The 144179-nt window shown below is 36.9% G+C and overlaps 2 protein-coding genes and 1 pseudogene across 3 annotated transcripts in view; all 3 read right to left on the reverse strand.

The window, feature by feature from the left end:
* The window catches only part of ADAMDEC1 (ADAM like decysin 1), a 16819-nt gene extending 16254 nt beyond the window's left edge, over window positions 1–565 (reverse strand). The window contains exon 1 of the mRNA XM_045774098.2: window positions 442–565. Coding sequence (XP_045630054.2) covers window positions 442–529 — 88 coding nt within the window. The 5' untranslated portion in view covers window positions 530–565. The remainder of the gene's footprint in view (window positions 1–441) is intronic.
* A 31179-nt stretch (window positions 566–31744) lies between these two features.
* ADAM28 (ADAM metallopeptidase domain 28) lies at window positions 31745–103407 on the reverse strand. Of its 2 annotated transcripts, XM_087866366.1 has the most exons (24): window positions 103338–103401; window positions 94694–94797; window positions 88691–88767; window positions 87143–87221; window positions 85959–86035; window positions 83992–84178; window positions 81304–81375; window positions 80143–80214; window positions 75413–75582; window positions 72805–72889; window positions 60897–61027; window positions 59754–59931; window positions 58321–58410; window positions 56786–56981; window positions 50680–50782; window positions 48484–48643; window positions 47702–47782; window positions 47316–47394; window positions 35759–35867; window positions 34745–34823; window positions 33894–33959; window positions 33352–33414; window positions 32453–32515; window positions 31745–31908 (listed from the first exon to the last, which is right to left on the reverse strand). In XM_087866366.1, exons 1-24 carry the CDS (start codon window positions 103390–103392, stop codon window positions 31888–31890), a joined length of 2397 nt encoding a protein of 798 aa, XP_087722492.1. In that variant the 5' UTR covers window positions 103393–103401; the 3' UTR covers window positions 31745–31887. The 2 variants fall into 2 exon arrangements, with proteins under 2 accessions (XP_087722492.1, XP_087722491.1); XM_087866365.1 differs by lacking the exon at window positions 32453–32515 and having other exon boundaries at window positions 31888–31908; window positions 83989–84178; window positions 103338–103407.
* A 25461-nt stretch (window positions 103408–128868) lies between these two features.
* Window positions 128869–133061, reverse strand: LOC123777411 (large ribosomal subunit protein eL20 pseudogene; annotated as a pseudogene).
* Window positions 133062–144179: the final 11118 nt, after the last annotated feature.

A 144179-nucleotide genomic window follows, 5' to 3' on the forward strand; every position in this document is an offset into this window, starting at 1 on the left:
TTTACTTAAATGTCTTCCTTGTCATCCATTCTAGCACAGTTTTTGGTCGGATTGTGTCTTGATAGGTGATTGTCTCCTTATGGAGTAGAAAATACCAATGTTATTCAAGATAACATTGGAGATGGTGAGAAAATTCTTGATTTCTGGTCTGGAAGCTAATCCTCTGGTGTTATTTGGACTGTGTGTTTTAGAAAATACAATTATAGATCTAGTAGCATTATTGAATGAAAAGTAAAATTTCAGGTACATCCTAACTAAATTATTACACCAATTCCAACACCTTGACTATGATCATGGAGTTTATGTAAATTGAGTAAATATACCAAAATGCAAACAGTAGTGATCTTTGGGTCACATAAGAATGTTACTTTCTCAAGGATACTTTAAAAATGCATTAAATAATTTGATTTTTGTATAAAATGTCAGTATTTTAGTGCTTACCTTGAGTTTGAATGAAGAGCCAGAGGACAGAAAGCAGTGCCAAAGACATGTTGCCTACTGCAGATAGCTGAGAAGTCCCACACAGCATGAAACTGGTCTCCCCAGTGGTCCAGTTTTATCTTCCCTCCTTCTCTTTACAAATTGGAAAAAAAAAAAACTCCCCAAAACAGAAAACCTCAAGCATTCTTTGTGAAATTAGGGAATGTTTCTTAATAGTGTTGGGAAATTGCCAAGAAATTGCAGTGTCAATATCATGAGAATGTTCCTCATTTAAGAGACGTGTTTATGTCTGTGGTTACAGCTTGTTAAGGAATTTATATCTGGACAGCTGCTTGGCCCTGGTGTTCCTGTAGTGGTGGGAAAGAATCAACTGAGACTGAGATGCCTATGTGCGTATTTGCATACTCACCAAACTGAACCAGCACAATTGCCATTCAGTTACCTTATAGAAATTGATCTACAAATTTAAAAAATATATTAGTAGTCCATGCATATTTTGAGAAATTGGCACAGAGAACACAGAATCTATAAAGGAGGTACTAGGTAAAGTCTTACAAACTGGCATATTGTAATCTGTCTGACCTTTAGTCTCCTTATCTGTAAAAATAGATAATAACAATTTCTACCTCAAGCTTCTTACGAAATTTGTATAAGGTAATACACACACATGCATGACACGTACATATGTAAGACTATAAAGAAATGTGCAGTGTAAATTCTATCTGCAGTATGAGCCTCAATCAAATTATCCTGCATATGAAGCACATTTGAAGCACACTACTGCTGAAAAATTACAGTATTTTTTGGATTACAAAAATAATGCATTTTCACAGTCATAAATATCAAGAGAATATTGAAGAAAAAAAAGTTGATTACCCAACAACCCAACATCAGGAAAGGACTTCCATTAACACTGTGGCATTTTATATCTTTTCTATTTACTAATGAAAAAAAGAAAAGAAATAAAAGAAAATTAAAATTTATAAATTTAAGTTCTTATTGTATAGAGGGTTTTGGGAACCTGTTATTTTTTTGCACAGCATGAAGCATTTTTGTGTTTATGTGTATCTCAGTGTGTGTCTTATTTCTTCAATTGCCACTTCTAGTTACTTCTTGTGGATAAATTACTAGTTACTAGAAATGCTATTAGTTAAAAAATTGATGTGAGATTCTTCATATACATTGACACGATACTTCTCAGAGAATTATCACCAAATTACGTTTCCATTTATAGTTTCCCAATCTAGAAATCTGTGCTCTTTAACTGCTGAGGCTGCTTTTCCCAATACATTTGGGGACTTACTAGGATGTGATTGTAAGTTTTATAGTTACTTGTCTATGTCTAGCTTGCTTTCTGTCCTCTTATATTCTTTTGAGTCATTTAAGTTTTCTTTGTAATTTTATTCTTATTTTGCTGATCCAGAAGATCAACATTCTACATAAATCCTATAGTGGTTGCCATTAAAATTTAACAGAATATAATCTTAATTATCATCTCTACTATCAAATAATACAGGACCTCGGCACAGTTTAACTCTTATCCATAACCCACTGCTTGCCACCTTACATGTTGTCAAGTATTTTAGTTATATCATGACTCTTGTGCTCAAGATAGTCATTATAATTACTTGTGTGTTGTATACAGATGATGCTAATTGAAATCACTCACCTATATACCACCTTCTTTGCTCACAGATTCTTTTAACATCAGTCCTTTTTAAAAAACAGAAATTTCCTAGTGAAACATATAGTTGACCCTTGAACAAACGTGGTGATTAGGGGTGCTGACCCCCTGCACAGTTGAAAATCTGCATATAACTTTCGACCACCAAAAACATAACTAATAGTCAATTGTTGACCAGAAGCCGACCGATAACATACATTGTCTACCTACAATAAAGTAAGATAAAGAAAAGAAAATGTTGTTAAGAAAGTCATAAGGAAGAGAAAATAGATTTACAGTATTGTACTATATTTTTCTCAAAAAAAAAAATCCAGGTATAAGTGGACCTGTGAAGTTTAAACCTCTGTTGTTCTAGGTTAACTGTATTCTTTGATAAACACTTCATTAAAATATTCTTAGGGAAGCACTTTCTTTTTTTTTTTAATTTTTGCTGAGAGTACATTTATTTACCTTATTCTTTAATGGTAATTTAGCTGGAAATACACTTTTAGAATGATAATTGATGTCTTTCAGTATTTGGGAGCTGTTTTTTTGTTTTGTTTTGTTTTGTTTTTTTACCTTTTGGCAACTATTGTTGCATTGAAAATTCTACTTTCACTCTATTAAGAGGAATTTCATTTTGTTTATTAGTTATCCAACAGTATTGCAAGATAAGTTAAATATTTATGGAGGCCATGTTAAGTTTGAGTTTATACTAAGTTAATACTGCATTTCTGGGCATTCCAAGATGACCCTGATATAATCCTTACTATTGAGATATTCCTGCAACAAAGTCTAATTAAGATAAATCTACAAACAGATACAATTTATATAAATGGTAAACATGAAGATTGAAGTTTGTGCATTGGTTGGGGTAGATTTTAGAAGCCCATCATTTGGTGGGTAGAGAGAACTAGATAATAGCTGAAAAACAAATAGGGAGGAGGAGTTAAGATGGTGGAGGAGAAAGGGGGCCCAAAGCTTCCCTCATCTCTTGAACACAGCTAGATAAATATTGAATCATTTTGAACACCCAAAAAAAGATGTGAGGATGGAAAGAGCAAAACTGCACAACTAGAGGTAGAAAAAACTGCCACATCCTGGAAGATGGGATCAGTGGAGAGTTAATTTGGGGGAGAGAAAAGTTGCAGGTGCTATGAAGGGGAGGGAGACTTGATCACGGAAAGAAGAGTGAGAGAGAAAGAGAGAGAGAGAGAGAGTGAAAGCACGTGGAGAGAATGACACAAGAGAAACCTTTCCAAAACCATTGACTGGGAAAGGGAGAGGGGCTGAATACTGCGAGCTCGTTGTTGTTGTTGTTGTTTCTTTAAGATCTATTTGTTTATTTTAGAGTGAGGGAGAGCATGAGTAGGAGTAGGGACAAAGGGAGAAGGAGAGAGTTCCAAACAGGCTCCCTACTGAATGTGGAGCCCAAGGCAGGGCTTGATTCCATGACCCTGAGATCGTGACCTGAACCAAAATCAAGAGTGACATGCCTAACTGACTGAAACAACCAAGCACCCCTGAATGGTGTAAGTTTTATAAACAGAGCCCAGAGTCTGAAGTTTTGGATGTCTGCACCATCGCCAGGGTTGTGCCTGGCAGGATCGGTGGTACACCAGCGGAGACCCAGGAGTGGTCATCATGGTCTAAGGATCCCCTGGGTCACAGGGAAACTGATTAGAGTACATTTGGGAGTAGTGCCAGCCTCTCCGGGGGCAAAAGAACCAGCACCAGCATGTTGCCCTGTGCCCTAGCATAGGAACAAAGACACCAGCTGAGGGCAGCAGACCTTCATGCCAGCTTTTAGCTACACTTTACCATAAACTCTGAATTGCTGCATGGTTGCACAACTGATTTCTGGGACAAGTGGTCACTGGCAATAGCGCAGCAAGACCCTCCCCCAGAGGATCAGCATGGGTCCAGACTGGGTCTCTAAAATTTGAAGTTTTAAAACCCAGACACTTTGCCTGAGATAAAACACAGGAGTGCTATGCTGCCTGGCAGGCGGACAGGTCGGACACAGACAGGGTGAAGGCAGGGATCTGGCAGAAGCCTGGGATACAAGAGAGGTAATTGTTTGCTCTTCTGAGAGGGATTCCTGAAGAGTGGTGAGAGTGAGCTCCCTGCCCTAGGGATGAGAGAGTGGAGCAATGTCATTCTCCACTCCCATCAGCACTGATTGACTTCAGGGAGCAAAACATCACTACCTAGTGGAGGCCAGAACTGAGAATCAGAGCAGCAGGTCCCTCTCCTAGAAGGCCAACACAAATTCCTCACATACACCAAGTCTACTGATCACAGAGTGCCGCAAAGCTTCAACTCTAGGGGAAAGTGGATCTAGTTTCCCCCTCCTTTTTTTTTTTTTTTGAATCTAACTTCCTTTAATGAACAGACCAACATACACCTAAGATCTAGCTTCCTTTTTAAAGGAATTTTTTTTTTAATTTAAATTTATAATTTTTTTTTCTGGATTTACCTTCTTTTAACAAGCAGACCAAAACACACCTAAGATTTAGCTTCTTTTTTTGTTTGTTTTTGTTTTGTTTTATTTTGTTTTGGACCCCTTCTTAACATAGTCATTACTCTCAGGAGCAGGAATACAACAGGATTTTCTAACAGTCCCACACACCAAAAAACAGTGACCCAGACAAAACAATAAGATAGGGGAATTCATCCCAAAAGAAGGATGGGAAGAAGTCATGGCCAGGAATTTAATCAATACAAATACGAGTAAGATGTTTGAGCCAGAATTTAAAACAATAATCATAAGGGTACTAGTTTGACTTGAGAAAAGCGTAGAAGACACTAGAGAATCCCTTACTGCAGAGATAAAAGAACCAAAAACTAGTCAAGCTGAAATTAAAAATGCTTTAACCAAGATGCAAAACCAAATGGATGCAATGACAATGAGGATAGATGAAGCAAAGGAACAAATCAGTGGTATAGGAGATAAAATTATGGAAAATAATGAAGCTGAAGAAAAAGAGGTTAAGAAAGTTATTGGATCATGAATGTAGACTTGGGGAACTCAGCAACTCAAAAAAGCATAATAACATTTGTATGAAAGGAGTCCCAGAAGAAGAGAAAGAAAGAGGAGCAGAAGGTTTATAGGAGCAAATTATACAGAAAACTTCTCTAACCTGGGGTAGGACAGAGATATTGAAAAGAATGTGTATTCCTCTGCTATAGGATGACATGTTCTGAATATATCTGTTAATTCCATCCAGTCTAGTGTGTCATTTGGAGCCATTTTTTCCTTATCGATTTTCTGCTTAGATGATCTATCCATTGCTATAAGTGGAGTGTTAAAGTCCCTTAACATTATTGTATTATTATCAATGTGTTTTTTTATGCTTGTTATTAACTGGTTTATATATTGGGATGCTCCCAAGTTGGGGACATATATATTTACATGGAAGCAAATGAAAATGAAAACAAGACAGTCCAAAATCTTTGAGATACAGCAAAAGTGGTCCTAAAAGGAAAGTATATTGCAATACAGGCCTACCTCAAGAACAAAGAAAAGTCTCAAATATACAACCTAACCTTACACCATAAGGAGCTAAAAAAGTAACACATAATAAAGCCTAAAGCCTGCACAAGAAGGGAAATGATAAAGTTTAGAGCAGAAATAAATGACACAGAAACAAGAAAGAACCAGTAGAACAGATCAATGAAACAAAGAGCTGGTTTATGAAAGGATTACTAAAATTGATAAACCCCTAGCCAGACTTATCAAAAAGAAAAGAGAAAGGAACCAAATAAGTAAAATCACAAATGAAAGAGGAGAGATCACAACCAACATCACAGAAATACAAATAATTATAAGAGAATATTATGAAAAATTATGTCAACAAACTAGGCAATCTGGAAGAAATGGATAAATTCCTAAAACATGCAAACTACCAAAAATGAAACAGGAAGAAATAGAAAATTTGAACAGACCCATAATCAGCAAAGAAATTGAATTGGTAATCAAAAATCTTCCAACAAATAGAAGTCCAGGGCCAGATGGCTTCCCAGGGGAATTCTACCAGACATTAAAAGAGCTAATACCTATTCTTTTCAAACTGTTACAAAAATTAGAAATGGAAGGAAAACTACCAAACTCATTCTGTGAGGCCAGCATTACCATATCACAAAACCAGACAAAAACCCCACTAAAAAGGAGAATTAGAAGCCATTATCCCTGATGAACATGGATGCAAAAATTCTCAAGAAGATAATAGCAAATCAAATACAACAGTACATTAAAGGAATTATTCACCATGATCAAATGGGATTCATTCCTGGGCTGCAGGGGTGGTTCAACATTCACAAATTAATCAACATGATACACCACATTAATAAAAGAAAGGATAAGAACCATATAGTCCTCTCAATAGACGCAGAAAAAAACATTTGACAAAATACAGCATCCATTCTTGTTAAAAACCCTCAACAAAGTAGGAATAGATGGAACCTACTTCAACATCATAAATGCCATGTATGAAAGACCCACAACTAATATCATCCTCAATGGGAAAAAAAAAACTGCCTTTCCCTTATGGTGAGGTATAAAATAGGGATGTCCACTATCACCATTGTTATTTAAAATAGTACTGGAAGTCCTAGCCTCAGCAATCAGACAACAAAAAGAAAGAAAAGGCATTCAAATTGACAAGGAAAAAGTCAAACTTTCTCTATTTGCAGATGACATGATACTCTATGTAGAAATTCCAAAAGACTCCACCAAAAAATTACTAAGGACTCATACATGAATTTAGCAAAGCTTCATGATATAAAATCAGTGTACAGAAATCTGTTACATTTCTATTCACCAATAATGAACCAGCAGAAAGAGAAATCAAGGAATCAATCCCATTTACAATTGCACCAAAGCCATAAGATACCTAGGAGTAAACTTAACCAAGAGGTAAAAGATCCGTACTCTGAAAACTGTAGAAAACTTATGAAAGAAACTGAAGAGGATACAAAGAAATGCGAAAAAATTCTATGCTCATGGATTGGAAGAACAAATATTTTTAAAATGTCTATAATACCCAAAGCAATCTACATACTTAATGCAATCATTATCAAAATACCAACAGCATTTTTCACAGAGCTAGAACAAACAATCCTAAAATTTTTATGGAACCACAGAAGACTGCGACTAGCCAAAGCAATCTTGAAAAAGAAAAACAAAGTGGGAGACATCACAATTCCGGACTTCAAGATATATTACAAAGCTGTAGTAATCAAGACAATATGGTAATGCCACAAAAACAGACACATAGATCAATGGAACAGAATAGAAAACCCAGAAATGGACCCACAACTATATGGTCAACTAATCTTCAACAAAGCAGGAAAGAATATCCAATGGAAAAAAGAGAGTCTCTTCAACAAATGTTCTTGGGAAAACTGGACAACAACATGCAGAAAAATGAAACTGGATCACCTTCTTACACTGTACGCACAAATAAACTCAAAATGGATGAAAGACCTATATGTGAGACAGGAAACCATCAAAATCCTAGAGGAGAACACAGGCTCTTTGACCTTGGCCATAGCAACTTCTTACTAGACACATCACATAAGCAAAAATGAATCATTAGGGCTTCATTAAGATAAAAACATTCTGCACAGAAAAGGAAACAATCAACAAAACTAAAAGGCAGCCTACAGAATGGGAGAAGATATTTGCAAATGACATATCTGATGAAGGGTTAGTATTCACAATCTATAAAGAACTTATCAAACTCAACACTCAAAAAACAATTAATCTAGTTAAGAAATGGGCAGAAGACATGAAAAGACATTTTTCCAAAGAAGAGATCCAGATGGCTAACACACATATGAAAAGATGCTCAACATCACTCATCATCAGAGAAATACAAATCAAAACCATGATGGGATACCAAGACACACCTGTCAGAAAGGCTAAAATTAACAACACAGGAAACAACTAATTTTGGCAAGGATGAGAGAAAGAGGAACCCTCTTGCACTGTTGATCGAATGCAAACTGGTACAGCCACCATGGAAAACAGTACAAAGTTTCCTCAAAAAGTTAAAAATAGAACTACCCTATGACCAGCAATTGCACTACTAGGTATTTACCCAAATAATACAAAAATATGGATTAGAAGGGGTATATGCACCCAGATGTTTATAGCAGCATTATAAACAATAGTCAAACTATGGAAAGAACCCAGGTGTCCATCAACTGATGAATGGATAAAGAAGTGGTATAGATATACCTTGGAATATTACTGAGCCATCCAAAACAATGAAATCTTACAATTTGCAATGATGTAGATGGAGCTAGAATGTATTATGCTAAGAGAAATTAGTCAGTCAGAGAAAGACAGATACCAAATGATTTCACTCATATGTGGAATTTAGGAAACAAAACAGATGAATGTGTGGGAACAGGACAAAAAAGAGAAGGAGAAAGAGAGAAGCCAAGAAACACTTAACAATAGAGAACAAACTGAGGGTTGATGGAGGGAAGTGGGTGGGGGGCGGGGGATGGGTGATGGATATTAAGGAGGGCAGTTGTTATCATGAGCACTGGGTGTTATATGTAAGTAATGAATCACTAAATTCTACTCCTGAAACCAATATTACATTATATGTTAACTAACTAGAATTTAAATAAAAATTTGGAAGGAAAAGAAAAAGAAAAACAAGAGAATGGACATTCTGGTGAGAGAAAACTACATAAGCACAGCCATGGGTATGTAGAAAATCATAATATGTTTGTAGAACTGTAATATGTTCTCCCTGACTTCAATATAACATTAAAGGTCATTGGTATATTACACAAAACTTGTGATATCTGCAGGGTCAAGTTACGGAGAGACAAATGCTAAAGACCTTAAAGAAGAAGGCACACATTTGAGAAATATTTAGCTCATAAAATGTCAGACTTGCTAATTGGATTGGATGTAGCAACTGAGGGCGTTAGAGGAATCTGGAATGAGTTCTAAGGTGCAGCTGGAGCAACTGTATGAATCTTATAGATGGCATCTTCCAATACGGTCAGTTGATGGGTTGCATTTTAGTTATACCTCCTAAAATCAGGAGATTTGTCTCCTGATATATCCTTCACAAGCACAGCTCCTTGAAGATAATGGATGTTCAAACATGTTTGTCAAACAGACACACCATGAAAGAAGTTTTAAACTGAACTATCTGGTTGGGCTATGAATGATATTTATTAGGTAGTTGAATATCAGCCTGTAAATTAAAGCTGTGGAAATAACAGTGAAGAGATTGTTTATTTGCTGCATCTGGAGGCAATGAAGAATGACATATATGTGTACCCTTATGAATGCAATATTCAAGGAATGACTAAACATAGGATTTAATTTATGATCCGAAAACTAAGAAATCATAACCAACATCCTGACCACAGAGAATTTTGTTCCCATAAAACTTACAACTTAACATTCTGGAATTTTTCATAATAAAACATATTTGATGATTGGGGATGCATGTTTAAACACTGTCTAACTAGAAATGAAAACAGTACAGCACCATGGATAAAAATTGCAATAATCCCTTAAGAAGTAAAGATTGTCATATATATATATATATATAACCTTATTTGGTCATCATAATAGATCTAAGTTTCAGTTCAAAGATTTCAATTCTTTGCAGATGACTCAAAGAGATTAAATGACTTATTTCAAATGATCTGCGGGGTCTGCATTATATTCCCTAAGTCACAAGGTAGAAGAGGGTTGGCATGAGAACTAAAGTAATTCATTTATTTTATTGTGGGAGAAATCTATGATGGCTTCAATTGCCTCAAAGAAGAAGCCTATTCTAAGAATATGAGAGGATAAGAATTAGGTACCAACAAAGGGATGCTTCCAGCTTTGGTGGATAAGCATGTTTCAGACCAGTCCTCCACTAGTGATATCTTAGTGAGCTAGAGAGACAGAGGGAAAAAAAAGCCTATTCTAAGAATACGAGAGGAAAGTTTTGAGATGAGAAGGGAGGACTCAGAATAATTACTGAGAACAATGAAAGGAGAGCTAAGGACAGGTTAAGAGATTGGTTAGTATTGATAAAATAACTAAGATTACAAATCACAGAAATAATTAGATGTACAAGAGCTTCATATTAGAGAATGTGTTAGGTTTTCTACTTTTCTGAAATGGAAGTAAAGTTTGTTACCATTACCATGCTGTCTCATGGTAAAGTCCAAGAACTATGATGCTAGTATATTTTTTGGCATTAAATCCAAAAAGTTCTAGAATTATAGCAGAATTTATCAATATGGAGAAGTAGCATGGTGAATTACCAAAGGTAATTCTAAGGGTAGTAACATGTCAATTTCAAATCTCAGTGGTTATACACATAACATAGTTTATTTGAAATCCAATCAGCTGCAAGGGGCTGTCCTCCACACAGCCATTCAAAGACACAAGATGAAGGGGGCCTGCCATTCTCCACATGTAAGTTTCAGTGTTACTAGGGAAACATCCAGCTGAAAGAGGGAGAAAGAGAAAGAGTAGAGCATTTATGAAGCCAAACTGGAAATGAGAACATCACATCCTTGGAACTCCATTGGTCAAATTCAGTCACATGGTCACATGTAGCAGTAAGGGAGGCTGGGAAAACAGTCTAGCTATATGCCCCAGAGAAAAGGAAAATGGGTGTGATGAAGAACTATGCCTCACAGTTTTGATGTGTGTTTGTTAGATTAAAAGTCATTAGATATCAAAGATGAGTAAGACTAAAAGGTGGTAGCTGAGCTACAAGGAACTCAAAAGAAATAGAAATGAAAAAAGCAATAGTTTTAAAACCACCTTTGGTGAACTAGTAGTTTTCCTGCTTATGTGTGAAATATGTGGAGTATATGAAACATATCTCTGAAATAGGTGGAAGGTAACAAGGTCATTGCATGGAGAGTGAGATTTCAGATACTACGGATGGTTAAGGGATTGAAGATGCAGGGTAAGTTTGTAGTGAACAAAGGTCTCTAGATATTTCAGTAAAGGGAGTGAGAGAGAGTTCAGTAGATTTTGCCATTTATTCAACAAATATTTAGAATTGTTTATGCTCCAGGCTTTGTACAAGTTTTCTGGGGATGTGAGAATGAATAGTAGAATTATGGAGAAAATTGCTCTGAACATTAAGTGGATCAATGCAAAAGGGGAGAATATAGAGTTGGGTATATATAATACATGCTGTTCTATTTTCATCATATCAATCTATATCTACCTATCTATCATCTATTATCTATATCTATCTATCACCTATCATCTATCTATCATCTATCATCTATCTATTTATTTATCATCTATCATCTATCTATATCTATCTATCTATCTATCTATCTATCTATCTATCTATCTATCTATCTAAATATATGTGATCTGTTAAAGGGATTTGAGAAAAGCTGAGGCAACAAGAGCTAAAGTAGAGGTCCAACATCCCAGAGAGAAAGGAAGTACACAGAGGTGAGCTTGACATTCCCCTTAACATTCTCCTCCAGGCACTTGTCAATTCTTAGGTTTCAACTAAGACATTAGGAAGCTGAGCAGAGTTCTCAGTAGTTTCACAAGTACTATAAAGGCAAAAATTGGAATTAAGTGTCCCCCAAGAAGGAGAGGAGTCTAATAAACTCCCCAGGATTAGTCGGGATCTGTGAAAAAATGCACTGTGTTAGTAGAGGCAAACAAAAAATACTTCAGCCTTAACAGAGATTGAAAACTACCTTCTGATCAAATTAGTCCCAGATTGTACTTAGGTGACCTACCTTGATGCTAACTGACTGCCAGAAGGAAAGTACAGTTTGATATATCCACTCAGTGAAATACTAGATGGCAATGAAAGTGTGCCATCTGCCACATGCAGAATCATGGACAAATATCTCCCACATATTTTGAAAAAAGTCAGGCTCTATGATTCTACTGAAACGCATTCCCAAACAGTCAAAACTCAGCTATGCTTTTAGATATTATATAATGGTTTCCTTTGGGAAGGAGGAAATTTGATGACTGCAAAGATGTATGACTGAGTCTTCCAGGATAATGTTAGTGTTACATTTTTAATGGAGATGATATTATATGGGATATATGCCTTGTGAAAATTCATTGAGCTGCACCATTATAAATTTTGTGTACTTTTCTGAATATGCGTAAACATATTATACCCCTATAAAACTTTTAAAGTTCGTATTTTAAAAATACATAAAAATATCAACAATTTAAAACAGTTGGTTTGTTGGGAGCTTTCTTAAAATTTTTTTAAACTGTTACTGCTACAGTCTTATTTATGCAATAAAAGCTGCATTTTTAAAATTAGCTGTTATGAAATCTGCATTCTTTAAAAAAAAGCATTTCTAGGAGCCACTACACAGTTTAGACTGTTATTATAAAGGCTTTTGCTACAGCAAATTATTATAAGTATATGCCATTGCAAATTTGTATACTTTGTCTAGATTTATTCCTGAAAGGAACATAATCATTTAACCTGTCCTTAAGATTAGCATCTCTATAAAACAAATAATAATTACAAGAAAGAGTTATATTAAATTCTGCCAACATTTTCCATCTCTTGAAATTCCTATAAATCATTCTGCAATTGCAATATAAGGAAGTTAAATGTGTATTTTTTTTTCTTGGAAAAGCACTTTTAACCTTGAAGCAAGGCAATAAAGACAAAGAGTAGGAAAAAAAAAAGACTAGAAATTCTAGTTGCTCCCAATAATATTTGAGACTTGAAATTTTGTAGAATCTACTATACTATTTCCATAGATAGTGATTTTTTTATTGGATATCATGGAATGAAAATTAGATTAATTACAATAATTAGTTTATAACACACTTATCAGTCTACACATAACACAATTAAAATAAATGAAGATTAAGATTTAGTTAATTATTCATTTTTAATAATTTGTCAGTATCCAAAAAACCACCACCCAAAACAAAATCTACAACCTTTGACAATAACGTACATCTCACTAGTAACCATCTAATTGACACATCTGCCTTGCTGCCCTGTCTGAATTGAGCACTGTCTTGAATTCTGCATTCATCATTACTTATCTTTTCTTTTTGTAATAATCTTACTGTATCTTCATATGGTTCTACGTACCTGTTGCTATATAGCAAACTACCCCAAAACCTTAGTGGTTTAAAACAGCAATTATTATTATTATTGTTATTGTTATTATTTCTCACTACTCTGGAAGTCAGAAATTTAGACAGGGTACATTTTGCCTCTATGCCAATGTCTGTGGGGTTTCTGCTGAGCTAATTCAAGTGGTTAGGGGCTGACCAGAAGTAATCGAGTAACATCTGTCTGTCTCTCTAGTTAGTTTTGCCTTCTTCACAGCATGGGAGACTTAGAGTACACAGACTTCTATCATGGTGGCTCAGAACTCCAGGGACAACCCAAAAGCTGTGAGTTCTTAAAGGCTAGGCCTACAAATGGCTTAACAACAAAGTCCTTTGGCCAGGTCACCAACATACAAGAGAAAGGGAAACAGGCCTACCTCTTGATCAGAAGAGTGTACAAATTTTTGTATCACTTTTCTTTGCTGTACATTTCCACACACATTTTAGAATTATTTTGAAATTAAAAAAAAATTCTGGGGATTTTATTGCAATTTATAGATCAATTTTTGGATAACTGATATAGTTAAAATATTGTTTTCCTACCTAACGTTTGATCTATCTCTTAATTTGTTTAGTAATTATTTTATTATATCTAAAAATTATACTTTTTTTCTGTAGATAGTTACTTCTCTCAATATTTCTTGCTTTGTTTTTGTATATGTTTATGCAGTTGTTTCAGCAACATTAAACATATTTTTAATATCTGGCTTTTGGATGGTATTGTAATGAATTTTTTTTCATTTTCTCTTTATTTGTTACTTTTTCATCTCTGTCCTCTCCTCACTTTCTGGAACTCCATTGAAATGGATGTTGTTATTATTATTATTATTATTATTATTTATTATTATTATTATTATTTTGTTACATCCCTACAAGGGCTGAGGTTCTGTGTGTTAGTCTATTTTCTCAGGATTATTTTGCCTGAATAATTCCAATGGTTTATATTCAAATGTATGGGCTCTTGCCTCTGTTTTCTTCATTCTGCTCTTCCATTCATCTTTTGAGGGTTTTTTTTTTTTCAGTTACTATATTTTTCAGTTCTAAAATTGCCATTTGATTCTTTCTGTCTTCTATTTCTTTACTGGGACTTGTTTTTATTGCTGGGAATCTCTATTTTTTTTCGTTTGTTTCAAGCTTGTTAGTATTGCTTGTTTATGCATCTTTATAATGACTGTTTTAAGACTTTTATCAGACATATCTGATATATATCTGATTTATCAGATATAATCTCTGTTATCTCAATGCTGTCATCAATATTGTGGTTTGTTTTTTGTTTTTTGTTTTTTTTGGTTTTTTGTTTTTTGGGGGTTTTTTGTTCATTTATTCAGCCCCAGATATCCCTCATTCTTGGTATGATAGGTGATTTCTTATTAGAACATGGGCTTTAGGATATCATGTTTTGAAACTAGGTATTACTTAAGCTTTCTGTATTAGCTGGCTGCTTCTGACACCACCCTCACAGGAGAAAGGGGGCATTGCCTCATTACCTCTCAGGGCAGGTAGAAATCCACATTCTCTACTTGGTCTTCATTGACACCTAAAGGTGGGCATGTTTCTCATTACTGTTGGGTGGTAAGTGGGGTTCTAGCTTTCCACTAGCTCTCACTGACACTTCCTTCTTTGGAGGGGTAGGAGCACCTTGTTAGTGCATGGCCTCAATTGACATGTTGGTTGGGGAAGGTGGCCTTGTTGTACCTGAGAGGCAGTAAAAGACTTGCCTCACCACTAAGTGTCCTCTGTCAACCCCCCTACAGTGAGTAGGGAGGGAGTGCCTCATTACTGGCAGGTAGGAGTAGAATCTAGGCTCTCTACCTCATCCCCACTGACACCAAGGAGAGGGGGCTGTCATGCTCGTTGCTGTCCAGTGAGAATGAAAAGCCCAGGCTTCCACTAAGCCCTGTCTGACATCACCCTGGTATTGGGTTCAGGGGGTCGGGGGCAGCCTAGCAAGTACGTGTAGACTCACCAGTCAGCCTGTGCTGGTACAATAGGAGTGCAGCCACAAATATTTCTCTGGTGTGTGAATGGAGCAGAGTATTTATTGTTTAGAATTTTATGTGTTGCTAGCTTGTCTTGTTCCTGGTCCTCTGGCTAAAATAAAGAGATTGGGGTGGGGGTGGGGTGTTCTTCTAATCTGTATCCACTGACATTTCCAGGTTAATGGCTTCTATAGATCCCATCTGGGCAAAATAGAAAACCTAGGGAACTCACCACTATATCTTTTCTTGCATCCTGAGGTCCTAGAAGTTCTGTTTTCTTTCCACCTTTCAGACTTTTATTATATTTATTATATATATTCCATATGGAGTTTTTAGTTGTATTTCATGAGGGAAATTGGGAAAAGTACATCTATTCTATCTTCCTGATTAAATGTTTTTAAAAGATTTTTTCTTTTATCTAAGCTGTTGATATATATTTTTTTAAGATTTTATTTATTTATTTGACACAGAGAGAGAGCACAGCAGGGGGAGCAGCAAGCAGAAGGAGAGGGAGAAGCAGGCTCCCCCATGAGCAGGGAGACCCATGCAGGGCTCCATCCCAGGACCTGGGAAAGCTGCTGAATTTTTTGAAATAATGTTTTGATACTACTTCTCTGTTATCCTTTTAATAGCTAAAGAATCTTTTGTGATGTCATTTCTCTCATTCCTAATATTGTCAGTTTCTACTTTCTTTTTTTACTTGATGTGTTTTGGTGAACTTTTGTCAATTTACTTTTTCCTTTCAAATAATCAAATTATGGATTTGTTAATTATGTTATTGGTTTTCTGTGTGTCACTTCATTTTTCCTTATTTTTACAAATTTAAATTTAATTTTCTTTAATTTTTTATTTAAATCATTAATTTTTTATTACTCAAATAAGTCATTGATTCTAAACTTCTTACTATACATTTCCTAGCCCTGTCCAACAAATTTTTATCTCATATTTATTTACCCTTCAGCTAAAGATATCTCCAAAATTTCAGGGTTTTTCTTCATTAATTCATGAGATTTTGAATTTTGCTACTTAATTTCCAAATATTTGTAGCTTTCCAAGATGTCACATTTTTTAAAAAGATTTCATTTATTTATTTGAGAGAGAGAGAGGAGCAGAAACAGGGGAAGACAGAAAGGGAAAAGCAGACTCCCCGCTGAGCATGGAGCTGCATGCGGGATTCCATTCCAGGATCCTGAGATCATGACCTGGGCTGAAGGCAGACGCTTAACTGTCTGAGTCACCCAGGTGCCCCAACATATCACATTTCAATGCAATTTTAACATATTTCTGTTGTGTAAATACTTTGTAATATTTCAACCTTTTGCAATATATGAAATACATTGATCAGCATATTATCTACCTTAGTGAAAGATCTAAGTACTCTTAAAAATTATATCTCTTCTGTGGTTATGAACATAGTATTCTTTATTAATTAGACCATACTAGCTGCCTTGTTGATAGTGTTAAATCTTCTGTAACTGCACTGTTAACATTTTTCTTGGTTATTCTATCAATGATTGTGGATTTACCTATGTCTCCCTTAATGTTTATCAGTTTCTGTTTCAAGTTTTATTATTAGGTGCATAACACCTGAGATGATTATGTCTTCACTAGGAATATCCTTCTTTATTTCCAGCTGAATTTCCAGCTGTAAAAAACTACTTTTCTCTGATATTTATAAAGCCATACTAACTTTTTAAATAAAAAGTATTTGTGTGGTATGTCTTTTTACATTCAATTTTGTCTCTATAGTAACATTTAACATATGTTTCTAAAGATATAAACTGGACTTTTCAGAATCTTTCTGGAGTTTTCCCTATATGATCTTAGCAAATTATGAATTTGTTTTTCAGTTCATTCTTCATGGGGCACGTAGGTGGCTCAGTCAATTAAGCGTCTGGTTAGGTCATGATCCCAGGGTCCTGGGATCGAGCCCCACATTGGGCTCCCTGTTCAGCGGGGAGTCTGCTTCTCCCTCTCCTGCCTGCTGCTCCTCATGCTTGTGCTCACTCTCTTTCTCTGTCAAGTAAATAAATAAAATCTTTAAAAAAAATTTGTTCCTCAATACTATTCATTGTATTTTATTCTGTATTTCAACTATCACATTTTTTACACTTAATATATTTTCTTGGTTCCTATTTTTAAACGTTTTCTTGTTCTGGTTTCATATTTGGAATATCTTCCCTTATACCTATTAGTTTATTTATACCTATTAATATTATTGTGTTTAGCTCCTCTTTTCTAATATTTCTGCTTAGGTTGGAATCTGTAATCCAACATATTGGTTTTGTTTGGAAATGTTTGTGTTCCCTAGTGTGTTGTTTTTGGTCTCATTTTTACATGACAAAATTTCTTATTCTATTAAACAATGCATATGGAGAAAGACAGTGCTATGTTGTCAGCTGGAAAAAGTTAGGGGGTGGGGAGTTGACGAATCTCTTCCACCAGGTGGGAAATGGAAGATACCAGAAAACCAGTCAATTACTTCTCACCCACAGACAGCTCTCGGGTCAGACCTTCACCTTTTGTCCCCAGAGAAGTTGTATTAGAAAGATAAACTCCTTAGATGCTACTTCCCTTCTGGGTTTCAAGGGGATAGCATGAGACAACCACAGCCAGAGATTAGTCTCATTTCCCTTGGCTTTACACTGTCCAGGAGTTCTCTCCTGTCCTGATTTTATTGCCGAGTCCACCAGGACTGTCCCCCCTTCCTGCAGGTACACCGACAGCACTGTGTGTTCGAGAGATGAGCAGCCAGAGAAGCAAAATAACACATTCCACATTTCTTTCACCCTCTCACAGACTAACCAAACTGCCTACTCTCTGTTCCAAACAAGAGCCCTACACAGAAGTGTGGAAGTGAACCCACCCCCACTTGTACATTCTTCAGGGGATCCTGCCAGTTCTCTGAAGTTCTTCTGGGACTAAGGAAAAACACAGCTGTGCCGCATCAGCAATTTGCTTGAAATCACCGGATTTTGTTTTAATGTAATTAAGATACATATATGTATTCTTTTCTCATTAAATTTACTTGGAATTAGATCATTTAGTTGAGTGGGTCCTTTAAAACCTCTTTTTAGTGTAAAAACTATTTGTATCATCCTAGCTTCATTTCTTCCTCTTTGCTTTTCCATTTCGTGTTTTAAGAAGAAAGCAGAGGTGTAAACCAAGTGCTTTTATTTGTGAGACACTGTTGCACGAAGTTGCTGATGGAGGGGTTATCTGAAGTCAGCTGAGACAAAGGGTGGGAAATTTGCCATATGAACTTAGGGGACTCAAATGTAAGTTCTACTGTGGTATTACCTCCAGTAGTAACAAAAGAAAAGGGTGCCTGGATCAGTTCAAAAGCTATGTCTGCCAAATAACCATATAAAAATGTTTATCATATATCATTAGGAACTGCAAATTAAAACAGTGAGAATAGCCAGAATGCTGACAACACCAAAATATTGGCAAGGATGTGGAACAACAGAAATTGTCATTCATTGCTGGTGGGAAAGCAAAATGGTATAGCCACTTTGAAAGAAAGTTTGACATAACATACTGCTAACATATGATCCAGCAATTGTATTACTTGATATTTACCCAAAGGAGTGAAAACTTATGTTCACACAAAAACCTGAATATGGGTGTTTATGGCAATTTTATTCATAATTGCCAAAACTTCAACTCAACCAAGAAATACTTTAGTGAGTGGATGGATAAATAAACTGTGGTACATTCAGAAAATGGAATTTTATTTAGTGCTAAAAAGAAATACACTATCAAGCATGAAAAGACATGGAAGACCCTTAAATGCATATTGTCAAGTGAAAAAAGCCTATATGAGAAATGTTATATACTATAAGATTCTAACTAAATGACATTCTGGGAAGGGGAAAACTTTGGAGACAGTAAAAGGATCACTGATTGCCAGGGACTGAATCCATGGTGCAAAGAGGATTCTTAGGGCAATGAAATACACTGTACAGTACTATAATGGTGGGTACATGCCATGATACATTTGTCCAACCTAGAGAACGGGTAACACTAAGCATGAACCCTAAGATGAACTATGGACTTTGAGTGATAATGATGCAAAAATGTAGGTTCACGGAGTATACAAATGCACCACTCTGGTGGAGGATGTTGAGAGTGGGGAGACTGTGCATGTGAGGGGTAGGGCATATATGGGAAATCTCTGTACCTTCTGAACTCAAATTCTCTGTGAACCTAAAACTGCTATAGGTAATACAAACTATAAAAAAAAAGTTATGTTTTTTCTGTTTGACCATGGGAGTGGGCCACAAAGGACCAAGTGAATGACGGGTGTTCATTGAAGCTGATCAGATTATCCCAAAATCCTTTGGCTACCCCTCTAATTTCATGTATTTTCTTGTGTCTGCTTGATATCTTTATACAATGTTTTTTGGTTTTTTTATCAACGACTGAGAAAAAGATAGTCTCAAGTCTAAATATTGCTTGTTCTTTATTTTTTACAAGCTGATTTTTCAATATTGTCTATAAGTTTAGTTTCTAATACTTTGTTTTCCTTCTAGTCCAGTTAAAGCCCTGAAGTTTTAGCACCGATGAAATATCCTATGTTTAGAATTTAATTATAATACTTTGGATAAGAAGTTGAGATTACTGAAAAACATATTTATAAAGGTTTTTAATCCAATTACTTTTACTATTCTTGACACTAATTTGCATGAGTAATCAAGATCAATAATAGTAATAAGATACAGGTAGCAAAGAGTGGCTAAAATATTCCCATTAAACCTCTGCTTTTTAACCAGGAGCACACAGGAGTATTTTTCAAAGCAATATAGATGATTTCATAGCTCACTTTTGGTCAAGAATCATTATTACATGGTGTTGGGAAAACTGGACAGATATATGCAAAAAAAATGAAACTGGACTTCTTTGTTACACCATACACATGTGCACCTGTGCATGCACACACACACACACACACACACACACACACACACACACTCTAAATGTATTAAAGACTTAAAGGTAAGACCTGAAACCATAAAATTGCTAGGAAAAAAACATAGGCAGTAAGCTCTTTGACATCAGTCTTAGCAACATTTTTTTTGGATATGTCTCCTCCTGCAATGGTAACAAAAATAAACAAATGAGACAATATTAAGCTAAAAAGATTTTGCACAGTGAAGGAAACCATCAACAAAATGGAAAGGCAATCTACTGAATAGAAGATATTTGCCAATGATGTAATGATAAGGAATTAATATCCAAAATTAAAGAATTCATACAACTCAAGAAAAAACAAACCGCTCCATTAAAAAATGGGCAGAGGATCTGAATAGACATTTATTCAAAGAAAACATACAGATGACCAACAGACATCTAAAAAGATGCTAAACATCACTGATCTTCAGGGAAATGCAAATCAAAATAACAATGAGACAAAACCTCACAGCTGTCAGAATGCCTATTATCAAAAAGAAAAGAAATAACAAGTGTCTGCAAGGATGTGGAGAATAGTGCACTGTTTCTGGGAATGCAACCTGGTGCAGCTGCTATGGAAACAGTATGGAGCATCCTCAAAAAATTAAAAATAGAACTACCCAATGACTCAGCAATTCCACTTTGGGATATTTCTCTGATGAAATGAAAACACAAATTTGAAAATAAATGTGCATCCTTATGTTCATTACAGGATTCTTTACCACTGCCAAGATATGGAAGAAACCTAAATGTTCACCCATAAATGGGTAAATAAAGAAGATGTGGTATATATAAATGTTACTTAGCCATTAGAAAAAAAAGAAGAATGCAATCTAACCATTTGTGTCAACACGGATGACCTGAAGGGTAAGTCAGACAGACAAATACTGGTTTCACTTATACGTGGAATCTAAAAAACACAACAAATGAACAAACAGAACAAAAAAAAAAACACAAACAGACTCATAGATAACAGAGGATGAACTGGCAGTTGCCGTAGGAGAGACGAGGTTGGGGGATGGGGGAAATAGGTAAAGGAGATTAAGAGGTACAAGCTCCTACTTATAAAATAAAAAGTCATGGGAATTGATGGACAGCATAGGGAGTATAGTCAATAATAATCACTTTGTATTGTGACAAGTGGTAACTAGACCTTATCAAGGTGATCATATCATAATGTATAAAAATTTTGTATCACTATGTTGTATCCCTGAAACTAATATTACATGTCAATTATAATTCATTTGAGAACATTATACGTGAAAAACACTCTCATTATTGATATTTAGGAAATGAAAAAATGTTATATATAACTTTGTTGTTATTTATTTTACTCCAAGCAGACTTGATTACAAATAAAATCATTATAGGGGTAAGAGAGCAAACATTGTGATACTCTCTATATACCATAGTGAACATAAAAGATCAATTCAATGAGCCTAGGAATGATTCTATAGGGGAAAAAATAGATTCAGATTCTCAAATAATCAATTGAGATAGAAACATTTATAAATAATGGATCTGCCGTGATATAAAATGTAAGCAATATCACTTAGTGTAAAAGCATCGTTGTTTTCAGATTTAAGTTCCCTTGGTAGAAAATTTAAATATGCTATGATGTACATTTTTTTAAAAAAAATCCTTTAAGTACTCTTAAAACAGGTGAAAATACCTATTTTGTTTGTTCAGTGTTGATATGAGATCATAGCTTGAGAAGGAGCTATTACTTGGTTTCTCAAATCGTGATGGGCAGCTAACTTAAAAATAACTGCTCCATTACCGTGACACGTGATAAAAGTTACTAACAAAAAGGTTGGATAGATGCCCTGATTTGAACCTATGCATTGTTCTCTGCTGGGGTTCATTTCTTACTGGGTGTGACCAAAGTGTGGATTAGGCCAAGGAGCCAAGAGTCTGTATATGTGAAATACCTAGGGCCTAGCAGCATGAGAGCCCAGGAAAAAGGCAGAGACACATTCCCAGATTTAATCTGAGAGCAATACCATCATGAAAACTTCTTTCAAGACCTCAGAGGCAGAAGAGCTGTACTCCTTCTGAGCCACTGACTTTTATTTATTTGGTTGGTTGGTTGGTTTTGCTCTGTTTATGTGGTTTTATTATCGTTCTTGATGGTATGTGTGTTCTTATTTTATGGACACTACAAATCTAGGATCAATCCTGTTTACTTCTCATTTGTTTACTTTTTTGGTTGTTTGTAGTTTGGAATGAAACTTGGAGTTCATACTTATCATACGTTTATAACTCACTGGTCTCATCTGACCCATGGCTTTACAACTTTAGAACTTGCTTGCTTTTGTGTTTTTTGTTCTTAACCGTTTCTTTTTCTTTTGTCATACGTTTCTTTTTTTTTTTTTTAAAGATTTTATTTATTTATTTGACAGAGATAGAGACAGCCAGAGAGAGAGAGAACACAAGCAGGGGGAGTGGGAGAGGAAGAAACAGGCTCATAGCAGAGGAGCCCGATGTGGGGCTCAATCCCATAACGCCGGGATCACGCCCTGAGCCGAAGGCAGACGCTTTAACCGCTGCGCCACCCAGGTGCCCCTGTCATACGTTTCTAAATCTCCTTAATTTGTGTATGCACACATGTGTGTGCATGTTTAATGAAGGGTGCTACATATAAACATATAAATGGGCTCATTATCAGTCTAGCCTTGATAAACCTGATGAATCATGACTTCATAAATGCTGTTGTTGAACTTCATTCTCTCCCTACAATGCTCTTGTCCCCTTTTTCTTTTATAGTCTTGATAAACCACCTATAATTTAAGATTTAAATGGCACATTCTTGAGAAACTTCTCATGCCCTCCCTTGATAAACATTTCCTCTTCTCCCTTGTGCTGGCATTTTAGCAATGTACCTCTATTTTAGCAATTATTTTATTTCTGTATTTATTGATGTCAGTCTTTAAGAGGAGGCTGTGAGGCCTTGGACAGCAGGAAAAGAGTTTGATCTTTCCATTCCCAGTGGCGACATAGTAAATGAGGGTTTCGTAAATGTTTGAATTAAAGAACAGAAGAAAATAGCCAGGTAAGTGTAGACTGTACAATGCATAAATCCAGAATTTTGATGGAAGGCCTTAGTTAAACAAAGACTTTTTGAGGACTTCCACTTTCTAGGCTTTATGGCGATCACTAGTCACAAGAATGGGGACAAAAATCCAAACTGATTTTCAGAAGGAGTGGGCAGTCAGGGGGCCTAGTTCTGTGACTACAACATCAGATAAATTTTCACTAGAAACTGTATAAAAGAAATTGTCGGCCAGTGATGGGTATTAAGGAGGACACATATTGCATGGTGCACTGGGTGTTATATGCAAGTAATGAATCATGGAACATTGCATCAAGAACTGGGGATGTACTATATGGTGACTAATATAACAAAATAAATACTATTAAAAAATTAAAAAAATAAAAGAAATTGTCAATTATACTCAAACAAATTATTATAAAAATAAACAGTAAACTAAAAACAAACAAAAAATTAATTGTAGCTGGAAATAAAATGGAATTTCTATACTTGTACTATAATCTTAAATATACCTTTTTGTGCAAAATAGTTTTGCTGCAAGCAGTGTGGTTGTGTAGAAAGAATTAAAAATTGGATTCAGAATAGTTGAGTGAGTATTCCAACACTTACTAGCTGTATGAAGTAGAGAAAAATCACCTATTTTCATTTTTATCTTGGTTTTTCATCTGTTAAATGAGGAAAATGATTTTTCACATGGATTTGTTATAAGGATTAAGTGAAAGTGAAGTCATGTATACACACATACACACATACCTGTATAAATCATACTGAGCGCTATAGATGTAAACTTCTATTCTTATCCTATGATATTCTCATTTTAAAAATCACCAAATGGACAGTCAGCTGTAATTTCATAGTTTCTTTTTTTTTCTGGCATGTTTCTTTTTTTATCGTTTTGTTTTGTTTTTGTAATTTCATATTTTCTAAGAGTTTTGTGGATTCAGTACCTATTGATTTCCCTAAATCATTAATTCAGGCTCATTGCACAGGGCAGCCTCAGATCGAAGACAGTGTGTGATCCAACCCAGAAGTTCTGCTTGAGATTTAGACTTAATGTAACAGGAGAAATCTGAATGGAAATATGGAGACACATTCTGAAAACATTTGCAGGGACTGAGGGAAGGCCACCCCAAGATGGGCCACTTCAGCATGAAGTTTATTCTGTGCTGAAGGCAATTGACAGCCCCATGAAGCTTGAGAGAAACTTTAGTTTCTCCCTTAACTACACAGAAAAATTTAAATTGGGGGACTTTCCCAGAATAAGGGTTATTAGCAGAGGTAAATTTTATCTGAGTCACCCATCTGTATGGCAGGGCAAACATCTAGTTAGCAAACATCTGCTCTTTTTCTTAATGCCCTGTGAAGTGCATTCCTTTTCTCTGAAGTTCCAGATACCTTCTCCTTGTTTCAGACTGACATTTGTACCTCATTTTGCCTGTCTTTGCAGTTTCCCTGTGTGTTGGATTCCCCGTGCACACGTTATTAAATTTGATTATTTCTCATGTTAATCTGTCTCATATCAATTTGATTCTTAGTCCAGCTTGAAGAACCCTTGAATGGGACAGGAGTTCTTGCTCCCTGACACATTTCAGAGGAAGAATAAAACACCAAGAAAAATGCAGTCTCATCAATGAAATATGTACAAATAATTAGTAAGTTTGCTCAGATTCCTTCTCAAAGCTGTGTGAAACTGTAGCCCACACAAAGAGGGCCTCACCTCTGACAAATCCAAGGACAGAGTCATCCTTTTAGACAATGGACATCTCTTTTCTTTTTTATTTTATATTTTCATACTGCCTTTACATATTTCTTAGAAAACTCTCTTTGGAAATTGGTAAGTCATGAATTGTTAATTCCATTTCATGGATGAGGAAATTTGAAGATGCCCAAATAGTTGAAATTATTTGCTAAGTCTAAAAAGCCAGCTATTGGTAGAGTTAGGGGTCTGTCTCTGCTTTTATTCCTGTATGTTTTCTACTTCCCTCATATAACATTATTTTAGAAAAAAAAATCTTATTCTTTCCTATACATTTCTACTGAGTTTTCTCTTGACTTTCCCCGTTTTCCCATCTCATACTTCAGTTCTCCGCTGGATCTGCTCAGCTCCCCCCTGGATCTGCTGGGCTCCCTCATTGGCAAGTAGAGCTAAAGGAGTCTCTGCCTAGAAATGACTTCTGTAGACTGCATTCCAATTATAGTTACGACATGTCCCAAAAGACACACAAATCTCTGTGAGCTATTTCACAAAGTTTAGAAAGCCAAATTGGTGATACCCATTGACTTACAAGGGAAAAGGCTATGTGCTGAGTCACAACAGTTGGCCTGTGATTCAGGGGTCTTTGCTGTGAGAAATATAGTAATTTTTGCAGTTTAGAGGCTGAGACTCTTTTTCCTCAGAAGTTCCTAGGACATCAAGAGGAGACCATTATCTACAGTCATAGTGTCATTACCACGTTTTTCACTTAGATATATTCCTGAACTTGCTTGTTACTTCCCCTGCCAGGGTTTTACACCATGGACTTCAACAGTGAACTGATGCAGAGGGTTGATAAGGCTAAGATATGGTTCTTTGCTAAGACAAGGATAAAAATAACCCTGATTTAAAACAAGGTTCTAAAATGCTGGGAATAAAGTAGATAAAATTATCAACTTAAAAATATGTTCACCATCAAAGAAGTACAGTAAAACAAAATGTCAAAAGCATTATTTGTCTGGAAAATGAGCAAGGATAAAAGTAATCAATGTGAATGAATGTGTGGAGTGCCAGAAATTATCCCCACCTGCTTCAAACAGAAAATAAATATAGTAAAATGATAATAGGCTATTCAACCCTAAAAAGAGTGAAATTCTGATCCATTCTACAACATGAATGAAGCTTGACACAGTATTTCATATATGAAATAAACCAATTACCCAAAAGAAAAAAATATTGCATGATCTCACATCAAGTACCAAGAATAGGCAAATTTGTATGGACGGAATATTAAATAGATGTTTTCAGGGGCTGGGGCAAGGAGTAATGAGAAGATATTTAATGGGGACAAAGTTTCTGGTTAGGGTGATAAACAAGTTCTGAAAATGAATAGTAATGATGGTTGTACAGCATTATGAATGTACTTAATGCCACTGAACTTTAAACTTGAAAATGGTTAAGATGGTGGTTTTTTTGTTATGTTTATTTAAAAACACATGCACACACACACACACACACACACACAAATAAACAGATTTTTTTTAAAAGATTTATTTATTTGTCAGAGAGAGAGAGCACAAGCAGAGGGAATGGCAGGCAGAGGGAGAAGCAGCGACTTTGCTGAGCAGGGACCCTGATGTGGGACGTGGTCCCAGGACCCTGGGATCATGACCTGAGTCGAAGGCAGATGCCTGAACCACTCAGACATCCCAACCAGATTTTAAAAATAGGCAAAGGGCCTGAATAGACATATTTTCCAAAGAAGATATATAAATGCCTATACCTGTTGGTATATGAAAAAGCACTCAACTTCACCAATCATCAGGGAAACACAAATCAAAACCACAATGAAATATCACTTCACACTTGTTAAGATGGTTATTATCAAAAAGACAAGAGATAACAAGAGTTTAGGGAGGTTGTTGAGAAAGGGAACAGTTGTGCGCTGTTGGTAACAATTTTAAATGATTCTATGGAAAACAGCATGGACATTCTTCAAAAAATTAAATATTGAATTACCATCTGACCCAGCAATTCCACTTCTGGATATTTACCCAAAATAATTGAAATCAGAATCTGGAAGAACTACCTGTAATCCCACGTACGTTGCAGCACTATTCACAATACCAAAAATGTAGAAACAATATAAATGTCTATTAGTGGATGACAGATTTTTTTAAGATTTACTTATTTATTTTAGAGAAAGATTGTGAGAGAGAGTGTGTGTGTGTGTGTGCGTGTGCGCGCAACTGTGGGGGGTGGGCAGAAGGAGAGAATCTTCAAGCAGGCTCTCTACTGAGCACAGAGCACTACATGGGGCTGATCTCAAGACCTTGGGATGGTGACCTGAACCAAAATCAAGGATCAGACACTTAACTGACTGAGCCATCCAGGCACCCCTGGATGACGGATTTTTAAAAATGTGATATATACATATAATGAAGTACTATTCAATCTTAAAGAAGGAAGAATATCCTGTCATATGTAGCAACATAGGTGAACTTGGAGGACATTATGCTAAATGAAATAAGCCAGTCACAGCAGGACAAATATTGCATGAATCCATTTATATGAAGCATTTAAAGTAGTCAAATCATAGAAGCAAAGCATAGAATTGTGGTTTCCAGGGGCTAGGAGGAAGAAGTGGGGAGTTGCTAATCAATGGACATAAAATTTCAATCATGCAAGATAAACAAACTCTAGAGATCTGCTGTATAATGTTGTGCTTATAGATAACAATGTTGCATTGCATACTTAAAAATCTGTTAGGAGGGTTCATTTCATATCAAGTGTTCTCATCACAATATTTTTTAACATTTATTTTAAAAAAGAGTTTGGATTTCAACACTAGGTGTGAGAGAGAAAAGAGTTAAATTTTACCAAGAAGATGCTTTCAGAATAAATTACATACCATAATTTTCTTCTGCTTAGGGATTAGCTTCTATAACGATCTTACTTACTTAGCGTGATAATAATAGTAATATTATACTACTCATGAGCAGCAGAGCAGACAGCCCGGGGCTAGTTGCTAAGCAATGTCTAAAGTTGTCATTGGCAAGGGAAGGTCTTTTTCTGGTAGCAGCAGAAAAGATGAGGCAAATTCAAGAGCAGATATGCCAAGATGGTTGCAGATTTTGTTGGTGGAGGCCTTTTCATAATGAGTCAGGAAGGCCTGATGAGGTAGATCTCAGTATCACCAACAAGATGTGCCACTCCTGCTGTGGCCCTGGTAGATAGCTTTAGCTAAAAAGAAGAGAATCTTGGGCAAAGGAGAACATGCAAGATTTACTCATAGCCCCAGATACTTTCAAATTACACTCAGAATGTTAGCTGTACTGAAGTTCTTTAGCTGAAGAGATAGATTCTATCATCAAAGATGTAAAATGTAAGAATACTACAGTTCAGGATAGAACTTTTAAAACAGGAGTGTGAGCCAACTGGAAAATAGCAATGCATCACGTATGAAAATAATTGTGTCTGTGAAAGATGAGGAGCGTAGTACTCAAGTGACTGAGGAAGGATACATTTTTGAAAAATAGTTACTTTGAAAGCACTAATAAAGTTTAGACAGAAGTTGCTTTGCTAACTGAATTTTAAAAGTAAAATTCTGGAAACAAAAGGCAAAAATAGTGCATTAGCAGGAACTTTATAAAATTGAAGGGAGATAAGAAAGAAGAGATAGTTATTAAGCAAATATGAGAAATAATTATAAAATGCCTTAAAATTAGCAAAAAGCATTTACAGTATAAAAGATAAAATAAGAAGTTTAAAAGATAAACTTCAGGAATTCTTCAAAAAGACCAAGGAACCAGGCAAACGGATGTGAGAGAAAATATGATATATGAGAAGACTGGATATCAGAAATCTCAAATGGATAACTGATACTTTTTAAAAAGAGAGTATAAATGATAGATAATATAAAGAGAGAAAGAAAGGAAAAAAGTTTTAAGATGATGGAATTCCTGTTAAAGATAGTGGTTAATTCTACCTAAACCTGTCTGGAATATTCAAAACATTTGATATCTACTCCTTTGTAGTAATCAATTGCTGCATAAAAAATTTCCCCAAACCATAGCAACTTAAAACAACACATATTTATTTTCTCATACTTTCTGTTTTTGTAGAATCTGGGCAAATCTTAGCTGAAACTTCTGCTTCAGTGTCTCTCATGAGGTAGCAGTTGAGGCCCAACTGGGTTGGAAGCTGCTCTCATGCTCGTTCAGTGGTTTTTGGCAGAATTCGTCCCTTGACTGTTGTTGGACTGACAGGCTCAGTTCCCTGCTGGCTGTCACTCAGAGACCACCCTGGATTCCTTAGGTGTCATTATTACTCGCCTAAATAATATAGCTCCACTCTTTGCATAATTTCTCATGACAGCTAAAACTTGCTTTCTTTTTCACTCATACTTCACACAACTTTGTCATTTCATGCAAAGTTAAAAGCATTTTCAGATATTATAAAAAGCAATAACTTGGTGAGGTGCTAGGGAATGTTTAGAGAAACCATATGGTATACCAGCCATAGAGTACCTGAAAAAAGGCCACAATTTAATCTATTATTTTAAAGCAGAGAAATTAAAATTAACTAATTATAAAAGCAAGCTTGGTGGCATACCTGAAGTGGTTAAATTGTCATATTGTGGAATTCCTTCAAAGCTGGTAAGTGGCAGATCTAATTTGGAAACAGGACTGGGAAATCAAAGTGTTTGCTTTAAATTGTCTAAATTGTTCTACAGTTCAGCTCAGTAGGAAACTCTGTAGGGTTTGGGTTCAAAGTCTTAGGATAATAGAATCATTTTCCTATCATTGTCCTTCAGTTATCTGTCTTCATAAGGAGCTGTGGGGCTTCCACATCAGAGACCTAGTGCCATCATTTCAGAATTTACAGGAAGGTTCTTCTTGATATATGTTTTATTTCTAGTTCTGGTCATGTGGTGGTTAGGTGAAGATTCATAGGTTAAAAGATTTCCATTTTATCAATATTAAGAATGAGACAGGGACAGGAATTAAAAGCCAAAAAACAAAGAAAGAAAACAAACAATATGGCAAAGATCTATAGGTTTGTCATAAGTGAGATAGTGGCCTCATGGGAAATAGGGATTTATTTCTGGGTTACAGCAAGGTCCTCTGAAACCTAACTCCACAGATAAAGCTATAGTTTTAAATGTGTTCTTGAGTAAATTCCCACATGGAAAGTAAGGCTGCTATAATAGGAGAGATTTGACAGATGGACTCTGGGTGTGCTGGGGATTGAGTTTATATAGAAACTCACACTGCAAGGGGAAATGAACTTCTTGAGGATAAAGTTCCCCATGGAAAAGGAGTATGGGACCAGGTCCATGGTGGAAATGGGTTAAGCAGGCCAAGTATAAAAAACAAAAATCATGGTGATGATGAAGGAGCCCTAACTGTGCACATGGAAAGCATGTGCCCTAATAATGGAAGCAGCAACTTTATTAGTTAGGATGATTTCTGTAGCAAATAAGAAAATGCAACTTGAAATGGCTTAAACAATAAGGAAATTTTATTGATAGCATAATAGGAAATCCCAGAAAACTTTAGGGTAACTCCAGCAGTTATTACTCTACCAATTCAGTGACATCATTAAAAGACCAGGATTTATTCTTTTTGTCTTTCTGCTCTATTTTATTCAGTATATCAGCCTTGACCTCATAATCACAACATGGTTGCAACACTACCAGATAGGCTATTCAGATCCCAACATCCAGAAGAAGGGAAAGGATATCTTTTGTGAAAATTTCCCAACATAGCTCTTCTCTTGTCTATTGGCAAAAAAGTTGGGGGGAGTCATACGCTTACTAAATCAAGCACCAGTAAGGGAAATAAGATTATTATGACTGATTTAGAATGATAGAGATTTATCCTGGAGATGGAATTAGGATTGCCTTTTCTAAAATATGGACAACTGAATAAAACTGGTGTTCTGAAAACAAGGAGAAAGAAGATTATTTGGAAGGCAACCAACAATGTTTATTCCAACATCAGTCAACTAAGCTACTGGTTGCTATGGGCAATGTGATTTCAGTGCTGCCAAATCATTTGATTACTTTTACAAAACTGGAAATCTGGATGTTTATGCAAGATCTCCCAATTTTTAAATATTGACAAGAAATTCAAAACATTTTAAAATACTTTATGACCAAAATCATCCTGGCCAAATAAAATAAATCTGTAGTCCAGATATGTCCTGCAAGCTACCAGTTGACAATGTCTGGTTTATGCTATTAATTTTTGTAATTAAAATTTTCTCTGCTTAGAAAGTGAAGTTCACTTTAAGCTTGCTAGTAACTGAACTATACAAATTTCTGTGAAAAAAATTAATTAATAAAGTTTTACTCACTTGTAGCAAACTTCAAATGACATAGCTAATAAGGATTGCAAAAGATAATGTAGGAAAAAGTTGTTATATAAATCGGAAATTGTTTATATAATTTTGTACGGTTCTAATTTGACAGGTTTAAACAGTCAAGATGCTGCTAAGTCATCTGATGATGAATATACAATTTTCTTCTATCCCTCCTAGTTTCCTGTGGTTTCCTGGGGGGGGGTTGTTTGTTTGTTTTAATTAAACGGTAAATATTTCTTACTAAATGAGAAAATCAAGATGTTCGAAATATTTGAGGAAATATTAGTCAACATCACAATAAGAAAAGGGGGGGAAGTGTCTAAGAAAGTCACCTAATTAGAGATTTCAGACTCATAGCTATTTGTTTAGAGTCCTCTTCCTTTCCCTGAATATGGAGGATAGAAATTGTAAATTCATACAAAAACTCTCAAGAGTATGTCTCTCTTGAAAATTCTTGTTTAATCTCCTCAAAGTACAATATAAATCAAGAAATGTTAACATCCTTGAGTATCAAGAGCAAATAAGAAGAAGAAAGTAAGTATATTTCTCTTCCATCCGGATTATCCAATCTTCCAAGTTGGTCATTACCCCACCCTTCCTTGCTTAGCTGCTGCTTCAGACTTTTGGATTGGAACCCTGAAAAAGACAAAGTTCTTAAACGATCAACTTAATTCTAAAAACTTATATATTTTATAACTTTGAACTATTAAGAAGTTAAAATAAATTATGTGTAGTCACCTTCCTATTTTATAGAGCATTTGATATACCACAGTGAAGGAGTGCAAAAATGGGAAGGCAGGGAAAGAATGTGAGAAAAACACCACACTGGGATCCAAATATCCATCTGACTAATTGGTGTAATATGGAGAAGGTGAGGGATTAAGAGAAGAGTTATGAGACCCTGGGTGATTATCCTATGGGAGATGTCCTCTATCTCACTTCCCTGGGGAATATTTCTGAGAAAATAAAGAATATTGGAATCATCACTTTCTAGCTAAAACCCATCCATCTTCTTCCTCTTGGTTTTGACCACTCTGGGAAGGAAGACATACTTTAGCTCCCATCCTATAATACAGATACTGTTCTTAATGAACATCTTCTAGGAAGACACAATTAGAACTTCTCTCCTTGACAGTAGGCGTGTGACAAAATTACGGTCGTTTGCCTATGGATCTCTTACCTTTGGTGTTGACATTATTTTATCCTTAAAAACAGTAGAGGGAAGTACTTTTGTGGCATTATGCTATATTAGAGACAAAAATACAGTGGGTCATTAGAAACGCTATTCTTTCCCAATCCTAAGCATATTTATTTCCTTATTTAAATCATCCTTTACTTCCCCATCACTCTAGTTCAAATTTCAACCACTTAGTCAATGGATATTTCTCCTATTTTAACTACTCTTAGTCCATTCATTTTCCCCTTTACCACTTACTTTTCATTAGTATTACATGCTTTGGCACAAAAAAATATGTAAGGGATTAAGAGCTCTATACACATATGACTTGTTTTCACACTAAAAATGTAAACATTCTTGAAAAAAATGACTTTAATTTTAGTTCTTTCTCATTTACCTACAACAGACTACCAGGTATGAAGAAACATGTTCTGTAATTACTTGAGTGAATGAATTCTACCTTTTACTTCTCAAATGTCTAATTTTTATTCCAGGTTTGCCTACATACGGTCTATTTTTCATACCCTACCTTCTATAGAAAACTGTAGCTAATATAGGCCTTATTCTATCTATATTAAATTAAAAAGTAAAATATATAATAAAAATTTATATTCTCCAAAATAAGTATCTAGAAATGAGACTGTTTACTTCCTAGAGCAAAACTATTTATCATTTCTTGGCGACTATGTAACAGTAGACCTATTTTTAATAATAAAAATTTAATACCCATACTAATTTATAGATAGTAGGTAGGCCTTCTTTCTCAGGTATACCTATGTGCTACAATATCTGTTTGGCCTAGGGAGCGTGTATCCTGAGACAGAATCTATAGATTCAGAAACACTATCCACATGGGGCACAAAAGACATTTAAAAAATCATTAGTGACTACCTGATACTTACAAGGAAAGAAGATGACACAGATGTAGGAATCGGTGGTGGTGGAAAATCTGGCTTTGTAATTAGCTAATGAAAAGGTAAAAAAAAAAATTCATTCAAAGTGGAGTCTTGAAAACAGATGTGCTTAATGGAAATTGTTAAATCATTTTCAGAAATCGAGAACTCATGATCCTACCCATGAAAATAGTTTAAATCTGTAAGTTCAAGTGTTTTCCATTAGGTATATATATATACAATTCAGAAATACGACCAGTACCAATAGACAGATGATGAAGATACACTCTATGAAGCAGATTGGTACTCTTCTTGTAATAAGTTACCACCTTTTCAGACCCAGTAATTCAGATTAAGGGGTTAAATATAGGAATATAACCTTCTCACATTTCGCATTTTCAAAAAATTTTGCAGGAAAATCTATATATTAATATTCATAATGATTTTAACATTCTTCTGAGGAAATAATTGGGTATTGTGGGTTATGTCTCTTACTAGTATTTCCTTGAGATTAGATTGGAAGTGATATTTAAGAGAAGTTTCTAACTCACAAAAGAAGCCGGGGGCTCATTGCCCTCTACTGGCAGATCAGGTGCATGGAGCTTCATCTGACTCATCTATAAATAAATACATACATACATACATACATACATAAAATAATATTTTTAAGTGAAATGTTCAGCTTCCTAAGTTCAACTTCCAAATAAGCAGTCCTTTCAAGACATGGGAGATCAGAACTGAGATGACACCAAGGGACAGAATGGGACGTCATAATGGTCCAGTTGCTGTATTCTGCTCTATCTGGACCTGTCAGAGAAAGGTACATTTCCACCAAAAACATTATTGCCAATGATATTACCATTAACCAACCTCTGCTAAAATTTCTAAATTTGCAGGACACAGCCAGGGTTTTAAGGGTTATACCTATTACATGTATTGTCATACAAATATACATATTATTGTCTTTATTGGGACATTTGCAAAAGGAAAAAGGAATAAACTTAAACTCAGAGAGAAAGAAAGTGAGAGAAAGAGGAAGAGAGAGAGAAGGTGGGGACAGAGGGGGAAGGGAGGAAGGGCAGGGGAGAGAGAGAGAGAGAAAGAAAGAGAGAGAGAGACATCTGGAGTCTGTTCTCCTTGTTCTTTATTTTCTTTGCATTTGTGAACCTCAACAAAGCAGCCTCTGCATTTTAGGAAGACTCTATTGCACTAAAAAAAGGCAAAGGAGAATTTTCCAAATGTGTAGTTACAGAGCCCCAAATTCTTACCACATACTAACTAGTCGACTGGATTTGTAAAACACTGCTGAGTAAGAATGACAGATAGGTAGGTGATCAGGACAAGACAATGAAAGAATCACAAACTGGCGCCCAAGGCAAGCACACTATAAACTATGGTTCACCTCTTGGGGCTGAACAGCCTTCGCTGTCTGTGGGTTCCTCTTCTTTCTGCGAGGCCTGCTGCCAGTAGTAGACAGTGACCTGTATATGAAAGCATATCACATAAATGGACTTAACAGTTCCTTCACCACGATGAGGACACTCAAAAAAGTTTGCCAATTTTCTTTGCCCATTGTGTCATCTTTGGTCATTGACTGGGATTTCTTCTGCTCTCTAGGACATTCTTAAAGCCTCCTTGTCTTGGAATTCATAATCTCCACCACTAATTTTCTTCTAGATTCTCTACAGAGCCTTGAATCCTAATAATGATGGTCTTGAATCAGTGTTTCTCTAAACTATTAATGTCATTTGATTAATTATTTATTTTATTCATTCAATTTTTAGGAAACCCATTAGATGAGGATAAGTCAGTCGTTTAAAAAGGCTAGAAAGATACTGTAGTGTCAAGACCATGTTTGAAAGACTAACCAATGTAGGTGCAAATCAAGATTCCATCAATTTAGGCTGTGAGACTTTGAACATATTTGCTAACCTCTCTGAGCCTTTGTTTCCACTTAAGAAAAAGTGTGAAGTACCTGATTTTGCAAGACTGTTGTAAGGATTAATATACAGTACCTTTTCATGTATAAAATGGAAATAATAGTTACTACCTCACAACATTCTTGTGAAGATTAGGGATAATGAATGTAAAAAGACTCAGCATAGCAATTCTCATAAAGATAGTGGCCAATAAATGTTACATAGTGTATTCTTAAAATGATGTAAAATCTTTACTAATGAGAGTTATTATAACTTTTTATTAATTATAAATACAGTGATTAACATAAAAAATATGCATATTGCTGTGAAGGTTTTCCCAGTAAAATTGATACCCAGCCTCTGGTCCAAGAAAAATGTATCTGTACTTATTTCTGAGTATTTGAAGTAAACCACTTAAATTTGAGAATTTGGGTCATATCCTTGAATTTAAAATAAATTAGAGGTCAAAAAGTCCCCAAAACAACATAGAAAGCTACCTCTGGACTTCCTTCTGCTTTCCTCTGGTACTTTGGTGCCAGATTACTACAGCAACCACCACAGATATGACAGCCACAGGGAACAGCACCCCAACCACAATGGAGAAGTCTGCAAAAAAGAGAACCCAGACCTGATGAGGGTATGAGAAATTCACAAATATGCATCACTCTGGTCCTTATTTCTTCATTTATCACAAACCCTTTCCTTCGAAGAACACATATTCTCTGGAAAATCTCTTATAGTCAGTAAAATGAAAATGCATTTTGATCGTGAGTGTGGTAGTATTATGTAAATAGAGGAAGTAAAGGGGAAATCCATATAAAACATTACATATGAAGTAGGTAAAGCATCATGTTACTGTGAATCCTTAGAAGGGATGATGTTTGTAACAACTGGAAGTGTTGGGCTCGGAGATTAGAGAGAATAGGAAGTGAGGAGGATGGAAGAAAAGGAGTGAAACATTTTTAAAATTCGACCTTGGCATCAAACAAAGAAAAAGAAACTGAAGTCTTTCTAAAATTTTTTTTTATTATATTATGTTGGTCACCATACAGTACATCCCTGGTTTTTGATGTAAAGTTCGATGTTTCATTAGTTGCATATAACACCCACTGCACCGTGCAATACATGCCCTCCTTACTACCCATCACCAGCCTATCCCATTCCCTCTGAAGCCCTCAGTTTGTTTCTCAGAGTCCATAGTCTCTCATGCTTCATTCCCCCTTTTGATTACCCCCCCCTTTCTTTATCCCTTTCTTCCCCTACCAATCTGCCTAGTTCTTATGTTCCATAGATGAGAAAAATCATATGATAATTGTCTTTCTCTGCTTGACTTATTTCACTTAGCATTATCTCCTCCAGTGCCGTCCATGTTGCAGCAAATGTTGAGAACTCGTTCTTTCTGATAGCTGAGTAATATTCCATTGTATATATGGACCACATCTTCTTAATCCAGTCATCTGTTGAAAGGCATCTCGGCTCCTTCCACAATTTAGCTATTGTGGACAATGTTGCTATGGACACTGGGATGTGATGACCCTTCTCTTCACTACGTCTGTATCTTTGGGGTAAACACCCAGTAGTGCAACGGCTGGGTCATAGGGTAGCTCAATTTTTAACTTTTTAAGGGACCTCCACACTGTTTTCCAGAGTGGCTATACAAACTTGCATTCCCACCAACAATGTAGGAGGGATCCCCTTTCTCCACATCCTCTCCAACAATTGTTGTTTCTTGCCTTGTCTATTTTTGCCATTCTAACTGGAGTAAGGTGGTATCTCAATGTGGTTTTGATTTGAATTTCCCTGATGGCTAATGATTTTGAACATTTTTTCATGTGTCTGTTAGCCATTTGTATGTCTTCATTGGAAAAGTGTCTGTTCATATCTTCTGCCCATTTTCTGATTTGTTTATTTGTTTCTTGTGTATTCAGTTTGAGAAGTTCTTTGTAGATCTTGAATACCAGTGTTTTATCTGTGGTATCATTTGCAAATATATTCTACCATTCCATTGGTTGCCTCTTAGTTTTTTTGACTGTTTCCTTGGCTGTGCAGAAGCTTTTTATCTTGATGAAGTCCCACAAGTTCATTTTTTCTTTTGTTTCTCTTGCCTTTGGAGATGTGTCATGAAAAAAAGTTGCTTTGGCCAATGTCATTGAGGCTGCTGCCTATGTTCTCCTCTAGGATTTTGATGGATTCCTGTCTCACATCGAGGTCTTTCATCCATTTGGAGTTTATCTTTGTGTTTGGTGTGAGATAGTGGTCAAGTTTCATTCTTTTGCATGTAGCAGTCCAATTTTCCCAGCACCATTTATTGAAGAGACTGTCTTTTTTCCACCGGATGTTTTTTCCTGCTTTATCAAAGATTAGTTGCCCAAAGAGCCGACGGTCCATTTCTGGGTTCTCTATTCTGTTCCATTGGTCTATGTGTCTGTTTTTGTGCCAGTACCATGCTGTCTTTGTGATCACAGCTTTGTAGTACAGCTCAAAATCCGGCATTGTGATGCCCTCGGCTTTCTTTTTCCTTTTCAGCAGTTCCTTGGTGATTCAGGGCCTTTTCTGGTTCCATACAAATTTAAGGACTATTTGTTCCAGTTCTTTGAAAAATGTCATTGGTATTTTGATCGGGATAGCATTGAAAGTGTAGATTGCTCTGGGTAGCATGGACATTTTAACTATGTTAATTCTTCCGATCCATGAGCATGGAATATTTTTCCGTCTTTTTGTGTCTTTTTCAATGTCCCTCAAGAAATTAAGAGGACAGGCCTAATCCACACACGAGGAAGCAGTTGACCAAGATTAGAGCAGAAATCAATGAATTAGAAACCAGGAGTACAGTAGAGGAGATCAACAGAACTAGAAGCTGGTTCTTTGAGAGAATTAATAAAATTGACAGACCACTGGCAAGACTTATCCAAAAGAATAGAGAAAGGACCCAAATTAATAAAATTATGAATGAAAAAGGAGAGGTCACAACCAACACCAATGAAATTGGAAAAATTATTAGAAACTTTTATCAACAGGTATATGCCAATAAATTAAGCAATCTGGAAGAGATGGAGGCCTTCCTGGAAACCTATAAACTACCAAGACTGAAACAGGAAGAAATTGATTTTTTAAACAGGCCAATTAATTATGAAGAGATTGAAACAGCGATAAACAACCTTCCAAATAACAAAACTCCAGGCCCGGATGGTTTTCCTGGGGAATTCTACCAAACATTCAAAGAAGAAATAATACCTATTCTCCTAAAGCTATTTCAAAAAAGAAACAGAAGGAAAGCTACCAAACTCATTCTATGAGGCCGATATTACCTTGATCCCCAAAGCAGGCAAAGACCCCATCAAAAAGGAGATTTACAGACCGATTTCCCTAATGAATATGGACGCCAAAATCCTCAACAACGTCCTGGCTAATAGAATCCAACAGTACATCAAAAGGATTATCAATCATGACCAAGTGGGATTCATCCCTGGGATGCAAGGGTGGTTCAACATTTGCAAATCAATCAGTGTCATAGATTTTATCCAGAAAGAAAAATTCAAAAATCACATGATTCTCTCAATAGATGCAGAAAAAGCATTTGACAAAATACAGCATCCTTTCCTGATTAAAACCCTTCAGAGTGTAGGGATAGAGGCTACATTCCTCAATCTCATAAAAATCATCTATGACAAGCCTACAGCAAATATCATTCTCAATGGGGAAAAGCTGGAACTTTCCCTTAAGATCAGGAACACAACAAGGATGCCCACTCTCGCCACTATTATTCAACATAGTACTAGAAGTCCTTGCAACAGCAATCAGACAACAAAAAGAGATAAAATGTATCCAAATTGGCAAAGAAGTCAGAATGTCTCCCTTTGCAGATGACATGATACTCTATATGGAAAACCCAGAAGAATCCACACCCAAACTATTAGAAGTTATAGAGCAATTCAGTAATGTGGCGGGATACAAAATCAATGCTCAGAGATCAGTTGCATTTCTATACACGAACAATGAAACTAAAGAAAGAGAAATTAGGGAATCCATCCCATTTACAATAGCACCAATAACCATACATTACCTTGGAATTAACTTAACCAGAGACGTAAAGGATCTATATTCTAGAAACTATAAATCACTCTTGAAGAAACTGAAGTCTTAAGATAATATCAGCAGCAAATGAGGAGTGGAGATGTGAAGAATAAAATTGATAGAGGCACAGGTGAGCATCTTACTGATGCTTGCTCCATCTTGGAATTATTATGGACAGAAAAGAAATTATGTGACCCTGGAAATTGCAGACCTGTTTGAACAAATTTCCTGGGTCTATATGGTGTTTTCTCTTTTAACTGCTAATTACAGTAATGAGTGGAACTTCAATCTTTTGCTATCTCAAATATTAATTTCTTTTATAATAATCTGAAACTTTCTCATTAGAGATCAACCAGGCAATAATAAGATTAATTTTGGTATAAATGCAAGAAAAGTTCCCAACCATGAAAATGCATACATGCAGATAGAGGCAGATATGTCAGAAGTAGAATTCCACGATAATAACAAATATATAAACTTTCCACCACTCCATAACAATTCCTATCCAAAAGCCAAAGGAAATAAAATTCTGCGGCATTTCGGTTGCATATAGCATAGATAGATTCAGAATGAAAAAAAAAAAAAAGTCCTGACACTAACCTCAGAATTGTAACTATTTTCAGAAGAGTGATATGGTATCAGAAGAAATAAAGAGGAAATTGACGGGACTTAACAAACACCCCTACTTTGAAAGGACAAGGTCTGCAGAGAAGTTGGGGTATAAGACAGATGGAGAACATTATAATAGAAAGGAGGTATGCAATTGAACATGGAAATAATTGAAAAGAAAGTATGCTTTTCTGTTTCTGGTAATGGTGGTCTGGGAAATTCAGATCAACTCTCCCACTAAAAACAAATAAGTCATTTTTGAAAAAAAAAAAAAAAGATAAGGGAAAACTAATTTGGAAAGATTAGTGAGAGGACAGGAACCCAGAAACACAGAAAGGAAAATGATCCTGGATGGAAGTTCAGAAATGCAAGAAGGAATGAAAAATAAATAAACCAAGTAAGAACCCTAATGTAAACTATGGCCTTTTGGTGATAATCATGTGTCAATGTAGGTTCATCATTGGTGACAATGTACCACTCTTTTCCCTCTCACTCTGCTGCTCCCCCTGCTCAGGCTCTCTCATTCTCTCTCTGTCAAATAAATAAAATTAAAAAAAAAAAAGAATAGGCAGAACAAATAAAACCATATAATAGGATTGTAGATTACAGCCAAGTATACCTGTAATTACCTTTAATTTAAATAGACTAAATACCCTGATTTAAAAAAAAGACTAAAATTTTAAGAATATATACATTTCAAAAAAAGAATATGTATGTTTCCATGCTTTTTAAAAATAAGAAACATATATAAAACATGAGGCTTCATGAAAGTAAAAGTATGGGAAAATGTTATACTGATGCAAAGGAGACCAACAGAAATTTGGCACAGCTATATTCATCTCCAGGAACTATAGAAAGAAAAAATGAACTTATGCAATTTCATCAAGATAAAAAGCTTCTGCACAGCCAAGGAAACAGTCAAAAAAACTAAGAGGCAGCCAATGGAATGGGAGAAGATATTTGCAAATGACACTACAGATAAAAGACTGGTATCCAAGATCTACAAAGAACTTCTCAAACTCAATACGCGAGAAAAAAATAAACAAATCATAAAATGGGCAGAAGATATGAACAGACACTTTTCCAATGAAGACATACAAATGGCTAACAGACACATGAAAAAATGTTCAAAATCATTAGCCATCAGGGAAATTCAAATCAAAACCACGTTAAGATACCACCTTATGCCAGTTAGAATAGCAAAAATTGACAAGGCAGGAAACAACAAATGTTGGAGAGGATGTGGAGAAAAGGGATCCCTCCTACATTGTTGGTGGGAATGCAGGTTTGTACAGCCACTTTGGAAAACAGCGTGGAGGTCCCTTAAAAAGTTAATAATTGAGCTACCCTATGACCCAGCCATTGCACTACTGGGTATTTACCCCAAAGATACAGACATAGTGAAGAAAAGGGCCATATGCACCCCAGTGTTCATAGCAGCATTGTCCACAACAGCTAAATTGTGGAAGGAGCTGAGATGCCCTTCAACAGATGACTGGATTAAGGAGATGTGGTCCATATATACAATGGAATATTACTCAGCCATCAAAAAGAATGATTTCTCAACATTTGCTGCAACATGGACAGGACTGGAGGAGATAATGCTAAGTGAAATAAGTCAAGCAGAGAAAGACAATTATCATAAGGCTTCACTCATTTGTGGAACATAAGTAGTAGGAAGATCAGTAGGAGAAGAAAGGGAAAAAGAAAGGGGGGGTAAACAGAAGGGGGAATGAACCATGAGAGACTATGGACTCTGGGAAACAAACTGAGGGCTTCAGAGGGGAGAGGGGTGGGGGAATGGGATAGGCTGGTGATGGATATTAAGGAGGGCACATATTGCATGGTGCACTGGGTGTTGTACACAAGTAATGAATCATGGAACTTTACATCAAAAACTAGGGATGTACTGTATGGTGACTAACAAAATATAATTATAAAATTGAAAAAAAAAAGCAAGAAGACTGGAGCTACATACAACTGCATAATGATTAAAGTGTTAAGTCACTGCAAAGACAAAACAATTCTAAACTTTTATGTAGTAATAGCACAGCCATAAAATATATAAGCACCAGTAGAACCAGAAGGAATTGCCAAATTCACAGTTACAGTGAGGGATTTTAATTTACTGAATTAATTTACTGACCCCAGCTCAGTAATTGATAGCACAAACAAACAAGATATCAGTAGGGATTAATAGATGTACACACAACAAACAAACATGGCATAAAAAAACGTAGAAAACATGCACATAACAACTGTAGAATACATATTTTTGTGTGCACAGACCGAATATTTACAAATATTTACAAATACGAGCAATTCAATATTTTTTATATATGCTCATTCTTCCAAGTAAATCATAGATGTGGTTTATGTTAAATGTAAATCCCAATAGGAATTGTGTGTATAAATTGCGAATCTGATTATAAAATATATGTGAAAGTACAAAAAGCTAATAACCAAGTCGTTCTTAAAGAAGAACAAAGTTAAAGGACAGCCTATATCAAAATTACTTTAAAGACATAGTTATAAAAGAGTGTCATACTGGCACAAAGGACAGTCAAATAGGACCACCAGAAAAGAATAGATATCCCAGAAAGACACATGGGTGAACACTTGCTTTATTAGATAAGTGTCCCTGTAGAGCATTTGGGAAGGATCATCTATCATATGAATGATAATGTGACAACTGGGCATCTATCTGGGATGAAAATGAAATTAAACATTTCCATCATACACAAAAGACTTTCAGATAGATTACAGACTTAAATTTGAAAAGATAATACAATAGTGCTTTTTAGAAGACAATATACGGATATATATTCATAACTTCAGGGTAGAGAATATTTCCTTAGAAAAGGACACACAAAGAAAAAAAAAACTAACCACCAAGAAAATGATTAAGAGAATTGACTACATTGAAATTAAAATCTTCCATTAATCACAGGACACCACAAAAAGAGTGACAAAACACAGGAGGGAAATTCTTTCAACATTGTAACTGAAAATAGCTTATATCAAAAATCTATTAAAACATATATAAGTTAATAAAGGGGTGAGGGGAGACAACTCAATAGAAATTCATACAAAAAGGCTTGAACAAATACTTCTCAGAAAAGAAAATCCAAGTGGCTCCCAAATAAGGAAAGATTCTTGCTATTATTATTATTATTATTATTATTAGTAGTAGTAGTAGTAGTAGTAGTAGTAAGAAAATTAAAACCCCAATGTGCTATCACTACTAAACCACCAGAGGAATAAAATTTGCTATCTGCTAGTGTCAAATGGCTTAAAGGTTGTATAACAATAGGAACTTGTATTCACTGCTACTAGGAGTGTGAATTTGTACAGCCACTCTAGAAACAGTTGAGTATGATCTAGTGAAGTTAGACTTGAATGACAATATTTATAGAAACGTTTTCTCAACATAGTCCTGAAATATCCAAACAAGCAGTAAAAAAGGAAACTGTCATATATATATACAATATCACACCAATAAATGGCAAAATTGTGATATTATGCACAATAGCAAAAATAAACTAATTCCAGCTACATATAAGAACATGGATGATCTTGAAAACATAATATAGAGGAAAGAAAACTATGAGTACCAATAGTTTATATATATATATATATAAAACTAAACAGAACATAGTCCTTAGGAATGTGTATTTGGAAAGGAAGACCATGAAGAAAAGTAACAAACTGTTTATAATATAAGACACATTAATGATTAACCCTTAGAGAGAGAGGACATTAGGACAGGGATGGAGCCAAGGGATAAGATGCCTGGGCTGATAGCAATGCTCTGTTTCTTGGCCCAGACTGTAGCATATGAATGCTCATTTTATAATTCATATTATATATATATATATATATATATATATATATATATATATATATATATATATATATATATGGATATGTATATGGGTATATATGTTATATTATAAATGTATACAAATAATACATGTAATATATTTATATGTTTTTCTGTATAAATTTTACCAAAAATGGTTTTAATTAAGGAAGCTTGAAAGCCCAGGGTGATGTATGCAGTACTAGAGAGCAGCGATCTTAACCTTTTATGTGCCACAGATCATTCTAGAAATCTGATAGAGCCTATAAACTTTTCTGAAGGCTTTTAAATTCATTAATAAAATGCACAGGACTAAAAAGGAAGCTAATTATGTTGGAATACAGTTGTCAAAATATTATAAAGGAATTTGTGATATAGTTACATATATGTTTCTTTTTTAATCCCTAAATTATAAGACCTAACAGTGGATTAATAGCCATCAGAATTTCAAACTGGAAACACATATATAGGATAAACACACATACAGGATATTTAAGGATTTATGTAGCAACTGCAATGTGATGTAAAAGTGTGTAATTTCCATTGGTGACACAGGAGAATTAATACCACTGTGGTTTGTTTCCTTACATCCCTGTAATTGTATTAGTTAGAGTTTAATGAAAATAGAAATATAATTTTTCTTTCAAATTTTGATGAGAAGCCTGATTTCATGAAAAATATCCATTGCAATCTGTCCTTTTGGTGATGGGACACTTTCCTGCGTTAGAGGACCTTCCCCAGTCTGATGGAGGCTTTACTTGATGTTTTGGTAGAAGTAGTGCCAGAATGGAATCAAACTCACCAACAGTGTCCCAAAACAAAAAGAAAGCCTGATGGATGCAGTTGAATCCTGACACTGGTTTTTAACAAGTAGAATAAGTGATTCAGATAAAAACATCCCTTATCTGTATCCTGAACCACTCCAATTGCCTTCTTGATCCCCTTAAAACATAAATCTGTTGTCACATAATGCATATTTCCATCACCAGTCCTTCTATTTAAAGAAATACTTTAACAATGTGTTTTGGAATTGATAAGTAATTAAGGGGGAAAAAGCATAAAAATATAAAAAGGTTAGGCTTAAAATAAAATGTGGAAATAGAATAGATATAGAATATATACTTTCAGAAAAAAATTTATAAAGAATCAAAGTAAATTTAGGGTGGAATCTTCTTGGTACTCTCAATAAAATGAAAATAGATTGTTAAAGAAGATACAAAATAACAGAAGACAATAGAGTGGTATGAAACAGGTTTAAAGAAACACAAAAATGTTACTGACCATTTTAGAATGTCATTATAACTAATAAATAGGACTGGTAACATTGTCAAAAATTCATTCTATGATACAGAAAATAATTTTGAAAAACTTTCCCCAAAATAACAGGAGATAGTGACAAAAAAAAAAATAACAAGAAGGCCACACAGTCAAGATACTTGATACAGATGATTTATATTTCTGAATTAGAAACCAGAGAAGTGGAACAGAATCAATTTTAAAATCTGTAATAATAGGAACATTCCTTGTACTGAAGAATCAAACCCTCAGTTTGAAAGACCTCACTGGCTAACAATCAAAATAATTTAAAGAAAACAACACCCAGGCATGATATGATGATTAGTTTCATTTAGTAGCAACTCTAAAAACACGTAAGGGAAAATAAACCAATGATTTTTAAATGGTTATTTTACAACAACAACAAGCAAAATCAGGGTAGCCTCAGTTTTGAACGCTAAATATCAGTATCTACTTCTTGAGAAAATCATGAAATTAAAACTGTGAGTCAAGAAATCTAATCCAATTCAACCTATTCATGTTTTCTATTTAGCAATGGAAATAAATTCTTATAAATGCAACATAGAAAGTTTCATCCAAGAAGAAAGAAGAAATGACTCATGGAAGTGACTTAGCAAATCAAGAGATTAAACAAAATAGAGTTGAAAAAGAGGGAAGTCATAGTTTTAAAGGAATTTTAGTGAGTGTGGAAACCCTTAAAGAATTTTCTAATTAAAGTATTTGATTGATGTTTATGCGTCTATTCCCCTACCATACCCAAATACCAGATGACACATTCTAAGTAGCATATGTGCATGTGTTTGCATGTCTATATACATGTAATAATACATTTAATATTTAAGAATATATGTAATAAAATCATAGAGCACTAGAAAAATAGTAAAGAACTTTTAGAAATTTCCGAAAGAAAGTAGAGGGATTTAGGTAGACAGAAACAGAGTAAATTATAGTCCAAGCATCAGAAGTAAATGCTGTTCTTTCTTGGGAAGTCTAGAAAAGAACCAAAAAAAATTTTTTTAAATAGCCCAGGGGTATCTGAGTGGCTCAGTCAGTTAGGCGTCAGACTCTTGATTTCGGCTCAGGTCATGATCTCAGGGTTGTAAAATCGAGCCCTGCCTCAGGCTCTGTACTCAACAAGGAGTCTGCTTGAGATTCTCTCTCTCCCTCTCCACCTGCCCCCCCCACACTAAAAAATAATAAATAAAAATAAATCTTAAAAAAAATAGTCCAAACATCAGAAGTAGATGCTATTCTTTCTTGGGAAGCCAACAGAGAATCTGAACTTGAGACAGATGGTTTGTTCAGGTCCATCCCCATCTGCATCCCCTATCTCCATCTCCATCCCCATCCCCATCCCTTGTGTATACAGAACAATAGTGAGGACAAAGACCCAAGAACTGCTCTCTAGAAGCAATGGAGGATGAAGGGCCTGAGAAGCAGAACGGAGGCTAACTGCCGATACCCACAGTAGATGAGACAGAGAAGGGAGGATCAAGGAAAGAGTGCTGAGGGAAAGCAGTTCTCTCAGGAAGTAAATGCAATGAGGAGCTCTTTCCTGGGCAAACTGGAGGCGAGGATCCCCACTCTGGCTGCTTCCCACCTTGATGGCCTGAAAGGAAGTCTCTCTATCTACCGATAGAGCTCACAGCCAGATCTCCCATCTGGAGAAGTATTGGTAGGTACAACAAGCACACAACATGCAAAGAAAACCCATGAAAGCTAATTCAAGTCAACCTATCTCACCTTCAACTAAGGGTCCCACATCCTGAAGAAAAACAGCACAATAAGAGACAGGGTGAAAAACAAATCAAACTCAAAAGAAATAGAGATGATTCAAAGAAGAGAACTGAACCTACAAAAATAATCTAAGCCATATTCTTAGAGAGTTTTATGAGGATATTATATCTATACATTAAGTCAAAGCTGCTACAAAAATAGAACAATCATAAAGCAAGAAAATTTGGGAAATTAAAATTAAGATTACAAATATAAAATTTGAGGAAAGTTTTTTGTATGTAGAATAAAAGCATAAGGATGTAGAAAGTATGATTAAAAAGCTGTTAGAGACCTTGAAGATTAATATTGTAGATTCAATATTTATGGAATGAATAAGAATTTCAAGAGGAAAGAAAAATGGCAATGAAGTCTTATGTAATATGAAATAAAAGCTTAGAAGAGCAAGTTTTTCAAGTTAGATGTATAATGTTACCTACGGAAGACCACTGAGGAGTCATCACAATCAGGAGGGGCCCATCCTTCTTTACACTGACACTGGAGCTCATGGTCACACACCTAGAAAAGAGTGATCCTGTTAGTTTCCACACTAGGCTGACCATCAACCCAAGGGCCCTATTCATCCATTCAGAAAAAGAACTAACCCCTGCTCTGCAGCCTTTCAGCTATCTACATAATGTATGAATCCACTGTAGGAATTTTAATACCAGGAAGAAATTTTTTTCATTGAACCAAACAACTGAGCTGTTAAGGCAAACTTAATCATTGTAATCACTTAATGCTGAAACATTACTTTAGCATCATCAAGATTGACCTAAAATTACAAAAGATTCAGCAAGCTTGGGGAAACATCTTCAAAACTTACAGCATGACCTTTGCACTTGGAGGAGCAATTGGTTGATTTGTAGGCTCTTTCGATATCCACACATTCTGCGTTAATGCAAACCTGAAAGTGATGTGAAAAAGTATCAAGTTGACATCGATATCCAATGGTTTCAGCTCTGCAAATTGCTGACTCTTTGGAATTTAGTCTTCTATTATTAGCCAAGATTATTGTTACTAAACTTACCTTTTTATTAGGGAAGTCGCAGCATTCTTTTGAAAATAAGAAGATGAAGCTAGATAATTTTTATAAAAAATTTTTTTGGAAAATACTCTAAAGGATATTTCCTTACTTCACTTTATTCCTCATGGGTCATTCCCTTAATCCACCTCTTCAGTCCACTCCTGAGAGTAATACTTAGCACTGAGTTAAGCATTTCACATGACACAAGGCATCCATTCCAAACAAAAATACTATGGAAAACATGTTAATATCACATCATCTGCAATATTACAATACCTGTCATTTATGTAAAAATAAATAGTAATGTTGTTATTCTCTTTAGTATTATCGGGGTGGCTGTTATTTATTGAGAACCTACTGATTTGGGGACAATAAAATTTACCAGGATTTAATAACCTAGTACTAAGTACATTATAGTTACTTATTAAATAGTATTCAAGGGATGAGTGCATGCATGCATAAATGAATGGTGTAAGTATTGCTTTGAAAATATAAGGAGTCCTTGAGAAACAAACAAACAAAACAAACAAAGAAAACAAGGCAAAAGAACATTTTGATTAAAAGCTACGTTTTCAACTTACCTTCTTGTTGCCACACTTAGTTCCATTGGTTACCATGCCTATTTCGTCACTGCTGTCTTCAGGATCAAATGTTTTACATGTCAGGAAAGTTACTATATGTCCTCTCCAGGGCAAATTATCTGACCCACCTTGACAGAACAACTTCCCACATAAGGCATCACTGAGGAAAAGCCAAATTTTGCAGTTGAAATACCAGGATCCAAACTGAAGTTTTATGCAGTTCTAAATCAGTTCCCTATCAATATTTAACTAATCGTATTTCTCCCTATAGCAGAGACTCCTAGTTCTCCCTTTATGTCAAATTCCCCCTTATTCTTCAGTAATGGAACCACCGAATGTGCAAGGCACATTGTTGCTCAAAAACAAAGCCCACATTTCCCAGATTCCTAGGCGGCTAATTTTGGCCAATTGCCTAAGATCTGGCCAATGAAAAGGATGCAGAATCTTATATGTAAACTCTTGAAGGGGACATTACATGAAGGAGTATGTCTTACTCCTCATTTTTTCTCTTTCTGGCTTATTGAAATGCAATGGCTGTAGCTGCAGAAGCCATGATAGACCAAGAGAAATACCTGGGGATGAAGGTCATGCTCAAGATATAAGGAAGATGGACTTCTAATATCATGGAGGGCACATAGACAGTCAGTTTCTATTTTGTTTCAGCTAAAGTTACTTTTTTATTTTCATGAATTGCAGCAGAATAATTCTCCCAACTATAGCTGTGTCTACGTAAGGCTGAAACTTTGGTGACAGTCCAAGACATTGTGTGGGCTTACTGAAAGAACTGTCTCCCTGCAAATAAAGATGAAACAGGTCAGCACTCTGTAAAGCCATTCACTCACTGCCAAGGTGAATAAAGTCAGGGCCAGTAAAATGGGAGTCAATTGCTATATGCAGAATGCAGAGGAGGGCTGTGAAAAACTACTCTGAGAGGAACAGAATTAGATTCTCCTGATGTTTCTGGTGGCTGTTAGCAAATACTAATGAGGAGTGAAGAAAGGCACACATTCTCTCCAAACTTGAAGAGGCGTTTTTCTTGATTCACTTAGGTAGAGTTTTATAATTCTCTCTAGAGCACAGAGAATTCCAGGCCTACTCTCCACTACAGCCAATGACTATTCAGAAGTGTCTAGGAGGTCACCCTGTGGAAAAAATGACATGTTTGTGCCTCTAGTTGCGGAAATGATACAGTGATCATACAAACAATCATTCAGGATGATGCGTGTGCATGCTACAGAGGGAAGTGGAACCACCTTACTCTCTTCCCCTCTTGCTACCTCTCAAACTACATATTGGCTCCCAGAAACACATGCATTGCTTTTTACATAATTGTTTTCCCTTTCAAATCTGCCCTGATTCTTATGAAGAGGAGACCATGGAATATTATTATCCTTTAGGCTCAGACTCTCCAAGGGATGGCACTATGTCCAAAATGTAGTTTGGTAATATTTATCATCTGGAAAAATCACTGCTTAATAGAAAAATTTTGAGAAATGTTAACCTTGTTCAGTCTCTTGTTATATATGACTTAGTATGTGTGAAATCTGGAGAAGATACTAAGTTTAATCTATTATAATTTGAATTTTAAAAGTCACTGTAAATTTGTAGAATCAAAAAAATCTTATACAAAAATCTCAAGTCCATTCCTCATGATATTTTGGAATAAAAATTTCTGGACTCTTAATACAAAAAGTAAAGCAAATTATCCAGGTGAATTGCCAATCTTTTCTCTTACTGTATTTTTTCTTTCTGTAATGCCATGGCAAGCTTAAACAAAACTATATAAGCATTGCATTAGTTATTCCTCCATTTCTACTCCTAGAATCATAAAGAAACACCTAGATGGAAAAGCACCTAAGTTATATTGAAAAATCCATGGAGAGACTTTGAGCCAGGCCCATTCACTCCTGCATGTTCCAGCCACACATTCACTCTATTTTACAATGACTGTACTTGATGTCATTCAAAGTACCCACCACAAGGGATGGGAAAAAAGAATTTATTTCTTATTTGTCTTTTCACTTAGTGCCTAGCCTAAAACACAGCACATAAGACTCATTCATTGAGAATGCTTATCAAATGAATGATGTCCAAATTAACTTTTGCTTTAATTGGAATAAATCAGAACATGTTTCTGGAAGCAAATGATTTCTCTAGTCTGTGGAGCAGGAAGGTTCAAACAACAAGGCCACTTACGTTGCTTTGCAGGGAATCCGCGTGTCGTCCACTTTGCGACAGTACCCATACTTTGACCCACCTTCATTCCTGCTGTAACATGATTTGTCTGCAACCTTGGTCCCTGGAATCAGGCATGGTCAGTAGGGGCAAATTAGAAAAGAAAAGAGATAAGATATTCAATGCTACAAAGGATTAATGAAATATAAAATTAATGAAATATATAGCATGAGAAGTACTATTCTGGCATAATCCCATTGATCATTGTTAGAAATATAGGCTGCACACAGAATGGGAGAAGATATTTGCAAACGACACTACAGATAAAAGACTGGTATCCAAGATCTACAAAGAACTTCTCAAACTCAATACACAAGAAACAAATAAACAAATCAAAAAATGGGCAGAAGATATGAACAGACACTTTTCCAATGAAGATATACAAATGGCTAACAGACACATGATAAAATGTTCAAAATCATTAGCCATCAGGGAAATTCAAATCAAAACCAAACTGAGATTCCACCTTTCACCAGTTAGAATAGCAAAAATAGACAAGGCAGGAAACAACAATTGTTAGAGAGGATGTGGAGAAAAGGGATCCCTCCTACATGGTTGGTGGGAATGCAAGTTGGTACAGCCACTCTGGAAAACAGTGTGGAGGTCCCTTAAAAAGTAAAAATTGAGCTAACCTATGATCCAGCTATTGCACTACTGGGTATTTACCCCAAAGATACAGATGTAGTGACGAAAAGGGCCATATGCACCCCAATGTTCATAGCGGCATTGTCCACTAATAGCTAAGTCATGGAAGGAGCCGAGATACCCTTCAACAGATGACTAGATTAAGAAGATGTGGTCCATATATACAATGGAATATTACTCAGCTATCAGAAAGAACGATTTCTCAACATTTGCTGCAACATGGATGGGACTGGAGGAGATAATGCTAAGCGAAATAAGTCAAGCAGAGAAAGACAATTACCATATGGTTTCACTCATTTATGGAACATAAGAAGTAGAGAGATCGGTAGGAGAAAAAAGGGAAGAAGAAAGGGAGGGTAAACGGAAGGGGGAATGAACCATGAGAGACTATGGACTCTGGGAAACAAACTGAGGGCTTCAGAGGGGAGGCGGGTGGGGGAATGGGATAGGCTGGTGATGGGTATTAAGGAGGGCATGTATTGCATGGTGCACTGGGTGTTATACGCAAGTAATGAATCATGGAACTTTATATAAAAAACTGGGGATGTACAATATGGTGGCTAACATAATATAATAAAAATATTATTATTAAAAAAAGAAATATAGGCTGCAATAGTTTGTTAATTAGAAAGCTGGCTAGAACTTAGAATAATCCTTTAGGGGCGCCTGGGTGGCTCAGTCAGTTAAGCATGGGATTTTGATTTCTGTTCAGGTCATGATTTCAGGGTAGTGAGATCAAGCCCTCCAACAGGCTCCCCACTCACCTTGGAGTCTGCGTAAGATTCTTTCCCTCTCTCTCTGCCCCTCTCCTCCTCACACACTTTCTCTCTAAATAAATAAAATCTTTTAAAAAATGAATAAAATAAAATAATCCTTTAAATATTTAACTTTTGAATAATGGCTATCTAAATATTTGGAAATGTGGTTGATTGGCTGAAGATTAAAAACAAATCCATCTAAATATGAAGACTTAACTAGGAGAGCCACAATCATTATATAAATAGCCCATAGGCAGACATTGGGAAGCTCTTCTGCTAATACTTGCTACTGTCAAAATTACTTGCTATGCTTAGTAAAACTTTGCTTTGTTCAGGCACACCAATAAGCATCACATATTTAATTTCTCATGCAATCTTCCTTAGATCCCCAACAGATGAGCAAAGGAACACAGTGGTTAAGAGCTCAGGAGCTAAGACATGCCTTCACCTCTTGGTTTATCTGTAAAGTTGAATCATTTTAAATGAATTTCACGTTCTGATGGCCAAGATGATAAAATAAGTTTTATTATCATATTTTCTTAATTATTTGACCTTAGTAACTTTTATAGTCCCCTTACTATTATAATAAAAGATCTACACTGAAAAAATTAAATAGTTAGTCATGAATAATAAGGAAAAAGCATATTCCTAATCCCAAACTTCAGTTATTGCTGTTAGTATTGTGGAAAGTATCATTCATACACCCAGTACCATGTTATTTCCCAAATAACAAGTATACTTGTCCTTTCGCTAGGCCCTAAATATTCAGCAGTATCATAGTTGTAAAAATTGCATTGGATAAATACTCTATCATTTATTTGACTAATGCTTATTCTTTGACTTTGAGATGTTTCCCAATTATCCATTATTAATTTTAAAAGTGTTGGTTGAAAAGACTTTGTGAAAAAGTATTCCGGAATACACTTGCTGGGGAAAGCAGTACATTTTCTTTTTAGGTTGTACATACGTTTTCCCAGTTCGTCCTGGAAAGACTGTGCTAATTCATGCTTTTACCAGAACGTGTAAAAATAGGTGTTTTGGGGGCACCTGGGTGGCTCAGTCGTTAAGCGTCTGCCTTTGGCTCAGGGCGTGATCCCGGCGTTCTGGGATCAAGCCCCGCATCAGGCTTCTCCGCTGGGAGCCTGCTTCTTCCTCTCCCACTCCCCCTGCTTGTGTTCCCTCTCTCGCTGGCTGTCTCTCTCTGTTAAATAAATGGATAAAATCTTTAAAAAAAATAGGTGTTTTGCTACATCTTCACCAACAGTGAGCATTAATTTTAATAAAGTGTTGCCAATTTGACAAATGCTGAAGGAATCAACTTTTCATTTGTATTTCTTACTATATTTGCATTTCCTGACACATCAGTGTCAGTACTTCATACTTCTTGCTAGTGAGTTAAAATGATTTTAATGTCTTTTAGACATTTGTACTTCTTTATGACAAATTGTCTGTTAATGCCTTTGTCACATTTTCAATATTTGGAACTGCAAGTGATTCACAGAAATGATTTGATATCGGAGAGGGTGATCTTCCTCCTTATATAAGTTATTAGACTTTTCAAACTTTGAAAATTAATTTGAAATAAATTTGTGATCCCTTAGGAATTACAAAATTTAGACTTTTATTTAGACCAATCTGCTTCTCTGATCTTTTATATGCACTACCTTTAAATGTGTGTTTTAAAAGATCTTCCCTATTCCAGTATCAGATAAATATGTTCAACATTAATTCAATAATTTTGAACATGTACGAAAGTCAGGCAATGTGCTGGGACACACAGGGAATGCATTAGTGAACAAAATACAGTGTCTAGGTACTGGGAAATTTACAGATTTGCAGGGGAGGCAGATAGTGAAGGGTCAGGCAAAAGGAGAAGGTAATAGTATTAACTGCAGTGATTTATTACTAGATAATAAAGGGGATGCTCAGAGCTTCAACTCTGTGCAGAAGATTTTCTTTCCCTAGATTTCTGCTATATACCGAAGTTAGTCAAGGAAGCACAGAGTCTTTCTTTAACCCACAAAACCATCTTTGTTTCCACCTGTAACTTACATGTGAGTCTGCATGACCTTTAGAGGGAGGGTTGCTGAGGCCAGATTCCAGCACACCAGTGCACCTTCCCAAGCACCAATGGTATCAAGCTTTACTCCTCAACTTGTGTCTCAGCCCACCATTGCCTGATATGAAAGATTTTTTTTTATTTTAGAAATTTTTCTAAGTTCTAATCCATGTATTTCTCAGGTTTCCTTTTTACTGGGTATCTTGTGAAACTGATTTTTGTTCTTTCCTTTATCTTGTTGTATGTATATTTTCAGGAATTATGAAAACTTGCTGGCATGTGATAACCCTCTTCAAGTATTTTTAGGAATATGTATTTTCCCTATTAAAACATTCCTTCAGTCATTTAAGGAAGAATCTGGAAGTGTAGCGGAGGAGGGTGTGAAAATTAAAGATATGTGCACAATGGAAATCATATCCAGAAAGTTCAGAGAACTGGTATTTTTTAAATATGCAACTAATGAATCATCGAACTTTACATCAAAAACCAGGGATGTACTGTATGGTGACTAACATAATATAATAAAAAAAAACATTAAAAATAAATAAATAAGTTGCCTTTCCAATCAAGGTTTTTCAGTACAATTTAAGTTTTAGTTTACAGTTTTGGAGGTTGTTAAGTTTTGTTTTTAATTTCTTTTTTATGGTGTAATCAGAGAATATGACTTCTAAAATTCTAGTATTAGGAGCAAAATGAGCATTTAAGAGATTTCACTTTTCCAAATTACTCGTCTGCATTCCTACAGTCCTTTTCTTCCTCCCCCTTCCTTTATGCTCTGCCCATCTCCCACCACTCCTGCCACCCCTACACACCCACACATGGACATACACACACACACACACACACACACACACACACACACACACACAGACTTCTAAAGGTGTAGTTATATGGGGACACCCAGTTAAATTTGTTCTTTTGTAAGTTTTTATTTAAATTTCAGTAGTTAACATACAGTGTAATATTAGTTTCAGGTGTTCAATATAGTGATTCAACACCTCCATACAACACCCGGTGCTCATCACAACAAGTGTACTCATTAACCCCCATCCCCTACTTCACCCATGCCCCTACCCACCTTCCCTGGTAACCATCAGTTTGTTCTCGATAGTTAAGAGTCTGTTTTTTGGCTTGCCTCTCTCTTTTCTTCCCCTTTTGTTTGTTTGTTTTGTTTCTTAAATTCCATATATAAGTGAAATCATGTGATATGTCTTTCTCTGACTGACTTATTTCGCTTAGCGTAATACACTCTAGCATCATCCATGTCATTGTAAATAACAAGATTCATTCTTTTTATGGCTGAGTAATATTTCATTTTATATATATATATATATTTATATTTATATCATATCTTCTTCACCCGTTCATCAGTCGATGGACAGACAGCTGGGCTACTTTCAAAACTTGGCTATTGTAAATAATAGCACTATAAACATTAGAGTGCATGTATCCCTTTTTGAATTAGTATTTTTGTATTCTATGGGTAAATACCTAGTAGTGCAACTGTTGGATCACAGGGTAGTTCTATTTGTTACTTTTTGAGGAACCTCCATACTGTTTTCCACAGTGGCTGCACCAGTTTGCGTTCCCACCAATAGTGCAAGAGGCTTCCCCTTTCTCTATATCTTCGCCAGCACTTGTCCTTTCTTATGTTGCTAAGTTTAGCCATTCTGACAGGTGTGACGTAATATCTAATTGTAGTTTTGATTTGTACTTCCCTGATGATGACTGATGTTGAGCATCTTTTCATGTGTCTGTTGGCCACATGGATGTTTTCTTTGAAAAAATGTCTGTTCATGTCTTCTGCTTATTTTACAACTGGATGATTTGTTTTTGAGATGTTAAGTTTTATAAATTCTTTATATATTTTGGATATTAACCCTTTATCAGATATATCATTTGCAAATATCTTCTCCCATTCCATAGGTTGCCTTTTAGTTTTGTTGATTGTTTCCCTCACTGTGTGGAATGAAATTCCAATAGTTTATCTTTGCTTTTGTTTCCCTTGTCTCCGGAGGTATGTTTAGAAAGAAGTTTCTCTGGCTGATGTCAAAGAGGTTACTGCCCTCATTCTTCTCTGGGATTTTTATGGTTTCAAGTCTCACATTTAGGTCTTTAATCCATACTGAATTTATTTTTGCATATGGTGTAAGAAAGTGGTCCAGTTTCATTCTTCTGCATGTTGCTGTCCAGTTTTCCCAACATTATTTGTTGAAGAGAATTTTTCCTATTGGATATTCTTCCCTGATTTACCCAGTTAAATTTGAATTTCAAGTAAACAAAGTTTTCTTAGTATAAGCTTACCTCAAATATTTCATGAGACATACTGATATTTTTAAAAAATTGCTAATCTGGAATTCAAATTCAAATTAACTGGGCCATCCTTATTTTTATTTGTTGAATCTAGCAATCCCTAAATTGACCTATGTCATAAAATGCACTTATCCAGGATTTTGAGCTGTAGCACAGTTTCCAAGAAAGAAGACTGGAACAGATTATTACTTTGGCTATGATTAAACACTGTCACCTGTTATAACATGGTTTTTCCTTGCATGTTCATAGAGAGAGGCAGAAATGCCCACAACATTGGGGCTTGTCCTCCTACCTGGTCCCCACAGCTCGGTGCACTGCTGCTGCAGCGTGGGGCACATCCCCATCAAGCAGTAGCCCTTCCCGTTTTGGCAGGGAAAGCCATTGACTCGGAATCTATCATCAGGGCAAATACCAGATTTACCATCACACATTTCTGGCAGGTCACACTCATCTTTTGCTCGTCTGCACACTGCACCAGCCTTTTTAAACTGCAGAGAAATAAAAGTGAAGAGAAAGCTTTTTCCCACCTGACTTACTCTAATATCTCAAATTAATGCAAATAATATTTTCCCCTTGGTCTTTTTTTGGAAAGGTAGTTAGAGACATCATTCTATTCCAACTTACAACTGCATTGCATAAACTAAAGACATCTACTATTACATCACTTCTATTGACTTATGCCAATGGCCTGAGTCTTTAAGTATCAATATTTCTGAATTTATAGTGCAAGCACTATAGAAATATCAATGAGAAAAGTACAGAAGAAAACCAAGCCTCATCTTAGATGCAAAGAAGGGATTTATTTTTTCCTTTGTTGAATGCATCTTTGTCAAGATTTTCAAGGAGATTTACATCTGCAACTTTAGAGATTTATTGGCGAAGTGAATCTTCCATATTAAGGAAGGTAAGTTTACAAGCACCAGATCAGCATGCTCTGAAACTTTCCCAGGCATTGTGTTTCCTAATCCTTAATTCCTTTTATTGTATGCTCAAATATTTCTTTTTAACTCACTTAAGTTCTCAAATTTTCTTCCTTTTGGCCTCTTTTATTTCTTTCTTCTCCCTCTGACATTAAAAAAAAAAATTCCCAAATACTACCTATAACCTGGTATGCCGTATATCTACACATTCCTTCTGCAAACAGTTCTTGAACATTTAAAATGTATGAAACTTTGTGCTAGGTGCCCTCAGAAGTTAGTCTAACTAAGGAAACAGACATATAAACAAATAATCATAATAGAGAATTCTATGCAACGATAGAATGTAAAATCCTAAACTTGAACCTGAAAGGAAAGTCAACAAGCCCCACAAAGAAAATGACAGAGAATCCTCACTTTACATCTGTTTTCTAAGAATTTCACCCTGAAGTGACTTCAAAGTTTGAAGACAAGGGAGAGTCCACATTATTTAAAACAAAAGCTTTTCCACCGAACCCATTATTGAAGGAATATGCAACAATTATGAGGTTTGGTGCAAGAAGGCTCTGTGGCATCTGAAGCAGCAGCAGGTAGGAGTCCCCAGCATTGGCTTTGGAACAGGTCATATGTGGAGTTTGCCATTCAGTGGCTCTATTATTTTGCACATTTTCTATTCTGAGCTTCTGTTCCTTCAAGAGCAAAATGAGATCATAATATCTAAGTCAAAGATTTGTTGGGGGATCAAATAGCCCATGTTTGTAAACACTCATATATAAATGGTAGGCAACATTATTTTATAGACAGAAATCTAGTGTTTTGCTATTTCATTTAACATAATCGCTGAGATTTTTAATATAGAATAATAAACAGTAATCATAATTATTAAAATAGAACAAAATAATAATCTTACCTGGCATTTTTCACAGCATTCTCCTAATGCACATTGAAAACTTGCTTTGATTTTACAAGTTTTAGCGTCACAGCAAATGTTGGTACATTCCTAAGAAATACCAGAAACAAATGCAAATGCCAGATTGGGTCTCAATTTTTTGCTCCTGTTTCACCGCAATTCATAATATAATTTTTTCATCACACAGACCCTACTGTGATATAGTTTGAAAATAATTTTCAGGAAAATAAAAGACAGAACAAAGTTCAACATTAGAAAAACAGATTTTGGAGCCACTGCTGATTTGTCACATATCTGAATTCTACAGACATCTTTTAAAATTTGAGTGTCTCCTCTAGTTCACTCAGTCTCTCATGGCAGTACTGAAAATGATCTATTTTTGGTAAAACATAAAAGAAAACAAAAGGAAAAAGGATAGTTTTTTAAAAATAAAATTTATCTAAATAGTTAAATACATGATTAGTTGAGCTCATCAGTTTTGTACCTATCCATCAGTAAATTTAATCTCTAGGACATGTACTAAAAATCTAAAAGTATAGTTCTTTATGCAATTTTCACATTTAATTCAACTCTGCATAAATCAACAAATAGACTTTGTCTTGCTCTCCCACCTTGTTTCTGAGAAAGGCATCTGCATGAAGCTTTGGAGAAGCTCCTACCTCAGAAACTTCCTCTTATAGCTGTTCAGGTTCCCTAAGAGAGTTACAACTTTTTAGGGTTAAAACTCTTGCCCTTATTTCAAATATAAACATCATCCTGGAAAGATTCCTCTTTCTCATAGAATGAATACATTTGTGGTAATATTTTGAAATTCCTGAAGAGCTGACCCCTTGAGGCCTTGACATGTCACTCATGTAAGTGTTGATAAAATGGGGACAAAGGTCCCATTCAGAACCCTTGCATCCCTGTCAGTAGGGTGGGATCGGGCTAGGACTCCTGATGGTAAAAACTCTTAAAGTCACAAAGAGAAGAACTAAATCTCAGTGCAAGGTGGTTCTGGGACTGCCAAAACAAACACCTGAGTCTACATCTTGGCCTCTCCCTCTACCAGCTCTGTGACCTTGGGCAAGCTATTTAAACTCTCTGAGCGCTATTGAGGTGCTGTGCCTAAAGTAACTACTCAGTAGGTCGTAGGCACATAAGAAAACTGAAGCTATAGCTCCCTGAAAGAGAGGGACAAGAATACAAAGCCCATTGTTGAGTGGTTCTTAAAAATCAGGAAATGGGGAAAGAACCCCAAGAAGGAAGTGAAGAAGGTCTGTTAAGCAATGCAGTAGTCATTGTTAGAAAGGCTGGCCTGACAAATGTCTACACATGAACATATGCAAAATTACAAGAAATGCACAATTTCAGAGTAATAATGTAGTTTTATAGTTTATCTTCTTAGCAATTGAAAAACAAATTAGACCATTTTAGAAAGTATTTGGTGGTACCTCGGGAGTCCCACAATCACAGTCCTCTCCCATTTCTACCAACTGGTTCCCACAGATTGGGATGGATATGATATCTGTAGGCAATGGAACATTGAAAAGGCAATTTGATAATTTATCTTCAAAGAACTTGTCATAGCTGATGCGGCTGCAGGAACTGAAGTCTGTAGGTATATAGAAGCTATGAAGATAAGGAAAGAGAAAATGGAACACAGTCATGCTGAGTATGAAGGGAGCAATATCACACATTGGGGATGATACACCCAAAACCTGCCCTAAAAGATTAAACCCAATCCACTACCCAACTGCTAAATCATGAACTCATTTGTGTGCCTGAATTAGCCCTCCTGGGTGGACACGTCGGAGCTTAAAGTGTAGCATCTGGGCTGCTGTTTAAAAAAAAGCAAAGACTCATCTGACTTATCCAGGTAATCTTCTTCAGCCTTAGGTCATTTTGGTTGTGAAGTCCTAAAGGTAGTAAAGTCATATTTATTTATGTGTCTAAGAACTCACTCTCCTTCAGAGAATTACTTTTGACAGAATTTCTTCACTTCACAAATAAAGATGAGGTTTAAAAATGCAGTAGTGTCTGGGAGAGATAACAAAGGTATGTGACTGGCATGCCACCATAACAGTATTTTGGGAAAGGGCCTGGGAGACTTACCTTAGATTGAGTGAGCTGGGACACGGAAATAGAAGAGAGGAAATACATATATAAAAAAGGATTGTGGGATTTTTAAAGAAAATTCCCTGGCACTTTGCTTAGGCAAGGCCAGAATGTATAGTCTCGTTATCCTCCTGTGAGGACATTCTTCTTTAATTAGATTTTTCTCCTAGAACTACCCAATCTGAATTCATTGATAAATACTAATGATTTTCTGAAACCAGGTCTTGTATAGATAAGATGAAGTTAAAAAAGTCAATCATGCCAACAGCAAAGACACAATATGTTTAAATGTGTCTTAGTTAATGAAAACTACTGCATATAGATGAGGGATAAAGTGATTTGGTATATATATGCATTCATAATTATAGTATTTAATATTTAAAAGCTTGCATGTGTTACCAAAGATGACATGAAAGATATAGCACAGCCCAGAGTGAACCAAAAACAGGGACAGAGAGCATCTTCCCAGAGAGCCTCACCTTAGTGCTCTGTCCATCACACATATTGTAGAAGGGCACTTGCAAACATAGGAGTCATGAAACATTCCAAAGTTATGACCCATTTCATGGGCCATGGTCCCTGCTACTCTAAGCATGTTGTCACTGTGGTCCTAAGGGCGAGAATAAGGAAACAGAGCCTCTGGTTTTCAAACTAAATTATCACTCAGGGTATAATTTACTAACCAGGGCAGAAAGAGTGATTTTACCTTCAGCTTTCTTACTACTCACCATCTGTCTTTGTCTCCCTCCCCTTCTCCCTCTCTCCTTTCCTCTCTTCCTGTCTCTATCTGTCTCTCTCTCTCTCTCTCTCTCTCTCTCTCTCTCACACACACACACACACACACACACACACACACACACACACACAACTTTTGTACTGAATGCACATCACAGGGCACAGTGCTTGTTCTTTACTCCTGTAAATGGGGAATATTTATACTGAGAAATGTTTCTGTGGTTTCCTGTCATGAGACACAGTGGCAAAATATCTTCAACAGTGATACGGAATCAGAATTTTTCAAAACTAATCTACCTCCCACCTTCCCTGGCTTGCTTTTAATACCTTCTAATTTGACTGAAGCCCTTTGATATGTTTAGCTAGTGGGGATCTGAAAGTGTTTGTTAACCCAGGACCTTAGTACCATTAGTATCTTTTTCAATTCTGTTACCACCAAGACTAGACATCAGTCACTTCCAGACTTGCCCCATTGCATGACGTCCAGCTAATAGCCAACTTCATTACCAGATTATTTCTGCTTAGAAGTGTTGAAGTGGGGGATCCAGGTTTTTCAGGAGCAATAAAACATCCCTAGAGAAACACTTCAGGCTATAATTTCCCAGTGGGGAGACAGGAATCTGCCAATTACACACACCCACAGAAACATGATTTCCTTATCTACTTCATTCCAAAGAATTAAATAAAGAGATCCACACAACATGGTACAAGAATGGTAAATAAAGAACACCTGTGTAAGATAGGAAGTTAATATTTACAATTCATGGTATTTTATCATTGTGTCAAGATGAACCTGGTAAACCTTGCTATTTAGTAAGATGGAGTTACTCAAATGGGGACAAAAGCAAACAAAAAAAAAAATAAGAAAAATGGAAATATGTTTAGACTTTCCACATTGCCTTATTTGAGGTTCCTTAAATTTACAGTATCTTCCTTTAAATAATTATTTTCATAACTTAAGTGTTTCTTTCCTTTGGAATGAACTCCATTCTGTCTTTCCCCTCTCTAAACCATACCTACCCTTTGAAGTTTATTTTAAAGCAACTTTCCTGACCACATTAATCTTCATCAATAATCCTCTTCTCTGGATTCCTACTGCAGTTTTCAATTCTATTATCATATATTATTAAGTATTGCTTTAAGTAGTCTAATTTCTCTTCCAATTTTATGGTAAGCTCTTTCAATTTAGAAAATATATGTTTTACTTCATCTGTTCACCTTATGAAGCTTATCACAAACCCAGACTCATAGGAAATATTGGAGATACATATCTATCTATCTATCTATCTATCTATCTATCTATCTATCTATCATCTATCTATCTATCATCTATCTATCTATATCTATCTATCTATCTATCTATCTATCTATCTATCTATCTATCTATCTATAGAGAGAGATCATACTTTCGCCTAGGATGCAGAAAGTTGTAAAGAACATTATTCTTGCACTAACAACAAGGACTAGGCAGATAAATTTAATTATAATTTTCCTTGAATCTATCAGTCAATTGTGGTTGCATAACATCCACAGATCCTAGAAACTAAGAAGAGACAGGCCCTCCCAAGTAAAGATTGGACATAAGAGCTGGTTTGTCTTCAGCAAGGCTTGGGAGAGGAGATGCCAGGTACTGGCAAGTGGGGAAGTAATTCATTTGAGTTCTTAAATGAATTGCTAAAGGCCTAGCATGGGCCGATGCAAGAGTATAGAATCTGCAGGACCTCAGAAACAAGGGTGCTTTGCACACACTTACAGATATTTCTCCAGAAACCTCCTCTAGGGGCTCATGGTAAACATTGGGGGCCAGGTAATACAAGAGAAAGAACTTCTCTTGGTGGTGTGGGCCAGAAGGAATGAAGTAGAAGTTGCTGCAGAAAAAGAGCATAAGCCATATCCAGATCCGTATCCTTTAAGGAACAGAAGCCTGAAGCCACTGGAGAGAGAAATGGCAATCTCTGACAACCTAAGGCAGAACTGAAGACCCAATATAGCTAGGGTATGGGTTTAATCACACACACACACACACACACACACACACACACACACACCCTCTACTCCTGAAACAGGAAGACAAAAATCTTGAGCCCAGGATCCTATATTGGTATTAATTGAGGTTTTCTCCCACTAAAGGAGAATCAGGAGACTTTTCCTCAAAAGACCTGCAAAAGATAGAAAGGAGAGCTTTGCTACCATGGGAAGGATGAGCAGGATCCCTAAGAAAACTTTACCTCTAATACCCAGAGCCTACCTAAGACTAAAACCAGAATAAATCAAAAGACAAACCCCTACCCCTGCTCCTTGCCACCAGATTATAGAAGGCTGGAAAGAGTGTCACTCCCAAACTTACAATAAATAAAGCACTGGACATAGTAAGATTCATAATTTATAGAACTCAACCAGAGCTGAGGTCACAAACAACAAACAAACCTGAAATCTAAGGAAAGGTAGGCTTACATCTACAGGGAAAGTCGGGGCATGAATATTTGTTTACATTACCGGATGCCAGACACCACCAGATGCCAGCAATAACTCATGTAAAAAAAAAAAACTTAAAATTGATAAAAGCAGAGTGTGTGTGGTACAGCAAGATAATATACAAAACGTGGGAGCTTCAAACATAGGGGAATTCCCACCTACTCATGGGTTTTTCTCTGCATGGACCTCACCAAGTGAAAGCTCTGAGAAAGTTTCCCCCATAGTGTGGGCCTGGAGGAGGGTAACAGCAGCAGAAAAGGCATGAAACCCCTCCAGGATCATTCTCCTCTATCTCTGCTATAGGACAAACATAACCAGGTTCAGGGTGAAATGATTGTCTCCCTTGCCTTACTCTAGTCTTAGCACTAAACCTAGCTAAAGGGCTTAAGCTTCTGAGAGAAAGGACAACAAATGAAGCACTGATGAAGTCTCAAAGCAACTCTAAAAGAGGAACATGAAGGAAACACACACACACACACACACACACACACACAACCTCTACCCCTGGAAGGAAGGGGAAAGAAGGGCAAGGATACATGCTGGGCTATGTCATTATCTCCATCACCTTGCAGTTGAGAAGGAGCACTATAAGGACCTACCCCAGACACTAAGGGACACCAAACTGAGGCTTAATAAGAACAAAAAAGAATGCTCTCCTCCCACCAAAAGTCTAATGATCATCTAGTAACAAGTAACAACTACCTATTGAGGGGGGGAGCCAACAGCATGAAGAAACTCTGGAGAATCCAGTAAAGACCTAAAGATGAGTGTGCAGCATGCACTAAGAAAAAACCTCTGGAAAACCAGCCTTCATCCTAAACACAAAATAATGTGAGAGGAATTTAAAACCTGTGATGTACTGAGGGCAGTCATAGCAACACCAACAAAATCCCAAACCCAACTCAATTCCTGCTATATTGATTCAAATCCTCACACAAGATGCCTAGCAGAAGGAAATAACTGATCATTTCCAGGCCAAAATATACACACACACATACACACACACACACACCTCAGACTAATGTGTTTCACAGAATGTCTGACTTTCAACAAAAAATAATAAGGCATCCAAGAAAATGAAAAAGAAAAAAAGAAAGAAAAGCAATACCTTGCCAATCAACAGATCCACAGTCATATCTGACACAGATGTTAGAACTATCAGATGACACTTTAAAATAACTATGATTAATATGTTAAAAGTTTCAGTGGAAAAGATGAATAGCATACAAATTTGGATGAGAAATTTCAGCAGAGCTGGACACCATAAGAAAGACTCCAGTGGAAATGCTAGAAATGAAAAAGGCAATAACAGAGATGAATGATGTCTTCAACAGGCTTAACAGATTTGGAATAGCTGAGGAAATAATCACTGGTCATAATAGTTCAACAAAAATTACTCAAATGGAAACCAAAGAGCAAAAAGAATAAAAAAGAGAAAAAAAACAGCAGAACAGAGCATACAAGTTTTGAGGGGCAAAAGAATGGTCACAGATATATGTAATTGGTATCACTGGAAGAAAAAAAAGAATGAAAAAAGAATGAAATAGAAGAAATATTTGAAGAAATATTTGAAGAAATAATAGCCCAGAATTTTCCAAATTCATCACAGACACAAGCCTCAGGCCCAAGAAGTTCAGAGAACACTTAGTGGGATAAATTACCCATTTCTCCCCCCCCAAAACCCCACTTAGTTATACCATAATTATAATCAAACAGAAGAAAATTAAAAAGAAAAGGGAAATCTTGAAATAGAAAAAAAGACACATTTCAGAGCAACAACGATAAAGTTTACAGCAGACTTCTCATCAGGAATTCTGCAATCAAGTAGACAGTGAAGCAAAATCATTAGAAGTGCTGAAAGTAAAATATTATTAACTTAGAATTACAAGCCCAGTGAAAATACATGCAAAAAAGAAAGAGAGATAAAGTTTCTGAAGCAACTAAAAGAATTCATTGATGGCAAATATTTCTGTATTATAGAAAATATATTTTTTAAATCTTCTGGAAGAAATATATATACCAGATAGAAACTTGTAGCTATACAAAGAAATGGAGAGTGTTGGGAATGTGATAAAGGTGAGTGTAGGTAATGAGAAGATAAGCATAATACTATTTTTTTCTTATCTTAAATTGCACTGAGAGATGACAAAGAAAAATTAGTAACAATATATTGTGTATTTTTAATCAAGTTAAGCATATGATAACAATAGCACAAAAAAATGGAAGGGAGTAATTAGAGGTATACTCGTATAACATCCTTATACTACATGTGAAGCAGCTCAAGAATATTTCTTTTTTTTTAAGAATTTATTTAATTTTTTAGAGAGAGAGAGTACAGGGAGGAGGGGCAGAGGGAGAGAGAATCTTAAGTAGACTCCATGCTGAGCATGGAGCCCAACGCAGAGCTCAATCTCACAACCCTTAGATCACGACCTGTGCTGAAATCAAGTGTCCAATGCTTAATTGACTACTGCACCACTCGGGCACCCTGAGGATAAGAGTATTTCAAGGTAAAAACAGACAAAGGGAGGTGTATAATAAACCAGGGAATCCATTAAAAATAAACAGAGAAAACAATGAAAAGCTAATAATTTAAATAAATGAAATTATTTTCAAAAATCCTCAATCCTAAAGAGGGCAGAAAAAAATAGAATAGATGGAATAGCAAACATCTAGCAAGATGGAAGCTTTTAGTTTGACAATATAAATAATTACATTACATATAAGTGATTTAAATATGCCAAATAAAAGAGAGAGATTGTCAGATTAGATAAAAAGTAAAACCAGAGTATATACTGTCTACCAGAAACCTTTAAATGTAGAGAAATATATATGCTAAAAATAAAGGTAAGGAAAAGTTTGTATCAAGCAAACTTTAGCCACAAAATGTCAGACTAACTATAATGATATCAGACAAGGTAGGCTTCAGAATAGGAATATTTAAGGAAAAAAGAGGAACATAAAATAATATATGGATTAATTCTCCAAAAAGACATGACAACTCTATTTGTGTATTTGCTTAATAACAGAGCTTCAAAATATATGAAGTGAAAACTTACAGGATTGAAAAAATAGGTAAATTTAATATTATACTTGGATACTTAAGCACTCTATATAAATGATTCAAAAGAACGGAACAGCACTATAAATTAACTTGACATAATTGACAATTACGGCAATAACAGCAGAAGACATTCTTTTTCAAGTTCATATGTGGTATGGACCCAGAACAAACCTAAAAAAGTTTAAAAATCAAAATTCTACTATGCTCCTAGACTATTATGGATGGAATTGCTCCCCCATCCCCCACATACACACACACACTCCAATGCATATGTTGAAACCTTAACCACCAATGTGACTGTATTTGGAGATAGGGCTTCTAAGGAGGTAATTAAGGTTAAATGAGACTATACTCCTGGGTCCCTAATCCAACAGGACTAAAGAGGAAGGGTTGTGTTCACAGAGGAAAAGCCATGTGAGAACACAGCAAGAAGGTGGCCATCTGCAAGCCAACAGGAGAGACCTCAGGAGAAACCAAACCTACCAACATCTGGATCTTGGATTTTTAACCTCCAGAACTCTCTGAAAATACATTTCTGTTGTTTAAGCCATATACTCTGGAGTATTTTGTTATGGAAGCCCTAGCAAATGAATACACAGATCATAACAAAATGAAACTAAAAAAATCCACAACAGAAATTATTACAATATATGTCTAAATAATACATGAATCAAAAAGGAGATCAAAAAAGAAATTAGAAAATAATTTAACTGAATGAAAATGAAAACACACATATCAAAATATGATGGGTTCAGCTAAAGCAGTGCATGCATGGCAGGAAATTTATGCATTAAATGTTTACATTTGAAAAGAAGAAGTCTCAAATGATCTAAATTCTTCTTAAGTAATAGGAAAAAAAGAATAAATTAAATGCAGAGAAAGCAAAAGAAATTGAATAATTAAGACAAGAGGAGGGGGACAAGATGGCAGAAGAGTAGAGGACTCTGTTTCAACCAGTCCAATTAGCTGGATATCTACCAAACCATTCTGAACACCCAAAGACTGTATTAAGAGATTCAGAGGGACACTATATCATTCTTAAAGGGTCTATCCAACAAGAAAATCTAACAATTGTAAATATCAATGCCTCCAACATGGGAGCAGCCAACTACACAAGCCAGCTGTTAACCAAAATAAAGAATTAGATCGACAATAATACATTAATAGTAGGAGATTTTAACACTCCACTCTCAGCATTGGACGGATCATCTAAGCAGAAGATCAACAAAGAAATAAGAACTTTGAATGACACATTGGGCCAGATGGACTTCGTAGATATATACAGAACATTCCAAACTAAAACAACAGAATACTCATTCTTCTTGAATGCACATGGAACTTTCTCCAAAACAGACCACATACTGGGTCACAAATCAGGTCTCAGCTAATACCAAAAGACTGAAATTATTCCCTGCATATTATCAGACCACAACACCTTGAAACTGGAACTCAATCGCAAGAAAAAAATTGGAAGTAATTCAAACACTTGGAAGTTAAAGAGCATCCTGCTAAAGAATGATTGGGTCAACCAGGAAATCAAAGAAGAACTTGAACATTCATGGAAACCAATGAGAAGGAAAACACATCAGTCCAAAACCTATGGGATACTGCAAAGGCGGTCCTAAAAGGGAAATACATAGCCATCCAAGCCTCTCTCAGAAAATTAGAAAAATCCGAAATGCACAAGCTAACCTTACTCCTAAAGGAGCTGGAGAAAAAACAGCAAATAAAACCAGTTTAAACCAAGCAGGAGAAGAGAAATATTATAGATTAGGGCAGTGATCGATGAAATAGAAACCAGAAAAACAGTAGAACAGTTGAAGAAAACTAGAAGCTGGCTCCTTGAAAGAATGAATAAGAAGAGAAAGGACCCAAATTAATAAAATCATGAATGAAAGGGGAGAGATCGTGACTAACAACAAGGAAACAGAAACAATTATTAGAAATTATTACCAGCAACCATATGCCAAGAAATTAAGCAACCTGGAAGAAATGGATGCCTTCTTGGAAACTTATAAGCTATCAAGACTGAAACAGGAAGAAATAGACAATCTGAATAGACCAATAGCCAGTAACAAAATTTAAGCAGTAATCAAAAACCTCCCAAAAACCAAAAGTCCAGGGCCAGATGGCTTCCCACGGGAATTCTACCAAACATTTAAAGAAGAAATAATACCTATTCTACTGAAGCTGTTTCAAAAAATAGAAACAGAAGGAAAACTTCCAAACACTTTCTATGAGGCCAGCATTACCCTGATCCCCAAAACAGGCAAAGACCCCATCAAAAAGAATTACGGACCAATATCCCTGATGAATATGTATGCAAAAATTCTCAACAAGATCCTAGCCAATAGGATCCAATAGTACATTAAAAGGATTATTCACCACGACCAAATAGGATTTACTCCTGGGATGCAAGTGTGGTTCAACATTTGCAAATCAATCAGTGTGATAGAGCACATTAATAAAAGAAAAGACAAGAGCCATATGATCCTCTAAATTGATGCAGAAAAAGATTTGACAAAATACAACATCCATTCCTGATTAAAATTCTTCAGAGTATAGGGATAGAGGGAACATTCCTCAATATCATAAAAACCATCTATGAAAAGCCCACAGTGAATATCATTATCAATGGAGAAAAGCTGAGAGCTTTTCCCTGAAGGTCAGGTGCATGACAGGGATGCCCACTCTCACCACTATTGTTCAACATAGTGCTTGAAGTCCTAGCCTCAGCAATCAGACAACAAAAAGAAATAAAAAGCATCCAAATTGGCAAAGAAGTCAAGCTCTCTCTCTTCGCGGACGACAGGATACTTTATGTGGAAAACCCAAAAGACCACTCCCAAATTACTAGAACTCATAGAGCAATTCAGCAATGGGTAGAATACAAAATCAATGCACAGAAATCAGTTGCTTTCCTATACACTAACAGTGTAACTGTAGAAAGAGAAATTAAGGAATTGATTCCATTCACAATAGCAACAAAACCCATAAGATACCTAGGAATAAACCTAACCAAAGAGGTAAAGGATCTATACTTTAGAACACTTATGAAAGAAATTGAAGACACAAAAAGATGTAAAAACATTCCATGCTCATGGATTAGAAGAATAAACATTGTTCAAATGTCTATCTTGCACAGAGCAATTTACACTTTCAATGCCATCCCTATTAAAATACTATTGACGTTTTTCAAGGAGCTAGAACAAACAATCCTAAAATTTGTATGGAACCAGAAACAACCCTGAATCACCAAGGGAATGATGAAAAAGAGAAACAAAGCTGGAGACATCATGTTGCCTCACTTCAAGCTATATTACAAAACTGTGATCACCAAGACAGCATGGTACTGGCGCAAAAACAGACACATAGACCAATAGAACAGAATAGAGACTCCAGAAATGGACCCTCAACTCTATGGACACCTAATCTTTGACAAATCAGGAAAAAATATCCAATGGAGAAAAAACAGTCTCTTCAATAAGTGGTGCCAAGAAAATTGGACAGCTTACATATAAAGAACGAAAATGGACCATTCCCTTACACCATACACAAAGATAAACTCAAAATGGATGAAAAACCTCAATGTGAGATAGGAATCCATCAAAATCCAGAGGAGAACATAGGCAATAACCTCTTTGACATCGGCCACAGCAACCTCTTTCAAGACATGTCTTCAAAGGCAAGGGAAACAAAAGCGAAAATGAACTTTTGGGACTTCATCAAGATAAAAAGCTTCTGCACAACAAAGGAAACAGTCAACAAAGCTAAGAGACAACCCAGGGAATGGGAGAAGATATTTGCAAATGACATTACAGATAAAGGGCTGATATCCAAGATCTATAAAGAACTTCTCAAACTCAACACTCAAAAAACAAATTACCCAGTCAAAAAATGGGCAGAAGACATGAATAGACACTTCTCCAAAGAAGACATACAAATGGCTAACAGACACATGAAAAAATGCAACATCACTAGCCATCAGGGAAATACAAATCAAAACCAAAATGAGATACCACCTTACACCAGTTAGAATGGCAAAAATTAACAAAACAGGAAATAACAAATGTTGGAGAGGATGTGGAGAAAGGGGAACCCTCTTACACTGTTTGTGGGGATGCAAGCTGGTATAGACACTCTGGAAAACAATATGGAGGTTCCTCAAGATTTAAAAATAGAGCTACCCTACAACCCAGCAATCACACTACTAGGTATTTATCCCAAAGATATAGATGTAGTGAAAAGAAGGGGCACATGAACCCCAATGTTCATAGCAACAATGTCCACAATAGCCAAACTGTGGAAGGAGGCGAGAGGCCCTTCAACAGATGAATAGATAAAGAAGATGTGGTCTATATATACAATGGAATATTATTCAGCCATCAGAAGGGATGAAAAGACCCCAAATCACCAAGGAAATGATGAAAAAGAGAAACAAAGCTGGAGGCATCATGTTGCCTGACTTCAAGCTATATTACAAAACTGTGATCACCAAGACAGCATGGTACTGGCACAAAAACAGACACATAGACCAATGGAACAGAATAGAGACTCCAGAAATGGACCCTCAACTCTATGGGCAACTAATCTTTGACAAATCAGGAAATCACCATTTGCATCAACATGGATGGAACTGGAGGGGATTATGTTAAGTGAAGTAAGTCAAGCAGAGAAAGACAATTATCATATGGTTTCACTCATGTATGGAACATAAGTAATAGCACAAAGGACCATAGGGGAAGGGAGGGAAATCTGAAGTGGGAGAAATCAGAGAGGGAGACAAACCATGAGCAACTATGGACCCCCAGGAAACAAACTGAGGGTTTCAGAGGGGAGGGGGGGAGGGGGAGGGGTAACAGGGTAATGGGTATTAAGGAGGGCATGTGTTGTGATGAGCACTGGGTGTTATACATATCTAATGAATCACTGAACACTACATCAAAACATAATTAAAAAAAAAGAAAAATAGTTCCAAAACTAAAGCTAAAAAAAGAAAGCACGATAACGAAAAAAATGATTGAAACTTAGAAGTTATGAAAACAATAAATATGAAGCAAAATAGATATATTTATACAAATACATAACTTCTTAATTTTTCTTTCTTCATTATAAGTATATCAAATGTCATTACCTGGTTTAAGATTAGTATACCCACGAGTCTACACCAACATTAATTATTGTGTGTTTATATTATTCCCTTAATATTTGAAATATTGAAAATAATAATAAATAGGACACATTTGGTAGACACAGATAATGAAAATCTGCTTTCAGTTTTTAATTAAAATATTAATAAATGATTAATATAAAAATAATCAAGGCAAGAACAGAAATCAATGAAACCGAAAGCAGGAAAACCACAAAGCATCAATAAAGCAAAAGTGGTTTCTCAGAAATGAATGAAATTAATAAATTCTTAGTGAAACTGATCACAAGAAAAAGAAGTAAATTACTAATATCATGAATGAGAGAGGACATTACTACAAATATAAAAAATTCTACAGATATTAAAAAAAGATATTACAGGAATATTGTCAACAAATTTATGTCAGTGTAAGTGAAATGGACACTTTCCTCAAAGACACAAATTACCAAAGCTCACTGAAGAAAAAGATAAATAACCTGAATAGTCCTGTATCTATGGAAGAAACTGTATTTGTAGTTAAAAACCTTTCCATAAGGACATTGCCAGACGCATACGGTTTTAGTGATGAATTGTACCAAATATTTTAGGGAGGAATAATGCCAATTTTACTAAGACATTCCAGAAAATTGAAGAATTGGGAACATATCATTTTGTGTGGCCAGATTTACCCTAAAAACAAAACCTGAAAAACGCAGGAAAAGACAATTACAGACTAATATCCCTCACGATTATATAGAATATAGAAATCCTTAAGATAAGGATTGAATCCAGCAAGATATAAAAAAGATAATGCATTATGACCATGCTGGGTTTATACTGGATATGCAAGATTGTTTCAACATTTGAAATTCAATCCATGTTATTTACCATATCAACACCAACAGCAAAAAAACTACATGATTCAGAAAAAAAGAGCTTTTGACACACTTGAACTGTAGAACCAACTATTTATCTTCAAACAAACCTGAACAATGCCAACAGAATGATAAGGAGAGCACATTGTAGACATGAAAGCAAGGCCCACGGTTGTTCCAGAAAGTTCTGTTGCTCTGCAAGACAGAAAAAAAATAATATAACAACTATGATTCTCAACTATATGTTCTATAGATAATCCAGAACTCAGAAACTCATATTGTGAATAATAACTTAAATATTTCCTTCAGTTTTTGAATTTGCATTAGGCTTTTTTAAATATGCAATGGTTGTCATATCACCTAAGTATAAAGCACCTGGATATAATAATTTTTAATATTTTATACATATATTTTATTTGTATATTAGTATTATTACATATGCTTTGTTTTAATTTATATTTTTCTCTCATAGATTTTTATACCATTTACTTTTGTTCTCTTTTAGCACTGTTTTAGATAGTGGGATTTGGAATTTGGGCCCATTCTGAACATATTTGTGTTACTGAAGCATTTATGTTATTGAAGTATTTGTTACTAAAAAGGAATTTGAACCACTTGCATTTATTTGCATAGATGATTGGTTTGGTTTTCATAATTTTAATTTTATTTTTTCATTTTATTCATTTTGTTTTTCTTTCAATTTGTAATGACTCCATGTGCTACCTTTGCTATTATTCTGCTATCTGTTCGAGATCCTAGCCCTGGTTTGTCTTTAGTAATTTGCAAAGAATAAATAAAAAGTTGAACTTCTAGTTTCCCAGTTATCATCCTCATTTTTGCCATGAAAAATAAGGAAAATTAGAGAACTTTTTCCCACTTTATATTTCCCTTGGAAAATTTTCAGATATCTGTTATTTTGAAATGGTATTTTGTATTATACATGATATTTCAAAGATACATGGCATTTATATCCTCTTTAAAAATTATATTATAAAATTACTTATACTTAAGTCCACATATGTGTGGGTTTAATACTCACTACCAGTTCATTTATAATAAATAAAAGCTTCTCCCATTATGGAGTTAGCTATTTTGGCTCCTGTTTTCAGTGGGTAGAGTATAGTTGTACTACAAGGTTCTTATCTGGTTATGCCTAGGTATAGACATATACCTTTTGTTAATTTGTCAGGTAAAGGCCATGGCTTTTGTTTACAAGTGAAAGAACAGTTATTTCCTTCCATCATATCTTTTTAGTACTTTTATCTTGTTTATTCTAGTCTAGTCAAGAAATCTACTCTTGGCGTTGGATTGCCATTTTGTGCCCTCTTTAATGACCATCACCCAATTACCCTATCCCCCACCTACCTCCCCTCCAGCAACCCTCAGTTTGTTCCCTATACTTAAGAGTCTCTTATGGTGTGCCTCCCTCTCTGTTTTCATCTTATTTTACTTTTCTTTCCCTTCCCCTATGTTCATCTATTTTGTTTCTTAAATTCCACATATGACTGAAATCATATGGTATTTGTCTTTCTCTAAATGACTTATTTCACTTAGCATAATACACTCTAATTCTATCCACGTCATTGCAAATGGCAAGATTTCATTCTTTTCAATGGCCGAGTAATATTCCATTGTGTATATATATACTACATCTTCTTTATCCATTCATTTGTCGATGGACATCTGGACTCTTTCAATATTTTGGCTGTTGTGGACCTTGCTGGTATAACCATTCGGGTGCAAATGCCCCACTGAATCACTATTTTTGTATTCCGTGGATAAATACCTAGTAGACACTGTGCAATTTCTAAGCTTCAGTCATGGAAGTCTTGAAGGTTTCTCTTGGTCCTCTTAGAATGCTTCTTCTGGGGGAAAACTAGTCACCTTGCAAGATCTCCAGAACCCTGAGACTGCCATGCTGGAGGCAGTCCAAGTTAGCCACATGAAAGCCGTATATGCAGAGATGACCAACCAGTGCCCATGCTCCAGCCATACCTGGCAAGGAACCAGACACTTAAGATAAGAAGACTTATTTAAGTCAGGAAGTTGTGGGCTGATATGTTACGTGTGGTAGATAACCAACACAATATTAATTAATTCTTATTTCCTATAACAACTCCTGTTTTCTTAAGAAGTAAAACTTGAATAATTTTAAGTCACTTCTTGCTGATTCTTTCTGATTCCAGCTGCACAGTATCCAGCAGAATTTTCTTGATTTCTTTTGAGGCATGTGCTCAGCAGTCTTGTCTAATTTATAGTCATCAGATTTACTTCCTGTTTCTTTTTAATTAGTCATTTCAGCAGGATGGTAAAGGTGTGGGATTAGAATATAATATGCAATTTTCTTTCAATCCTTGAAATTTGTCCTGACTAGTGCTTAAGGCTAATCAAGTCTTTTAAAACATTGAATCGAAATTTCTCTTGCCATTATCTAAACCTGTCTTTCCTTTCTGTATGCCTAATCAAAACAGACAAAATTCTGATGAACCATTGCTAAATTGTTAGCTTTTCTTCAAAAGCAAAAGAAAAAGAAATACATGTAACAAAGGTAAGAGCATATTCACAAGATTCAAATGAATACTTTTTAAACTTTTAACCCCCTTGCGTAAACCACTTCCTCTTACCCTATCCCCTGAGATACCACTTGCTTTGCCAAGGCTTTGGAAAGTTTCTATGCTAAATACCATTTAACATACAAAGGGGAAAATCTATACATACGTGATTAACTGAGCGATATCATGACGTTTTCTTCTTCGGAGGATACTTCCCCTCCATTTAGAAAAATTTTCCAAGGTGAAGCTTGCATTTGGGGTTATCTTTATTTTATCCTCATCATTCCAGATTTCCATACCGACTAAGACCACGTGAGTGTTGAGCTTTTTATAAAGCTGTCCAAAAAGAATACATGTCAAAAGAACAACATAATGGGGATATTATCTTTCAATATTTTCAATGTAATTTAGATTTTCGAACTTATTAATAGCAGCACTGTAAAAACTTCCTTTCCAAACTTCCTTTCCAAACATACTTGTGAGATAGAAGTTACTACCTCTTTTCACAGATGCTAGCATCTCTACTTGGGCAAGGCAGACACACTTAGATATTTCAGGTCTGAAAACTCCTTTTTTTTTTTTTTCGAGAAAAGGTCCTATTGAAACAAACTTTTCTTGCTTGCAACCTCAAGAAACATTATAACTTTCTGTTAATAGTTCATTACTATGACTTCAACTTAAGTGTATTTACTCAAATGCTTTGCGATGTTCTCAGAGTCATAACATTTCAGAATTAGCAAGGTTGACCCAGTGCTGGTTTGGACACTGGGAGAGGAACATGCTATATGAAAAAGTCCTGCATCTGTGAGTCACAATAAAGAAAGTGATCCTCTAATTCTTAAACCTGGACTGAACCAAATAATCTATAATGAACATAGGATAATCTTTAGAAATAATGAGTTAATCTTATAAGAATATGTTTACTTTAAAAACAAGGTTTAAATTGCTACTATAGTTCACAAAACTGCACAGTGTTGGTCAGATAAATCCACTTATTAGATGAATGAGTTCTGGGGCTCTAATGTGCAGTTTGGTAGTGATAGTTAATAATATCATCTTAATTACTTTAACACCGGTGAAAGTAATTTTTAAAATCACCCCAAAAAAAGCAACGGCAACTATGTGATGCGATGGAGGTGGCAAAAATCATTTTGCAAGTAAGTATATCAAATCAACACACTGGACTCCTTGAATTCACGCAATGTTACATGCCAATTATATCGCAATAAAGCTGGAAAAAAAAAAAACCTGCACAGTTACAGGTTTTCTTGTGGGGCAGCTTCCTGCTGAGAAACCTGAAGAAATCATTTTAAGTAGTTTGGAAAACAACACAAGCATTGAGGAATGCAATTATCATCAAAAGAAAAGTCAAAATCTAACTAGATTAAAACCCTCCCCTTAATGATTCCCTCAACTTCCCACTTCCATTCTTGCTTTATTTGACCCACCTGGTTAAAACAATTCCTCCCTATGTCTCTCCTGCACCATGCCCCAGAACACGGAAGAGAGCACACTATGCCGATCGCTTTCACCTGGAAGCTACAACTACTAACCTCAAGTGGTCTTCACCAGTCTCAGCAAACCTGCTGCATTTCCAAAATCCATTTATTCCCAGAGGCTTCTGCACATTTTTTCGTGTTCACTCTTATCTTTTAGTAATTGTGACACTTTCTATTAAAACCTCACTTTGAGCAGATACTCCTGCTTCCAAATTTACTCAGTGTATAGAAGCAACCAGAAGAGAACTTCCACAAGTTCCCACCACTGTCTACCTCCTGGCTTACTTCAAACAACCTATGCCTCCCCTTCTTTACTATATGAATGAATGCTGTGCCCCTAAGCCCAATTTCTCCACTCATGCACTAGATCGCCCACCTCTTCCCAGGTCAAGGAGATTATTCCAGCAATTCTTCCATCTTCCTTGCAATTCTGTACTTAGCCTTCCACAGAATCATTCCCATCAGCATAAAAAGGATGACCCATCATGGCAGGGGGACAATTTTTATAACCCCTCTCCTTATCACTTATTCCCCATTTCTCTGTTCCCACTTATAGCAAAACTTCTGAAGAGAATTTTCTGTATCTGTTGTCTCTAATTCTACTTTCTATTCTCATTGGAATCACTCTAATCATGCCTGTACTCTTACACTCCAAAGAAACTTGCATCATCCAGGTGACCAATAACTTCTATTTTGTTAAATCCAGTGGCCAATCCTCAGTCCTCAGAAGCATCTAACATCATTGATCATTTCTTCCTTTGATAGATTTTTGTTTCAAGTAGCTTCCAGAACAACACTATCCCTGGTTTTCCTCAAAGCTCATTGTCTACTCTATTGATCTCTGTCAGTTTCTCCTGCACGCTGATCTCTCCTCAAAGAAGCACTTCAAGGATCTGTTCTCAGTCTCTTTTCTACTTATCTACACCCACTCCTTTGGTTATCTTATACCAGGGTTGGTAAGCTTCTTCTGTAAAGGTCCACAGAAAATGCTTCAGACTTTGAGGCTGTGTGGTCTCTGCGGTAACTACTCACCACCACTGGCACTATAACAGGAAAACAGCCATAAACAATGTGTGAACAAATGGGTGTGGCTATGTTTCATTAAAACTGCTTTTAAAAATGCAGCAGGCCAGATCTGGCCCACAGGTTACAGTTTGCTGATCCATGTCTTATGCCATCTGTATGTGTTAAAGACTTATGGATTTATATCTCCACCCAGACCTTGCTCCTGAGCTCCAATCAGTCTTGTATATCCAGCAGTTTCACCTCAGAATCTTTTTTTTATGCATCCATGAATCTTCTCTTTAATCTTTAATGATTCAAAATTTTACAATGATATAACCTGACACATGTTACTAGGTGCTGGACATGTGGAGGGCATTGTCAATATGGACATGTCTACCCTTCATCTCAGGGAAATTTCCTAGTATTATTACTCTAGTTTTTGAAATGTAAAGTCTCTAATATTTTCATTTCTTAAATATAAAAATGTAACATGAAACATGTACACATTCAGAAAAATTACTTAGTCATAGAACACTTTACTAAAAATTAGCAATCCACTGCCATTGCCACCCCCACTAAGAAACAATATTTTTGTTGAGATATAATTGACATAGAACATTATATTAGTTTTAGTATGCAACATAATGATGTGCACCTGGAAATCTTTATACAAAAAGATATCTTAAAGCGAATGTGTTCTAAATGGAAATCCTCATCTGTCTTCTGAGTCACTATCCCCCTCCATGTTACCCATTCTTAAAGTTGCTCAGGTCCAACCCTTGATGTCACTTGACTCTTCTCCTTTCCTTATACTTCTCATCTCTCATCTACCTCATCTACCCTGTGGACTCTCTCCAGAGATCAGCTATTCTCAATTGCTCCACTACCATTGCTTTTTCTCAAGCCACCATCATCTTGTGAGCCAAATTAGGGAATAATTCCCCTATCCGGTCTTATATCTGCCAATTGCTTTACTTCAGTTTATTTCCAACATAATGGCCAAGATAATCTTTTAAGAACACACATCTGAACATGTTACACCTCAGCTCCGGCTCTCCAGTCTTCCTTGCCTGTGAAGAATACCAAAAAGTCCTTACCCAGGCCTACCAGGAGCTGCAGGTTCAGGCCATGGCTACCCATCAGATGTCATCTGCTTCCACCCTTGCCCTGGCTTACTGCATGCCAGCCACAATGGCCGTCCCACTGTTCCTCAAATATGACAATCTAGCTTCTGTCCTCAGAACTTCACTCTGCCTTGCACACCCTCCCCTAGGGTCAGACACTTATCTCCCTTCCTTTCCCTGCCCAAATGTCACTTTGGACACCTTGGACTTGGGCTTCCCTATTTAACATAGCACCCAAGATGAACCTCTCTATCACTCTTTTTTATACACTTTTTTTTATAGCACTTATAATCACCATCCTACATACTCTTTATTTGGTGTATTTATGCTCATCTTGAACAAATATGTAAACTCCTTGAAGGGATATTTGTCAGTTTTGTTCCCCACTTTATTTCTGTCATCTAGAAAAGTTCCTGTCACAAAGGAGATGTTCAATAAATAGGGCCAGTTCTTGGGGTTCCTTAAGAGGAGTCAGCATGATCTTTGTGGTGAGAAGACAAGATATGGATGATGTTGGTCATTGAATCCACCTTCATTTTCTCTCTATCCTTAGAGAATTTGCAGGCTACCCCAAAGTGACTCACCCATGTAAGTAGGCAGACTCACTGTATGTTCAACTAACAAGACACTAACAATTAAGATTTAAGCAGGGGGCATACAGAAATCATTTTTAAAAGATTTTGTTAATTAGATGATAAAATCCTGTTTACAAACCAAAATCAACATCTTTCCCAATTGAAATGGGCTTTGAAATCCAACCAATCCAAGTTCAAATCTTATCTCTACCATTTCCTAACTTTGTGATTTTAGGCAAGTAGCTTTGCTTCCCAGAATCTAATTCTTTAGCTATATATTAGGTTTAGGAATATCTCAAAATTTCGAAGATTCAATGAGATGATGTATTAAAAAATACTACTGTGCCAGAGTTTGGCTGATTTTGCTTGTTTTCTCATGTTCTCCCATAGATTGGCTTTCTGTTGGGATTTGCTGGTCAGTGATGTCTTCCCAGGCTTTAGAAAAACAAAAAAGCAATTCAAACAAAATCATCTCTTATACCTTCATCAACCTGAGAATAGTGTGGCATGTAGGTGAGGAACATCTCTATCATGTAATATTGATATTCAATTAAGTAGCAAAATTTCAAGAATTAATCAGCAGTATTAATCTCAGGAGTATTGACTTTCTTTCCCTGCTTCACAAGCATTCATAGATACACCCAATGACACTGCCTCACAAATTGTTAAAATTGCACTTGAAATATACCATACCATGTTGACATAATTGGCCATTTCAAACACCCTCTTTCTTATTTCCTCTGGGTCTTGATTGTACTTTTTAAACTGAAAAAAAAAAAAAAACACAAACAACAACAACAACAACAAAAAACCAACCATGACAAAATACGGGCACTGACAGAAATGAATATAATTAAAAGGCAAAAAAAAAAAAAAAGCAACTTCAGTTTATTTTACTTATCAGTGGTTATAATTAACAATCAGTTATAAAAGTTAACAGTTAATAGATAGAAGCATAATGTTTCCTTATTTCTTTAGCTAAGTTAAAGTACTTTCAGAGTAGAGATGATGTATTACCCCTGAAGTAGTAGCTCAGTGTAAAGTTCTAAGGAATTACTCCAAATGTTTTTCCATTTAAATACCATGGTTTCATAAACTGTGCAGAATTGGTGCAAGGAATAGATTATTTGTGTGTGTGTGTGTGTATATATACAAATAATCTATTCCTTGCAACAATTCTGCACAGCTTATGAAACCATGGTATTATATACTTATTCATATATATATATATATATATATATATATATATATATATATATATATATATGATAAATGGTAAATGAATGTAGTATAATGAGAGGCCAAGCTTTAGGGCATGAACAAACTAACTTACTCATATTATCATAGTGCAAAGATTTCCCTTTTGAGATTATGTGAATCTTCATTCATTCATTATGTGAACCTTAGGTTTCCAATATTTGATAATGTGTTCTTTTAAAATAATATAAACAATGAATATTACCCAAAAATGCCTTTTTCAGAAGATTCCATTCATCAGTCTTGTACATTTGCCACTCCCTGATGAGGATAAATTCTAACTTACCAGTGATTTAACTGCTTAATGAGAGACAAAATGTCAAAAGAATTTAATTGAAAACTAAGTTTGGAGACAATAATAAAAGATAAAATGCAAAAAGTCCACTTTGTGCATATCATATCAGGTGCACATTCCTGAGAAGGAAAAATCATATCAGTCTAATTATATGTCAAATTTCCTAGGATCAGAACAATTCATAAAAAAGAATAGCTCATAGTCATGATTCTTCAAAACCGATCTATATATTTAATATTTCCCATAATAAATTTATATAGAAGAGGATTTTTGAAAGACACATTTTTATCTGTTACAATTACCTCACCATTATCCAGGACCAAATAATATTCTATGTATTTCTTATGTTCTGGCCCCTTCTGGTCTTTTGATTTCTGTAATAAATATAAAAACAAAAATTACTGAGACAATATCATTCTCTGCAAGAGTCATTCTTTTATTTGAAATGTGTAATTTTAGAAAAGATTGGTTGATATCTGGCAACAAAGGAAAACAACATTACCATTTTAACTCTAACTAACCAAGCACAATTATCTATAGACAAGACTCAGAATATCAGAGCTAGAAGGGACATCAGTGACATTCTAGTCTGACCCCTTCATTTTGCCAGAATTTAAATGATTGCGCATCTAACTAATACGTGTGCTGGAAGTAAAACCAGTGTCTTTGGAGTTTTTGAACAATGGGTTTTCTCTACTATCATGTCCTGAAATAGAGAAACAGTGACTTCAGCATCCTCCTAGTGTTTCTTGTTATTGTTGTTGGTTTTAAGTAGCCTTTTCTCTGTCTCCCAGCCAGCACCCCCTTCCTTAGCTATGGTACAATGCCCAGAGCCAGCACACCATGGCATCTAGTCTGCTCCCTTCTCCTCAGATAGAGCTGGATCTCTTTCCCACGTTCCAAGCTTCCCTATTTTCTGTTCCTTTTTCTCCACAAAACAAAACAAAACAACAACAAAAGATACATTTCATAATGGATTGTTCTTTTGAATAGTAGCAGATACATTATTCATACTAAATAATAAACTCTCAAAGTTTATTATGTTGCATTTCTGGAAGTGCTTGTCTTTTTTTTAAAGATTTTATTTATTTATTTGAGAGAGAGATTAATGGAGCACAGGTGGTGGGAAGGGCAGAGGGAGAGGGAGAGAGAATGTCAAGCAGACTCCGTCCTAAGCATGGAGTCTGACTCGCCGCTGGACCGCACGACCCTGAGATCATAACCTCAGCCGAAACCAAGAATCCGACGCTTAACAGACTGAGCCACCCAGGTGCCCCAGAAGTGTTTGTCTTTTAACAGGCAAATGAGCTTCGATTAGCAAGAACACATTACTGAAAGTAGACTTTTATGTGTAATCCAATGAGCTACACACTTCCGTCCCAGCCTCCAAAGGAGCAGGTATTCATTAGCACTTTCACTCTGCACCACTGGTGCTGTGGGCACTAGGAGTAAAGCAGTGAAACATACGTGGTCTGTGGGCTTACAGAGCTCCCACTAGGCAAACAGGCATAGGTAAATCAGGTGGTGATTAGTGCTATGCGGAGGATTAAATGGAGTCACGTGATACTGTGTGCCAGGTAGTTCTTTCAAGAAGAGATGTTAGGGAAAGCTCTAAAGAGCTGGTCATGCAGCAGACATATTAATGAAAATAAGAAACCAGGCAAGGGAAGATAAATTGGAAGATAATTCCAGCAGAGAAAAAAAAAATGAACAAAAAGACTCTGAATGAATTGATATTGGCATGTTTAAAGCACAGAAAAAAAATGTGTTTTTCAGAACGGAATGGAGGAGGTTGTCAGTGGGCGGGAACTACAAGGTAGCGAGATTACAGTAGGAAGTGGGGCCCTAAGCATACAGGGATTTGTAACTCACTCTCATCTCTCCTCCGTTTGATCTCTATATATTAGACGCCCTCGTAAAAGCTCAACCCTGGGTCCCATTCTTTATCTACACATCTTCCTAGGTAATCCCATCCTGTGTTATGCCTCCTATAAATAGAAACTCTGCACTAATTACTATCAAATGTGTATCTCCAGCCTTGGCCTCTCCTCTAAAGGCCAGACTGTTATAATTACCTATTTCATGCATCCATTCAAATGTCCAATACCACAAATCTAACGTGGTCAAAATAAAACTGATTCCCAAACCTCAAACAAAACCTGCTTCTACCTCATTCTCCCCAGCTCAGTTAACAGTACCACCATTCATCATTTGCTTAGGTCCAAATCTAGAAATTATCCTTGATTCTTTTATCCTTCATCTCTAGGGGTAGTTCTTCTGGATTCCTAGTATCATATCACTGGTAGAATTTAAACCTGCAGCAGATTGAACCCCAAAGAGATTTTCTTCTGTTAAGACCAATTCTGCCCCGTGCTTATGGATTCTGAGAACATTTAGAAGAGATGATTGGATATAAAGCATCCCCTGAAGGAAATTAAAGTAATTATGGCAATGACTTTTTATATACTCCCTATGGTTTCAAACGAGCCATATTCATTTTTCTTCTGTGACTGGAAGCTGAATTCATATATATATAAGTATATTCTAAGTTCCTCTGGGCATATCCTATATTTATTTTTGCTCACTGCTACATCGCCAGAACCAATGGCAGTACTTTAAGAAGGAAAACTATTAAATGAGTTCATTCATAAAGACAGCAGGATATTTTATGTCAAAGTAATAATACTTTATACCTTTGTTGTATGTTATAGTATTGTCAAAGTTGCCTGTTCCTAGAGGGCAAGCATTATATTTATACTTCTTTTTAGCCCTGGCACATTGTTGTTAATAATGGTTAATCCACAGATACTTATTAAATAAATCATCAATATACAATGAGGTTTTAGTGCCTTTACATGCTAGTTAGTACTAGTAGTTCAACAAAGACTATAAAGTTTCTGTTAATTGCAACTACTAAGACTGGAATCCGGGGCAGCTAGGACAGGAAACATGAAAGCACTGCAAATAAAAAATGACAGTATGCATACCACCAGACTGGTGGCAGGTAGAACCACACTCTGCTGAGATCCATGTGCCCATAATATGTCATCCATCCCACAGGTGCTGTTAGTCTTTTCATCGGGATCATACTTGAAGAGTGCATGTTCCTGTCCATCCTGATTTGTGGGGCTTAAAGGTTCAATGAAGTACTTTTGATCTCCCTGACTGAAGTAACCCCTGAAAAACATGAAAATCCAGGTTTAAAAAATATTCCTGCTTTTGGGTGCTATAGACTTATAGACTCCAAAAAATTTCCAATACCACCTAATTTTAAGCTCATGGCAGTAGAAAATAGTGTAACATTGCAGCTGAAGATACACTTACAGATGGCCTAAACTTATTTTTTCTATGAGGAAATGGGACCTGTTGGGAAGAAATGACTACTGTAATGCCACATAGCTAATTTATGTCAGTGCTGACACTAGAATGGAAATTTCCTGATTGGCACCCAATACTCTTCTAATCTAATACTTTGTCTGCTCTAAAGGTGCGCTGAAAATGAAGACTTTGAAGTCTTATAAATAAGAGTTAAGATTCTGGGTCTATAACTTCTTAGATGTGATACCATGGAAAAGTTACCTAATCTCATACGGTCTCAGTTTCTCCATCTATAATATGAGAATAATACCTACCTAATAGAATGATTATAAAGATTGAAGGACATAATATGTAAAGCACAAGATCAACAAATATTACCAATTTCTTCTCTATTATCTCTGCTGAAGCCGCAGGCTAAGATTCATTTAACCAATATTTAGGGAGCACCCATTATTCATTAGTCATTGGATTAAGGGCAGACAATAAGAAAAAAGAGTCACGATTTCTCCTCTCATGGAGCTTATAGTCAAGTGAGGAAGATGGATGTGGATCAAATAATACATTTGACCCACAAATAATATAATTATATGACATATGAAATATTCATATAACTGCTAGGACAAAAATGTATAAGAATATATAATAGGAGATTGGATTAAGTGTACACGGAACTAGAAGACTAGAAGACAAAGAGATAAGTAGGTGGTTTGTTGCAATGGTCTACATAAAAGATCACAGTAGTTTGGACTAGGATGTGGCAGTAGAGAGAGAATGTAGTGAATAATCTCAGCGAATATTTAGAATATCTAATCAATAGGGCTTGATAATGGATTGAAATGGGTAATTGAGGGGTGTCTGGGTGGCTCAGTCATTAAGCGTCTGCCTTTGGCTCAGGGCGTGATCCTGGCATTCTGGGATCAAACCCTGCATCAGGCTCCTCTGCTGAGAGTCTGCTTCTTCCTCTCCCACTCCCCCTGCTTGTGTTCCCTCTCTCGCTGGCTGTCTCTCTCTGTCAAATAAATAAAATCTTTTTTAAAAAATGGGTAGTTGAGAGGCTAGAAATCATCAAGGAACCTAGGTTTCTGGATTGGGCAAGTGGTTGATTGATTATATCATTCACTGAGACGAGGAACACTGGAAAAACACCGGATTTGGGAGAAAAACGTTAGTTTGATTTGGGGTTTATTAAGATTGAGAGTTCATTAATCTATCCAGATATGGAAGAGTTATGGCTATATGGAAGACAAAATCAGATAATCAAGTCTGGGCATCAGAAGAAATATCTCACTGTAAAAAGATGTCTAGGGAGTCATTAATATACAGAAGAAAAGAATGTCATGAGCATGAATAGGACAAGCTGAAGAGAGAGTTTAAAGAGGAAAGGTGGAGAAGGGCTTCCATTCCCTAAAGAGTCAGACACAAAAACCTGTATTTTGAAAACAAGCAGACAAACAAACCCACCTCTGCAAGCAATTCAAATGTGTAAATGTACAAACGACCATTAAGAGAAGCCCTGTTTCCTAGGATTCATATTTAACTACAGTATAATTCATTCTATTTGAGATTCTTCAGGTTTTTAAAAACACACACCCTCAACGCCAATACCACAGGTATACATAAACCATTCATGAAGGCTTACCTTAGACCCCTGCATGTGCTGATGCTAGCATCTGAAACTTTTTCATTAATGATGTGTCCTTGGTAATAACAGTCATCCTAAAGAAACAAAAAAGGGTTTTTTTTGTAAAGGAAAGTGCGTGTTTCTTAGATCCACTGCTAAATTTGAATTTGAAAGCTTGAAACAAGATCTATAGTGTTTTCAAATAATTTTATGCTGAGCAACAGTCAACTTAGAGATGTAAAAAAAATGGTTAAGAAGCTCTTTATGATTAAAATCTGTAATATTTAGTTAATTAATCCATTGCTTAAAGAACATTTACTAAATAAATACTGGTATTGCAGAAAAAGGATAACAGGGGTGGATGCAGTCTGGAAGAAACAAACTTATAGATAGAGGTTTAAAATCTGAGTTCCCAAAACATCAGACATTCATTCTTCCCCTTGGCTAATTGCTTATTTTTTTTCTAACACCTACAAGCTTTTTCCAAAGAATAGATTACCAGGATTATATTGTTATTTCTTGATTTATTCAGAGTTTCAGCAGACTGAGTTAGTGTGACATCCCCTTCTCCATCTGAAGCAAAATGTCCAATTCTAGCACTTTTCCATGTGGATGTACTTTAATCAAGCATACCTTTCTGCTTTGAGACAGGTGATGTATTGGCCCACATAAATGTCTGTGCCATAGCTATGAAGAGAATACCTGAAAGCCTTCCAATAGAAAAATGGAGCTCAAAAAAGATGGCAATGATAAAATACTCCTCGCACTACTTCCCACAGCCATCTTCTCTAAATAAGAGTCAAGAGTAAAAAAAATATTTAAGGAAAACAGAATTTTATAATTCTGTCATTGAGGAAATAGTCTTGAGTTGGAGACATTATATGATCTAGAGAGGTGATCAGCATTGACTAAGAACACAAGATGTATTTAATTTTCACTCTTCTAATGAAAATGAGAAGCTCCTGCCCATTCTCTCATAGGGAGCGCCTGAAGGCTGGAAAGGGTTACCATGGTTGTCAAGGAATGCCTTTGTTCTTGTCAAACTGCACAAATATTAGAGGATCTAATGAGAAATTACCACTGCTAGAAAAAGCACCAATGTTGTAAATGCTGTTTCACTTTCACTATTTGTCTGGCAATGACACTGCCTTTGGGTATGGGGTCACACCCCAACTGACAATGATTCTAGGATGTTCTTTTACCATGATTTGTGGGCTTGTGGTGACCTCCTCTCCAGTGGAATTATAATGTGTTTCCACGTAACCTGGTGCAAGGAGACCCCTAGAGAAAAAAGGGAAAAAATTCATGTTTACTCACTCTGATTGAAAAGTGCAGTGATCAAAGTGAAAGCTTCCACTGGATGTGCAGGAAAGTTTTAACTCCTGAGCTCCTTCTCCTAAGCCCTCAAGATGAGTCCAAGCATGAAGAAGATGCTTACAATGCAAAGATTGAGGGAGCTGAGTCTTTGACGTTCCTGAGTAGTGTGGACGTTCCTGAGTAGTATGGAACTGTGTCTGCTATCTCACCAGACTTTGATACTTCTCTGACCCCTCAGAGCACTCCTCACCAGTTTATGATAACTACATTTTCACCCAGTCCTTTTCAGTTCCTAGTTACTGCTAACAACTGTAGCAGTGGAAAGTGTATTGGGAATTGACTTGCTTTTTGTAGTTAGGGCCCTTCTGGCATTTTCGCTGAGCTTCTCAGAATTCTTTCAATTACCCAGCAGCACATAGAAGTCTGGATATATTTTTAAAGAGGCAGGGCAAGGAGAAAAGGAAGTAACTAGTATATGTTAAATGCCATCTCTATGCCAGCCACTGAGTTAGACACTTTCCATGGATCATTCATTTAATCCTTTCTGAAATCTGATAAGGTAAATACGACTTGCTTCATTTTTCAGATGAGATTACACAGTTCGAGTAGCAAGGGATCATATCTAGGTCTGCCTAAAATTCACACCTGTACTATTTCCATCCTACCCCACCATTTCTAACATCCAGGCAGTTGTGATTTGTTGCAAAAGGCAATAGTCCATTTGAGGGAAAAAAATCTTGCTGTACTATATAGAATGGCTTAGGGATTGAAAGAGAGCTTGAAAGCACAGAATTAGGGGCAAAAACTACTTTTGAAATAGTCAAGATATAGGATCATCAAGATTTAAGCCAGAGCTGAGGAAGTGAAATTTGAAAGAAATGTTGAATGTAGCTGATCTGAACGCAGAGAATGAAGGTACAAGAGGACAATGTAATGCATGAGAAAGTGGGTGGGTTAGTGTTAGCTGGGTGGAAGGAGCACTGGCGTGGGCATCAGGAGAGCCCAATTCCAGTTTTACCACTGACTTGTTCTTTGGTCCTAGAGTTTATTTAATTATATATGTCTCTTTTGTTTTTCCTGTTGGGAATGGTTACAATTTGTTTTAAAATCTAATCTTTCAGTATTATAATAATAAACTACAATAATATAGGGGAAGATTTAAAAATCTATCTGCTTTTTTCACAGAATTTGATAAAATGTGTATCTGCTTGTATCTCATGCATTGTGCTTTATTCTAGAAGGATCCAAACACTAGTAAACTGTTATTTTATTGAGTGTGTTTCCACTATTTCGATAGGAACAAACATTCACCAAACTCCTTGGGCCGGTTGAGAGAAAAAACTTAGCAGAGGTTTTTGAGAGCCTCAATGAGTACACTTTCCACATGCTAACTTGTTGTTGGTAAGGATGATATCAGAAGTAAAAACACTTACTTGTTTTTTTTCAAATAAAGCACTGCAATTTTCCCATTAACTGTCATTTTATACTTCAATTCGGTTTCAAATTTTTCCTGCAAAAATGCACAAACATTTACTGGCGATTGCAAACACACGCAAATATTCATTTGACTGTGTTTATCTTTTTAATCATTAGCAAACAATGCCTGCTTTCTTTAATGGTTGTCTATATAGTTTATATAGCAAATGTCTGCTTCCGGCCTCTTTTAACAAATCAAACTCTGCCAACCGAATAGACAAATTATCTGAGACCTTTCTATCCATCCATCTACCCATCCGCCCACCCACCCATGCATTTTACAAATATTATTTGAGTGTTAATTATATGCATGATTCTACTCAGTTCTGGAAATTCAACTCTGAGCAAGAAAAATTGATACCTACTGTCAGAAAGCTTATAATCCTGTGGAAAGACAAACAATAAAAGTGATTTATGTTATATGATAAGGGACATAAATATGAGTGCAATGTAGGATGTCTAACATCTTAAGGTCAGAAAAGGCTTTCTTGAGGAAGTAACATGTAAGCTGAGATACGAATTAGCCAGGTGAAGCAGGGTGGGGAATTTATTTGAGAAGAAGTAATAATATGCCCACAAACCAAAAGACCTCAAAGACTCCTACTGATGATTTTTGGTCTGGAGGTCTTCTCACGGCTAACCGGAGGTCAGAATATGGACAAAACAACAGAAATATGTACTCAAAAGCAGAGAAGTCATCAGGAAGAAAATAAAGTCTCAGGAGTTCAGAATGAGAACATATCACCTCAAGCAAACGTCATGAACAGTTTTGAGATTTATATACACAAAAAGAGACACAAAGGACTGTTCATTAAAGAAGATGAAATTGGGTACTGAATTCTGATTTTGTTCTATAGAACAGAGTTATTAACCATGGTTACACTCAATATCTAAAAATTCACTGGGGAGTGCCATGGCATTATTATTAAAGAGATCTCAATATGGCAGACAAAATATGACTGAGTGCTGTTTTGCTCTGCTGGGCCTCACCCAAGGCCAAGCTTTTCTTCTCTCCCCCCTCTTCTGGCTAGAGCAGTACCTGAGGCCAGCAAGGGACAATAGAGAGTTAGGGACTTCAGGTCAGGGGGATTGTGCAGGGATTTGCCATCTCCAAGGTCAGTTGGTATGGCCTGCATTCCCCTTAAATGATTAGTTATTGGAGTCCTCTCTGATGTCAAAAACTCCTGTATATAAATATCCCATACTGTATGTCTAGATGAGGAGAGTCTGCTGTAATTCACTTCATGTTGATGAATAGCAAGAGGTGGGGGGGGGGGAAGCCTGAGGGTTGAAAATAGAAGTTATGGGGAATCATTGTAACGACTTATCATTTAGACTTAAGAAAGGCCAGATGGAATTAAAATATTAGAAGGATACTAGATACAATCTTCTGCCCAGAAGAGCCTTCCAGATATCTATTTCCTGTCAGTAATGGATTTTAATGGATCTTCACCTATAATATTATTTGGAGATTGTTTTAGAAAAGATTATTGCTTTTGGACTGAAAGTTTTAGCCGATACTGGCACAGAGATTATAGATGAAAGGAAACAACAAGGAGGGAAACAAATATTTATGAAAGAGGGTGCACTGGGTGATGTGATAACTGTACGTCCCAAGTAAAAATATGTGGTGGAGAGAAATGCCTGCTAATAAAAAATCTATCCTACTTGTATGCAACCTGGGTCCTGAACTATGGGTTAGGGGAGGAAATATACATCTTGATTTTGAGAGTATCCACTAGAAGGAAATGATTTAGAGCCCAAAGATTAAGGTTAGCTGGTCACAGGGACATATAAATAAACACTTCCTCCAGGAAAAATGCCATGAGTAAGTTTGAATGGGTGGACTGGGAAGGCCACCATCCTGGATGTTCCTGGGATGGGAGCAAGAGTGTAAAGTAAAGATGATACCCATGGGCACACAGCAAACAGCAAAGCTCACCGTAGAAGTCCCAGGGAGGTTTGATGCCAGTAGTACAACTGTTGTCATAACATAGAGTAAGTTGAGGCCTCCAGGAACCATGGCAGACCTATCTAAGGCCTGAAGTTGTTCCCAATATAAGGGAGGTGTTGTGCTGCCAGATATTCTATTTTGGGGCATGAGCCAACAGCATGGCAGTTTTGACCTCCAAGGAAAAGTGTGTGCTCTGGAGGCAAAATCCTGGGAATAAAGGGATTAGCTTTGAATGCTAAGTTCCCAACATCAGGGACCTTGATTAAGAACTTGTCAAATATTTATCTATGCAGATGTATGGACAATGTACTCCAGTTTTATCTATACAGTTATATGGACAACGTACTAATTCATTCATTTGCTCGTTTGTTCATTTGCTTATTTATTCAACAAATACTTAGTTTTCCTTATGCCATGCATATAAAACATAATTAAAAATACAATAATGAATATAGCTTTCAAGTTTATACGCTGGCCTTGAGTGACCCCTCCAGAAAATTTTTCAAAGGATAATTAATTCTAGCTCAAATCTTAAGTAACTGAGCCAGGGGTGATGAAGTCGGAAGGATGGGGCCATGCTCTTGGCACAGCTGACAGGTAAAGCCAGTGCCTCAGTTCTCTGGACCAGTAGAGGGCACGTTTGCTTAATAAGAAGTACACAAGTCCTCTTCTTCACTGCCTTGATGAATGAGTAATCTAGACTGAGATCTATGTAACATCTATGGGATACAGAGATCCCTTCAGTCACATGCATTCCAAATTCTGGATGTTTCAAGTAATTGCTAATCAATTCTTTGCACAAGGAAGACTGATAGTCTCGACCCTAACGCCATGAAGATAACTTCTAAGAACTTGGCTTCTATCTATAAGACAGTGTTCTCATTGCTTACAAGCTGTACCTGAACAAAAAGAGAAGATTCTATGCCAAAAGAATGTGCCTGCAGTGTGGCAGACAAGGGTGTCCAGGCTTCTCTAGTCTATGCTTGTGAGACAGGTGTGAGGTGGCAGAACTCAGTAACCCTGACAGGGCAGGACTGAAATATCAGACATGCAGCAGCATGGGACCTTACATTCATAACAGAACAATGGCTGGTATCCCAGAGAGACTGCTAGGGCTTAGCCCTAGATGTTCAAAGGGAAGTGACAAAAGCCACATGGTATGACTGTCGCCTAAAATGCAGGACATCAGTTAAATCTGAATTCCACATAAAGTGAACAATTTCCTAAATATAACCATGTCCCATACAATATTTGAGATTACTTACACTAAAAAAAAAGCATTCATTATTTATCTGACATTCAAATTTAACTAGGTATCTTTATTTTTATTTGCTAAATCTGGTGATTCTATACACAGTAGAATCTACAGCAAGAGCTGTAAGAATGGAAACTAGACATTTGTGACCAGGGTAAGGAGGTAAAATTCTGAAACACAAGAACATGGAAAACACTGGCTTGGAAAAGCAGATTAATGCTCTTGTAATGTTTCTTTAACCAGGAATTACTTTTAATGGTTCGATCACATTCTTGCTGTGGGGTACTTCAAAGGCATCAAGCAGCACCTGAGAACATCATTGCCACTTGAACACTAAAAGGTAAACATGTCTGAGTTACACATATCTGTGAGATGGCTGGAAGCATTCAGTACTCCCCCCCCTTAAGTTATTCATGGCTAACATATTACCTTCTACTGCCTAAAATGAAGGCAACAAGGAGAAAACTACACAAAACTCCAAAAGAAAAATAAAATTAAAGCATTTGAGTCATTTAGATATATTTTCCTTCCATTCTCTATGGAATTTGGTGTAATGTTTTTATTTCCTTCAAAAGATAAAATTGACATGTTTTATAGGATTTCTTGGAACCAATGGGCATTTGTGGAATGTCCCTTTTCATAGGACAGGTGTTGAGAGACCAAAATGAAGGAGGGGTAGAAGCATGTTAAAGACGTAGAAAATACTTTTTTTTTTAATTGACCTGGGCCATTTTAAACCAGAAGAGAAGATTAAACTTACTCTTACAGACATGCGGACACACACACATACACACACACACACACACACACACACACCATAGCTATAGTAAAATCAATATTAAAAGAAAATCAAGAGCCAAATGGTGTAATACTGACTATTCTTGAAGCATGAACTATTCCATGGTGATTTCACAAAGGATATAAAATGGACTGGGCAATACATCTATGGAGAACATGTTAGGTAGGAAAAAAATCCTTAAGAAAGGGCAGAGAGGTGGAAACAAGTGTATTATTAAGAAAGGCCTTGAGAATAACAAAGCTGACTAAGAAGGAGGTTGTGTCAAGAAGCAGAAAGAAGAAAAATGGCTTAGTAAACCATAGCATCAAGCAAAAGAGCCATGATGATTAGTCATAAGAAGTGGAAGGTGATGAGTTACATAGGACAGTGTTGTAACATAATCTTGAGCAGGGACTTAATAATTGCATGCTGCTTTGCTTTTCACATAAGTTTTCTCAAAATAGCCATATAAGACAAGTATTACTATTATTATCTCAATTTAAAGATGCAGAATTTGAAGTTCATTTGTATATAAATTTATACAGAGAAAATTAACAAACTTAAGACGTGAATATAAACAAGCCTTTCAATTCAGATCCTTTACCCTTTCACTATGGATTAGGAAAATATAAGGTTCATACAACCAGTTAATCAAGTTGTGGACTAGATAAACAATGTATTTGCAATAAATATCAAGCACATTGCATCAACTACATCCATCTACTCAACTATTCTAAAAATTAAGATCGATCATCTATCAGGTACCAGTAACTACTCCACAGCTTTTCATCAAAATAAATTATTCAAAAGCTTACATTTGTTTTCTAAGGAAATCACTTTATAACTACTATAAAAGATACTGGATGTGTATTCAAATTTTCCTCAGAATATTCAGCAACAAAATGAATCTGGTATTTAAAATTTTTTTTTATTTACTTATTTCTCAGAGAGAGAGAACACAAGCAGGGGAAGCTACCAGCAGAGGGAGAGGGAGAAGCAGGCTCCCTGCTGAGCAAGGAATCCAACATGGGGCTCCATTCCAGGACCCTGGGATCATGACCTGAGCCAAAGGCAGACACTTAACCAACTGAGCCACCCAGGTGTCCTGCTATCTGGCATTTTTAAGAGAATGCTAGAAAACATTTAAGGAAGCCATACAGATGAGGAATCCAATGCATGTAGGTCTCTTTTAAATTTAACAGAAATGTTTTGTTGAAAGAGAATTATTTTGACAAACAGGGTCTACTATGGTTCTGCTATCATAAACATTTGACTTAGAAGAAATCATCTGTCAGGAACCTTATCCAGTGCGGGAGTAGGTACTCCCAGGAAGTGGCATCTTACAATATTTCTGCAAGTTATTATTTATGTCTCATTTATCTATATTTTTCCTGGCTCCCAGCAGAAGACTTCTGGGTGCAGGTTCTTAGAAAATTATTGAATGAACCATCATGTTTTAGCTTTTATCTTTTGGCTGAGAATGTTTTTTCATTAAGTAATAAGAACTATACAAAGTTTAATAACTTTCTCTTTAGAAAAGACAAAGGTAAATTTCATGTTTTACTATAGTAATTCATTCTAACTTGATATTCACCCACAATATTTTATTTTCTACTTCAGTTTTAATGTTCATGGTTTTGTTTGTATGTGTGTACATAGATACATAGTTGATCGATAGATAATAGATAAAATAAGTTGTATTGAATGTCTTTGGAAGTATACAGTATTATAAATTACCATAAAAGTATTAAAGTTTACTTTCTGTGTGACCTTGGGCAGTTTATTTCAACTGTCAGAATCTTTATCTTCAAAATGAGGTTGATAATAGTTAATAAAAATATGATAGGTCAAACAAAACATGCAAATGTCTATATATAAATATGTATATATATGTTTTATATCTATACATATATCATATGTAAATATATCTATGCATATTTTTTCAAGATACTTTGTTAAGTCAAAAGCTGTACCTGTTGCTCTGGCTCCTTGACCTCTCTTTTATGTAGTGGATGAAGTCTTCTGGGATAAACCACTTCATAGTTCTTTACTCCAGGGAATTCTTTGATAGCATTTACTGAGGGGGAAAAAAGGCAGGAGAAGTTAATTCTGAGATTAACTTAACCAGAGACATAAAGGATCTATATTCTAGAAACTACAAATCACTCTTGAAAGACATTGAAGAAGACACAAAAAGATGGAAAAATATTCCATACTCATGGATCGGAAGAATTAACATAGTTAAAATGTCTATGCTACCCAGAGCAATCTGCACTTTCAATGCCATCCCGATCAAAATACCAATGACATTTTTCAAAGAAATGGAACAAACAGCCCTTAGATTTGTGTGGAACCAGAAAAGGCCCTGAATCGCCAAGGAATTGTTGAAAAGGAATAAAAAAGCTGGGGGCATCACAATGCCGGACTTCAAGCAATTCTACAAAGCTGTGATCACAAAGACAGCATGGTACTGGCACAAAAACAGACACATAGACCAATGGAACAGAATAGAGAACCCAGAAATGGACCCTCGGCTCTTTGGGCAAATAATTTTTGACAAAGCAGGAAAAAACATCCGGTGGAAAAAAAGACAGTCTCTTCAATAAATGGTGCTGGGAAAATTGGACAGCTACATGCAAAAGAATGAAACTTGATCACTCTCTCACACCATACACAAAGATAAACTCCAAATGGATGAACGACCTCGATGTGAGACAGGAATCCATCAAAATCCTAGAGGAGAACATAGGCAGCAACCTCTACAACATTGGCCAAAGCAACCTTTTTCATGACACATCTCCAAAGGCAAAAGAAACAAAAGAAAAAATGAACTTGTGGGACTTCATCAAGATAAAAAGCTTCTGCACAGCCAAGGAAATAGTCAAAAAAAACTAAGAGGCAGCCCACGGAATGGGAGAAGATATTTGTGAATGATACTACAGATAAAAGACTGGTGTCCAAGATCTACAAAGAACTTCTCAAACTCAATACACAAGAAACAAATAAACAAATCAGAAAATGGGCAGAAGATATGAACAGACACTTTTCCAATGAAGACATACAAATGGCTAACAGACACATGAAAAAATGTTCAAAATCATTAGCCATCACGGAAATTCAAATCAAAACCACATTGAGATACCACCTTTCACCAGTTAGAATAGCAAAAATTGACAAGGCAGGAAACAACAAAGGTTGGAGAGGATGTGGAGAAAGGGGATCCCTCTTACATTGTTGGTGGGAATGCAAGTTTGTACAGCCACTTTGGAAAACAGTGTGGAGGTCCCTTAAAAAGTTAAAAATTGAGCTACCCTATGACCCAACCATTGCACTACTGGGTATTTACCCCAAAGATACAGACATAGTGAAGAGAAGGGCCTTATGCACCCCAATGTTCATAGCAGCATTGTCCACAATAGCTAAATAGTGGAAGGAGCCGAGATGCCCTTCAACAGATGACTGGATTAAGAAGACATGGTCCATACATACAATGGAATATTACTCAGCCATCAAAAAGAATGATTTCTCAACATTTGTGGCAACATGGACGGGACTGGAGGAGATAATGCTAAGTGAAATAAGTCAAGCAGAGAAAGACAATTATCATATGGTTTCACTCATATATGGAACATACAAGTAGGAGGATTGGTGGGAGAAGAAGGGGAAGAAGAAAGGGGCGGTAAACAGAAGGGGGAACGAACCATGAGAGACTATGGACTCTGGGAAACAAACTGAGGGCTTCAGGGGTGGGGGAATGGGATAGGCTGGTGATGGGTATTAAGGAGGGCACATATTGCATGGTGCACTGGGTGTTGTACGCAAGTAATGAATCATAGAACTTTACATCAAAAACTAGGGATGTACTGTATGGTGACTAAAATAATATAATAAATATTATTATTAAAAGAAAAGGTAGAAGAAGATTTAGTGGAGCAGAACAAATAAGCAAGCTGGTTGGTAATAATCAGACTTATTGCACTTCTGATGAATAATGGATAATGCTACACACAGAAGCTTAACTGAGTTATGTCACAGAGTTATTTATTTAAGTGTAGAGATAGACAAAATCAGAAGTCCACACTTCCTCCCAAATCTTGAACCTATATCTTCAAACAGTTCCCCAATGAAAGTTTATAAGTGTTTCTCTATTTGGTGAAAATATTTCTTTTGGATTTTTCCATCTCCTTTGCTACCTTGGATCCTCTATAGAGGAATGTAGCAAGCAGTACAGGCAAAAGCTAGTACAGGAAGGCAAAAGCCAAACTAATCTAAGATGCTAATCAATGTCAGCATAAATGAGTAGAAGTAGTCTGAAAACTACAGTGTTACAAAAATGAAATAACTAATGTATGCCACTTCTGACTGTAATATTTTTTTCTTATATTTTCCAATTGTAATGAATAAAACTAAGACACAGTAAGAAAAGCTCCAATATCAGCTCCATTGGCTTTTGCAATGCAGATAAACTTTCATTTTTGCATATGAAGCATGAAAATAATGAAAATTAGAGAAGCAAACAATTAGAACACTTTTACTGGTATGGAAGGAAAATTTTTGAGCCTGCAGTCATATTGAAAGAGAACTGAATAGTTATCTCATTCCAACCTTCTATATGTATTTTGAATTCTCACGTCAACATTGTTTCTACAAGTTATTGTTTTAATTTTCTTTTATTTTTTAAGAGAGAGAGAGAGAGCACATGCATGCATGCATGAGCAAACAAGGAGGGGCAGAAGGAGAAGGGGATAGAGAATCCCAAGCAGACTCCATGCCCAGTGCAAACCCAACTCAGGGATCCATCTCAAGACCCTGAGGTCATGTCCTGAGCCAAAATCAAGAGTCAGATGCTTAACCGACTAAACCACCCAGGTGCCCCCCTACAAATTATTATTATTATTTTTAAAGATTTTATTTATTTATTCGACAGAGATAGAGACAGCCAGCGAGAGAGGGAACACAAGCAGGGGGAGTGGGGGAGGAAGAAGCAGGCTCATAGCGGAGGAGCCTGATGTGGGGCTCGATCCCATAATGCCGGGATCACGCCCTGAGCTGAAGGCAGACGCTTAACTGCTGTGCCACCCAGGTGCCCCTACAAATTATTTTTAAGAGGAATTCAGAGTCTCTGCAAAGCTAACACTTGATTTTTTATTTTCTCTTTTATTTGCCCACTTGATGGAGTCCTTCCTCTGGGTAGAGCAGTGTTTAAGGAAACATCAATAGACCAGCTCTTTGGTTTTTCAGGGGGCTACTGGTCTACCCACAATATAGACGCAGTAGGAACCAAAGTATGGGCCCAGCCTAGCGGTTTACTAACACTATGGACTGGAAAGGCTTTAGTTCTCTGTGTCATGACTAGAGTGATCTCTAAAGATAATCCCAGCTCATTAAATTACTCAAAGCTAAATTCTATGGTAATATAAATTTATGTTATTACTCTGATCTTTTAACAAATAAAAATGACTATTTTGTTGTTAGCCATCTTGGATGACTTGTATACTTATCCCAATGATACTCCAGAGAATATTTATTTTTAAAAATTTTCTTTAGAAACTGAAACAGAATCTTTAAAAAATTCCTAGTTATGTCAATTTTTTTAATATCATTTTAGGATGGCTGACTTAACCACTCAAGAGCCATTTACTTCTAACTCGAAGAATAGGAAAAGTAATTAAATTGGTTAAAAACTCATTAGGTCAAAAATGAACAATTAAAGGGATGCTATAACTTCTCTTTCACTGGCTTGAGATTTACTCTTTTTTTTTTTTACATTTTAATTCAATTTAATTGACATATACTGCATTATTAGGTTCAGAGGTAGAATTTAGTGATTCATCAGGTGCATATAATACCCAGTGCTCACTTCATCAAGTGCCCTCCTTAATGCCCATCACCCAGTTACCCCATCCCCCACTCCCCCCTCCAGCAACCCTCAGTTTGTTTCCTATAGTAAGAGTCTTTTATGGTTGTGATACCTGGGTGGCTCAGTCAGTTAAGCATCTGCCTTTGGCTCAGGTCATGATCCCAGGGTCCTGGGATCAAGTCCTGCATTGGGCTCCCTGCTCAGCAGTGAGCCTGCTTCTCCCTCTGCCTGCCATTCCCCTTGCTTGTGCTCTCTCTCTCTCTCAAATAAATAAATAAATAAATAAATAAATAAATAAATAAATAAAGGTTTTTATGGTTTGTCTCCCTCTCTGTTTTCATCTTATTTTTCCTTTACTTCCCCTATGTTCATGTTTTGTTTCTTAAATTCCACATATGACTGAAATCATATGATATTTGTCTTTCTCTGATTGCCTTATTTCACTTAGCAGAATACCCTCTAGTTCCATCCATGTGGCTGCAAATGGCAAGATTTCACACTTTTTTGATGGCTGAGTAATATTCCATTGTGTATATATACCACATCCTCCTTATTCATTCATCTGTTGATGGACATCTGAGCTCTTTCCACATTTTGGCTATTGTGGACATTGTTGCTATAAACGCTGGGGGTGCATGTGCCTCAAGATTTACTCTTAAAAACATTTCAAACCCCTTTAAAACTATGGAGTCAACCCTAGAATACTTGAACTTTGGGTTTGGTTCTAATTTTTTAATTGTTTGAACAGACAGGGCAGATTAAATGATCTTTAAGGACAGTTAAAGTAGTCTATAATTTTATGCAAATAAATACAGACCTCCCCATAATCTCTTTGAAGAGGTGATGATCATTTGGCTAAGGTTTTAATTGGTTGTGATAAAATAAGTCTCATTACATAGTCAAGACTTCAAGAACTACATAAGGTACCTCAATGACTTCTTGCTATTACAGAGATAATCACTGGGCATTTTTACTTCTATTTAATTAATTTTTGGTAAAGGAAAATAATAACATTGCTTTATAAAAAATTATAACAGAAATTCAAAAGCCTAGAGGAATATTATCAATTATTTTCTTTACATCGCATTGAAATTTTTATAATTACCATAATTATTTCAAAATAATAAGATGCCGCAAGGTAAGAAAATTACTCTTGCCAAAAAAGAACTGATGGTATTGACACAATTCCCTTGAGCTTCTTGTAAACCCATAAACCAAACAATCATACCATAAGGCAACCACATGCTGTTTAGTGGATTGTGTCTAATCAATGCAATTAGTCCCATTAATATGGAGTTCATGAAGCCATATATTCACCAATGTTGCAACCACAGTAATTCTTCTAAAAATGTTCTATGAAAAATGGTTTCATCCTTACACACATTATTCTGGGAGTAAATATTAGTCCAAGTTGTCCTGGGGTCATATAATAATAGCTAATCATAACTGATTCTTTTATAAAAGCAAAAAATGATAGCCCACACACATTTCCCATTCAGAAGTGTTGAAGGAAACAGGCCAATACAACCACAGCAAGTTTTCTTAATATACACACTCATCTCCACCCTTCTAGTTAGTATCTAAATCTTAATGTTTCATGAAATCAGAAATTACCAATTGACTTAAATATGGAGTCAAATACATAAATTAGTGGAGAAATTTATTCCCAAGTCTTTGATAGCTGAGCGCTTCCGCATGACAAACAAAATAAATCAACAAATGAACCAGAGTATTTTTTTAAAAAGCCTCCAGCACCCTCTCATTTTCTTCAGTTTGAAATCATCAGGTTTTCAGCTCTTCCCAAACTCTTGCAACAGAGTACATTCTCTAAAAGAAACAGATAGAATTTCTTTTAATGGCTCTTATTTTTATGAAACCAAGAAGGACCCTGAAAGAATGAGACTTGAATTATAACAAATTAGACAGCAGTTAGAGAAACGCAACAGACCTAAATATTGTTTGGCTCATTCATCCTTAAGGTTGATGGAAATGACGCAGCCTCGTCCCAGCTGAATATCAGGCTAATTATTTTGAAGCCTGTGGAATAAACACAACTAACTGCCATCCAGGGATTATACAAATCTGAGATGTAACACAATACGTTTCTACTAATTCATTTTAATACTTGCTTTCTCTCTCCCACAGAACTCACATGTTGGATTACTTCTGACAAGCAAAACTAGATCAAGAAAAAATAAAACTATTATTTTGGATTGGGTTAGATAATTATTTTACTATTTATAAGTTTTAGAAAAGTTAAAACTCATTGACAAGGTTAGTATAACAGGCCCTGGTCTGGGTTGCTACTTTATTTTTTAATGAGTTTGGGGCAATTTTGGAGGTTAGCCCATAATACATAATATTGGCATTTTCATTTTTGTTGAGATCTGTTCCAAATTGTTTAAAGAATGTCTTTCCAAACTAAACACATGACATTAAGACCTGGATTGGAGTTTATTCAATACTGACTTCAGATCTGGGCTTCTCTGTCCCCCCTCAACTATCTGGTGATTTTAAATATAGTGTAGTAAAAGTGAGTACAAACATTGAGGGAAAACACATCCTCATTAAGTCTATAATTTTGGCTAGTAAGATTAAATTATAAATACGTTTGAGGGTCTCTAGTCACCTTATGAAGACAAGAAAGAATTGCTAATTTGAAATAAAATAATTAAAAAGTACTGTACCCCTTAGACATCCTGCTAGAATATATTAAAGACTTTTCTCTTTTGTCATTGCGCTTACATTCTCACCCCAAGCAACTGTCACGTTCTTCTAAGTATTTGGGTTTTTTTTTTCCTATGATGAAATCCTATAAGTTATTTCTCTCAGGGGATGGCGAAGGGCATGCAAACAGCTGGCCTAATTATGTTTCATTCTTTCATTTCATGTATATGGAAACTGAGCACAAGTCATTAGTCTGAGGTGAATATTTTTTTCTTTAGATGATGGGGACAGATAAGCAAAAAGGAAGAGATGGGAAAATGCAAATTGCTTTATTGTTTACATTCTGGCTGGGAAATAAATCCATGTGGTAATAATATCAGTGGGAATAATACCAAGGAGATATTTGAAAATACAAGATGGAAGGTAAAGAGAAGGAGTGGCTGTCTGTTCAAGATGGAAGATAAGGGACACCTGTCTGTATGTCCCTCTGTTCTCACAAAAGACACTGCAGAACCTCTGTCCCATCCACCAAGTACTTGAAGATCTATGGTTTGAGGCATGATTTCTAAGGAAGTTGTCTCTTGGTGCCATGTTGTGAATGCAAAGACAGGGGAACAATCAGCTCATATGCCCAAATTCTTTTTAAGATTTTCTTTATTTTTTGACAGAGAGAGAGTGCACAAGAGCCCAAGCAGGGGGAGTGGGAGAGGGAGAAGGAGAAGCAGGCTCCCTGCCAAGCAGGGAGCCCAAAGCAGGATTCGATCCCAAGATCCTTAGATCATGACCTGAGCTGAAGGCAGATGCTTAACCAACTGAGCCACCCAAGCGCCCCATCATATGCCCAATTTTACTGAAAAGGCTGTCATGTGGGTGAACTCCAGGGTTAGCTATGTGATTCTGTTACTGATCCTGCTTTATCTTTATGCTGTTGGATAAAACTAGTTCCCAAGCAATTCTATGTACCGACTAAATAAAGGATCCCAAAGAATTTTTAGGGATAGCACTTTTGGAGAGTGTAGAGAAAGATTTCTTTTAAGTTTGACTCACAAAGTAGAAATTTTGAGTCAATAACTTAAACACCTAGTACAGTTATATATTTAATGATATTAAGTAAACTTTCACAGGTCTGGAAAACAAATCAGAAACCAGGGGTGGGGAAATCTCTTTTGATGACAAAGTGCTGAGTGAGTGCAGGGGGAGGAGAATCTTTCCTTCCCTAACCTTATACTTCTTGTTGATAATCTGTTCCCATTACTAGGTCCCGGCAAGCATCCTAAAACCCAAGAAAAGGTTTGCTATTTCCAGGCACTAAAGCTAATGTGGTGACTTAAATAAATTCTAGAAATAGAAATAAGCTAAGGAAATATGTTACCCAATCTAATTTAACCAAAATCTAATTAGTAAATTTCTCAGAAACGGAGAGACATTCTAGAAGTGATTTATTATTGAGAAATAAAATTCCTCTACTTTTGAATTCTTGAATTCAAAATGGAAGTGAATTATCAGTTTAAGCTTAGCAGCAAAATTGTTTTAACCAAGTAATACAACAATGCTTTATAAGTATGGAATCAGTCAACTGTTTATTTCTAATTAGACACATTTATTATCACCAGTTATGGAAGGGCTAAACATAAAAATGTGCGCTCAAAAGGAATAGGACCAGCCAAACTGGTCCGGGTAATAACAGCAGATACTTTTGAAAGCCTTCTCCACAGCGATAGCTAGTCAAATCCGCTGCATCTTTACTGCTCTAAAAATAGGGTGGGATTTGATGATTTTCACTTTTTGACTCGAAGATCATATTCACTACTTAAATTAAGCTGTATGACGTTTTCCCTTTGATTTCTGTATTTTCTCAGATCGGACATATCAATTCAAGACGTCTCCTTGCCTTCCCTTTACATTGAGAGTTTACATCAGTCACAGTCTCCCCAAAACAACAGATCAAAACCAGCCCAACTGGTTAGTAAAATTGGTTAAAAAAAAAACAAAAACAAACAAACAAACAAAAAAACCCTATGGAGAGAAGATGAAAGGCACACAGTTCACTGACATAGTTACCAGAACCTGAAAAGGAATTAGACACCGACCTGCTGGAACTGGCGAAATGAGGAAAGCGGCTGTCAGAAGAAGCCCCTGCAACATGCTGGAGGAGCCCAGGGGCGCAGCGCCTGCCCTTCGCGCTTGGAGAGCACTGCTGGTCTGTCCCTTCCTCCTCTCAAGCGAGACAGAATGAAACTCCCGGCTTCATTCTTGTCTCTGCTTCAGGAAGTGTTTACTAAAGGTGTTGCACAACCTTGGAGCTGTGGTGCTGTGACAATGGCACAGCGGGCGGAAGTTCTGACCGCCTCCTGGCTCTAGGACTCCTTTAACATAAGCCATTGTTTCTCTTTCCTGCTTTCCCATATTCCCCACTCAGAAGGAGTACGTTTTCAGTATGTTACTATGACTCAGTAAGCTACCTTGGCATAACTGGCTTTGATGAACCTTGGCAAGTGTGTGTATTTATTATGTATATTATAAACATATATAAATACTTATATATGTATTTGCTATGTTGTCAACAAGTTGTTGTGAATGTTATTCTTCCCTCACATACACGTCAGTGAAGCAATTTCTAATCCAATCCAATTATTACATAAAATTATTTTTTCCAGTTATCTCGTATTCTATTCTCACATGCTGGTGCTCCAGGGAGCTTGAAGTATCCTGAAAAAATATATAACAATACAAGCTCAAGGTTTTTCAGATTTCCAAGGGCATTTGTATCATCACTAACAACCAGGAGTTGGGGAAAGCCTTCAAGACCCAAACGTGTAATTTCCAGAAAAACTTTAGGAGCTGTCATTGGTGGTAATGAGGCTAAGCCGGCATGTCCAGATATCACACTGTGCAATGAATTAAATAGCTAAGGTTGAGCTGCTTTACTAAGTTCCAGGTCCTTTATACCTATTATCGTATTAATTCTTACAACACTTCTGTATGATAAATGCCATCTTACCCCTATTTTGTGGATTAAAAAACTGAGATATAAAAGATAAAGTATTCAAAAGATTAAGACTCAGTTGTCTTCCTTTTCTATAGTAAGTAAGGTTAAGCAGTTTGCCCAAGGTCATTTATCTAGTAAGTGACAGGAGTGGAGTTTAAACTCAGTGTTGTCTGAGCTCTTAGTCACACATTCTAATAGCTGATTTATACACCCAGTCTTATTTCTACTGAGAAATTACATATATATTCCTACAAAATACAAATTCTATGAGATAATCCTGAGGTTATGACTACAACACCAATTCTTGGTCCATTAAAATTATGTGTTATTCTATGGATTCTGAAGCATATTTTTGTAATAGAGTGATTTTGATGAAAAGGGGTTTCTCAAAATGTCATACAGGCATCAACTAAACCACCACAAGGGAATGTTTAAATCTAGTTACTGAACATCTCAGCCACAGGATTAGGAATATCACAGGTTTCTTTTCTTTCAATCCAAATTCTACCACTTTGTCTTTTTCAGAGAACAGAAAGCTTATGCCCACTTTTTGCCACATGATTTTCCCCCCTTAGCTCTATGCATGTTCATTAGTACCTATTACGTGTAAGACACTGAGATCACAGTTGAAAATGTAGTCATTCCCTTTGAGATGCTTACAGGCTGGTAAGGGATATGGGCAAGAGCAGTTACCATGAAGATGGGCAAAGTGAGTGTTGCCTGTATATTAGGAGACACTGTGCATAGGTCTAGGAAAGATTTAGGCACGGAGGTCAGAGGCTACCCCTAGGAGGGCAAGGAAGGCTTCCTGGAGGCAGGAACAATGAGGTCAATGAAAAATTAACTATGAGAAAAAGTGAGGACTTTATGTAATAACATACTAGTTTATGGTAATACTTCAGTACTGTCGGAGCGAAAAGAGTCTGGAGGAATGCGAAGAGATTTTATGTCTGGTTTTGCCCCTGTGTAAGTGCTGACAATAGTGATTCCATATTTAGCCCTCCATCTTGTTCATGTTCATGAGATGACCTCCCCCCGTGCTACATGTTCCAGGCCCCTTGGAGGTTAATGTGTTCCCTGACTGAAATTTGTGAAGGCTTGTTCTGGTCTTCCCTAAAGTTGTTTAGATAACCAGTAGAGATAATATCTTTCCCCCCCTACTCCTTTGCACAAATGGCACCACAAGGTCTGTTAAGTGTTAGCGATCAAGTAAGTGCATGTAGACTTATTGACCTCACCACATGTCTTCTGCATATCTCCTCACTTTATAAAATCTGTAGACAAAGGTTTGGACTTTGTGGGAAATAGCTGTGTCTCTGTCTGGATTGTTGACCACAAGATTTCCCCATCAGTAAGTTACTCTGAATAGAACTCTGTAAACTGTATGGAGTGTCCTGCTTTGTTTTTGGTCTCCAAATGTCTTATCAGTTTGGAGAATACTCTACTGCCCCTCCTCCATCTTCTCACAATTGGCAAGCCAGCCAGGAGATGGAAAAATAAAACAAGCATGGGTGAAGGGGTCCTGCTCGGGAAAGCTCATTGTCTATGGAAGAAACCCCAAGCTGGCCAACCACCTCTATGTGGGGAGACTTGGCCAGGTTTTTTGAGCACCTTAGACAAGCACATGAGTACAAGGATTCCTTGGAAAAAAAAATGCCCAAGGTATTATTAGATATCCTATCAGAAATGGTGGGGGAAAGGAAATGGAAGAGGGAAAGTGAACAAACTATTTCAGAAGTAGTTCGGCCATTGTTCTGTGCATTACAAGACACCACGGAAATGGGATCATAAGAGACAGCACTTTGAGGGGTGCCTGGGTGGCTCAGTTGGTTAAGAGTCTGCCTTTGACTCAGGTCATAATCTCAGGGTCCTGGAATCAAGTCCCAGAGTAGGCTCTCTGCTCAACAGGGAGTCTGCTTCTCCTTCTCACTCTCCCTTTACACTCTTTCTCTCTCTCTCTCTCTCTCTCTCAAATAAATAAATAAATAAATCTTTTTTTTTTAAAGAGCACTTTGAGAGCTATCTCCCTATCTCTTTGCTTGTAACATGTAGTATAAGGTTCTTTGCTTTCAACACTCCCTCAGGTAATGTTCAATTTAATGCACTCCAAGCAGTGAATCTTTTGAGTTCGGTTACAGATTTGGAGACTCAGGTGGGACCTCTGGCCTGACCCTTTTAAGTTCTCCCAGCTCCTAGCAGGCGATGCAGTGGACAGAAGCAGCTCACCTGATCCAGCTCATCTGTGTTGCTGGAGAACCTATGGTAGAGGTGCATAGGAGAATCCCTCCTGGCACCTTATCGGGTCTGCGCACCTCAACTAGTTGAACAGGCTCAGTGGCCACTCTGGATATTTAATCAGAGAGTCCCTTCAGAGAGGTGAGTGACAATTACTCTACAAATCAACTTTAGGGCTTTGCCCATATCTCAAGCAGCAGAAAAAACGAACTGTCTGGAGAAGTATTTTAAGAGATAGACCCCTTTGAAAAAAGAGAGAGAGAAAGAGAGCCCCCTTGGTAAATGCACTGGCAGACTGAATACTTCTGTTCACGTAGAGCCTAGAAATTCCCAGATGAAGGAGATCAAAAGAAAAATTTAATATTACACCAAGGATGATTTTAACACTCAAATGGCCTAAATGAGGTTCTTCTAAAAAATATCTAATGTACACCCAACTTGAGAAAGCCAGCTAGTAGACTAAACAAGCTGAGTGAGATGCATACTTTGACTGGAACTTGGAAGCTTCTAAAAACACTGACAGGATAAAATGGAGCCAGATGGGTAGACCAACCTATAATGTCATTTGGGTTGCAACCCAATTCCTTGAGGGATTGAAAGCAACTGTCCTTATCTTGCAAATCTTTGCAAAAACTAGAAATGAGGCCCCAGAAACAAGCCAAGGCTTTTCAACATTTCTGGGAACTCTTATTTAGATCATTCTCCAGTCCTAAGACTGAAAATTTTTAAAAGGGGAAAGAGAAGTCTTTTAACAAAAATACTTCAAAATCTAGCCACAGCCTCCATAAGGTTAATTACCAAGGAGAATTACAAATCTTCACTATAAGGTTTTTCATTGAGTCTGTCTATATGTGATATTTTCTCCCTCCAGATGGTATTGCTAAAATTAATTTCATTAAAAGGCAAGCACTTGTAAAAATTAGGTATTCTAAAACTCAAAATATTAAGTCAAATGTTTTTCATGTTCATGTGATCATGTGAAAAATATTCAGTATTAAAGCTAGTTTAAGTTTGTTGGTTTAATTAATATAGGTATGCTTTTTAGAGTTATAAGCATCAAGTACAATACAGATAATCAACTTTTTTTTTGTTTTCACCAATATCTGTTTTATATACTTTCTTTTTTTTTAATGTTTTTTTATTGCATTATGTTAGTCACCATACAGTACATCCCTGGTTTCTGATACAAGTTTCGATGATTCATTAGTTGCGTATAACACCCAGTGCACCATGCGATATGTGCCCTCCTTACTACCCATCACCAGTCTATCCTATTCCCCCACCCCCCTCCCCTCTGAAGCCCTCAGTTTGTTTCTCAGAGTCCATAGTCTCCCATGCTTCACTCCCCCTTCTGATTACCCCCCTTTCTTTATCCCTTTCTTCCCCTACCGATCTTCCTAGTTCTTATGTTCCATAGATGAGAGAAATCATATGATAATTGTCTTTCTCTGCTTGATTTATTTCACTTAGCATTATCTCCTCCAGTGCCATCCATGTTGAAGCAAATGTTGAGAACTCGTTCTTACTGATATATGAGTAATATTCTACTGTATATATGGACCACAGCTTCTTAACCCAGTCATCTGTTGAAGGGCATCTCGGCTCCTTCCACGATTTAGCTATTGTGGACAATGCTGCTATGAACATTGGGGTGCATATGGCCCTTCTCCTCACTACGTCTGTATCTTTGGGGTAAATACCCAGTAGTGCAATGGCTGGGTCATAGGGTAGCTCAATTTTTAACTTTTTAAGGGACCTCCACACTGTTTTCCAAAGTGGCTGTACCAACTTGCATTCCCACCACAATGTAGGAGGGATCCCCTTTCTCCACATCCTCCCAGGAATTGTTGTTCCTTACCTTGTCGATTTTAGCCATTCTAACTGGAATAAGGTGGTATCTTAGTGTGGTTTTGATTTGAATTTCCCTGATGGCTAATGGTTTTGAACATTTTTCATGTGTCTGTTAGCCATTTGTATGTCATCATTGGAAAAGTGTCTGTTCATATCTTCTGCCCATTTTATGAGTTGTTTATTTGTTTCTCGTGTATTGAGTTTGAGAAGTTCCTTGTAGATCTTGGATACCACTTTTTTATCTGTAGTTCATTTGCAAATATATTCTCCCATTCCATGGGCTGCCTTTTAGTTTTTTTTACTGTTTCCTTGGCTGTGCAGAAGCTTTTTATCTTGATGAAGTCCCACGAGTTCATTTTATCTTTTGTCTCTCTTGCCTTTGGAGATGTGTCATGAAAAAGGTTGCTTTGGCCAATGTCGTAGAGGTTGCTGCCTATGTTCTCCTCTAGGATTTTGATGGATTCCTGTCTCACATTGAGGTCTTTCATCCATTTGGAGTTTATCTTTGTGTATGGTGTGAGAGAGTGGCCAAGTTTCATTCTTTTGCATGTAGCTGTACAATTTTCCCAGCACCATTTATTGAAGAGACTTTCTCTTTTCCACTGCATGTTTTTTCCTGCTTTATCAAAGATTAGTTGCCCAAAGAGCCAAGGGTCTGTTTCTGGGTTCTCTACTCTGTTCCATTGGTCTATGTGTCTGTTTTTGTGCCAGTACCATGCTGTCTTTGTGATCACAGCTTTGTAGTACAGCTCGAAATCCGGCATTGTGATGCCCCCAGCTTTTTTATTCCTTTTCAACAGTTCCTTGGAGATTCGGGGCCTTTTCTGGTTCCATACAAATTTAAGGACTATTTGTTCCAGTTCTTTGAAAAATATCATTGGTATTTTGATCGGGATGGCATTGAAAGTGTAGATTGCTCTGGGTAGCATGGATATTTTAACTATGTTAATTCTTCCAATCCATGAGTATGGAATATTTTTCCATCTTTTTGTGTCTTCCTCAATGTCTTTCAAGAGTGATTTATAGTTTCTAGAATATAGGTCCTTTACGTCTCCGGTTAAGTTAATTCCAAGGTAATGTATGGTTTTTGGTGCCATTGTAAATGGGATGGATTCCCTAATTTCTCTTTCTTCAGTCTCATTATTCGTGTATAGAAATGTAACTGATCTCTGAGCATTGATTTTGTATCTTGCCACATTACTGAATTGCTCTATAACTTCTAATAGTTTGGGTGTGGATTCTTTTGGGTTTTCCATATAGAGTATTATGTCATCTGTGAAGAGAGACAGTTTGAATTCTTTGCCGATTTGGATACCTTTTATCTCTTTCTGTTGTCTGATTGCTGTTGCAAGGACTTCTAGTACTATGTTGAATAATAGTGACGAGAGTGGGCATCCTTGTCGTGTTCCTGATCTTAAGGGAAAGGCTTCCAGCTTTTCCCCCATTGAGAATGATATTTGCTGTAGGCTTTTCATAGATGATTTTTATGAGATTGAGGAATGTAGCCTCTATCCCTACACTCTGAAGGGTTTTAATCAGGAAAGGATGCTGTATTTTGTCAAATGCTTTTTCTGCATCTATTGAGAGAATCATATGATTTTGGAATATTTCCTTCTGGATAAAATCTATGACACTGACTGATTTGCAAATGTTGAACCACCTTTGCATCCCAGGGATGAATCCCACTTGGTCATGATGGATAATCCTTTTGATGTACTGTTGGATTCTATTAGCCAGGATCTTGTTGAGGATTTTGGCACCCATATTCATTAGGGAAATCAGTCTGTAATTCTCCTTTTTGATGGGGTCTTTGCCTGGTTTGGGGATCAAGGTAATATTGACCTCATAGAATGAATTTGGTAGCTTTCCTTATGTTTCTATTTTTTGAAATAGCTTTAGGAGAATAGGTATTATTTCTTCTTTGAATGTTTGGTAGAATTCCCCAGGAAAACCGTCTGGGCCTGGAGTTTTGTTATTTGGAAGATTGTTTATCACTGACTCAATCTCTTCATAATTAATTGGCCTGTTTAAAAAATCAATTTCTTCCTGTTTCAGTCTTGGTAGTTTATAGGTTTCCAGGAAGGCCTCCATCTCTTCCAGAGTGCTTAATTTATTGGCATATAGCTGTTGATAAAGTTTCTAATAATTTTTCCAATTTCATTGGTGTTGGTTGTGACCTCTCCTTTTTCATTCATAATTTTATTAATTTGGGTCCTTTCTCTATTCTTTTGGATAAGCCTTGCCAGCGGTCTGTCCACTTTATTGATTCTCTCAAAGAATCAGTTTCTAGTTCTATTGATCTGCTCTACCGTTCTCCTGGTTTCTAATTCATTGGTTTCTGCTCTCATCTTGGTCAACTGCTTCCTCGTGTATGGATTAGGTCTGTCCCTCTGTTGCTGTTCCAGCTTCTTGAGGTGAGAATATAAAAACTGTGGTTTAGATTTTACTATTCTTTTGAGTGAGGCTTGGATGGCTATGTATTTCCCCCTTAGGACTGCCTTTGCAGTATCTCATAGGTTTTGGACCGTTGTGTTTTCATTCTCGTTGGTCTCCATAAATTGTTTAAATTGATTTTTGATTTCCTGGTTTATCAAATCATTCCTGAGCAGGATGGTTCTTAGTCTCCAAGTGTTTGAGTTTCTTCCAAATTTTACCTTGTGGTTGAGTTCCAATTTCAAAGCCTTGTGATCTGAGAATATGCAGGGAATAATTTCAGTCTTTTGGTATCAGTTGAGACCTGTTTTATGACCCAGAACATGGTCTATTCTTGAGAATGTTCCATGGGCATTAGAATAGAATGAGTATTCTTTGGTTCTGGGGTGTAGTGTTCTATATATATCTATGAGGTCCAACTCGTCGAGTATGGCATTCAAAGCTCTTGTTTCTATGTTGGTTTTCTGCTCTGGTGCTCTATTACTGATAGTGGAGTGTTGAGGTCCCCTACTATTAACATATTTTTATCTATATGTCTCTTTATTCTGGTTAAGAGTTGGCTTGTGTATCTTGCTGCTCCCCTTTTGGGGGCATATATATTTATAATTGTCCTATCACTTGATGGATACATCCTTTAAGAATAATATAGTGCCCTTCTGTGTCTCTAACTATAATCTTTAGTTTAAAATCCAATCTGTGTGATATGAGAATTGCTACCCCAGCTTTCTTTTGAGGTCCATTGGCATGAAAGATGCTATTCCATCCCTTTATTTTCAGTTTGAATGTATCTTTAGGTTCAAAATGAGTCTCTTGTAGACAGCAAATGGATGGGTCATGTGTTTTTATCCAATCTGCAACCCTGTGTCATATTATGGGAAGGTTCAAACCATTCACATTAAGACTGAGTACTGAGAGATATGATTTTAATGATGCCATGTTGCCAGTAAAGTCTTTGTTTCTATAGATTGTGACTTTCTGTTCTGTATCACTCTTGGGGCCTTTTTACTTTTGTAGAACCCCCCTTAATATCTCCTGTAGGGCTGGTTTCATGGTTATGAAATTGGCTAATGACTGGCAATTCTGGAAGGTCTTTATTTCTCCATCAATTCTGAATGACAGCCTTGCTGGATAAAGGATCCTTGGCTGCATGTTTTTCTCTGAAAAAGCTTTAAAAATGCACCTCCAACCCTTTCTCTCATTCCAGGTCTGTGTAGATAGGTCTGACGTAATTCTGATACCTTTGCCTTGGTACGTGAGAAATTTCTTTGCCCTGACCGCTTTCAATACTGTATCCTTGGATCTAATATTTGCGAACAGCACTATGACGTGACGTGGTGTAGGTTTGTCATGGTTGAGCTTGGGAGGGGTCCTCTCTGCCTCTTGGACATGAATGTTTGTTTCCCTTGCTAGATTAGGGAAGTTTTCAGCTACAATTTGTTCAAATATCTCTTCTAGACCTCTGTTTTTCTCCACCCCATCGGGGATGCCGATGATTCTGACATTGGAACGTTTCATTGAGTCAGTAATCTCCCGTAACCTACATTTGTGGGCGTGGACTTTTTTAAGTCCAGCTTCTATTTTAGCTTTCTCTTCTACTAACCCATTCTCCAATTCACTGATACGTTCCTCTGCCTCATTCACCCTGGCCATCAGAGCCTCTAGTTTTGACTGCATTTGGTTCATAGAATTTTTAATTTCTGCAGGATTCGCTCTCATTTCTGCCCTTAGAGATTCTATATTCTCATTAACATTTTTGTTAATACTTTTTTCAAGTCTACACATCATCTTGACCTTTGTTACTCTGAATTCCATTTCTGATAATTTGGTTACATCCATATCCATTAGTTCTGTGGCAGAGGCCACAGACTCATTGTCTTTTCTTTGCTGGGGGGGATTTCTTCTTCTCATCATTCTGATGAGAAGAGCTTGCGGGGTTGTCCAGAGCCCAAATTATTGACCAGGATCCAGGCCGTGCACCCTTGTTTTATAGGGATCTTAGGGATGTGGGCTTCTTGATTTTTCATCCTGCCTTCTGGGGGAGGGGCCTGCTGCTCCGATACTCAGGCAACCCTGTTTGGGTAGAGTCTCCATGTCCCCTGAGAGGGGGGATGGGGATGGGCACACTGTGAGCTGGTATTTCCAGGCTTTTGTTCTCTGGCGGCTTTCCCTGGCAGTTTGCTGTGCCTCTTCTGAGAGTCAGAGCAGCAGTGGCCAAATCTCAGCCTCTGTCTCAGAACAGAAGGATCGTGGACCACTCTCCACTGATGTTCTGGCCACTTTAACTCTGTTTCTGTTGGTGCTGCTCAACCCTGCAGTGTCCCGGGATGTGCGCCCCACACCGGCATCCCAGCTCTCACTACAGGGCTGGCGCATCTCTGTCCTTTGTGTTTCTAACACCGCCAGCCACCAGCCGCCCCCGCGCACTCTGTAGCTCCCGGTCTCAGTCTGGTTCCAATGAGCACACGGAAGCTCCATTTCAGTCTGGTCGTGCGCGTTCCCTGGCTCACGGTCTCAGTCTGCTCTCTTGCAGGTGCTGGTCTGCGATCCGCCTGCTCCCCCGTGCAGGTGGCTACCGCTTCCCGGCACCCAAACGCGGCGGCTCCCTCCCCCTTCCATTTATCTTCTGATATCTATGCACAGTTTCACGGCTCACCACTTTGTACCTCAATACTCAGCGCTGGAGATGTTCATTTGTAGAGACCCAGATGTATCTTCCTGTGTCTCTTGCTGATTTTCAGGATGGTCTGGTACCTATCCAACTCGACTCAGGGGACCGGCTGAAAAAGGGGTCCCCACTCCTCCGCCATCTTAACTCCTCCCGAAAAACACATTTCTAAAGTTTATGAAATGTATTCATTAAATTGCCAATCCAGAGAATTCTGATGAAATGGAAAATTCACACTTGCTTAGTATTCATTCAAATGTGACTTTTCTAAACATGAAGAATTATAATAAATATCATTAAGACTACTGGAAACAATAAGAAAAACAACTCTGTATGCAAGGACAGAAAGGTATGTGTTTTTGTTAAGAAATGTATGAGGAATGGGAATACATTTTTGTTGAGGGAAAAGAAAGTAATTTGTCCTAAAATGAGATTGCTTATTTAGATAAAGAAAGCAGGACAAAATCTTAATGAAAAAGAAAGTTGTACAAAGTTTATGAGAAGAGACTCTTTGGAAAAGAATTTTATGCATAATCAGAACTAAGATTGGAATGAATGTGTTTTAATATCAGAAGTACAATGGCATAAGATTGAAATTTATTTTTTTCTCTCTGTAAGGTGACAAAGGTTTTTTGTTTTGTTTTGTTTTCTGTTTCTTATTTTATTGTTGGTCTGCTCTTGGTAGAAAATTATAAATAAAAGTGTTTAACTTCTCAGAAAAAAAAAAGTTTCCTATGTTTTGTCTTTATTGGGTCTTTAATTACTTAGGAAAGCTAAATTTTCTCAACATTAAAAGAGCCAAATTATTCTGACAACTATGTAAACGTCTGTATTTGCCTTTAGTATCTCTAATTGCCACCTTGGTTAAATAGATAATTAAGTTCTAAGTTTTGTAATGACGTATTGTCATTGTAATGACCTTTCCTATTTAGGCATGTGCTTTAAAACCTTCTGATATTTTTAACAAAATTCTCAAAGTTCAAATTCTAAATGAAGTCTTTTTGACTAATTAGGCTTATTTATTTTGTATGTTAAATTATATCGGAAGCATTGCCAGAAAAGGGAGGATAAACCTTTTTAGGTTCTATTGCCTGAGTGAATGCTACAATTGTTCTAGAAATTAATGAAATTTCTGAAGTTTCATATGTCTATGTATACATTTCTTACTTATAACTTCGTTACATGTAATATTCTAATTATTGCTACTGAACTCTCATCAGATCTTTAACCATGGTCATTTTTGAGTCTTGTTGTTTACAGCTATTGTTCTAATGTTCTTACAAGTGTGTTTTATCTTCAAAAAGATTTATGGGGAGGACTTTTGCTGAACAAAGGTTTCTCTACCCTTAAGATCACAAAACTGAGCTGAATAAGAATTTCCAGAACTAAAGGAAAAACTCCATTCAAACAGAACAAGAATTACTAACATGGAACTGAATGAATCAAAGAAGATAATTATAGTTTTTCTGACTCCTGTTTAAAACATTGCTGACTCAGTTTGCCTGGGTGGCTCAATGGGTTAGCCGTCTGCCTTTGGCTGAAGTCATGATCCCAGGGTCCTGGGATTGAGTCCTGCATCCGCCTCCCTGCTCAGTGGGGAGCCTGCTTCTCTCTCTGCTTCTGCCTGTCAATCCCCCTGCTTGTGCTCTCTCTCTTTCTCTAACAGATAAATAAATAAAATCTTTAAAAAAATTGCCGACTCTTATATTTGCTCTACCAGATTTAAAAAAAAAATTATCATTTTCTCCCTACCTGATCCCTCCAGAATTCAGAAACTCTCAGTGACTATTCTTTCTTTCATGACAATTACAGTTGTTGTGAAAGTTCAACAAGAATCTGTTCTTCTTTTAACAGGACACCATAGGAAACTCTGGTTATATTACCAAGGCTTTAAGTGGAATGTCATATTTGAGAAAGACACACATAGACTCAGATGTGACCCGACAGCATTAACGAACTAAGGTTGACTTCATGCAGCCAATGAAGCCCCTTGGAAAAATTGGCCTGGTACCTTTAAAACAGCATCCCTGGGAGACTTCACAACCAAGTACTGAAGGTCACTTTGTGACAGGCTTAGGAATCTCAAGATATTTTGGGGACCACAAAAAAAAAGACAAAGTAACCCAAATCTATAGGTACTGCAAGCAAATCCGATGACAAGTACTTGGCTTAGAAACCTTTGCCTTGATGTAATAACATTGTATTATAGAAATCCCAGAAGGAGAAGAGAGGGAAAAAAGGGCAGAAGATTTATTTGAACAAATTATAGCTGAAAACTTCCTTAATCTGCAGAAGGAAACAGACATCGAAACCAAGAGTCACAGAGAATTCCCACCAAAATCAACAAAAGTCCATAAACACCAAGACATATCATAGTCAAATTTGCAAAATACACAGACAAGGAAAGAATTCTAAAAGCAACACAGGAAAAAAGTCTTCAGCCTGCAAGGGAAGACAAAGAAGGTTTGCAGCAGATCTATCTACAAAAATCTGGCAGGTGAGAAGAAAGTGGCATGATAAATTCAGTGTGCTGAATGGGAAAAATATGCAGCCAAGAATACTTTATCCAGAAAGTCTGTCATTCAGAATAGAAGGAAAGATAAAGGGTTTCCCAGACAAACAAAAACTAAAGGAGTCATGACCACTAAACTAGCCCTATGAGAAATATTACAGACTCTTGGAGTGGGAAAGAAAGACCAAAAGCAACAAAGACTAGAAAGGAAGAGAAAAAAGTCTCCAGAAACACCAACTTTACAGGTAACACAATGGCACCAAATTCATATCTATCAATAATCACTCTGAATGTAAATGGACTAAATGCACCAATCAAAGACATAGGATTACAATGGATTAAAAAAAAAAACATTTATATGCAGCCTACAAAAGACTCATTTTAGACCTAAAGACACCTGCAGATTGAAAGTTAGGGGGATACAGAGCCATTTATCATGTTAATGGATGTCAAAAGAAAGCTGGAGTAGCCTTGACAAACTAGATTTTAAACCACAGACTGTAAAAAGAGATGAACAAGGGCACTATATCATAATTAAGGGGCCTATCCAACAAGAATATCTAACAATTTTAAATAATTATGCCCCCAACTTGGGAGCACCCAAATATATAAATCAATTAATAACAAACATAAAGAAACTCATTGATAATAATACAGTAATAGTAGGGGACTTTAACACCCCATTTACAGCAATGGACAGATCATCTAAGCAGAAAACCAACAAGGAAACAATGGCTTTGAATGACGCACTGGACTGCATTGACTTACAGATAAATGCAGAACATTTCATCCTAAAGCAGAATAGTTATTCTTTTCAAGTGCACATGGAACATTCTCCAGAATAGATCACATACTGGTTCGCAAATCAGCCCTCAAGAGGTACAAAAAGATTGCGTTCATACCATGTGAATTTTCAGACCACAACACTATGAAACTTGGAGTCAACCACAAGAACAAATTTGGAAAGACCACAAATACATGGAGGTTAAAGAACATCCTATTAAAGAATGTATGGACTAACCAGGAAATTAAAGAAGCAAGAGGGAAAAAAATACATGGAAGCAAATGAAAATGAAAACACAACAGTCCAAAATCTTTGGGATATAGCAAAGATGGTCCTAAAAGGGTATAAAGTATAAAGTCTGAAGCCAGTAGAAAAGGGGATTACAGCAAAATTAAATGATATAGAAACAAACAAATAAACAAACCAAAAAACAGTAGAATAGATCAATGAAACTAAGAGCTGGTTCTTTAAAAGAACAAATAAAATTGATACACCCCTGGTCAGACTTATCAAAAAGAAAAGAAAAACAATCCAAATAAATAAAATAAAGGATGAAAGAGAAGAGATCATAACCAAAACCAGAGAAACACAAAAAATTATGAGAGAACATTATGAAAAATTACATGCTGACACGATGGGTAATCTGGAAGAAATGGGTAAATTCCTAGAAACATACAAACTGCCAAAACTGAAATAGGAAGAAATAGAATATTAAACAGACCCAATAATGAGCAAAGAAATTGAATCAGTAATCAAAAATCTCCCAAAAAACAGAAGTCCAGGGCCAGATGGCTTCCCAGGGGAATTCTACCAGACATTTAAATAAGAGCTAATACCATGGCACCTGGGTAGCTCAGTCAGTTAAGCATCTGCTTTCAACTCAGGTCATGGTCCTGGTGTCCTGGGATTGAGCCCCACATCTGGGTCAGGCTCCCTGCTCTGGGGTGAGTCTGTTTCTCTGTCTGCTCCTCCTCCCTACTCATGCTCTTTCTCACTCTCTCACTCGCATGCTCTCTCTCTCTCATAAATAAATACAATCTTTAAAATAAATTGTTTAAATGAGAGCTAATACCTATTCTTCTCAAACTGTTAAAAAAAAGGAAAACTTCCAAACTCATTCTACGAGGTCAGCACTACCTTGATTCCAAAACCAAATACCCTGCTAAAAAGAATTACAGGTCAATGTCCCTGATGAACATGGATGCAAAATTCTCAACTAAATACTAGCAAATCTAATCCAACAGTACATTTAGAGAAATATTCACCACAGTCAAGTGGGATTTATTACTGGGCTACAGGGCTCATTCAATATTTGCAAATCAGTCAACTGATACACCACATTAATGAAAGAAAGGATAAGAACCATATGATCTCAATAGATGCAGAAAAAGCATTTGGCAAAATACAGCATCCATTCTTGATAAAAACCCTCAAAAAATTAGAGATAGATGGAACATACCTCAACACTATATATAAAGGCTATATAGGAAAGACCCACAGCTAATACCATTCTCAATGGGAAAAAAAAACAGGTCAAATATAAGACAAGGATGTCCACTCTCACCATTGTTATTTAAAATAATACTAGAAGTACTAACCTCAGCAGTCAGACAATAAAAAGAAATAAATGGCATCCAAATTAGCAAGGAAGAAATCAAGCTTTTACTATTTGCAGTCGACATGATACTCTATGTAGAAAACCTGGCAGACTCCACTAAAAAATTATAGGACTAATACACAAATTCAGCAAAGTTGCAGGATATAAAATCAGAAATGTAAAAACATTCCATGCTCATGGATTAGAAGAACAAACATTGTTAAAATGTCTATACTATCCAAAACAATCTACACATTTAATGCAATCCTTATCAAATTGCCACCAGTATTTTTCAGAGCTAGAACAAACAATCCTAAAATTGGTATGGAACCATAAAAGACCCCAAATAGCCAAAGCAATCTTTTTTTTAAGATTTTATTTATTTATTTGAGAGACAGAGAGCATGAGATAGGGGGAGAGTCAGAGAGATAAGTGGACTCCCTACTGAGCAGGGAGCCCAATGCAGAGCTCAATCCTGAGACTCCGGGATCATGACCTGAGCTGAAGGCAGATGCTTAACAAACTGAGCCACCCAGGCTCCCCTAGCCAAAGCAATCTTGAAAAAGAAAAGCAGTGTGGGAGGCATCACAATTTCAGACATCAACCTATATTATAAAGCTGTAGTCATCAAGACAGTATGGTACTGGGATAAAAACAGACACATAGATTAATGGAACAGAATAGAAAACCCAGAAATGGACCCACAACAATATGGTCAAATAATCTTTGACAAAGCAGGAAATAATATCCAATGGAAAAAAAAAGTCTCTTCAAAAAATGGTGTTGGGAAAACTGGACAGCAACATGTGGAAGAATGAAACTGGACCATTCTCTTACACCATACACAAAGATAAACTCAAATGGGATGAAAGACCTAAATGTGAGACAGGAAACAATCAAAATCCTAGAGGTAAACTCAGGCAGCAACCTCCTCGATGTCAGCTGTAGCAACTTTTTACTAGACATATCTCTGGAGGCAAGGGAAACACAAGCAAAAATTAACTATTGGGACTTCATCAAGATAAAAAGCTTTTGCACTGCGAAGGAAACAATCAACAAAACTAAAAGGCACCACAGAATGGGAGAAGATATTTGCAATGGGAGAAGATATTTGCAAATGACATATTTCATAAAAGATTAGTATCCAAAATCTATAAAGAGCTTACCAAACTCAATACCCAAAAAACAAATAATCCAGTTAAGAGATGGGCAGAAGACATGAATAGACACTTTCCAAAGAAGATATCCAGATGGCTAAGAGACACATGAAAAGATGCTCAACATCACTCATCATCAGGGAAATACAAATCAAAACACAGTGAGATACCACTTCACACCTGTCAGGTGGCTAAAAGTAACACAAAAAGCAACAGATGTTGGTAAGGATGTAGAGAAAGTGGAACCCTCTTGCACTGTTGGTGGGAATGCAAACTGGTGAAGCCACTCTGGAAAACAGTATGGAGCTTCCTCCAAAAGTTAAAAATAGAACTATCCTACAATCCAGCAATTGCCTTATTAAGTATTTACATGAAGTATATAAAAATACAGATTCAAAGGGGTATATGCATCCCAATGTAATAGCAGCATTATTGACAATGCCAAACATGGAACAAGCCCAAATATCCACCGACTGATGAATGGGTAAATAAGTGGTGGTATATTTATACAATGGAATATTACTCAGCCATCAAAAAGAATGAAATCTTGCCATTTGCAAAGACGTGGATGGACCACCTCCTGACATGAGAAGACTATTGAATTGAACTGACCTAACTTACCTTGTGATAAAATATGGAGTAAGAGGTTTCTATATCTGTACATGAGAGTTCCAAAATAATGGCTCTATGAAGGATGAGGGCTCAACCTAGTGCTAGAGAGTATCTGCAGTTGGATGCAAGGCAGTTTCACTACTCCAATCCTGATCCAGTTTCCTTCAGCTTCACACAACTGATGTCCCTCTCTGCTGCCTCAGGAAGACTTTTCTCTGTCATGGGTCACCACCTGTGCTGAAATTCACAATTTCTCCACTGCTGCATCTGCAGAAAGCTAAACTGAATGCTTCATATGCAGAAGCTTATTAATCATGTAGAAAAGATCTCTTTTGCTGATGCCTTCACTAGGTAGCTCATCTCTTAACCAGGTCATTGGGAGAACTCTTGCTCAAAGTATTTTCTTTTGTCTTATATGTACAATAATCTCATGTTGATGTTTATATTGCTGCTTTGGCATAAGGATGCAAGCACCTCCCAGTACCTGGCTGTAGGGTCATCATGGAAGAATGGTGTGAAATTCACCCAATCCCCCCTGTCGTCAATAAGTTATATGAATAAAACTCTCTATAAACTGTATGAAGTCTCCTGCTTCATTTTTTTGGTCTTTTGAAGGATGCATTATGTCCCTGCTTTCCAACACATCTGTAAAATGTCTATTTTGTTTCCTATTCCACACAAACTTCTTTTAGTTAAATATCACCTAAAAAAGAGGATTCTAGCAAGGTGATCCATTTTTTTTAAGATTTACTTACTTACTTATTTACTTATTTATAGCATGCACGAGCAGGGAGGGGGGGAGCAGAAGGAGAACAGACTCCCAGTTGAGTGTGAAGCCCCCTCGGGGCTGGATCTCATGACCCTATGATCATGACCTGAGCTGAAACCAAGAGCCAAAGACCTGACTGACTGAGCCACCCAGGCACCCCAACAAGGTGATCCACTTTTAACCATCTGATTAAAAATAATGGGCTATGAAATCTGATTTTGATTCAGTAAGAGCATTACTGCTTTGTACCAGTGTTCCAAATTGTGTAGTTCCTTTATATTGTATTTTATGGATCTCAGGAAAGCCCCTTTCCTTTAATATATGTCTGATACCATTTGAAGTATCAGTACTCAGTGTCCCTAATTCTTATAAAAACTTTTCAATGTAATATCATCAACTCCAAGTTCCATCTGAAGAAACTGAGGCCCAGATGTATTAGGCAGTTGTCTCAGGGACATCAGCAGTGTGTAGTTTTTGATGATTGTTTGGTAGTGGCATTCACCAACAGGGTTTGCCCAGATCCTAGCTCCATCCCTCAGGGGATACAGCTCAGTGGGTAATGATTGTTAGAAAGAGAAAATCCTTCAAGGGTGCTGACTGGGGAGAGACTGATAGTAAAGGAATCTTCCAGCACCAAGCAGAAAACGTAATGAGGATTACTGTCTCAAAGAGGATCTGGTCTTGAGCACTGCCTTTTTATTGGTTCTTTGTGAGGTGATTTTTAGAGCGGAGTATCTACATCAAGGTATAATATAGATACCTATATCATACCTTCTCCTATCTCCTTTCTGGTGCATATCTCAAGAAAGTGCTGGAAAAAACAAATACAGATAAATGGAGAGGGAAGGTGTTCAAGGTTTAAAACACCTTATCTTATGGTAGATGGCCTCTCAGGAGGGATGGGCCTAAAACTTGGGAGTAGGAGGATTAGAAAAAAGGACCCAATTATGGATAGTTTCCTGAGACTCATAGATGGGATCTGATTAAATAAGCAAACATAATTATTTTGCTCTGTTCTCTGTAAATATATTTCATTCAAGGTCTTCAAAATATCTTCAGAAATAATTACTTAGAACCACCAAATTCTATGAATGAGAGATCATTCTATCCAAGGTGGGTTATTACTGAAGCACCAGGAAGACCTCACTGTAACTCTTTCACCCCCAGGACAATAATGACTCTAATCCCATTTATTCTATTTACTAAGGGCAGAAAAGGAATTGCACATGTGGAAGATTATATCTTTCCTCACTTTTCACCCCTCACTGTCTTTCTGCTTTCCAATTTAATTATTTAATTATTTCAAAGACTGTCATGTAGAAAGAACAAATGGTGTTAGTACTGGAACTGAGAGAAAAAGATAATTCAGTTACCACCTACTTGGTCCCACTTAGGCCAAGGATGCAAAGTCTTCTTAAGAGGAAGAAAGAAGGGAGCAAAGCCTTACAGGGTGATTAGAATGTGCCAGGCTCTTTTTACATGAGCAGGGACCCGTCTCTACTACCACCTTGAGAAAGAAGCAGCATTGAAATATCAAAAACAGTTGATCTTTTCTAAGCATGTGTGACAAATCTTGGTACCATTGAGGATAGGATCTTTAATATAAATTTTGATTTAATTAAAACATTTTTAAGCCGCTGTGCTGTTACAATTGCTTCTGGAACAGACACAGACATACCACTCCTTCAACACAAAGATAGACTATAAGGTGACTAAATACTGAGGCACTGCCTCTACTGTTTACCCTGAACCCAGAAATGAACTGCAGAGTTGGCACTGAGTCAGTGCTTCCAGTGATTAAAGGGTGTGCGGAAGAGCATGAGAGGAGCTCAGGTTTAACATGGCTGGATACATTCCTTCTCTCTGCTCTGTACACACATTGTACACACATTGACATTTTATCTAATCACATCTCTACCTTTACTTACGGTAACAGAGCAAACAAAAACACAAATTTAGAGTTTGAAAATAATCTCCAAGAGAAGACAGACTAGTTGTCAAATTCAACATTTTTGAATATTTGCTTATATTTTAAAAGAAGAATTCCACCACTGAGAATTACTCTATGAAAATTGTCTAAAATATAAAATGGGTTTTATACATCAAGATGTTAATTACATTATTTATAAAGGAAAAAGCTATAACACCCAGTGCACCATGCAATACCTATATATGGACCACAACTTCTTAATCCAGTCATCTGTTGAAGGGCATCTCAGTTCCTTCCACAATTTAGCTATTGTGGACAATGCTGCTATGAATCATTGAACTTTACATCAGAAACCAGGGATGTACTGTATGGTGACTAACATAATATAATTAAAAATTTTTTTTTAATTTAAAAAATAAAAAAAATTTATTTTAGAGTGAAAGTGAGTGGGGGAGGAGCAGAGGGAGAGGGAGAGAAGCAGGCTCCCCACTGAGTAGGGAGCGAGACACAGGGATTGATCTAGGGACCCTGGGATCATGATCTGAGCGGAAGGCAGATGCTCAACTGAGCCACCCAGGCACCCCAATTCAGTATTGTTTTAAATTGCACTATTCAATAAGCTGGGAAGCTGAGTATCTGTTGTTTATTGGTAACTCGTATTTCCTCTAAAAATTGCTTATATTCACTGCCCATTTTTAATGAGGATTTTAATCCTTTAAAATGTTCTTAAAAGCCAATTTATTGCATGTCTTTTAATTTCCTCTATGATGGATTTTCCCACCATATTAAATAATACATGCTCATTGTAAAATACATTAATATATAAGAAAGAAAAAAAAGGAGATGACTCTGAGATCAATTACATACTTATTGAATGAAATATTAAACCGTTGTTTAAAATTATCTGTGCAATGAATTTTAATATTATGGGAAATCTCTACATTATAATATTAGAGCAAAAGGAAAGCAATAGCTAAATAAAACATAAACCTATTCAGAATGAAAACCAAAAAAACAGAAAAAAATCAAATATTTGGAGAAGATTTTCTGTATGTGCTGGGAAGTTGAGGGTTTTTATCTCTTTTCTTTCTACATTTCTTGATTTTTAAGTAGTGGTTACTATAATTTTTTATAACTTAAACATTATGTAATAAATAGCAAAAAATAAAAATATTTTCCAAAATTATTGACAGACCTTCCCTCCCTTAAACTGAGCTGTCCTTTAGGATATGTTTTAGTCAGAATTGTATCCCCAAGACCCCAAATAGTGCTTTGAAAATAGTAGCTACTAAATATGGGTTTGCATGCTGAATTAATGGTTGGAAGGGATCACTCATGAAAAATCAAGTGGAGTCTCTCAACCACAAGCCATGAACAGCTGAGTTTTAGAATAAAAGGGAGAGAAATAGCTATTAGTCTTTTAAAACGAAAACCACTCTAAAGCCTTAGGTTTCCCTATTCTAACTTATCATATTCCTACCTGTGGTAAGTAGCTAGTCTGACACAAATGAAAGAAAGCTATTTGCTTTTAAGCTTAGTAAATACATTTTTACATAAGAAAGCCAAGAGATTTTGTTATCACCTTTCAGGTTCTGTATTTACCTAAGAGTCTAGTTTCTTGCTTAGATCTTAGTATTATAATCAGCCAATAACCCAATGGCACTGAATTATTAGCTATGTGTTTAAGGGTTGCTACATTCCATTAGGTTCTTTGTACAGGCGTATCTCCTTTTGCAGATATGTTTATTCACATTTATTGCACTTCACAAATTGAAGGTTTGTGCCAACCTTGCATCCAGCAGACCTATTGATGCCATTTTTCCAACACCACCTGCTTCTCTTGTCTCTGTTACATTTTGGTAATTCATTCAGTATTTCAAACTTCTTCATTATTATTATATTTGTTATGGTGATCTGTGATCAGTGATTATGCCTGGCTGAAAGCTCAAATGATGGTTAGCATTTTTTAGCAATAAAGTATTTTTAAATGAAAGTCTGTACCTTGTTTTTTTAGACATACAGCTATTGCACACTTAATAGACTACAGTACGGCGTAAACATCATTTTTGTATTCACTGAAAAACCAACAAATTTATTTGACTCATTTTTAGTGCAATATTCACTGCATTGCAATATTCTGGAACTGAACCCACAATATCTCCAAGGTATGCTTACAATACAAAGTGGTCTTTCCTCTCATCATGCAAAATCTAAATCAAAAGGCAGTAGGTAATCCGCAGAGATTTATTAGGTCCAAACAAACTGATTCACCATTTGCATAATCAACTTACTTAACAAGCAGACAAGGGCTTACTCAGTACAAAGGACTTAGAAGAGCACTTCATCATCCAGAGAGAACAAGGACAGACATTGTCCATCTTTATGTCTAATCCTTTAATTTCTGTGTTCCATTGCTGACCCACACTCTCCCCAACCCTCCATCTAGTGTAAGAAAATAAAATTAAGATCCAATATTATGTATTCCTTGACATCTGGGAAAAAACAAGAGGGCCTAGATTAGTCTAAACACGAGTTTCCCTTTCCATGTTTCCATGGACCAGGGCCCCTAGTTAAATACCAGTCTTAATTACAGGCCCAGGCCCAGTTCCTGCTTACCTCCTGAATAGCAGGCTTCAATTCCTTGACAACTCACAAGAATTACTCAAGCCATCGACATGTTTCCATGGGAACCGAGGAGTACCTCATCTCCTTGATACTACAGGCCTACCTCTCACAGTCCCTGGTTCACTCTGTTCCCAGTTGCAATCCTCAGATGTTTGGGTGTAACATGCATGGCATGGGCATCAACCAACCCTGGGCTGTGAGTATATGTGATACAAACTGTTGTTGATCTCATCTGTCTGGCGTAGGGGGATGTGTGTTCAGCCAGCCCCGTAACTAGGGCAGGAATTGCTCCTTCGTGGGTGGGGTAAATAGTAAGCATTAAGCACCCCAACACAGATACCTCCAGTAACATTTACGTGTCCTCGGCCTTGAGAAGTATTCTGTTTATATCTGCTTTGATTAATTATGTTTTTATTTTACAGTTAAACTCCCTTAGGGAAATCTTATTCATTCCTCTTATTTATAATCAGGGATAGAGGAGGTTTCTTATGTTTACTCATGGTCTGCCTACACATGAAAATCCAGAGTGATTAAAAAATCTTCACCATCTCTATTAAACTCAACTCCATCCATTGCAATGACTTTCAGACTGAGTAGGATCCGGAGTCCGATGCTCTGCATTCATTCTTCTGTCCCTTCTGATCTTTGACCTTATCTTCTTGCTTGTTCTAATCTAGCCACACTGGATTATTTCATATTCCTTGAATATGTCAGAATATTCCTTGAATATGCCTACCTCAGCATTTACTTTGACTGTCACTTTTTCCTAAAATGTGCTTCCCTCAGATATCTGCCTGAATGATCACCTAGTTCAAATATTTGGTCTAATGTCGCCTTCTCAGTGAAAGGTAACCTGACCGTAATTTCCATTTTTCTCTTCTTTAGCACAACCTATCCCCTTGCTGTTTTATTTTCTTCCATTGCAATTATCAAACACTAGCATTCTACAGTATGCATTTGTTTAATTATTTATTCATTTTTACAGTCTGTCTCTCGCCCACTTGAACCTTAAGTTCCATAAGGGCATGCAATTGTTCAGAAAGTTAGCCCGAGCACTTATAACTGTGTAAATATTTGTGAATTTTTGTTAAATGAGTACATTTAGATTAAGGATTTCAAAAAGTTTTTGTAGTAAGAATTTTTTCATTTATTAACATAGAATTCTGATATATATTTTTAACTTTAGAAAAGTTTTCAGTAATTCATTTGAGCCTCATTACACACTATTAGCAGGAAATCCATCATATTCCTCTCATATCCTAAAAATCATTCAATAACTCTTACAGTTTTACACAGTTGAAAGAATGGCATACCCTTCCAAAATATTAGGCATAGAATGAGGATTGGATTCTGATTGGTCTGTTATTGCAATTTTATTGTTACTGAACTGAAACTGGTCCATACTGTGGAAGTACTTTTAGAGGCCTTGCACCCTCCCTAGGCTATGATGGTATCCCAAATAGGGTACTAAGGTTCTTAAATCATGTTGACTTTGCTGCTGTTGACACTGGCTCATTTATTCCAGAGAGGCTTAGATCTAAAGGGATAACAGCTCTCTACTGCTTTATACCTAGTCTTTTCAATCAAACTTATATCTTTGTCTAAAGCCCAGTAGTCCAGCTTAAATTTTCTTTTCCCATTTGTTATTTCATTCAGAGGCCTGGAACCTTCCCGAAGTTGCCTCACCCAATTGTAGAGGCTGGCAAGTCCACAATCTTCAGGGTATGCCAGCCAGCTGGAGATCCAGAAAAGCTGATGTTAGCTCAAGTCTGAAAGTCTGAAAGCAGTCTACTGGTAAAATGCCCTCTCTCTCAGCCCTCTGTTGTTCTTTTTTTTTTTCTAGGAAGGCCTTTAACAAATTGGACGAGGCCCACACATATTATGGTGAGTAATCTGCTTTATTAAAGTCTATTGATTTAAGTGTTAATCTCATCTAAATATTTAATGTCTTCACAGAAACAGAATATTGTTTGACCAATATCTGGGTACTATGGCCTAGCCAGGTTGACACATACAATTAATCATCACAGGACATATAGATTGGGATTTGACTCTTTCTTCCTAGGAAATCCAGGGCTCTTTATTTAAATTATCACTTTCTCCACAGAGATCTACTGCATACCAAATGAGTATTGCAACTTTTTGACCATCAAAAAAAGAGAGAGAGAAAAAAAGACCTTGTTATATATGAATCCGCTAATACTAGAAAAATGTGTGCCCTGCATTTGCATACCAAAGAAGGACCCCCAAGTGATCCTTTGTAGGACAAAGAGGAACAGTTTCTCTGGATTAGAAATCCTGAACCCATTCTACAAAGGGCAATAATGCCTGAAGATGTGGCAGGGTAATAAAAATGAACTATAAACACCTAGAATTAAAATCAAAATGCTGATTGCAATTCCTGAGTCAATGCTTTTTGGGTAGTCTCTCAGACCCATATTTTCATCTTTTCACCAGGTGGGATCACGTAAGCCAGGAGGAACAAAAACCCTGAGGCTAATGGTTGTGTTCTTACTTTCAGACAAACTAGATGGAAGAACATTGTTTGACAAGAGTAACATTTAACCAACTTACTATGTATAACTAAGTCATTTTACAAATTCTGTTCTGTGTCACATGCCTCCGGGTTTATAAGAAGTGCTCAGTATGGTTGATAGGATTAAAAAATAGGACAAGCTTGGCAATCTTACTGATTTCTGTCACAACTTAACCAAGCAAAGTTGTTAACCCATGCTCTTATCAATATGTGCTCAGTTATACACTACATATATGAATGAAAACCATCTAATTATTCATATATTCAATTAATTTTGGATTGAGTAGATGGAGATCTGCTTAACAGGTCAAGAACGAAACCATATCTGAGAGTGGCTTAAGAAGAGAGAAAGTAAATGTAACTAAATGTCAAGGAACTGAGAGAAAAGTGTTTGAAGAAAGTAAAATTTAGAATATAACATGTATGTTGTTGGTTAATTTTTTGTGTCAACTTGGCTGCCATAATGCCCACATATTTGGTCAAATATTCTGGATGTTTCTATGAAGGTGATTTGATGAGGCTTACATTTAAATCAGCAGACTTTTTAATTTTATTTATTTATTTGACAGAGAGAGAAAGAGAGCACAAGTAGGCAGAGCTTCAGGCAGAGGGAGAGGGAGAATCAGGCTCCCCACTGAGCAGAAAGCTTGATGTGGGCCTCTCGATCCCGGGACCCGCAGATCATGACCTGAGCTGAAGGCAGACACTTAACCAACGGAGCCACCCAGGCGCCTCTAAATCAGCAGACTTTTTTTAAAAGCACTTAATTGAGGCATGAGTGACTTGAGAAAAGATATACATATTTAATGTACACAAGTTGATGAATTTGGATATAAGTATACACCTGTGAAATCATCACCACTATCCAGGCCCTAGACATACCTAACTCCTCCTAAAATTTCCTCCCACCCTCTTTATTATTATTACTACTGTTTTTTGGTTTGGTTTGGTTTTTCCCCCGAGGAGTTTATTTGAACAAGGATGCTCATGTAAAAGAAGGTGTTGGGACTCGTGGTGGTGAAGCGTGGCTGGTGCTGACAATGCGGGATTCAGGGGCGCAGAGGAACTTGATCTCGGAGTCGTGGAACCTCTTGACGGCTGATCTGCGGCACTTGGTGTCTGCAATCGCCTCCACCTTGATGATCTGGATCTAGTGGGTCCCTGGTGCGGTGCAGGATGCCCATGTTTCAGTAGCACCAGGTGACAGCGCCTGCAGTGGTCAGGTCCGGGCTCTCCCAGTAGATGTGTGGGTGCCCCTGGGGGAGTCAGAGCGTAGCCACGTGAAGTTCTTCACCCGCAAGGGGGACTTCTTGAAAACCTGTCCACAGTAGACAATTCCCCCTGCAGACTTCATCTTCTTCAGCAGAGACACAAAGTACCAGAACCAGGACTTGGTGACAACACGACGAGGTACAAAGATTCGCCTGCAATAGAGGACGGAGTGCCATATCTGGGGGTGGGCAGGCAGCACCCCACCACTTTGTACTCTTGCAGTGTGTTCCAGGCCTTCAGGGCTCACTCTCCACTCTCACCACCACCCACGAAAGGTCCCCCTTTTATTATTAGCATCATTAATGTTATTATTATTTTATGTAAGAAGACTTAAGATCTATTCTCTTAGTAAATTTTAAGTATATAATACTGTATTGTTGGTTGTGGGCACTGGTCTTTATAGATTTTTTATAATTTATTTACCTTGTATAATTTTATAATTTATTTACCTTATATAATTGAAATTTTGTACCCTTTGACTATCAACTCCCTGTTTCCCCTCCCTCCCACCCCAGTACCAACATTCTACTCTCTGCTTCTATAAGTTTGACTATTTTAGATTCTACATGTAAATGAGATTATACTGTATTTGTATTTCTGTGTCTAACTTATTTTACTTAACCTTCTCCAGGTCCATCCATGTTGTCATAAATAGCAGGATTTCCTTCTTTTTTAAGGCTGAAAATTACTATATCGTATGAATATACAAAATTTTCTTTGTCCATTCATCCATCGGGGACATTTAGGTTGTTTCCACACATTGGCTATTGTGAATAAGGTTTCAATAAACACGGGAGTGCAGGTGTCTCAAGATTCTGATTTTGATTCCTTTGGATAAATACCTAGAAGTAGGATTGCTAGGATTGCCTAAGAGTTCTATTTTTAATTTTCTGAGGAACCTTCATTCTGTTTTCCTTAGTGGCTACACCAATTCACATTTCCACGACTGTTGTACAAGGGCTCCCTTTTCTCCACGTTTTCACCAGTACTTATTATCTCTTGTTTTTTGATGATAGTCATTCTAACAAATGTGAGGTGATATCTTCTTGTCCTTTTGATTTACATTTCCCTGATGATTAGTGATGCAGAGTACATTTTCATGTACTTTTTGGCCATTTGTATTCTTTGAAAAATGTCTATTCAGGTCCTTTGCCCATTTTAATTATATTGTGTGGTTTTTGCTACTGAGTTGTATGAGTCCCTTATGTTTTGGCTATTACCCCTTATATGATTTGTAATTATTTTCTCCCATTCTTAAGTTGTCTTTTTTTTTTTTAAGAGAGGTAGAGAGAGAGAGAGAGAATGGAGGGGCAGAGGGGGAAAATCTTAAGCAGACTCCATGCCCAGCGTGAAGCCCAATTGGGGCTTAATCTCACAAACCTGGGATTATGACCTGAGCCAAAAATCAAGTCAGATGCTTAATCAACTGAGCCACCCGGGTGCCTCCTATAGGTTGCCTTTTTATTTTTGTTGAGGGGAGTCATCAAAATGATGCTGATGAAAGTTGGAAGTTTTGGGTTTGTGAGAGAATGGCTAAGAAAGAATTATTGAGACGTTTTTGGTGCAAAAAGGTGATTTTATTATACCACAGGTACAGCACCTGTGGGCAGAAAGAGCTGTACTGGATTGTGAGGAGTGACTGATTACATACATTTTAATTAGTGGGGGTTAGGGATAGCAAGTCTCTAAGGAATTTGGAAGCAATGCTTTCAGGACCTCGAGGGCCTAGCTGCTAAGATAAGGTTACTTTTAATCTTTAATAAAACATAAACTTTAAGGCACTAAGGCAGCCATAAGTTCCTTGAGGAAAGTCACATTCTGCATGTTTCAGCTATCTATCTATGGACTATAAGTTGTAGGGAGACTTAATTTAAGCTATATTTCTCTTGCCTTTGTTTCCCTCATCATTGTGGCCACTTGATCTGTGAACTGAACCCAGGCTTTTGGAGGCTCCTAACCCCCTCCCTTGTCCTTGGAATATGGGTTACACTTGCCTTTCCTGATCCCATAGACTGATCCAAGGACATATAGCCTTGAGATAGTGATATGGTGTGGAAAACACCTGCATGGTACACATGACTGAACCCAGTTAAGGCCTCTTCATGAACCTTAAGATTTGGTAGGCAGGTGCATCCTTTTGTCTTGCTGTCACCCAAGACAAACCTCCTATGCTTCTTAAAACTGCCACCAACCAACACAGAGTGGCCTGCCTCTTTCTCTGGCCTCTCCCTGCCCTCTTCATTTAGGATCCAGTTTCAGATTCTACCAGAAGCTCCCAAAGAGATTATGAACCAATAACTGCCATGTCTGCCAGGAGACGAAAGAAATGGGAATAAGGCATCCTCAGGGGCAATCCCAAATTGGCCATTGATCTCTATGTGGGGAGGGGTGACCTGTACATTAGATGCTTGTGGATTACCATATGAGTACAGGGGCACTTCCCCAAACACCAGCTGGCCTCGTGCATTTGTTGGAGGAACTACACGTACATAGCACACTGCGGCAGGAGAGGGAAGCACATGGTAGCTGCAGTGGGTTGACCTCAACTGTGGGCAGTTCAGCCGGCCACCAATGCCCAACTGGGGGCTGAAGCTCAGGTCAGAAAGTTAGAAGATGAGCTAATGTTAGAGAAGGATGTATAAGTGTCCACAAGCCTGCCAGTTTGGAGGCTGACAGACAAGGTGGGAGGGCAGGATAATGAATTAGAGCTCTTAACGTACTGTTTTGTAAAGCTAGGAGGGGCCAAAATGCCTGGATTTAAATTCCAGGCACTTGTGATGACGCTGGATTAAAATGCTAAAAGGTGGAACCTCTGAGAAAGTGAAGAAAATGAAGAAGAGGGTATTGTAATTGATGAGGAAACAGCTGAAATGGCCCAGGCTTTCTGAACCCTCATACAAAGGAAAACATTAAAATACTAATTACCCCCAAATTCATAAGAGAAAACTTGCATTCTTTCTCTGTCTTTTAAGGTTGTAAATCTTTTCTTGTCTTTGAAATGTAAACACCCCAGAATATAACAAAAACATTGCCCACAGAGATTTAAGAAAACGAAGGGGGGAGAGAGGCCTCTTACAATACAGACTGCTATAGAAGTGCCTTTGCCAATTCATTGTAAAGCACTCTGCTACAACAGCTAACTAAATACCAAATGCACATACGTGGTCCAAAAGAGACTTGGATGGCTAGAAGCTGTGTTTTTAATCCTTTTGTTTTTTAGCGAGTGCTGGAAGAGGTCATTGAGAAGACATGACCACAAATTGACCCTCGAGCTGGACCCATTCCATTTCATTTTTCCTAGTATAATGTCAGTCATAATTTTAAAATGTATGTATGTATGTCGCAGAAATAATCAAATTCCTTTGTCAATTGTATTATAACAAACTCACACCACATCTTCAATTGTGGCCATTTTTAAGTCTTTGGTCATTTGCAGACTATTATGGTTTTACTCTGGTGCTTTGGTAAAAAAATGTGTTCCTCCAACAGTGCTTCATCTTCAGACATTCATGAAAACAACTTTGACAAGTACAGGTTTCTGATAACTAAGATCAATTTGCCTTCATGTGGGAGAGACAGTGATAAATCTTTGAAGTGCTCCCTCAAGGCTACCTGCAGAGCTCCACAATATGTCATGGGATGGCAGCTAGCAGCCCATCCTTGTTCTCCTTTCCCACATCAGTAAAATGGGCGCATTACATTGATAGTATAAAGTTAACAAGTGAAGACTTGCCTCTGTTGCAGGACACCCTGAAGGCTTTACTGGAACATCTGTGAGGGAGAAGCCAGGCAATAAACCTGTGAAAAATTCAAGGCCCAGGCACCACTGTAAAGTTTTGGGAGTCATCTGGTCAGGTAAGATGGGTGTTGTCCCAGAAGTTGTGATTGATCAGGTACAAGCCCATCCAACCCTTAAGAATGTGAAAGAGGTGCAAGCCTCTGTAGGGATTTGGGGGTTTCAGAAGACTTTTAATCCCTACCTGGCACAGTGCCCCCATCCCTTGTGCTGCCTGATAAAGAAAGGGCATGTGTGGGACTGAGGATCAGAGCAACAAGCTGCCTTTGAGAAGGCAAAAAATACTAGTAAAGTAGATTAAAGTTCTGGACATCTCCTAAGTGTGGGCCACTATTTGAGTGAATTGTGTCTATGAATTTAGAAGGTATGGGTCAGATCCTGTGGTAGACACTATAAGGGAAAAATGTCCCTAGAATTGTGGTCCAAGCTCTAGAAGGGGGAAGAAACCCTGGCAGTATACGTGGAACTCCCCCAGCTAAAAGCTTTCACACAGCAGTCAGTGGGCTGAGCTCAGAGCTGTCTGGCTGGAGACTGATCACTCATGAGCCCTTTATCCTTTGCACTGGTAGTTGGGCTATTCTAAAGGGATTAACCCTATTTATGGCTTGGACAATAGAAAATGGGAGTGGATGATCATAAATAAGCCCTTGTGGGGGCCAGATATGTGGAAAAACATTGGTGTCCATCTGTAAGAGCCTAAGGCAGCCAGACCTCAATATTCCTCATGTCCCAGCTCATAAGACACTGACAGCCTCTGGTAATCAGGAAGCGGATGCTTCACATGGGTATGAGCCCTAGCTATTGACCCTTCAGTAGATACAGTAGATTAGGTACATAAAAGGAGCAACTACCATGGTGTCTAAATAAGATGACATATTGCCAAGGATGCCAGTTGCCCTTGGTTAATGCAGTAGCAGCATGTCTTGTGTGTTTTAAACAGTGCCCAAAGAAACTACCAAAAGAATCTCGAATTCCCAACCAATGAGGGGTTGGCAAATTGATTATATTGGCCCCCTCCCTCTGAGTAAGGTTTCTAAATATGCCTTGGTTTGTGTGGACACTGCATCTGGACTAACCTAAGCTTTCCTTATTACTGTGCAAACCAGACTGCTACCATTAGGTGGTTAAAAAAATGAAATAAAATCTATGGATACCGTCACTGACAAGACAGTCCTTAGGGAACACATTTCAAAAGCCATGGCATGCAAGTCTGAGCAAAAGAACATGACATTGAATGTTGGTTTCATCTCCCCTATTAGCCCACGAGCTAAAGGGTTGGTAGAAAAGAAAAATGGAAAATTAAGGCAGTAGATTAAATTATTAACACGTAAAACCACCTTGGCCAGATAGACTGAAGTATTGTCCCAAGTTTTAATACATTTGAATGATCAACTAGTAGATCCTGTTTCCCCATATGACAGACAGGGGACCCCTGCCAAGGCACCCAATACTGTGAAAGTATGGAAGTTGTGGGAGACAGCCATTCCCCTTATTCTCACCATGGATCTACATATTATGCTACTGAGAGTGCACTGGAATTTACAATGGGATGTCCTGGTGAGACAGGTGAGTTACTTCACATCTCTGGCTGAAGGGGAGCTACTCAATCTCCACTAGGATCCCATTGTCCTTCTTCAAGATGGACCTGTTAAAATGTGTTATACTTGAAATGGAGCATGCACCATTGTAAGAGGGGGGAAAAGGTGGGGGTCCTGGTCTGGCATAGCCTACCCCCCCCCGGCCGATTGATCTCTTTATGCCTGAAAATGGTGCCTCCCCCAGCTAACATGTATGGTATGTAAAACCAGGTCAGGTTCCTAAAACTACCTCCCTCCCTCTTTTCCAGGCCAGGTGGATACTACTTTCCACTAGTACAATCATTTGGCAGCCATCTTTGTCTCCTCGATTGGCCTGGAGGACATTATAGCACACGTGGAAGCCTTTACTAAATTCACTGAACAAGCCTTAGCTGATAGCCAATAAAACCGATCCTTAAAGAACAACAAAATACCTCTCACAAGAAAAGCTATCTTCCATAAGAGCCTAAGACTTTATTATTCCCTCTCAAAGAGGCATCTGTGCCATTATCCATGTGCCATTATCCATGTGTTCATGCCTGATGAATCTGCTAATGTATCTTTTTATTAAATCACATGAGGACACAAGTAAACACCCTGAATGATCTGACCTTCAATTTGGGGGACTTGATAAATCAGTGGTTCAGATCATGGGGCTCTGAATGGAAAAAGTTGTCACTGATTTTGGGAATCATGGTCTAATCTATGTTTTCTTTTATATGTGCCTGATTTGTGGCTGTAGCAGCTGCTTCCAGTGCAACCAGGTGGCCATCAAAAGAGCCACTTCCGTGCTAGTGAAACCCATTGCTGACCACGCAGGGCCCATTGAGGATGAGGGGAGCATGTGAGATTGTAGGAGCTGGTCGCAAGAGGTGGAATGTTGGGGGAGATCATTGGAAAGGTGACTTTTAAGATTTGGAGGGGACTGGTGCAAGGATCCATTTGTCTTGCTGCTGCCCCAGACAAGTCTTGCATGCAAGTTTCCTTTACTTCTTAAAACTGCCACCACCTACCCACATGGACAGGCCTGCCTCTTTCTTTGATCTCTCCCTGCCCTCCATGTTCAGGGGCCAGTTTTCTTTCTTTTTTTTTTTTTTAAAGATTTTATTTATTTATTTGACAGAGATAGAGACAGCCAGTGAGAGAGGGAACACAAGCAGGGGGAGTGGGAGAGGAAGAAGCAGGCTCATAGCGGAGGAGCCTGATGTGGGGCTCGATCCCATAACGCCGGAGGCAGATGCTTTAACCACTGTGCCACCCAGGCGCCCCAGGGGGCCAGTTTTCTGATTAGACCCAGGAAGCTCCTGAGGAGGTTACAAACCAACAATGTTGATTGTTTATTTTGCTATGCAGAAGGTTTTTTTTTTTTTTTAGTTTGCTGTAGTCCAACTTATTTATTTTTGCTTTTGTTGAAGGTGCTTTTGGTGTCACATCCAAAAAGTCATCACCAGGACCAATGTTAATGAGCTTGCTCCCTATGTTTTCTTCTAGGAGTTTAATGGTTTCAGGTCTTATACATGTCTTTAATCCTTTTTGAGTTAACTTTTTTGTGTCTGGTATAAGATAAGGGTCCAACTTCATTCTTCTGCATGTAATTATCGAGTTTTCACAACACTCGTTATTGAAGAAGATAAGCTTTCCCCAATGAGTATTCTTGATTCCTTTGCCAAATAGTAGTTGACCACTTATGTGAGGATTTATAAGTGGATTACACTGGAATTACTGATTATAAGGGGTTACACGTATGGAAACATCTAAAGAGGGGTCCCTGGGTGGCTCAGTTGGTTAGGTGTCAGTCTCCTGATTTCAGTTCAGGTTGTGATCTCAGAGTCATGAGATCAAGCCCCACATCAAGCTCCACACTCAGCACAGTGTCTGATTGAGATTCTCTCTCCTTCTCCCTCTGCTCCTTCTTCCACTCTCTAAATAAATTAACTAATTAACTAATTAATAAAAATAAAAATAATTTTAAAAAAGAAACGTCTAAAAAATATTGGCAGCTAGTAAATAAATACACACATTATGAAAAGGATCTTCTCCAAGAAAAAAACAGCAAAGTAACCTGCTCTAGGTGAGGGACTTGAGGAACATGCTGGTTGTTGGGATCCGTCAATCTGCAGTGCAGTTCCGTCAACATGCATATTAGGAAACACCAGAATTGGAAGGATATCTTTCCATCCAAGCTGAATATAGATAAAATAACCAACTAGGAATTGATGAAAATATGTGCAGAATTAAGGCAATGGAACATTACTCTCAAATTTAATAAAAAAGCATGAATGTTAAAATAGTTTTATGGAAGGTATATAAAACAATTTAGGAGGCATCTGTTGCCCTCCAAAATGTATTTCTTTAAAATGTCTGGATAGCAGGAAGAGAAAGGCATAAGAAGGAACCACACTTAAACATTCAAAGAGAGCTGCCTAATGAGACAAATGTGTAAGATGGCAATGTGAGCCTAAGGACCTAATCTTTCTGCTCCAGACACTCCAAGTCCCCTGGAGATACACAGAACGCAGTGTAGTTCGGATGTCCTGCAGGACAGTTGCTGCACCGCTGCTGGTCTCACTGGTGGCAATTATTCAAGAGCTATAGATAAAGAGGTCTTCCATTTAGACTATGAGAGCAATATGTCTAAAGTTTTGTTCTTTTTGCTCAAATTGGCTTGGATCATATCATTACAATTTTGAAAATTCATCTACACAGTCATTTTCCAGAGCACATGCTTATTCCTGGCAGGTTGGGTCAGAATGGGTTCTACGCCGCTTCACATAGACAAAGACAAAATTATGTATATATACCTATATATTAGTATACATGTGCTAGTGTGTGGCTGTGGTGTGAAGAGGAAGAATTATAGATAATTAGATAGCTAGATCGCTAGATGATAGCTAAATAGCCAGATGTCATACATATGATAGATGATAAATAGACGACGATAGATGGATAGAGAGAGAAATAGATGATGATGATGATGATGATGATGGAGATAGATAGATAGATAGATAGATAGATAGATAGATAGATGATAGATAGATAGAGAGGTCCATATATAATATACAAATTACCAATATCATGAACTTACTGGTAATTTGTATTTTCTTTATATATTTGTGATTTCTCAGAATTTCCAAAGTGAACATTATTTTTATAAAATAAGTAAGAAATCAAAACACTTTTAAATTTTTCAAAGTCAAGGAATTTTAGAGTGATGGAAACAGGTCAAGATTAAAGTTATTTCTGGAAATGGCATAAGAAGAGAGGATAAATGCAACTGAATGTCCAGAAACTGAGAAAAAAGCTAAGGTTTTCTATCAGATGACATGAACATTGTAATCATGTGGGATGATGCCAAAATTAGGGTTTGAAAGAGGAAAGCCTGTGAAATGTGTGCTAAATCCTATGTGAATACAGAGAAGTAGTTTGGGGATCTGCCTGATTACAAGGCAAAAGACATTCTTGCAGCATGTAGAAGAATAAAGCATGTGAACGTCAGCGGGAAACTTACGGAAACTAACCCCTGCTTTCTCCATTCCTAGGAAGTGATAGAATGAGGATTGTTTACAAAGAAGCAACAGATGTGTGCCATCCTTGGAGTAACTGAATGAGGTGAAGAGATGTCAAAATGATACAGGTTTTATAAACAATGAAACTCATTCTGGAAGGCACACTAGAGAGCTTGAGAGACGGAGCAGTGGTGAGGTGACAATTGCCATGGCCTAGGAAGCACAGAGAAATTTTCAGAGGAGAGTAGAGAAAAAAATTTACCAAAGTAGTTTCCATTTGGAAAAATAACCAGGGATGTCAGGACTTGAAAGAAAAGGGTACAATTCTAAGAAAAAATATATAGTTGTAGGAGAAAAATAAGGAGAATGCAGTAATGGGAGATGAGAGTTTTCATGTATATCAATTGTCTTGAACTATCTTCATGTATCACAGAAACTTCCAGAAGCAATCTCAAAAGTCTGAAGCGTGCATTTCCTCATGAATTATTGCCAGAGTTGCTTGACATGCCTTAGCTGCTGGGTGCACACCTTAGAACATGTTTACTGTAGGAAAAGTATTTATCAGGAAGTAGTGATACCTTGTGAATGACACCAGAGCAGAAGAATAAATAGAATGAAACAGGAACCACAGAATCCAAGGAGCTCTATGAGTTTTTACATTGTTATTGCTTGTTCCTAGGAAATAAGCTGAGTGGCAGGGAATAAGGAAATTTATAGCAGAAAAGCAGATGAGGAGGAGCATTGATCTGCAGATGAAAACTCCCTATGTATGTAAACAAGTCCTAATGAAATTACTGACCCAGAGACCTAAGGAAATACATCATCAGTTTACCTATCAAAACTTTGCAAATGGTCCCCAAATGATCTTAATTCATGTTCTTGACCTTCTTGATTAATACTTCTCTATTTATTTTAGTAAACAACCCTCATTAAAGTGAGAACAAGTGAGGGTCAATTTTCAGCAGATGTTAGAATCAATCATGAAGGTACAATATTTCAAAGTCTTGTACAGGAACAGAAACAGTTAAGTGGCAGGCTGAAGACATAAGCAACAGTTCTAGTGATTGCTAATAACCTGGATACAAGATTGAGGGCTGAGAGAGAGAAGACAGTGAGGAAATGAGGAGAGGACATTAGAATTTAGAACTAATGAAAGGTAAAAGGGGCAGAAAGCCTAAGGATACTAGCTGAAGCAAAGTTAGCTGATAATGTGTGTGGTGAGAAGACAATTGGAAATCAGTGGAGAGGGAGAAAATAGAACCAGGAAAGGGAAAAACTGAGCTGTGAAAATCAAACCTGCTTTCTACAACACACCCTTTTTAACCCCAGCAGAGGTGCTGCTGAATGTTATCAGGGATCTGAGTGATTGAATAACTAGTTTGGTGGGAAGAATCCCTAGGAAGCCTTTGAGCCAAACCCACTTATTTTCCTAAGAAAGCTGAGGTCAGTGAGGCCAAATTACTTTAAAAAACAAAAACAAAAACAAAACCACCATCAGTTAATGCCAAAAAAGAAAATAAACTCAGATCTCCTACCTCTCAATCAAGAGCTTTTTTTTTTTTCCTTCAAACTCCTGCTCCAGTTTTAGCATTTTTCATTTGTTAATTTAGGCAGAAATGGACCAGGGCCAGGGCATGAGATTTGTCAGCGTAGAATGAGAGGAGTTGGCATCTCCTAACAGTGTGATAAATAAAGGATTTGAAGGCCTTGTGTTTAGAGAGGTAAGGCTTGTGTAAAAAAAGTACATTAGACAGTTCAGAAGCTCATCTTACAAAACAGATTTCTCCAAAGCCATCTGTTCTCACCAGTTGTGTACGGAAAAGAGGGACAGGGCTTGCTGTATTTCACGTAAGAGGGTGCGGCCTGTACCAGATTACAAAATGAGTCATGACTAATTTATACTTCTCTTTATCATTTCTCGTTAAAGCTTGATATTAGAGGGGCACATGGGTGGCTGTTGGTTAAGCATCTGACCTCAGCTCAGGTCATGATCTCAGGGTCCTGGGATGGAGCCCAGGTGTTCAGCTCCTCACTCAGCAGGGAGCCTGCTTGTTCCTCTGCCCCTCCCCCTGCTTGTGCTCTTTCTCTCTCTCAAATAGATAAATATTTTTTAAATGCTCCATATCAGAGTGAATTGTGTATTGCTCACCGTCTTCTCCAAAGACCCTACATACATATTAATCATGGTTCTGTTCTCATTAATGCTGTTCTAACATTGTTTCAGCCTGCTAATCTTTACTTCTGATAAACTACAGATGGCATTCTGAGATCAGAGCTAGAGACTCAGGAAACATCCAGGTGGATAATTTGAGTTTAGTCTGCCCAGAAACTTGAGTTTTATTCAGTTCCACCTAGTAATCTATGCTATCAACCTTGGATTCTGTCTAGCCCATTTTTAAAAAAGATTTTACTCATTTATTTGTTTGTTTAAGAGAGAGCACCAAGTGGGGGGGGGGGGGGACAGAAGGAGAGAGAAAATCTCAATCAGACTCTGTGCTGAGCTCCGAGCCTGATGCGGGGCTCAGCCCCATGAACATGAGATCATGTCCTGAGGCTAAGCATCCAATCAAGAGTTGGATGCTTAACCAACTGAGCCACCCAGGTGCCCCTACCCCATTCTTGAAATGAAGATCTTTACTGGTCCATTAAGGACATTTGATGAATTGGAGCAAAAGCTTTTATTCAGCTGCACAGTATCTATTTTGGCAAAATTAGAAAGATAGCAATGCACATAAAAGCCTGTGGGCTCTGGGAAAAAAACTGAGGGCTTCAGAGGGGAGGGGGTGGGGGGATTGGGATAGGCTGGTGATGGGTATTAAGGAGGGCACATATTGCATGGTGCACTGAGTGTTATATGCAAGTAATGAATCAGGGAACATTGCATCAAGAACTGGGGATGTACTGTATGGTGACTAATATAACAAAATAAATATTATTTTTAAAAAAGCATAAATTTAGTCCCTAATGAGATATTTCAGTAACAATCTGCAATTCCAAGTAGAAATAGAGAGCTTTTCTAGGATTTTTCAATATTCTCTGTGAAAATATTTTTAAATATTAAGAGCTGTTTCTGCCAAAAATGTGGAATAGAGGTGGTCATTGAATGCACTAGTTATGACATACAGGCTTTCTTTACTGTAAGACTTATCATGAACTTTAATGTTATTATACCTGCTTACATGCCAAGATAATATCTAGAATTTCAGGAAGATATCAGTCGTGGAATTATTTTTGGTGGAAGAATGGTTACCATCTGTTCCAGTGATCTTTGCTATATAACATATCATCTCACACACATCAAAACTTACAAAACAATAATATATGACTATGACTATCCCTTGCATTTCTGGGATTTGCCTGGGTTAGGCAGTTCTTGCTTGGAATCTCTCATACGGTTGCAGTGTGACAGTGCTGAGGAATCATTTTCTCATGTCTGGAGGTTAGCACTGGCTGTGGCCTGGGACCCAAGCCAGGCATCAGCTGAACCACACACACAGTCTCCCCACAGGGCTTAGACATTCCCTCAGAGCACTGCCTTTGAGACCTGGGTGGAAGTTGTATTTATAACCTCACCTGGGTCTGAAAAGTAAGGAAATAACACATACTTAGGTGATTTAACACCTCTGTAATCCCACATCATACAAAGGGTGAGTGAATGCCAAATGCTACTTCCCTGTATGCTGGATTGGAGTTTCCCATGAGCTGAGCCAACCTGAGAATGCTTCTGGTACTTTCATCCCATACCCAGGGTGACCAAATGTCTTAGTTTGCCTGGGACAAGCCCCCATTTACTTCTGTTGTCTTGGCCTAACTAATTAGTATTACCACGTTTCACTCCCAATATGGCTTGATTTGGATGGTAAATTATATAGTAACTCATCTATCCCCAAACTGTCAATTGGATACTTGCAAGACTTTGTATTCATACCTGTAGTTTTTGTTACGTTCATCACCCTCTTCTCAACTTCTGTAATGTTCCAGTGTATAAATTTGGCTCCCCTAAGCCTAAGCTTTCTCTCCTATAGAATACTTTGCATTTCTCATTTAGACTGATCTTTCTAAAACATGACTTCTGTCTTTTTTTGTAGTCTTCACAAATTTCCCCTCCCTTTAGCCACCCCATCTCTTCATAATAATTTTACTGTTGTTACCACCCATAGACTCAATCTCATACCAACATTTGTGTTAATCCTAAATAGTATAGGATCTAAGATGTAAACTATAGTCTATTCCTCTCCAGCAGACCTTATTAGTAGGAATTGTTGCAAATGGTCTGGTCATACCTGTTAGATTTCTATGATATTTTCTGGGTCCCTCTTGCTGTCTAGACTTTTGTATTTCCATAAAACAGTTCTAGATGCAAGTTATACAGCTGATATAACTCCTTCTCCAACTCAGCCAAGTGTTGGCCTAGTTCGGTATTTTTGATTTGAGGTTTCCTAACTTTTTAGTAGGAGAGATGTCCTGATGCCTAGCACAGTCCTACCGTAAGACTCGAGCTCTGGATCTTGCATCCATGGAGAGTTCTCACAAATAGCAATTGCCTCCTTAATCTTGCAGAAATCTGAAAAATAACCTTTGCCTGAATTCTCTACCATTTTGTTCTGAACACCTGATTCATTGGCCACCTAAATTATTTGAGAAATCATGTACTGTCTTCACCCACCTGTATCCCTGGAGTCAGTCTTGTAGCCAAGTCACTTTCTGAGCATCTTTTTTGCCAAAGTCCCCATAAATAGACCATATTCTGTACCTAAATCTGTAGGGATAACACTGTTCAAACTTATTACAGAACAGGAGTCCTTATATAACTTATCTTCCTCTAGGTGCTCAGCCTTCTTTCCGATAATCCCCAGAGCAAATCCCTTTTACCCAGGCTAGTCCAGTAGTCATTTTCTCACTTATATGCAGAACCTAATTTTTTTTTTAAAGAAGTAGAATTCATAGCAACAGTAGAATGGTGGTAACCAGAGACTAGAGGGTGGGAGAAAAGGGGCGATATTGCTCAAAAGGTGCAAACTTTCAGTAATAAGATGAGTAAGTTTTAGAGATTTAATGTATAGCATGGTGACTATAATTAATGTGTTGTAAACTTTCAATCTGCCAAGAGAGTAGATCTCTAGTGTTCTTACCACAAGAAAGAAAAAAGTAACTATGGGAGGTGATTAATTAGTTTCATTGTAGTAATTATTTCATTTTATATATATATATATGTAAATATATATATATATATCAAAACATCATGTTGTGCACCTTAGATATACACTTTTTTGTCAAAAAACTAATAAAATCAAAATAAGCCAAAAAAATAAAAGAAAAGAAAACCTTTATACATTGTTACTCATACCTATCTTTCTACCTCCCCTACTTAGGTACCATCAAAATACTGACTTATAATGGATTCCTGAGTTATAATGGATTGACTTATGATTTTTTACCTACAATGGTGTGAAAGCAATACATATTCCATAGAAACTGTACTTTGAATTTTGAATTTAGATCTTTTCCTGGGCTACTGATATGCAATACAATACTTCCGTATGATGCTGGGCAGTGATAGCAAGACAGCCTCTGATCAGCTACCCACATCACAAGGGCAAACAACTGATATACTTACACCATTCTTCACCCATACAACTCTTCTGTAGTTCACCTTCAGGATAGTATTCAATATATTACATGAGATATTTAATATTTTATTATAAAATAGGCTTTGTGTTAGATGATTTTGCTTAACTGTGGACTCATGTAAGTGTTCTTAAAACATTTAAGGTACACTAGGCTAAGCTATGATGTTAGGTAGGTTAGATGTATTAAATCCATCTTTTTCAACATGGGCTATTTTCAATTTACAATGGGTTTATTGGGACATAACCCCACTGTAAGTCAAGGAAAATCTGTACTGTAAAATTTTCATGGCTTAGTTTTCCTGTGATTCCCAAAGCAATACCTTGTATCTAGTATGGTGCTCACAGCAACTGCACTCTCACCAGCAATGGAATTGTTGGATAATGTGGTAGTTCTATTTTTAATTTTTTTTTTAAATCGTCCATACTGTTTTCCATAGTGGCTGTACTAACTTACAA

Source organism: Ursus americanus, chromosome 13 (assembly GCF_024610735.1).
Source record: "Ursus americanus isolate L20-20 chromosome 13, mUrsAme1.1.p, whole genome shotgun sequence".
Classification (NCBI taxonomy): Eukaryota; Metazoa; Chordata; class Mammalia; order Carnivora; family Ursidae; genus Ursus; species Ursus americanus.

Bases quoted from the DNA above. Each gene is read 5' to 3' on its own strand.
- ADAM28 (XM_087866366.1), bottom strand. From the start codon at position 103,392: ATGTTGCAGGGGCTTCTTCTGACAGCCGCTTTCCTCATTTCGCCAGTT. The intron at 61,028-72,804 runs GTTTGTTTGAAG...TCTCGCCCTTAG, and splicing joins ATTCTGTTGGCATTGTTCAG to GACCACAGTGACAACATGCT. The intron at 59,932-60,896 runs GTGAGGCTCTCT...TTATCTTCATAG, and splicing joins GTGATGGACAGAGCACTAAG to CTTCTATATACCTACAGACT.